The sequence below is a fragment of the Phoenix dactylifera genome, chromosome 1 (genome assembly GCF_009389715.1).
Source record: "Phoenix dactylifera cultivar Barhee BC4 chromosome 1, palm_55x_up_171113_PBpolish2nd_filt_p, whole genome shotgun sequence".
In the NCBI taxonomy this organism is placed as follows: domain Eukaryota; kingdom Viridiplantae; phylum Streptophyta; class Magnoliopsida; order Arecales; family Arecaceae; genus Phoenix; species Phoenix dactylifera.
Genome location: NC_052392.1, coordinates 33,143,783 through 33,269,268, shown reverse-complemented (window position 1 = coordinate 33,269,268; position 125,486 = coordinate 33,143,783). Strand labels below are relative to the sequence as shown.

The 125,486-nt window shown below is 37.8% G+C and overlaps 7 protein-coding genes across 14 annotated transcripts; 3 read left to right on the top strand and 4 right to left on the bottom strand.

Moving 5' to 3' along the window:
- Nucleotides 1–10,651: 10,651 nt before the first annotated feature.
- Nucleotides 10,652–18,631, top strand: LOC103698532. 6 transcript variants are annotated; one of them, XM_039132383.1, is made up of 5 exons: nt 10,664–11,043; nt 13,214–14,795; nt 14,933–16,731; nt 16,833–16,975; nt 18,279–18,631. In XM_039132383.1, exons 2-3 carry the CDS (start codon nt 13,969–13,971, stop codon nt 15,351–15,353), a joined length of 1,248 nt encoding a protein of 415 aa, XP_038988311.1. In that variant the 5' UTR covers nt 10,664–11,043; nt 13,214–13,968; the 3' UTR covers nt 15,354–16,731; nt 16,833–16,975; nt 18,279–18,631. The 6 variants fall into 6 exon arrangements, with proteins under 6 accessions (XP_038988315.1, XP_038988311.1, XP_038988308.1 ...); XM_039132389.1 differs by having other exon boundaries at nt 10,665–11,043; nt 14,933–15,164; nt 16,516–16,975; XM_039132390.1 differs by having other exon boundaries at nt 10,665–11,043; nt 14,933–15,164; nt 16,511–16,975.
- A 3,575-nt stretch (nt 18,632–22,206) lies between these two features.
- LOC103696016 (transcription termination factor MTERF4, chloroplastic-like) lies at nt 22,207–24,516 on the bottom strand. The gene is made up of 2 exons (XM_008777499.4): nt 24,279–24,516; nt 22,207–24,171 (listed from the first exon to the last, which is right to left on the bottom strand). The coding sequence occupies exons 1-2, from the start codon at nt 24,512–24,514 to the stop codon at nt 22,593–22,595; spliced, it is 1,815 nt and encodes a 604-aa protein (XP_008775721.2). The 5' UTR covers nt 24,515–24,516; the 3' UTR covers nt 22,207–22,592.
- A 10,829-nt stretch (nt 24,517–35,345) lies between these two features.
- Nucleotides 35,346–37,096, bottom strand: LOC103696018 (probable galacturonosyltransferase-like 4). Its single transcript, XM_008777501.4, has one exon. The coding sequence runs from the start codon at nt 37,020–37,022 to the stop codon at nt 35,940–35,942; it is 1,083 nt and encodes a 360-aa protein (XP_008775723.1). The 5' UTR covers nt 37,023–37,096; the 3' UTR covers nt 35,346–35,939.
- A 7,219-nt stretch (nt 37,097–44,315) lies between these two features.
- LOC103698380 (calcium-binding protein 39) lies at nt 44,316–61,118 on the top strand. 2 transcript variants are annotated; one of them, XM_039132361.1, is made up of 11 exons: nt 44,316–44,503; nt 50,778–50,942; nt 51,016–51,134; nt 53,442–53,516; nt 55,172–55,265; nt 55,351–55,410; nt 55,578–55,658; nt 55,737–55,835; nt 57,027–57,071; nt 58,841–58,943; nt 60,643–61,118. In XM_039132361.1, exons 1-11 carry the CDS (start codon nt 44,396–44,398, stop codon nt 60,726–60,728), a joined length of 1,035 nt encoding a protein of 344 aa, XP_038988289.1. In that variant the 5' UTR covers nt 44,316–44,395; the 3' UTR covers nt 60,729–61,118. The 2 variants fall into 2 exon arrangements, with proteins under 2 accessions (XP_038988289.1, XP_038988293.1); XM_039132365.1 differs by having other exon boundaries at nt 44,345–44,503; nt 55,593–55,658.
- Nucleotides 61,119–62,825: 1,707 nt separating this feature from the next.
- LOC103721000 (39S ribosomal protein L45, mitochondrial) lies at nt 62,826–95,967 on the bottom strand. Of its 2 annotated transcripts, XM_039132368.1 has the most exons (12): nt 95,727–95,967; nt 95,595–95,635; nt 95,358–95,452; nt 95,196–95,270; nt 91,944–92,026; nt 88,454–88,505; nt 79,470–79,562; nt 72,233–72,301; nt 71,973–72,074; nt 71,651–71,719; nt 68,658–68,714; nt 62,826–63,956 (listed from the first exon to the last, which is right to left on the bottom strand). In XM_039132368.1, the coding sequence occupies exons 1-12, from the start codon at nt 95,795–95,797 to the stop codon at nt 63,870–63,872; spliced, it is 894 nt and encodes a 297-aa protein (XP_038988296.1). In that variant the 5' UTR covers nt 95,798–95,967; the 3' UTR covers nt 62,826–63,869. The 2 variants fall into 2 exon arrangements, with proteins under 2 accessions (XP_038988296.1, XP_038988302.1); XM_039132374.1 differs by lacking the exon at nt 72,233–72,301 and having other exon boundaries at nt 95,727–95,913.
- Nucleotides 95,968–101,494: 5,527 nt separating this feature from the next.
- LOC103721001 (golgin subfamily A member 6-like protein 22) lies at nt 101,495–103,385 on the top strand. The gene has a single exon (XM_039132356.1). It carries the CDS (start codon nt 101,647–101,649, stop codon nt 103,090–103,092), a length of 1,446 nt encoding a protein of 481 aa, XP_038988284.1. The 5' UTR covers nt 101,495–101,646; the 3' UTR covers nt 103,093–103,385.
- Nucleotides 103,386–112,402: 9,017 nt separating this feature from the next.
- Nucleotides 112,403–120,197, bottom strand: LOC103721002 (RNA demethylase ALKBH10B-like). Its single transcript, XM_008811007.3, is given in 8 exon segments — nt 112,403–113,275; nt 113,525–113,679; nt 113,767–113,882; nt 114,488–114,589; nt 117,248–117,365; nt 117,513–117,643; nt 119,368–119,844; nt 119,847–120,197. Coding segments are annotated over 8 exon segments (1,635 nt in total). The 5' UTR covers nt 119,926–120,197; the 3' UTR covers nt 112,403–112,818.
- Nucleotides 120,198–125,486: the final 5,289 nt, after the last annotated feature.

The following is a 125,486-nucleotide window of genomic DNA, read 5'->3' as shown; positions in this document are numbered from 1 at the left end:
CATACAATATCAGTGTTTTATATGCATACACAATTTTCCATGGCAAAAGATTCAATTCCACTTCTCAATAAAAATACAAAATTAGTGTTTTATGATGATGGCTTCTTCCTTGAAAATTAGGAGTCATTCAAAGTTCATAATACTTATAGACCATTATCTAATATTCAAATCCTAAGCATTCTCTGAGGAAAGGATGGGTATGACCACTAAAACATTGCCTAATTCATAAGTAATGGCTATTACGTAGCCACTAACATCTGACACATGAAATATAATATAAGAGTGCATGGTTGGCTAGAGGGCTAGGCGTTGGGTTTGCCCAATAAGCTGCACTCAGAGAAAAATGTATACATGGATGTTGGTGGTTGAATCTAGTATCAAGAGGTATCAAATAGCAGTCATAGATGATTGGCTTTTACATGGATGCATTTGGACATTGATTAGTTAACCGGAGGATTTATTTAATTATTGATAACCACCCACAAACAAGCTATGAGTTAGAATTATTCAATGTTTGGTTGTCATTTACTTAACTAGTTATTAATGCCAAGATGAATAAAATGTGTTGTTTGGTTGAAAAGGTGGTAATTAATCAGTTAAGGTCCCTTTCTTTTATGGATAAGAAAGTAAAGTTGTTGAAAGGTAAAACTACGGACTTATTTGGTTTGGAAAGAGGAGAGGGAAAAGTGTGGCCAATAGAGAAATAAAGAAATGCTTAATGTTTGGTTGGAGTTTTCAAAGAAGATAGATATAAAAGTAGCTCTTTATGGAAATAAGATTTTCATATTTCATAAAAAAGAAAAATTCATATACGATATGGAAAAATTACTTTTTCATAGGCTCGGAATTGGAATAATTTTTTTTTAAAAGTGCCCTTAAGATTTTAGATAGAATGGGGCAATGCATTCACCCATTACCCCAACATGAATGTTAGTACACATCGAACATGAAATAGGTGTTCCATTGAAAGTTTCCATTATACATTAGTAGATTTTAAAAAAATTTGTTATGCTCTACATGCAAATGATCAATATGTACAATGAAAATTTAATAATGATTATTATTATATTTTCTGGAAAAGAAGAGGGTTGTAAGTAATAGGCTAGTAAGTTATATAATGGGAGTTGCTCTCTTTCAAATACTCCTAGCTTGCTAAACCTTCACGAATCATCAAGAGATTTTTCCAATCCAGTAGGCTATCACTTTCAAAGCTTTTGGACTTTTCATCATCTACATGATAAATTATTACCTTCTATTTAAGAACAACTTGCACTATGTAATTGACCTTGTAATCCCATTGTTTCAAGTCTTTGCTACTAATTAAATATTATTTTCTTTTCTCGTCCATCTAGTGTACTGTCAAAAAAAAAGAAGAAGAAATTGCCGAACATTTTCGAAGATGTAAGGGTGGAGATGTTCAACATGTATATATCATATCCATCATCCTGACAAGTTAGGTAGAAATATACCCAAAGTGGAGAGATCTATTTGATAGGACCCAGATTCAATGCTCACAAGAATCGCAACTACTAGTTTGGCCAACCAATGGTTGAGCGACACATGGCATGCACAATCAATGCCTGGAGAGACCTCTGAGAGAATAGCATGGATGATTACAGCTCTATGCAATCTCAGCGCAGCAGATAAGAAAGCATATAACAGCTCACTCGAAGATCTTGTGCTCAGATCGTAACGGACTTTCATCTTCCTCTATATATAAATGGAGCTAGGGGACCCTAGTTATTACACATTTTACCTTGCTCATAGATCATAGCTCATCTTCTTTAGCTTCTCGTTTTTTCTTAAACTCTATTCCGCTAAAGCTCTACTTGACTTAAGTATCAAAGAGTCCCCAGCTGGATGAGTTTTGGCAACCTTCGATTATCTTTTTGCTTGCAAGTCAGATCCCACACCGTGCAGACTAACTTTACCTGAGTTGACCAATCACCATCATCATCAGCACTAACTCTGTCAGGTCAGATTTTGGGTGGCAACAGATTGGCACCATTTATGAGAATGAGAGGAAAGGAGACCTGGAACTGTAAAATTCAGTCTGAAAAACCGTATAGGCCCAACTATCCTACATGAATCTCAAAGAAAGGAAAAAACTCATGTGCTATGCATGTGAGATGGAAGAGGAGGACACTTGATGGGAGTCCGCCTCTTCTTCCTAATGTTGTCGAAAGACGAGTCCTAGGGCTCGTCGGATTCCTAATTCAAACATGAGGATTTCATCCATAAAAAGCCCTCCCCTCTTCCCTCCATGCATCTTGCTCGCGGAGTCCGATCAAGTTGTTGCCGATTGCAAGTTTTTTGCTTTCAAATTCTGCCAAAAATCTTTGCTGTGCTAGCTTAAATACCTCACCGGAGCGAAGATAATATGCTCCCATCCTTTTGCTAATCCTTTATCCCACCTTCCTCAGCCTTAAGGTCATTGTCGCTGGTCCGATTAGCGTTGGATCATTGCTAGAATCCATAGAACCAAATCTCCCCTATTTTGGTTTTGTTTCTTTCCTATTTTTCCTTCATCCACTGCTGGCCATTGTGGTCGTTGCTGCTATTGCGTTCTTTGCTAGAGGCCTGACCTTGGTCAGATGTTTGCTTCAGTAGTTGACGCCGCGTTTCCTCCATTCATATCATATAGACTGTCATCTCTCCTGTTTTACTTAATTTTCTTCTTGTTGTTGTTTGGTCGACCATCGCCATTGTGGGATGCCGTCGCCGCCACTACCGAAGATTGCCATATGGGTCAACACCGTGGGTGTGGCTGACTTTCTCTCTTTTGGAAAGAGAACTGCGAGCTCTCTTTTCCTCTTGGTTTCTCTCTCTCTTGCTCTCTTTTCTCTCTCTCTCTCTCTTCTTCACTCTTTCTCTTTCTAGATATCCTACGGACCTGTGGAGGTCCAAACGTCTAGGTAAGCTAGGATGATCCTTGACCCTACGAGTAGTCCTAGCTTGGTGTTATATGGCCCTAGGAGGGATTCTAGGTCGGCGTTATACAATGAGAAGGTTTCAGGCTAACATTGTTATGATTATCTGCCATAATTCATGGATAATTATAATTATTTTGACGATGAGGCCTAGCTCTGTAGGTGAGCAATTGCTTGGGCAAGATGGTGTTGAGCAGAACACCTTGCCTTCGAGTCTATAAATTGACGAGCGGGTCGGTGTTCGCTGTACTTGAGTTTGAGACCGGTAGAGATAAGAAATCTTGTACACAGTCACCTATATGAATAATATGTATTTTGTAACATGTGTTGATGATCTTGAATTTTGCATTATTTGCTGCATGATTATTGACAATCTCTTATATGAATATATAAAAAATATATATTTTTTATTAAACAAACATTTCAAATATCGATGATTTTGGTTGCTTGGACTATGATTTTGGTTGTTTGGAATATGATGCTACTTATTTTGGAATTTGGCAAGGAATATAATATGAATTTATATTTTCTCTAGCATGGATGAAATTGAATAATGTAATTGCTGGATGAAAATATTTGTATTAGACATGCCATAGATTGCCCGTCATGGGCCGAATTATGACACATTGTTTTGCCACTATAGGCCAAAGTACGGATATTTTGGTTTGCCGCCATGGGCCAAAGCACGGATATCTTGGTTTGCCACCACGAGCTGAAGCGCAGTGTTATGGTTTGCCACCTTGGGTTGAAGCATAGAATTAAGATTTGTCAGTCACAGCTCGAAGTACGACCGTGGATAGTCCAAATCAGAAAGATATTTAGTTATTAAAAATCTAGTTAATAATGGAAGATAATATATATAAAATCACTATTGAACAAAAAATTTAAACTGATGATATATCTGACATATTTTCTTGAATGAGTTGTATACTTGATGATGTACGTTCATATGTGGATATTTATATGGATTTATTTGAGCTATGTTAAATAATCAATATAAAATTTTATAACTTTTGCCTGCATTTTGATATGGCTTATAGTTAATCTTTATTTTATATTTAATATATCTATATTGGTGCGAGTATATACAGGATGCATAGTTTCGATTGGAATGAGCGTGGAGCTCAAGCGATGAAGCCATTAGTTAGTTTATTTTTTGAGACCAAATAAATATTTGAATATTCTATAATTGAATAAGTTTGATTATTTGATCATGGTGCATTTATTTAGTTAGATTATTTGGCTACAACCTGTTGTTTTAAATTCTAGAGTTGTTTGATATTTAATTTTCTTAGGCCTTGCATGGTCTTTAGGATACTACTCTAGGGTTTAGGTGGCCATGCCATGCGATTGACCTAAGCGGTGGGTTTGGAGTGTGACAGGCTATTGAAGATCTCTGGTTAAAGTTAGGGTTAAAAAATCAGACTTTTGGAAGTTAGGAAAAAAGAAAAATTAGCAACTAATTAATCAAATTAAAGGTTGATTTCAAATTTTTATTTTAGGTATTAATTTTAGTTCAACTAGGTGCATTAGGTGTGCCTACGAACTAAGCATAGCACGTCGATTGACTGCACTATAAGTTAAGGTAGGAGTCCATCTACACAACCACTCATATGGTTATGGATATTTTATATGCTTGTGAGTATGATATATTTTATCTCCACATGATTTCTAATTATTCTTAATTATGTATGCATGCCTTGAATGAATAATCGTAAAGAAATTATAACTAAAATGGGGTGGGGGGTGTTGGTCTAGCTATGATGAGAGTTTGCTAGTCATGGGCTAGACCGTGACTGTTTACACCACATTCAGACCAATTATGATCTAAAGGCTAATAAAGTAAGAAGGGTGTAAGTCGAAACACTGAAGGTGCAACCCAATGAATGTGGTGTAGACCGAAGAAGTTATTGGTCTTTGTCAAGGTCTGAATGGAGTTGAATCTAAGGATGGTAGATACATCCATTTGCCTGCTATTCATAACATGGAAAGAGTGGGATAGTTATACCCATCATCCTATTATCCATGATGTGAGAGGAGGGGTGGCACTACCTATTATATATGGCAACGACAGGTTATTTGGCAAATAATAGCAAGGACAAGTGTTCAAGATGATCAGTAGCACACATATTACTAGTTACAAGGAGCAGTAGAACTTTTTGACAAACCAATTAATGCATTTTATCTTATCTTAGGAGTAACTTTTATATTAGGAGTAGTGTTAACTTAGATCTCTACTACCATAGCCCGAGTTCCATTCCTATTTCTATCCGAATCCATCTTCTTTGAATAGTGGTGAGACAATGGTAAAAGTTCTTAAAGGTCAAGGCATCTGGATCTATGCTACTCTCATATCCTTCTTTCGATCACCATCTTTTCGGTTGCTCTAATACCTATAGCATACTCGCACACCTATCTATCTTGCTTTTTAACTTGTGCCGACAAATTCTTTAGTATGTCCATTCCCTTAGACTGGGCAAGAGGAACTTCATGCAAACAATGACACCCTTGTTATGGTTGCCAAACATGGACCGAAATGTGACACTTTTGGTTGCTAGGCATAGGCTGAAGTATGGCAAGAGTGATGTGAGGTTTGCCTACCACAGACTAGAATGTGGTTGTGGTTAGTCCAATGCCCAAATCGAATAATAAGATAAATATAATATAATAGTAAGATGGAGGAAAGGGGGACATCTGGACTCACTGCTATGAGGGATTGCCATCCACAGGTTCATGCTAGCCAGAGGCTAGAGCATGGCACTCTGATTATGGTTACTAGTCATGAATTGAAACATGGCACTTTGGTCACTAGCTACAGGCTAAAGTGTGGCACGAGTAATGTGAGATTTCCTTGCCGCGGGCTGGAGTTCCATCGTGGCCAGTCCAAATGCCAGAAATAAGATATCAGATTCGACCTATGCGAAATAGATAATAAGTAATCTAATTGAGATTGTTGATGGCTAGAATTGCTGATCTAGTGGCATATGATATGTATACATACAATGGAACTACTACTTTGATTATATGTTTTATGAAATAGAATTGCTTTACCGATATTATGTGATATGCATATGGTAATGTTATTTGATTTATATGCGAAACATTTTTTTGGATATGTTAAATATATATTTTATCATTAAAATGTTACCATATGAATTTTATAACAGATATATTTTGATATTATCTTGGCATTTATATATTTGCTAAAAATTGCTATCTTCTTCTAGTCTGTGCGTGCGCATGTATAGGATTCTTTCTGTGTTATCGGCTTATATTATTGTTATCTCTTTTCAGAGCCACAGGGTGCTTAACTTCATGGGATTGATCTAGCATTTTGAAGAGAGGATATTAGTTAGATCTTGTATCCAATACCGGATGTTTCTATACCCTATATTTTGGATAGCTCTAATTCTTAGTGATTTATAACTATGTTTTGCATATATTGACTTTTCATCCTCTGCTGTAAATGATTTGGTTTAGATTATTAGACCTTGAATATTCTCATGATTATGCCCTAGGGGGTGTGTGGCTATGCCACATGTTAGGCTTGAATGATGGGTTTTGGGTGTGACAAACTCAGTTTTGATATGTATCTAAAATATCCAATTCATGTTATTATAGTTAAAGTGGTGGAACAAAATCCAATATGATATAAGGATTTTTTTCAACAAATAATTTCATGAGAAAAATTTTTGTAACGGAAAAATGTTGAGCATGACTGCTCCATCATATAACAACTAAGTTGTATCATTTCTATTAAAGAACAATCATTCTATAAAGATAAAAACAATTAAAGAAAAGGCTAAACAACACAACATAGATGTACCATGCAGTCCAACAAGATTACATCTTTGTTTCCTTGATATGCAATAGAGGAAAGTAAGAGGATTAGTTTCCCTATTGCTTAGGAGGAGAGAAAAGAAAAAGAAAGAGATGAAGATAGAGGAAAGTAGTTTTAGACTTCTGAGTCCCAATTTATCCAAAGATGATAACATCCTTCCATAATTTAAAGGTTTTTGTTTCGATACCTATAATTTTTTTTGTGAGCTCCTCTTTAGTTTTGATTCAAGAGCCAAGATTAAAAGAAAGAATCAATAGATATGTCGTATTTTATTGGCGGTACTTGTTAAAATTATGTACTCAACATAAATAAATAAAAAATAGATATCCAATCTTTTTCCTAATTTAGAAGAAATAAGAATTGGAATTCGACAACCAATTTTTCTTCTATTCTTATTTCCTTGTGTGATCCAAGCATATTAACCATCTTTCTTTTATATAATCTTTCTTTATTCTATTTCAAGCTCTTCTATACAAACTCTCTTTTTTATTGCACTCCTAATTTTTTTCCTGTTCCCTCATGAAATTGAGTATTTAGAAGATGAACAATGAAGTAACGTGGACAATATATCAGTGGCAATGAGGTAGTCTATAGGAATCAATTAAGGTATTTACAACATGGATGATGAAGCAATGTACATATGATATTAAAGATATTAGGGGCAAGCCGTAAAAAAGGAAGGAGGGAGGGGTTAAAGAGCTCAGTAACAAGCAATATGAAGATAAGTGAGAGATTAATAAAGGAGGCACAAATAGGTGAAAGCGGAAAATTAAACAGGAGTAAATCAGAGCTATGTGAGGGAACAATGTAGGGGGCTTATCTAAAGGATAGGACAGAAGTGGGGGGAGGGGGAGTATTGCAGATTAGGGCTGGATATGGGTTGAGCTGATCTGTGACCAAATCTGGTCTTGAGTTGATTTGTGATTAGACCTGGTCCTGACCTGATTTGTTTTTTAAGACCCATGTGCTAGGTTGGCTTCAAAAATTGGATCTTATCTAAATTTTGGGTATGGACTAGATATTGTAATTTTCAACCTAGGCTAACCTAATCTATAAATTATTTGGGTTTAATTTGGATCAACGAAAATGGGCAATCTCTAATCGAACTTGATCCGGCTCAGTCCAAAACCTTGAATTATATAAATTGTCTTCTCCATTTTGATAATCTTTCCCATTTCATTGAATAAAATCTCATTTAAAGTAATTCCTCATTTTTTATCTTAATAACTACATCTCCTCTCATCTATTGTTTGATTTTGTATATTGTTATTTATAATACCGTTAAGCATATCAATATAATATATTAAAAATCATAGTTTATAAACATAAGAATGATCCATTAGTTTGATGAAATGAAAGATTTTTTTAAAAAAAACTTATGTTTAAATTAGCTCTTTTTTATTATTTTTTTATTTTATATTTAATTATCAACTATTCAATTTTGGTTAATCGCTAGATACTAAACTCTAACTACGAACTTGATCGAACTCTATCCCAACTCAAACTTGAATGTTTCAGGTTGGGTCCTATCATACTTGACCTCGACTCAACCCAAATAATCCGCTTAGTCTAAAATTCTTTCCATAGATCTGCCTGATCAGATGATGGGTTAGGTTTGGATCTAAAATCATAACCCAAATACAAAACCAAGCCAGGTTGGGGTCAAGCATAATCCTCTTTGACCAGACCTATTTGCAACCCTATTATAGATGGAGGAGAAGGGTGGAAACCATCAGATTTTGAGGGAAGGGTCCCACTATCGAACTTAACCGGTAGAACCAGTAGTTATTATATTGCCTAGATTGCCCCTTCAGTATTCAAGGGCCGTGGCCCGAGATCTAATTAAAAGTCTAAGAAATCTTGGAACAACTCCATTGGTACCAATGCAAATACTTAATTTACATTCCTTTTCGAATTTTTAGTGGATCTCAAGTTGAGATTCTCATGCATGCGAGTGGATTCCTTCCCCTCTCTGTAACTTTTTGGGTTCAACAAGTCAGTCCATTGCATGTTTTGGCGAGTTATTCAAGTGGGAATGACGAGTCTTCCTAGTTGAAAACTGATCCATGGGAGTAGCAGACCTTTCCCACTAGAGTTTCAGCCAATGTGATTAACAAATTTTCCAAGATGGCCTCATGTCTCTGTGATGTGAGTGCAGAAATTTGAATACAGCCACTTTATATCAAAAAAGAAACAAGAGAAGGTTTAACTCTAAGCTATTGCCTATTGGGTCATAAAACTTTTTCTACCGCAATGCAAGGGAGTTTCATTTTTTCTGAGCTGAGATCCTCTCCAATGTATTCTTGAATAAGAGAGGACCTATTCCAATGATGGCCATTTGTGATCGATGTGATGACTTTGATTGGATCATCTCCACTGACATGCATGGACAAGTAGTTCGTAGGACCCATCCAATCATGACCATTGTGTCAGTAGCAAACCATTGCGATTGGAGAACCAATTCTCTCTAGTTTAGATACAAACTAGAGAGGATACAAACTCATTTTCTATACACATACACACCCAAAAACAAAAGATTTCTTGTACCACGTAGCATGAGAGAATTTGTGTGACTTGTAGGTATTGGTGCAATAGATGCAGATAGCTGACTATTGTATGACCAAGTCACTTTAAGATGGATCAAAGAAAGTTTTCATATGCATTTACATCCTAGAGCATCTTTGTTTTTCTACGTATCCTTCTCAAAAACTTTAACTCAAAATATAACTAAAATATTAAAAGAAGAAGTCTTACTTTCTAGAAATCTTATATTATGTTCGAATTGTTTGGAGATGATAGAGAATATATTGCGTCGACAATCATTTAGCCTTTTCATCTATGATTCTTATGAAAAATTTACTAGGAGATTGTTAAATACTTCCTCAGTTGATAAAATCGTAGTTATTTGTGAAGTACTCTTTGATTTCTCATAGGTTGCATGCAACATACAAGCTTAGTATTTCACCAATATACTCCTAACCTAGACTTGATAGTTAGCCTCATGAATACCATAATGGGGCGCCATGACAATCCACCTCCTTTTCCATGCCAAACAGGTCTCATTTTAAACACTGAAAAAAATAAGAAAAAAAATCTATAAATTTTGTTGTTTGATGGCATGACTGCCATCCATCTCTATATACCCATCCCACATGCTAAGTGCTGCTAGTTAATAATAATAAGCAACCAGCAACCAACTTGTGTTTCGACACAGAAGTGGCTCAGTAGTTTTGGAAGCCTAAGACGAACTCACTAATAATAATAATAAATAAATATAAAAATTATTTGGAGACTTCGATGCATTTGTAGCTAAGAGTCTTTAGGCTTGGCAGCCACAATGCTGCATTTGTAACTAAGAGGTCTTTAGGCTTGGGAGCCTTAATAATTCATAGCTAAGAGTCGCTTCAATGCATTTATAGCTAATAGTCTTTAGGCTAGAGCCTTGGGCGGCTCTACTTCGATATTGTTGGAATAAACTAAATATTGCACTTTAGTCCGAAAAATAAAAATAAAAGATGCATGTTCTTGAAAAAGCCCAATAAACCCATCGCTGATCCGCAAGGCCACGAGAACATACCCTATCTCTCCCATTCCACACTTCCTCAAAAGATAATGAAAAGTAACCAAGATTTAGAGGATAATTTCCACCGTAATCCATCAGAGAATGTCCGTACAGCGCGTGTCCCGCCTTCGCTCTTAACTTTGTTCGTTTAATCCCCACCCTCAACCCGACAGCTACAGCCCCTCACTCGCTCTGAGCCGTCCGATTGTCGAGATCTCGATTTAATTCGACCGTTGGAGGCGTCTCTCCGATTGTCGAGCTCTCGATTTAATTCGACCGTTGGAGGCGTCTCTCCTATTGTCGAGCTCTCGATTTAATTCGACCGTTGGAGGCGTATCCTCGCCCCACAGGGATATCCTCTCCGCATACCCTTCTCATCCAACAAACTATAAAAGAACGACAGAGAGAAAGAAACCAGACAACATCCATCACGAAAGAAAGAAACCAGAGAGACGAGAAAGAAGGGAAGGAAGAGGCCGGAAAGCAAGCGTTTTTGTCAGTTTCCCTCCTACTTTTCTTTTGGTCACCCCTGTGAAGCCTTTGGATTTCTTCTACGTTGGCAAATCTGAGTAGAGATGGGGAGTCACGAACAGCCTGCCTCCAGCATTTCTTTTCTTCCGTGTTGTTGAGCTTTGGGAAGAGCCAGGAAGGAGGAGGAGGAGAAGCCATGGCATTGAGGCGTGATGCTGTAGTTCCTCAGCAGTAGCGAGGTGAGATAGAATCAGAGGCCCACCTCCTTCAAATCTCATTCTTTTTTATCTCTTAGTTTGGTTTCTTGAATAGTTTGGTGAGAGAAAGGCCGTTTCTTGCTATCTTTTTCTCATACGAATTTTTAATTGTTTCGCTCGTTCTTTGGACCATATCTCTCTTGATGTTCTTTATAGGGTTTTCGTTTGTTTCTCTGTGTGTTAGCCGTTGGGAAAATCTTTTCTCTTGTTGTTTTGTTTCTTCTTTTCCTGTTTAAGTTCGGTTTCCTCATGTTAAATTTGTTATTTGAGTTCATTCTATGTTCTTTTAAATCAATTGTAGTTGGAGGTTTTCAGATGCTATAATGCTCTGTTTTGATGGTGTGTTTTTCCCTACATTGTTATGTGGATTCAATGCTCTATTTTTCCTCTTCATGTTTTAGTTTGTTTCTGCTGAAGAGTTGGGGATTTTGACAATTTTTATCACTTTGATCTTCCTTTGTCAAGGCTGTTGCTCTTTTACATGCCATAATGAATCGCGATGATCTGTATAAATGATAGAGATCATCGTTTATACCTCATTAGCAGCAGTGGTAATGGCTGTTTGTGCTTCATCTTGAAGCCGAGCATCAGAACTTTTTGAGAGACAGCAATGTATTAGACATTTTAGAATAGCTAAAGCGATCGTTTTGAAATAATTTAGAAAACCTAAAGCTGAAGTCAACCTAGTCACAAAGCAATAGATCTCAGGCTGTGGTTTTCAAGAAGCAATGCAAAAAGATTGGAAGGCTAGAATGAGTATATTCATACAAGCTCAAAATTATGATATTTGGAGTATAATAATAAATGAACCACACATTTTCACACACATTGTAGATAATATTGAAATTCCCAAGTTTGAAAAAGATTGGGATGATAATGATAGGAAAAGAGCCCAACTAAATGCTAAGGCAATAAATATACTTTATTGTGCCTTAAATGCAAAGAATTCAATAGGATTTCCGCCTGTATTTCTGCTAAGGAATTATGGGATAGACTTGAGGTTACTTGAAGAATCTATTCATCTTTGTGTGCCAAAAACAGTACCCATGTGTATCTAGAAAAGTCATCTACTATTACGAACCTGTACTTCTTTCCTCCTAGACTAGTAGTTCTAGTAGGACCAAAAAGATCCATATGAAGTAATTCTAGTGGTCTAGAGGTTGACACGATGTCTTTAGATTTAAAAGAATTTCTTGTTTGTTTATCTAATTGACATGCTTTATATATTCTATCTTTTTCAAATTTTAACTTAGGAATTCTTTTAACTAGTTCCTTCTTTATTAACTTAGATATTAGATCCATACTAGTATGACCTAATCTATGATGCCATATCCAACTAGCTTCATTAACTCTAATATCCGTGGCAACTAGGCAATGACTACTCATAGTAAGATCATCTAGATTTATCATGTATATATTGCCACGTCTATGTCCTATAAAGATAATGTCATTATCTATGGGGTTAGTTACAATGCATAGAGATGCTTCAAAGGTAACCCTAAATCCTTTGTTACATAATTGAATAATACTAATAAGATTGTGCTTTAAACCATTAACATATAATACATTATCTATAAAGGTAGAAGGGGTGATTTGAATTTTACCAATACCAACAATGCAACCTTGGCCATTATCACCAGAAGTCACCACTCCTCCTTCCTTTGCTTCAAGGGTGAAGAATTGATCTTGTCACCCATCATGTGTCTTGAGCAGCCACTATCAAGATACCAACTTCTTTTGTTATGTTAGGCCGCAAGATACTCCTAGAAGCAACAATCAAGCAGATTTAGGTACCCAAACCTTCTTGGGTCCTTCATGGTTAGTATAAGTGGTTCTTTTTGGAACCCAAATTTTTTTTACTTTATTCTGTTTTTTTGTTTTTCTGTTTTTCTGAAATTACATATGTTTATTTTGTGACATACTTTACCACAGCAGAAGCAAGTTACATTTTCAGTTTTAGTTTTTTTTACTTTAACAAAGAAGTTCTTAAGTAATTTTTGTTTGTTCTTAGGTTTGTAACCTAATTCTGCTCTGAAATTACATATGTTTATTTTGTGACATACTTTACCACAGCAGAAGCAAGTTATATTTTTAGTTTTAGTTTTTTTTACTTTAACAAAGAAGTTCTTAAGTACTTTCTGTTTGTTCTTAGGTTTGTAACCTAATTCTGCTCTATTAAAGGCTCATTGAAGTGATCCTCAACTACCAGCGCATTGAAGAGAGGATCCAGTAAAAGAGAAGCCAAGCCTTGCATCAGCAAACTCTGTTTGAGAGCTTCTTTCTTTATATTTTATTTACATTGTTATATCTGCTTATTTTGAAGCTTGTAATCTTTAAACTCTACTCTCTGATATTTGTTACTTGATTCAATCAAGGGGTTAAGGTTTGTTGGTGAGCCCGTAAAACCAACAGTGTAGATTTTGGTTAGTGAGCCCGTAAAACCAACTGGGTTGTTTGTGAGTCCGGAAAAATAAATAGAGTGGTATTAGTCAGTGAGCCAGGGAAAATCGATCAGGTTCGTTGTGATCCTATGAAAACAACAAGTTAGGTTGTGAGCTTGTAAAACAACCGGGCTGTAATCTTAGGATTATAGTGAATTCCCAAGGAAAGCTTGGGGAGTGGATGTAGGAACAAGGTTGGTTTACTTAAAACCACTATAAAAACCTTGTGTTTGTATTGTGGTTTATCTTGCTTTACTTCTTTACTGTTTTCTTATATATTACTTAATTACATTTGTTTAAAATCAAGAAAGCTTTCATAATCCTCAATAGATAAAATTAAAGAATCTAATTTTAATTAGAACCCAATTCACCCTTCCTCTTGGGTTGTCTTCTGGGCAACAAGTGGTATCAGAGCAGGTGCTCTAATATTGATTGTTGATCCAATTTAATTAAAACAAAAGATTAAATGGCAACTCAATTTGGGTCTACCCTAAGTAAAGGGCAGTTTACCAATAGGCCACCTTTGTTCAATGGAACAAACTACACCTATTGGAAGGCTAAAATGAGGATATTCATACAAGCCCAAGATTATGATGTTTGGAGCATAATAATAAATGGACCATACATTCCCACACACATTGTAGATAATATTGCAATTCCCAAGCTTGAAAAAGATTGGGATAATAATGATAAGAAAAGGGTCCAACTAAATGCTAAGGCAATGAATGTACTTTATTGTGCTTTAGATACAAATGAATTCAATAGGATTTCCACCTATATTTCGGCTAAGGAAATATGGGATAGACTTGAGGTTACCCATGAGGATACCAATCAGGTGAAGGAATTTAAAATCAACATGCTTGTACATAAATATGAACTGTTTAAAATGGAACCATCTGAAACCATCACATGCATGTTCACAAGATTCACTGATATCATTAATGGCTTAAAAAGTCTTGGAAAAACTTATTCTAATAGTGATCTTGTCAGGAAAGTCCTTCGTTCTCTACCTTGCACATGGGAAGCTAAAGTGACAGCTATCCAAGAAGCTAAAGATCTCAACACACTTCCACTAGAAAAGCTTCTTAGATCGCTGATGACCCATGAGCTAACTATGAAGCAGTACACCGAGAAAGAGAGCCAAAGGAGAAAGGTAATAGCTTTCAAATTCACTGCTCACAAGAAAAATGACAGTAGCAGCAGTGAGGATGAAGAAGAAGGAGATGAGGAAGAAGCTCTTGTTAGGAAGTTCAAAAGGTTCCTAAGAAAGAAGAAACCTTCCTACAAGAAGAGATTCACTTCAAATGCCTTTGATAAGGAAAAAGGTAAGAAAAAGAGAAAGAGGCAGTCGCTTGTTACGAATGCAAGAAACCCGGTCACTTTAGAGCCGACTGCCCACTAATGAGAAAATATGGAAAGAAGAAGAAGAGATTCACTTCAAATGCCTTTGATAAGGAAAAAGGTAAGAAAAAAGAGAAAGAGGCAGTCGCTTGTTACGAATGCAAGAAACCCGATCACTTTAGAGCCGACTGCCCACTAATGAGAAAATATGGAAAGAAGAAGAAGCTCTTCCTCACTACTTGGAGTGAAACTGAAGATTCATCTTCAGAAGAAGAACCGCAAGAAAAGACAAATCTTTGCCTAATGGCTGATGGCAATGAGGTAAGCACTGAAACTCATCTTGGCTTTACTTTTGAAGAGCTTTATGATGCATTTAATGAATTAATGGATGAATGCAAAACTCTTACCTTAAAGAACAAAAAATTAAAGTCATCCAATCAAACTTTCATGCATAAGACTGATAAATTAATTAAGAATAAAGAAAACTTAATTAGCGAAAATTCTGATTGAAAGCATCCAAGCAATGTATTAGACGTTTTAGAATAGCTAAAGCGATCGTTTTGAAATAATTTAAAAAACCTAAAGCTGAAGTCAACCTAGTCACAGAGCAACAGATCTGAGGCTGTGGTTTCCAAGAAGCAATGCAAAAAGATTTAAATCAATAAGAAAGAAGCTCACAAAGGTTTTGTAACTTTAAGTCATCGTAGCTGAAACATCCTTACCCCTCAGCACCCCAGACTGTAACAACATTACCAATGTCTCCAAGTGCTTTTCGTTTCTTTCCATCTGCTCCAGCTGCTGCTTTTTACTTCCCAACAGCAGCACCTAATGCTCAGGACAAAATCAGAAGAATTAACACAAAAAGAATAAAACAAGGGCCAATACATGGCGATTCATTATGGCATGTAGAAGAGCAACAACCTTCACAATGGAAGATCAAGCTAATAAAAGTTGCCAAAATTCCCATCTCTTTAGTAGAAACAAACTAAAAATTGAAGAGAGAAAACAGAGCATTGAATCCACATAACAATGTAGGAGAAAATACACGCATTACAACGTTTGAAAACCTACACGGAAGAAAAGAATGACTGGGGAGGGCAGGCTGTTCGCGACTCCCCTTCGCTGCTCAGATTCAGAATAGAGCATTTCTGAAAACCTCCAGTACAGTTGATCTAAAAGAACATGGAAAGAACTCAAATAACAAATTTAACATGAGGAAACCAAAATTAGACAGGAAAAGAAGAAACAAAAGAATGCAACAAAAAAAAGAAAAAAAAGGTAAAGGAGAAAACGAAGAAAAGATCTTCACAATGGCTAACATACAGATAAACAAACGAAAAACCTATAAAGAACATTAAGATAGATATGGTTCAAAGTAGGATGAAGACAATTAAAGATTCATATGAGAAAAAGATAGCAAGAAAATGTTTTTCTCTCATGAAACCATTCAAAAACCAAACTAAGAGATAAAAAAGAATGAGATTTGAAAGAAGTGGGCTTCTGATTCTATCCCACCTCGCTGCTGCTGAGGAACTACAGCATCACCCTCCATGTCAAGGCTTCTTCTCCTCCTGGGTTGTTATAGTGTCTCTGTTGCAGTTTCTCCTTTTAGTTTACCTATCATAGCTGACAAGCGTTTGCTCTTTCTGACTATGTGGGCTCCCAAGTTAAGATCAACGCAAAGATGAGAGAAATTCTGGCTGATTTGCTGATTGGCTGATTGAAGAACACCATAAGTTCAAGCTGAGAACTGAGGCTCTCTTACCTTACATTTTACATAATTAATCTGTACCTTTCCATGGAAACAGTCCTGAGGATAAAGTTGCAGCTTGTGGGTATGAGTGTTATGCTCATCGAGTACGAGGAGAAGACCATGGAGGCTCCAGAGGTAGTAATTATAATATTCTTTAACCAAAGACTATTTCTTTAATGTGTTTGTTTTCTTGTATTGATTCCTGAGTTGTTGAAATTGGCTGAGAGCTGGTCAAGGACTTCATATGCGGGCATATCGCAGAGAGCAGATATTGACCATGGAGAAAAGAATTCTGGACAAGCTTGAATGGAACCTAACTGTGCCCGCACCCTATGCGTTCCAAGTGCATTTTCTGAAAGCAGCCATGTGTGATAAAGAGGTGAGAACAGTTGATAGTTTTACTTATTTAGTCTTAAAGTAGTGCCAATCTCAGTTCAATAAATAGTCTGACTGATAAAATAGTTGGTGATGGAAACAACGGAAACTAAATTTATAATTTTGAATATATTTTCATCTGTAAAAGCTTAATTCATAAAATGATAATATGCTAAACATGTTTGAAGCAAATGAATTACAGGAATAATAGGAGGAAAAAAAGGAGGGGGAGTAGGAAATTGATAGAGGTTAAGTCGATTTTTGTTCTAACAACAAAATAAATCAATTCTATTTAAACATTCAACAAGTGCTAGATAGGCCTAACCTTTGCACCGAACTATTTGCAGCGCAACGAGATAGGAAGCTTGATCGAGTGAGAGCTTCTTGCCCTCGATCCTTGCCTAGGCTCTTCTTTTCTTTTTGGAAAAATTATAGGGTCACCCCCTCAACTTTGGACTAGTCCCAAAGGCACGCTCTCGACTTTAAGACAATTTTAACAGATCCTTCAAGTTTCCAAATTGTTCCAGACTATCCATCCATGACTTTGATCCAAACTGATGGATCCTTGCCTAGTCTCTTTTTTTCTTCATGTTGAGGGCTTTGATCCAGCAGGCAATCTTATCCTCTAGGTCCATCTAGGGCATGCCATGAACCTCCTCGGTGTTCCGGAGGTGGAGCCCAAGCTCAGAAAAGGATCTTGCATGAATAGTAGAGCGAATATTGCATAGAAAAAGTGCACTGCTAGTCTACACAATTCAGAGTGATTGTGGAGACATTAGACTCAAGACTATGGTTGAATGAAGGTGGAAGAGAATGGTTTGTTGGTGCATACCATTAGATTGTTGTTTGCTAAGATAATGCAAAGAAACAGTAGATTGGCCAACATATGCTAAGGATCTTAGAAACCACAATGAATTAAAAGCTGGATATAATTGGCATCACAATGTGTTAATACCCCAACCAAATGCTAAATTTGCTCCAACCAACCTATGTGAGATATGATTTCCAATCACAAGCAACAAAAGAAACTGGATGGGGCAGGGGGGTGCAGTTGTGGGGTGGGGGTTGAGGGGGGCTAGAAAAAAGGAGTTTGAATGATTAAACTTCATACTAATCTTGCTATCTTACAGATAATGAATTAATGAAGCAAACACATACAAGATATATCCACAAACTTAACTATAAACCATCTATAGTAAAATTGCATCAACCAAGCACCATTTCCATGCCTTGACTGGTTCTTTCTTTTGAAGATATTGTTACATGTTGGTATATATTTGTCTAAAGAAGAAGATATTTGATCTCAGATTTGGAAGACTGCTAAAGCTTAAATCCATCGGTCTAGTAAGTGAAGCTTAAACCATGAGAGACTGCCACCTTTCCCCTCATTCATAAAGCAACTGAAATAACAGAGACTGGGGTTAGCCAAAGTCTTCTGGAAAGCTTCTCAGAAGTCAGAAGATTGCTACATTTCCTCCTTTCCTTCGAAAAGTTGGATGATTGTTTTGATACAATTTGGTAGGGAAATTAAATCAGAATTTTGTTGTAATAGATCGATAATTCTATATATTTGAAAATGATTTTCTCTGGGCATTTAACTGTGTTTGGCTGATATAAACATCATATTTTTCATATTATTATATGAAGATGAAGCTTTCACTTAGAACCACTAGCACTGACCATATGCAATGCATGTGAAAACTAGTAGGACGGAATGATGTTTAATGATTCAAGATTGTTTTTATTCCACAATTGCTTCATATGATAAATATATTTTTAGTTATTACACTTCTCTTATCTCACTTAAAAGGGATATACTCATGAAAATAAGCTTCCAAAAGGTGAGTGGCTATGGAGCTTCAGTTTACTCTGAACTTTGCTTCAAAATATTAGAACTTCATGGTTGAGGGAATTCCCACTTCCCCTCTCATCTTTCTGACTCTTCTAAAAGGACCTTTTTCTTCTTATGGTGGGTGGGTTGGGTTGAGAAATCGAGATCAGATATCGACTAAACTGCATGAACCTAGAAGAATGGGGAACAACATGCTACTTTATTTTTGTAAAAATCAACAAGTTTCAGATTTTTTTTTTTTTTTTTTTTTTTTGAGGTTTGGGGTGAAGAGGGGGGGGGGGGGGGGGGGGGGGGGGGGACGATGCCAAAAAGCCAAAAAAAAAGGGTAGAAGAAATAACAAACAAGATTACATTCTAACAAAACAATTCCTACTGCATCTGCCTGAACAAGAGATCTTGTATCTTGAGGCATGAAGAAGGGGAAATGTAATGATAAAAGGAAGCAAACCAAGTGTTCTGTTCAGAGGGGGAAAAAAGAAGGGAGGGATTCTCAGTCTGTGCTTTTGCTTTATGAATACCATTCCTAATCAGGTTCATACATCAAAGTTTTTAGCTTCATATTCCAGTACTATCCTATTCCAAAGCCTATTTAAATAGTCTCCTACAACAAGCATAAGCTGAAAAAAAGAAAGATTACATTCTAACAAAACAATTCCTACTGCATCTGCCTGAACAAGAGATCTTGTATCTTGAGGCATGAAGAAGGGGAAATGTAATGATAAAAGGAAGCAAACCAAGTGTTCTGTTCAGAGGGGGAAAAAAGAAGGGAGGGATTCTCACAGTCTGTGCTTTTGCTTTATGAATACCATTCCTAATCAGGTTCATACATCAAAGTTTTTAGCTTCATATTCCAGTACTATCCTATTCCAAAGCCTATTTAAATAGTCTCCTACAACAAGCATAAGCTGAAAAAAAGAAAGGGTAAGAAAACCTAAAAAAAACAGCAAGAGACCATGTATGTGCTTGAGATTTGGAGTCTGCTGGTAGATGAACCGCACTCAGTCATGCTTTGCGCTTCAGAACAATTCAACCGGCTAGTGCTCAAATCATGACCAGCACAAGATGCATATGCCTGGGCTATAAATTTTTTCATTTTATAACATAAAGCTACTACTCTAGTCTCAAGTTTAAAAATTGGTACCTTCAACTCACAGCAGTAGATAGAAGATGCTATAATGGAAAGTAAACAGAGTAATTAAGGAACTTCAGTTGGAATCATGATTCGTAAAGCCAGGCGAATGATGAAACTAAATATGTGAGTGACTTTGCTGAAATGTTTAAATATCCTTAGAAATTGATTGCTACTTCAAGGTATCTTTAAGGCTTCCACAAAGTTTGGGTTTAGCAAACTACAGAAACTGCAAATATTGAAAAATTACAGGGCAAGGTGTTCTGGCCTTCAAAAAAAAAAAAGTTAGGGGAAAAGTTTCTGACAAATTTGAGATTAGGTATTTGCGATGAATTGAGATGTCTCCATGAAAAATATCTAATGGAAGAAAATTTCTCAAGAGAAGTTGATATGGCGGTAGATGGTGGTGGTAAGTGCAGATTTAGAAATAAAAGCACTAAGAACAAGATGTCGGTAGAACATCTTTGTAGTCCCTTTTTCTAGATAGAAATCCTTATAGTCCATGTAAGCATCAAAAGGACGATGTTGCAAGAAATATAAAGCAAAAAACACACTCAAATATTTACCACAATTTGGTGGATCAGACTTTATCATTGTTGCAATTCTCGAACTTCATGATATTGCTCTTATCTTGACAAAAGATACAATTTGAGAATAGGTAAAGGCAATAAAAATACACAAATCTTCCTCATACAATGTGAAGCCTGTCCAGCATTGACCTAAGGGCTTGCTGATATGCATCAATGATCTTCCACAAGCAATGGATCTTAAAAAACCTACTTTCCTTAAAGACAACAAACATCTCCATCTCCTACACGGCGCTGCTCATCATAAGTTTTCAGAATTTGTGAAGTCCATGACACTCTTGGCCTCCTAACAAAGGGTCTACACAAGTGATTTGGGTATAATTTGAAGGAAGAAATTTACCTTTCATGTTTAACTTCATCTTCTTTGAACATGCAATAATCTTTTCTCTGCAATGAAAGATCTCTTAAACATTGCCCTGTCGATTTGATGCAAAGTCACAAAACCCTGAAGCCTAATTACACAATTGGTATAACAAAATTTCTTATCGTTAAACAGCTTCTCAAAGCTAGCAAGTCAATCAAGAAATATAGATCTGAGGTTACCATGGTATTCCAGCAGCATAAGCTAGCTAGGGTGTTCGTCGAATGAATTCCAAAAAATATTGATCCTGTAGATGGCAGCCAGCAACAGGGTTGAGCTCACATTCGTAGTTCAAATAAGCATTACTCTTTTCACACCTGATATGAGCCTGCTGAGCCCACTTGGTAGGTTCCTAGGGAAGCAGGGAATGCTGAATGCCTTCTTTAAATAAAATGGATGTGAAAGAGACAAGAGAATGGCTCTTGTAAAGTCCAAAACAGTACTTGGAACAGGCACTCATGGCTTCTTTTGACAAGCCATGGACTATTCAAAAAAAGTTTTCTGCAGGGATTGGATCCATCATGGGCACATTATGCTTTCAATACATTATTGGGTCACCAGCATCATGGTGTCCAATGTTTCTTATTTAGAAAAGTCACATATAAGATCCAAAGTGATAATGTTCATTCATGATACAAATCACTTTGATATATGGATCTTTGTGAAATAAAACTTTAGAAATAACCGCAAAAACCTGACAAAAGAAGCAATATACATCGATGAAAGGACTACGATTTCTTTCTCAAATGCAAGAAAAACATAAGGAAACTAGTATAGTTCAGCAAAAGAGAATTTTGCATGGTTTGTGATTCAGTAAGTAAAACAAAAGCATTATCATGCTTTAAGTTTTGAACAGCAACAGGGGTCATCTGCTATTCATGAAGGTTTTCAGTGAACACATATGAAAAGTTCTTGAATGACCATGTTGAGGCATGCAAAAAATGGAAATCAGTAAAAGAACATTAAATATGAATTCTGAAGCTTAAAGGAAAGGACATCCTAAAAGAATCAGTTTGAAACACTGAAGTAGAAATTTTGTAACAGATAGACGGTGCAGAACAGACTGATTTGGAGCATGCCTTAAGTTGGGAAAGAAACTTTAAAATGCATGAATTCAATAATGACCTCTTATGAAACGAATTTATTATTTAAGTTTCTTCTCTACGATGATTAAAATCATAAAAAGTATTTAAGGATATCTGATCAGGCAATATTTATAACAATTATGTAAACATGGATATCAATTTTAGGACCTAAAAGGTATCCAGGCTTGTTTTTACTCCAACAAGCCACAGCCACACATATATATTATCAAATATGGATGCTGAAGACAAGCAGTTCAATCACATTAACAATTTTTACCAGCGATACAATCTTTCATCTCATAAAAGATTTGACAGACAACAAAATTCTGAATGATTACACCATCACTAGCTGTAACTTTAGCTCTTGACATTGCAATTAGTCCATCATAAAATTCAGTTCTCACTCAGCTTTTCAAGGGATCATTTCTTCATGAAAAGTTTTGCTGTATACATCACAAGATCACTGAAGAAGGCTTCCAAAAGATGGCAGTCAATTAGCACACTCCCAAATCATTTTCAGATGAAACTACTCACCAACAGTAACTCCAAATAGCTTTCAGATGAAACTACCCACCAACGCTAACTACAAATGGCAGTTAAGTAAATTTCACATAAACACATCATCACCGTCCTCAAACTCACTGTCTTCATCGTATTCAGATCCAGAATCATCTTCCTCCCTAGGTTCTAAAAATGTCTTCATGTCAAACGATGGTTCTGTTTCCATTTCCTCGATTCCAATGGAGTCATAACTCATTCGTTCTTTAAATTTCTCATCAGAACAATTTAGCAGCCATCCAAGTGAACACTTCAGCCCTTTCTTGGCCATAATCTGATGCCTTGGTCTTATTGTAGACTCGAGACCATATGTAAAGAAAGCAGGAAAAGCAATTAGCTCCTCCAAATCCCCATTCATCTCTGTCTGAAAATACTCGAAGTTCATTCTCATAATATCCAGATTCAATGCAAGCAATTGAGGGCAGCCAACCACCATTCTGCTCACTTGTTTCAACAAAAAGCCACAGCCTTTGAGGAAATCAACGTGCTTCAGCACAGTAGAGCGGCTAAGACTAACAGCTTGAGGCATTTTCTCAATGACTTTTCCATATTCATCACGACCCACCAAAATACTCGATTCAAACAAGCTTTGCTGCGAGACAAGCTTAGCCTTCAGCTCAATACCCATAATGTCGGGATACTGTGCTATCACAGAAGCTAATGCCTCCTTCCGAATACCAAACTCTAGCAGAGCCTCGACATTGGGTTTCGCTTGGTAGTCCAAGCCAAAGCCAAGAATGTGAGGCCTTTTCTCAACCAATCTTGCCACTGCCAGCCTCGGTAAACCCAGGCTCTCAAGATATTCGACGAAAGGCTTGATCACCCTCCCAACTCGCATCCCGAGTATCTCCGGATATCGAGTGAGAACACCTCCTAGCTCTCTTCTTGCAACTCCAATTCCAATCAGATAGGCCACCGACGTGCTCATGGTGCCCTCCAATTTGAACCCGAGCAGCTCCGGGTACCGCTCGAGGACCCGAGGGACGTCGCCGGGCTTGATGTCCAGACCCTGCAAGTACTTCACGACAGGTGCAAGATCGACGACGACGCTCGCGTGGAGGACCTGCGGGTACCGCCGCAAGAACTCCGTGATGGTGGCCTTGCGGACACCCAGCTTCCCGAGGTAATCGAGAACGGGGACCATGTTCTTCTTGACGCTGCAACCAAGGACGAGGGGGTAATTGTTGATGTCCTCTATGGTGAGGCCGAGGGAGTGGAGGAAGTCGACGCGCTCCCGCATGACGTCGACGGTGACGGGGAGCTCGAGGCCGTCGAGCTCGTCCGGGACGATGCCGAGCCCGCGGAGGAACTCGTAGACGCGGGCGCGGTTGGCGGCGCGCTCGTCCTTCATCTGGAGCAGGCTGGGCCGAGCATAGAGGGAAGACGAAGGCCTGCGGCTCGAAGGGACGGAGGGTGCCAAGGAGGCAGAAGAAGTTGTGAAACTCCTTGAAGTGATGAGAACATTGCTCTTCTTCTTGATGCTTCCAGAAAAATCAAGGATTTTTCTGGTGAAAGGAATTTGCTGGGTGAGGCAGCCGAAGCAAAAAGTCGGGGTTTTGGAGGGGGAGAAGAGAACATAGGTGCCGGAAATTGTGATGCCGGGGTGGCCGAGAGCTCTCATGGTGCCTCTGGGAGTCGAAATGAAGCATTGGAGAAAGGGATATTAGAAGCACAAAAGGGTATGATGTAAAGGGGAATAAGGGGAGAGGAAGTCAAGAAGGGATATTGAAGTTACCTGTGGATTGGCCGCTGTTCGATTGGGGGGGACGAAGCTACGACGGCGTCGGTGCAACTTTGGCAGAGGAGGTGGGTTTCCCTCGTTTGCAGCGAGAGACCAGGGAGCGAGGAGAGGGCAGGGTGCTCGGGTGGCTGCGGATATTTGCCGAGAACAATCTTCTTAGCAACTGCGAGAACTTTGCGCGTGCTCCCCGCATGATGGAAAAGCGATGGACTGGGGAGTCTAGAGCACATTAGGCGCTTGTCACGAGGGCTAGCTTTTGCATTATAGCATAGTAGATTTTGGTTTTCTTTGTTTTTTTTTTTTTTTTTTTTTTGCTAAACAAAAGAGAAGAACGGGGTGAGAAGAACCTCACCCACGTAGCAATTCCACTGGCCCCCCTCCCTGCTGGAGAATGTTCGATGTGGATAGAACTTTTTTTACTCATACTCTTTCCACCCGTGGTAGAGCTCCACCAGCATGGCAGCACTGTCCCTATGTGAGTACGTCACACCAGCACCATCTAAGTAAACGGCAGATCAGATAGCGACTCCATCGAGCAAATCAGGCGGAGGCATCCGGTCCCCGCATTTAATCGACGCCCGTGCGTTTCGAACCTGGATCACTGCGGTGGAATCAAAGCCGTATTTCTTTTCATAATTTGATTATTCTAACTAATATAAAGCATTCTTATGTTGGAAACTATTCCGATAGTTATATTTAAAAAAAATTATCAATATTTTTGTCATGTCTCTGATCCGAAATTACGAGCAGGAGGTCGCAGCAAATATTGTATACTCATAGAGAACTCTCCACAACAGTATCAAAAAGCAAGCAGGGGAATAAATTTAAATAACTAATATTCAAAATTTGATTTAAATAACTAGAAAAAAAAAATTATAACATCGCACATAATTAAAAAGATCTTACATTATGCTCTAGTCAAATTTTAATTTAAAATAAAAGTGTCAAATTCTGCCTCTAGTCATTCTCCTGAATATAACCCCGTAATTCGCCACTTCTATGATGTAACTTTGTCCCTAGTGCAACCAAATTTTAGTGTGGTGATTGGGGCTTTCTTTTGAATGGGTGGTGAGTGAAAAAGGATGGGCAACCATAGTGCGAGATTGGTGAAGGAGTTCTCCGGTAGTGAGGATTGACCGTCGAGATCTGCGAAAGGCTTATCTGGCAGCGAGGTTCGGCCCCTTCCTAGGAAAATGGAGAAGAACCTCTCGTGGTTGACGGTGGTTCAGGGTCCCCCTAGGCAACCGGTGTGGACCAATCACAAGATCTCGGAGAAGGAGCTCAAGAACCTCTAACAACACTTCTTAGGCCCTGTTTGGGGGAGCTGTTGGCAGTAGAGCTGTTGGAAGTAGAGCTGTTAGAAGTAGAGCTGTTGGAAGTAGAGCTTTTATAAAAAGCTGTTTGCTGTTTGGTAACTACATTTCTAAAGTGCTGTGGCACTTTAACATTTGTTTGGTAAACAAACTGAGAAAGTACTTTTGTATGGCAAAATGACCATAAAGGACATTATTAGTATTATACAATAGTGCATAATAAAATATAATATATATTAATATATAAATATATGATATAGTATAATATTAATGTAATGTAACATAATATTATTATAATATAGTACTATAACATTGTATACTATAGGATAATAATTTAAAATAATATTAAATTATTTAACATAACATAATATTAAATTATTTAACATAACATAATATTTATAGTATAATACAATAATAAATGTATAAAATATTATAATTATTAGTATAAATTAATTTTGTACTCTTTTGATGACCATTTATTTCTCTAACAAATTTTCTAACTAGGTGAAAAAATTGGTTAAATAATTACTAATATTTTTATTTATTTATTTATTTATTATTTTATTTCATTGAAATATATTTATTTATTATTTTATTTATTTATTTATTCGTTCATTTATATACATATTTATTTATTTATTTATTTTTCTTTATTTTTCTTTTTTTTTTCTTTTTCTTTTTTTTTCTTCTCTTTTTTCTTTCCTTTTCTTCTTCTTTTTTCTTTTCTTTTTTCTTCTCTTCTTCTCCTTCCTTCCTCTCTTTCCTTCTTCTCCTTTCTTCTTCTCCCGCGAAGCCGGCGGCGCCGGAAGGGGGACCGAGCTGCGGGAGGGGGGCCTGGACGGCGGGCCGCGGCGGCCGCGGGAGGAGGGGGGCTCGGGACGGGGCCGGGACAGCGGGCCCCGACGGCCGCGGGGGGAGGGGGGCTCGGGAGGGGGCCGGGACGGCGTGCCGCGGCGACCGCGGGGGGAGGGGGGCTCGGGAGGGGGCCGGGACGGCGTGCCGCGGCGACCGCGGGGAGGGGGGCTCGGGAGGGGGCCGGGACAGCGGGCCCCGACGACCGCGGGGGGAGGGGGCTCGGGAGAGGGCCGGGACGGCGTGCCGCGGCGACCGCGGGGGAGGAGGGGCTCGGAGGGGGCCGGGACGGCGTGCCGCGGCGACCGCGGGGGAGGGAGGGCCTCGGGAGGGGGCCGAGACGGCGGGCCGGCCGGGGAGGCAGCGGCCATGGCGGCCCCTTCCTCCCCTTCCTTTTTTTTTTTTGGCTGTGTGGTGGGTCGCAGCGGCGGGGGGCTTGGGTGGGGGCTGAGGGGCGCGGCCACGGGTGGCCGGCGTGGTGGCTGCCTCCAAAAAAAAAAAAAAAAAGAGGAGGGCCGACGGCATTGAGGAGAAGGAGATAGAGAGGGAGAGAGAGAGAGGGGGGGATGGTGAGAGAGAAAGAGGCGGTGGGATTGAGATTTTTGGGAGGAAAAAGAAACTTTTAAATGGGGGTATTTTGGTCAAAAATACAGCTTCCCGACAAAGCTGAAAACAGCGTTTTCGGAAAGCTCCAAAATTGAGCTTCTGCCAAAAAGCTGTTTTCAGCTTCCCGCAAAAGCTGAAACAGCTTTTTGGAAATTTTACCAAACACACTTTTTTCCCTAAAAGTACTTTTGGAGGGCCAGAAAGTGCTTTTTGGCCCTCCAAAAGCTCTCCCAAACAGGGCCTTAGAGGTTCTCGAGCTGCTGGCAGAGCGAGTGGAAGCGTCCAGGAAGGCATGGATATTGACAGGGATTATCGTCTACAGCCTTTGCCAGAGAGTTCTAGCGGAGTGGGTTGCCCGAGAGTTAAAGCTCAAGGGGAACCTTCTTATTCCGGTAGCCACCCTTGTCTAACTCCCACTAGAAGTTGAAGAGGAAAAGACTCTTATCAGGAGTCTTCTGTTGCTTTGGCACATACGGAGCACATGCTGCCTAACCCATGGCTGGGTTAAACCAACCCATTCCAAGCTGGTCTAGTGGACCGGGCTTGGTTCAAAAATTTAGGTTGGCCAAAAGAATCGGACCTCACAATTTTATATAATTTAAAATGAAAAAAATATTATACAAATAGTTTGAAATAATTTTGGAAACTTAAATAATGCAAGAAATTAAAGCGATGTGTCCAGAATGAGACGTGTAGGAACATTATCATAAGAATGAATCCGTCCCCTCACGCAAGTTTTTGGCAAGATCATCCTAATGTATAACATGAAATCCTATCACGAGCATGATTATGTAGAAGTTTGACCCAGTGGACTTCCTTTTTTTTGAGGGGGGTGAAAAATAGAAGGAGGGAGGGACGAACGCACCCGCGTAGCAGCCTCCACTAGGCTCCCCTTCCATCAGAAAATGTTTGATGCAAGTCGCAAGTTTTCGCACGCCTGTGCGTTTCGAACCTTTATCACTCCTGTAGAATCTTAGCCCCATTCCAACTGTGCTATCACTTTGGTGGTAAGGAGAGTAGAATGAAAGCAGGAAAAATGTGAGAGAGGAGAAAAAAAAAAAATAGGACACTCGGAAGGAAGAGAGAGAGGAAAATTCAAACGTGAAATAGCTATTGAGATCCTTGTCTTGGAACCTTCATACAGGTAACCTACGGGGAGGCCAGCCTCAATAGTTATTTCAATAAAGGCCTTAATAACTTATCTATGTTGGCACCTCAAATAGACCCAAAATAATGTGTTCTCTAAAGCATTTTAATCTTTTGAAATTTGTAACATAAGTCAGATTTGAGGAGTGTGGCCAAAAATGCTAACCATGCATGCATTCCCATCATGCATGCCATAGCTAGCAAGTCGAGTGAGCACGTCGCCTCCAACCTAAAACCCACAAGGCTCAACCAGGCCTAGAATTCCTAGACTTCAATAAATACTAGTCTTCTTGCATCTAAATATCCAATATAGGATTATTAAATATGAGAATTTAAACCTTTTGAAGCATTAAAAAAAAATTGTAACATCTCACACATGCATTTGTAAAAGAAAATGAAGGATAGGCAAATGAGCAAGTGCAAGAATTGTCCGGAGCAAGGACATGGTGGATGTGGTAAGGGGGGACCCGGCAACGTTGGATGATCCAGAAGTTCATGCCAACTACCAACATATATTGTCTTCAAGCTAGGTTCACTAAGTCCATTATATTTGATGATGCTGCCCTAGCCATGGAGGTATTGCCTCATCAAAATGTTTTCCGGCCATCAACTTTTTTTTTTTTGGAGAAATCAGATGATTTAAATTAAACAAGATACATCCAAGAGAGTCAGAAAATAAAATACTACAAAACTAGAGAGGAAGATCAGCCATAGACGTCCATAAAGTAGAACCTGTATGATTCGCTATATATGTTGTTATCCAATCAAAAGCATTATTTGCTTCTCTATAAATATGCAAGATCTCAAAAGATTATAATGATTGCAATAGTTTCTAGTAATTGTATAAAATAGGATGACATCTATGCTCAGAGTGAGTTGGATTATAAAGCCATTTGATAATCGTCATAGAGTCATTCTCTAAATGAATCTGTGAAGCTTGTAATATATGGACAGCATAATTGAGACCCTTCCATGCTGCCCTCAACTCATCCGTCAACACCGCAATATCAAAAACTGTAATACCACCCACGGCTACGAAAGCAACACTGTCATTTCAGATAACAAAACTTGCTCCACCTAATTTATCTTTCTTCATGACACTACCATCAAAATTGATTTTGAAGAAATAGATAGGTGGTGGCTCCAAAGAGAAATAAATTACTCTAAAAAATATAGATACTACGAAAGGAGAGCCATCAATCTGGCTAAAAGTACTTGAGAGAGCTCTCGTCTTTTCCAAAATAGAGGAGAGCTTGTCTCTCCCTTTCCTCTTCGAATTAGAGGGGGTTGCAACCATGATGGCCCGTCCCGATGACAGTAGCCACAGGTAGCTCGTCAGCTGTTCCGACGATGGTGGCATGCTGGCACAAGAAAGAAAGAAAAAAAATCAAAAAGAGCAAGAGATGATCAACTCGACATGAATCATGAACGACCCACTAACTAGCTGCTACCCAAACTCAGGGACCTAGACGGCGACTACTCGGCGGCCAGCGATGGCGGAATTTGGCAGAAATCCAATAATTTTCTGGCCTAATTCAAGAGAAATCAATGGCCTACAGCGGAAGAGAGGAGGAGAGAGAGAAGTTGAAAATCTTAGCTCGATCCGGCGAGGTTTCGGTGAGGAATCAAGGGAGAAACTCGGAAACAAACCTTTTCAATATGCATTATATGCTGAAAAGGGTTGATATTAATAATGGCATCAGCATGTTCCCTCTATCAACTCTCCTCTGGAGGTGCAGCTGCTGATATAACATATGCTTCCTTTCACCTTTAGCTTTGTATGACAATTTTGTTATTAATGATGAAAGGGTGTACTAATACTAGAATTATACATGCCTGAGATCGCAGGGCTTTTTTTCTTTTTTCCATTTTACTAGTGAATTTTGTTCCATTTATTCCAATGTAAAGGGGGGAACTGTACGTGGGCCAAGTATGGAATAAATTACTAGCTAATATCTTCACCCTTTTCCGCTCTAGCAAGCCAAGAACCTTACGTGGGCCAAGTATGGAATATCACATCAATTTCAGCAAAAAACATTGAAGCACATTACTTATAAACAGCAAAATGAACAGAAGTTTGTAGAAATGAAAATTGATAAGAAGGTAGATAACATTATGAGCCCATCAAATGACAAAGTATCCAACTACGTCCTCCGATTTCTTCAAAGATAGACATCAATATATATTTTGAGAAAAAAAAAACGTCAATACATGCAAATCAACGACACCCTCATCACATTGATCCCTGAAGGTGCTTGTTATGATGCCTTGGGAAGGTAGGCATTCCTGTAACAAAGAAGGTACAAGTCCTGTCTCTTCAGATGCTCGTTTTCTAAGTACTACAATTTATTGAAAGGGTTCCTCGTTATAAAAGCTGTTCCAGTATAATTCAATTTTTAGAGAGGAAAAGAGGTAAAAAGAAAACAGAAAAAGAAAGAAAACCTTGAAAAAAAAATAAAGATGCATCGTTTTAATCCTCAGGAATTATTACACAAATATAGTCTGATATCACTTCTTTTTCAGACTTTGATGGCCGGAACCTATCAATGCTGCAACCTATCAGTACTTTGGCGTACTTTGTTGGCCTACATATGCAAACCTGGGACAAATAGACTGGAGATCTTGTTGCACATAAAACAGGTAGTTTGTTTACATGGATGTTCTTCACATATTTGTCATAACTTACAGTAGCCAATGGAGATGGCTGCGAAGGATTACTGAGGCTAATCACTGGTTAAATTTCTCAGCCTTGTTGCATGGACTATAAAGCTTCTCAAGAAAACATGTATGGTTTACCAAGATTTAGTCCTCATATATGAAGCCATCATTTTTTCCCACCTTCATTATGTAACCATGTTTTTACTTCTCCAGCGTTACTTTAGTAAATTGATCAATGTTCATTTGATTTGCTAAGAAAAATCAAAATAAACTCATCTATTTACAGAGAGACAAGCAGCAATGATGGGTGCAAGATCGTGAGATTGGTTGGTTCATCGAGGACGTGATCTGCCAACCAATAGTTACATGCATAGGCTAAAACAATGCTTGCACCTCACTATCTAGCACTGTCTTCATTGAAGACAGTTGCATTCCATGCTTTCAATCTCAGTTTGATGTTTAGAAATGGAGTTTTATGGGAATGCCTTGTTGCCCAAAAGTTTCCACATTATATGTGAGAATCATCCACTTCCACTGCTCTACGAACAAAATCAAATATGTGCATGATGGTTAGTATTTGCCTTCTTCGCTTGATTAACAATCACCATCCATGGAGAAGTATAAAAATCGGCAGACAGAACATCAAATAAAAGGACAGATTTTCTTGATACATTAAAGATATCCTAATGCAGCAAAGTGCAAAGACTAACACAATATTTGTAGATATCCAAGAGAAATTCTAATGCAGAAACCAGCATGACTATGACAACTTTATCAATCTCCATCAGAGCTACAGCTTGATCTAGTTAAGAATTTTCCCTGTTAGTCAATAATAGGCATAATTGCAGCTGCCAAAACCTACAAGAGAAACAGATTTAGAAATTATCAGCAAACTGAGTTTAGTTAAATTTTGAACTTAGGTGAATGAGGGAGGAGATGTAATGTTAACTTGGAGTGCATGGAATTTGAGACTTACTTGGGTCGGTTGTTGTGATGAGCCCAGAGTTCTTAAAGTGGCAGTTCCAGTAGTTCCGGCCTCGGGTTTGGTAGTAGAGGTTCATGGCAACTGAAGCATGGGATATGAGGTTATCAGGGTAAAAACAAAGGCAATCCTTCTGCAGTACCTTGCAGTCCACCTGAGAGCAAGCATAGTTTAAGTTTTCAGTCAGAGTAGCTTCATTGGATGAAGGTTTCGCCACACACCAAGTTTTCTGCAACAACAGAACAAAATCCCCTGTACATCAGTTGACTCATATGTAATCTTTCAAACTGTAATAGTTTTGGTAACATGTAAAGCAATTTCTTATATAATTAAATGAGAATTCTATAGGCATGATGATCATGCAAGGTAATTTACCTGTCCTTGTGATGTTGCAACAGCTCTCCCTGTGAATAAACAAGAGTAAAAGTTGCATTAACATGGATGAGTAACATAAGAAAACTTTGTATAAAAAAGTTGTATGGTTGATGTGAGGTACTGCTGACATTTTAATATAGACGAATAACATACTGAAAATTGGTAATAATTCGCTATCCAATTCAAGCTAAAAGGGATCAGATTAAAAAGAAGTTCAATAGTATGATCTTGTCATAAGAAACTTTTAGAAAAGAAAGCAAATGATTTAAATCTTTTGAAGAAGGTGTACACATTTCAGGATTATAAAATCACATATCGATCAAGTAAAGATACATGTCATATTGGAAGAACCAATATTTTGCTGCAAGCTATAAGCCTATTCTAATCATGCAACAGTGTAAACTACTAAAAAAACAGAAAGATAAAAACTGCAACTTCTCAAAACCTTTGAACTGTATAAGCGAAAGCATTGGAGAAAAAAAAAAGTAGAAGAGAGAATCCTATTATCACTTTGGGTGCTAGCATCTGTATAAATAGCAAACTAAAGAATATCCAAAAGGAAGAATGGAAGAGCCTAAAATGGATTAGTTCAAGAAAAACTCAAGCAAGATTACCATGAAAAAGCTTGTCATTTGATTACTTAAGAGGAAGACAAGGAAGTAGGGAGCCACCCAAAAGCTATCTATTAAGCAAATGTGGCACTTGATTGGGAAAAGAAGGCTACAAGAATACCAGGAGGGACTGGATATATAGCATCCTAGCTCTTACCTGCAGCAAAAGAAAGGAGTAACAGAGGAAAAAAGAGAGCTAAAGAAGTAGGTGCCTCCACTTTTCTTGCCATTGCTTTTGTTCTTAAGAGGGGAAGGGAGGGGAGAATGGGTGTGTGTGTGAGAGAGAGAGCACAGGTGTTGGGTTTTAAAGGAGGAGAGCAAGCAGGCAGGTGAAACGCCATGGCAACGGCTGTATTGACGCCAAATTTTATCTTGGCCTGGTTGGAGAGAGAGACCGCCGGATTCGCCTCCACCACCTTAACACCACTCTCTCTCTCTCTCTCTCTCTCTCTCTCGGTATGCTACAACCGCTGGTTCCACCCAACAATTACTCCCCCCTCTTAACTCTTCAAAACCAAGGTAACGGACTGCGAAATTTTAAGGCCATTTGTTTTCCACCGAAAAAAAGAAATCTAAGGCCATTCGGTCCTCTCTCCCAACTTCAAAACTAAATTATTCCACACCCGTATTGCAATGAAGCAAAGCAATTCTCTGGGATTCATAAAAGATATGATTAACAAAAAAAACTCTAGTATTTTAAAACAAATAAAATCTAGTTTCTTTAAGGAAAATAGAAATCAAGAGCATGATAATGACATTAATCAGTTGTAACTGTTGTTTTTAGCTGTTATATTGCAGCCATCATTAACAGTGAAATAATAGCAATCTTAAAAGTATCGATATTTTTTTTGAAAGGTTAAACAATTTTAACATAGAAATCGTTTTAATTTGTGAATAGTGCATGGGAACGTGTTCATGCGTGTCCATTGGTGCATACCTCATAATTCGAGAAATTAAGGGCATAATGAAGTGATTAAAATGTTATATGCAGCCTCTAGTATTTGGCCATTAATCTTCTAAACATCCACTATTTGAATATTCTTTTATTGGAATGAAATAATGCCTGTTATAATGACTGTTTATTAGCCATTACAAATTTATAATGCAGCTGTAATAACAGCAATGTTAAACGGTATTGATTATTTGAAATGAATGATATTTCACTATCAAAAAAACAATGTGTTGCATGCATGATTCATGCATAAGTATGTTTATGCTAGCACACATACAGTATGGGAGAGCTTAAGAGCTTTTATAGCAACCATTGCATGTTATTCTTTAGCTACTATTTTCGGGTCATATATATTACAAAATATTAGTACAAAAATAGTATTGGATTCTTACGTAAAAATTGTTATTGTACTTATAAAATGTAGGCAGATAATAGCCATTAAAATGTGCTACTATGTATATGTTTATATACAAAAATACATATAAAGGACCCCAAGAATATTTACGAGGAACGTAAATAACTCCAACTCATGGCATCATACATTAACAATCAAGAGAAATCAGGGTGGATAAAGAGTTGCTGATAAAATCCATATTTGAATATCTTCTAGTGAGCCAATTTGCAAGATAGTTTGCCTCCCTAACTGCTTGATGCAAAGCTCTAGATAACGTATCCAAGCACAAAATAGAAAGGAAAGAAGATAAAGGACAACCTCGATGTAATCCAAGGGTGGATAGAAACCAGATAGTGGGCACTCCATTAACTAGAACAAGGAAAGTAGGGCTGCTTGCATAACTTTTTATTTAATTTTTCTTATTTCAATGGTGACAGTACTAGAACATATCTAGAAGAACACTAGAACTCTTAGCTATCCCTTTGAAGTTGAGAGTTACACAAGCCTTTGTTGTATTTTCGCATGTACATATTAAGGACCCATACTTGTCATTAGTTCATAGGAATTCAACATCGTGCATCCACAATCTAACTAGTATTACCCTACTTTTGCAATGACACAAGGCCTTAAAAATGGAGCGACACTCAAAGTTTGGTTTAATATTATAATAGATGGGTTTGCTTCATTTGATTCATGAATAGGTATATCTATCCAGCATAAAGTATGCAATTATGGTTGCAATCCTTTTTGTGAGATCTATGGATATGAAGATGACAAAGGCAGATGTGTGAAGAGCTTAATTTATAGAGTATAGAAACCAAAAGAAGAGAATTTACTTTTCAAATAAGGCAGACTTATTAATGTAGACTATCTCTAATAGTGTATTTGTTCTTCTTTTTTTTTCCCTTTCATCTCCTCTCATAATAACAATAGGTGCGCTATCAATCATTCCGTAGAATAGAAGAATCATTCACGCCAACATTTGGAATGACCTCACAAGAATTGAACATGAAACATCCTCTGAATGAAAGATATTGCAACATGGAGAATTACAAATAAACCATGTTGTGCTCGTGAACATATCAAGCCCAAAACTCATTTGAGCTCCTTCACCATTTAATGAACAAGAAAAATTTAGAACATGAGTATATAAACTCCTAGCACACTCATCCTTGTAGAAATCAGAAATTAGGTTTTCATAATTGTGTGCATAAGAACTCTAGGTCAATTTAATTTACAAACACTCTACTCTTTCTAATTCCTTTACACATCACCACAATCACTATATATTTATCATGCACAAGTACTACAAGCAATAATTTTGGTTGTCCTTTTACATCATTGACTCAAAAGACAAAACAACTACAACCAAATCTAGCCAAAGAACAAAAACAAATAAATACAAAAAAGAGGAAAACCCAAAGCTATCATCCCTCATGATTAGCTTGTTCTTGAAGACCATCTAGTGGCCTACTTAGTAGCAGCACCTCTCTCTCTTTCCCCACCCCCCCTAGTCACTTCCTAGTAAAAGGCCTCTTTCATCAACCTCCTGATCAACAAAGTGGAATGACTTCTCCCAACTTTTTTGCAAGTATCAATTACCAAACATTGTTAGATTGCAAATGTCTTCTCCTACATTAAATATCTCTCTGCTTTCTCCTTCCATTTTAACTTTCCTTCTCAGAAGTTAAGGAAAAAAATTCTTCCTCTCCTATTCTACTCATTTTTTTTGTTCTATTTTATCTCCTCTCTTCCATCTCTCTTGGTCATTCTTCTAGTGTGGGTGATGAAGACCTATATAGATCATAAGGGGCCCAAAGATAATCCACAGTGCAAGGCTTTCTTGAGTCTAGTCGAAGCCATGGCTTTCCCTTACCGCTCCAATGAAGGAGACTAATGGGACCTGGATGCAGGTTTCGACATTTTCCCTCAATGTTGTCTCCACCCAACCCATGCTGGTTCCAACGATGGTCGACAGCTTTGATGTTGCCAGCAAGGACCAACAAGAATGGTGGCAAAGAGCCGAGGTGGTAGATTCTTTTTTGCTTCTGTACTTCCATCCAATCCTCCACCATCTTGGTGTAACCTCCTTGTCTCCACTTCTCAGCATCCATCACCATCACTCCAGTATTGAAGTAGCAAGGCTGTCGGCCATCGAAGGTTTTTGCAAGCTCCGGGTCTAACCAAAAGGCATCGGTGAAGTACTTGGTGAAGTTGGTATGGCAGTACTCAGGCGCGGCCATGACGTGGTTCCCAAGCTCCGCCTCCCACAACTGGCGAATGTCATCAACAACAATGACATCAGAGTCAAGGTAAATAATGCGCGTGACTTCAGGAGGGAGGATCTCGGCAAGATAGATACGAGCATAGTTAAGTGGCTGGTCAAGAGCATGGCGGATGGATCGAGAGATGCGACCGCGCACACGATTGCTCTCAAAGCGGTAGACATGAAAGTCGAGGTAAGGAAAAGTAGAACGGATGCTAGTCAAGATGTCAGGCTCGAGCCGAGCTGCAAGAAAGTGGAAGACGACGCTCTCCGGGCAGGAGGTATGCTGCAAGATAGAGAGGACAGCAGCTATGGTTCCACGTAGGTAGTTGGCATCTAAAGTCATGGCAATATTGACAAGCCCTGCAATAGATGGTGGGGGGCACTCATCACCATTGCGAAAAGCAGGGGCCTCTCGAAAGGTAGGGACAGCTGGAATCATGGATGGGCGTCGAATGATGTCAATACGGATGGGGGCAACCTCAACGATGGCATAATGTTGGAAAAGAAGAATGGGGAGTAAGATGGAGGAGGACAAGGACAGGAGGCCATGGAGGCAATAAAGAGGGGAGGAAGAGGCCATCCTGCCTGCCTTGATTGGGTGGGGAGCGAGGGCTTGTTAAGGGCGAAGGAGGAGAAGAGAAACCATGGGAGGCAGTTTGGGGGAAGGTTTAAGGGAATGTTACAGAAGGGATTGAGAGGTGATGACAAGAGTGGCTACGTTGGGAGGTGGGTAGGATTATAGGGAAGCGAGCAAAGAACGGAGGAGGATACATGGAAGGACGCATGGAGGTGAATTGGATGGCAAATTAGCTAGCTATATTTACTTATACGAGGCCATATTAATAGTAGTACTCAAAAAAAGGAAAAAGATGGAGAGGTTTCTCTTCTTTAACGTAAAAGTTAAGAAAGATTAGTTAAGGTTTGGTCAACTGTTGAGACTCCTATAACAATGCAAAGACAAAAGAACGGAAATTTGAGATTAAGAAAAAGAATGTTTGGTCCCATTTCTCTTTTCCTAATTCATATCTTACATACCGTGCCGCATGCATGATGCCATATCAGGGTCTTGCATATATGAACCTTTCAAAAAGTGTTTATTTTGCATGTACGTTAAAAACCTATATCTTATATTTATTTTGTCACAATAAAATGATATCTGCATTTATTTTGCATATATCTTATCATATTAACTAACTTATCCTTGTATGCCATAAAGATGAATATGGCGATATTTTAGACATGCCCTTCCATTAAAACTTAAATTTTAACAAACTTTGCAATAAAAAAAATATGTTAAGATAAGCTTATGCACAAATTTTAGACTACTAGAGATGAATACATGTGCTTCTAAGTTTTAAGATAAATAAATAATTAGATAATTTTGTGGAGTGTGCGCGTAGTGGGTGTGTATATGCATGCATACGTACATACATGTGTACACACACACATACGTACATACATGCGTACATACATACATATATATATATATATATATATATATATGTGTGTGTGTGTGTGTGTGTGTACATATATATGTGTGTGTGTGTGTGTATATATATATGTATGTATATATATGTATTGTGTGTGTGTAGGATGGACTATGTTTGTCTCGAGAAGAGAGAGTATCTATTCCTTTCAAGTCAAAAATCAATAATGAGGTATATAAATCAAAGATCTATACTATTGATTATGATATACCACTCAAAATACTTGAAAATCAAGTGTCATGTATTTTGATAGTCTTTAACCTAAGCATCATATGGATATAAAAATAAATGATTTTTATTATGCTAGCATGTTAAAATATATAATAAAGTATTTAAATTGATAGTCCACCTTATTAATCATATTTAAACATACTAATATATATATATATTAGAAATTAATAGATTTTAATGTGTATATCCTAGCAAATTATGATCTTTCAATATTTTAATTGATCATTTGTGCACCCACTTGTTGCATAGGCAAAAGATTACTAAAATATATGATTTTTATTTCAAAAAAAATTTAATCATATAAATCATGATCAATATGATAATATATATATATATATATTAGAAATTAATAGTTTTTAATGCTTATACCGCAACAAAATAGACGCCTTGGACTTAGAATGAAACTGTGACCCATCTTTGATTGAAAGCGTCTAACACAAGGGAAACGAAAACCAAGATTTGCTTTATCAATAATTTTTCATCGGACTCTTCCAAAACCATTCTTAGATAATGGTTGAAAAAAAAAGAGGGATTTACATTTTGGTTTTCGATAATGGCTATAGCCCCCCGGTGTTCTCAAACGGCGAAGCCTTACCGCTTCGCTCTTCCAGGCCAAAAAAGAGTAAGCAAAAAAACATCCAAAAAAACGGACTTTTTTGAAAGCGTAGAAACGATCCTGTCTCGATAGGCGGGTTGAACCAAAATTAATTAAATATATAATTTTTCTTTGAAAATATTTTTAATCATATAATACATGATCAATAATATGGATCTTTGATTTATATGTACTATTATTAATTTTGGACTTGGAAGAAATAGATACCTTCTCCTTTTGAGAGGAACCGTTTGAGAGGAGCAAAATCTTTCTCTTTCTATCCCTCTCTCTCTCTCTATATATATATATATGTGTGTGTGTGTGTGTGTGTGTGTGTGTGTGAGATTTGGATTACGCACTTATATGAACTTCTTAGAAAAAGTGTTGACAACTTTAAATCAATAATAGATTGTCCAAATTGAAAATTAAAATTATTGAACAAGATCTATATTATTAAAATGGTTTAGAAACTAAAATTATATATTCTGATAACCTCTGATATATGAACAGGTCATCACAAAATGTGTCAATTGCGCTAGTAAAATATAAAATTGGATAAAGTAAATTAAAAATACACTTTTATGGATTATGACATACATACTTTAAAACATGGATAGATTTAAATTCAAAAATTTTTGATGATCATATCATAGTAAATATAGTATTACGTTATTAAGAACATCCATATGTTAACACCTACTTAATGAATTAGGTTAGAGATCTCCAAAACATATGAATTTTGGTCTCTAGGAATTTTTGTAGAGTGGATTACATTCGGCAGCTTAGATCTTGAATTTGGGATAGTCTATTATTAATTTTGAATTGTTAGATTCTAAGAGTTAACATAAATTATGCAGTCTAACTTTTTATATATTAGGCTAGAATGCTTCTAAGAATATTTGTCTTCAAATGCTTCCTCATAAAAATTACTAAAAGGCCTATCAAAATAAAAATTAAGATCATTGATGATGATCTACAATATATAAAATGACAAGAAACTAAAATTATTTATTTCAAAACTCTCTTGTCTATGTATCTAACAAGGAAAAAAGGAAATATAACAGTATAGCTAGTGAGTAAAAGGGTAATATAGACTATTTTTCTAAGATATATATGTATATTGAACTTTAGCTAATTTAGGTGTTTCTAAGTTATATATCTGACTAAAATATGATATCAAATTGTTAAAATTATCAATTTTATTTTCTACTAATGGACGAATAGAAGATCTTGAAAATTTGTGATTTTGGTTTCTAGCAATTTTATATTATAGATCACGATCAACAATGCTTATTTTTATTTTGAAAGACTCGGTTATTGATTTCTATTAGAAAGCATTTGGAGCCAAGTGTTCTCTGAAATATTCTAGCCTGATGTATAAGTGTGTATAAAGTTTGTGTGCAATATTGTGTCTATATGTATGTATGTATGTATACAAACAAAAAGTATAGATGTTAGAATGCATGTATGTAAAATTTTATAGAGACTATAATTCTTAGTGCATACAAAGCTAGTGAAAAGTAGAATATTTGTAATCCCATTTAGCTAAAATTTATATAATATATATAAACATATATACATATGCATACATATATATGCATGTACATATGTATCTATATGAGCAAAATGTATGTATGTAGAATGTATATATGTAAAAATTTATAGCGATTATAATGCCAGTGAAAAGAAGAATATTTGGGATCCCATTTAGCTAAAAATTTTCCAATAATTGTTCGAGTTGACAAATTTATATTACCCTTTTTTTGCATTTCTCATGTTTCTCTTAATTCATCAAGAAAAGAGAGATTAGAACTAGAAAATGGTTATTCAATTGAGACAAAAAGAGGTGCATAATCATAAATTGGATGAAGTGGAGATAGGCTGCGAAAGCTTGTGTTATACTCTAAAAAAATCCCTAACATTGAAATGTCCTTATTTTGCCATAATTTGAGGTCCTTTTCTTTCCTAATCTACATTTGATTAAAAAAGGATACATACTGCAATGTTTCACCAATTTCTTTCTTCATTCATTTTTTTTGCTAGAAAGGGTTTTTTAGGCAATAATCTATACAATGGGTGGTAACCCTCCAACTAATACCCCTACCCACCCCAAGCCCTAGTGAAAATAGAATAGATCCTAGGTCATTTGGTACACTTGTTAAAGATATTAACATTTTCTGAATGGTTTCTCTAAATGTGAATTTCTCTGTAAGACCAACTCACTTATAATATATATCATATATGAATAAGGATCTAACACCTAGATATAGACAATCTAATTAGTGTTTACCTTAAAATTGTCTGCAAGCAAAGGCAACCATAATTCGGCCCATATAAGCCATAGAAGGGGTTTCAAAAGCCTCAATGAATTATGATGTCTGGTTGTTGTGTTGATAGGATAAGGGAACGAGGCTTATGGAAGCTATCCGACTAAATTCTATGGCCCAAATAATGTGCATCTTGCCTACCTAACTATGAGCTAAGCTACTTCTAGTTACTCATCTAGTGGTCCATCTTATAAATTATGAATACCTTTAGATAGCTTTAAAAGCCATTTAAATATCAATGTTTCAACATGCTATAGAATTCTATATCATAAACTTAATTACAAGTCAAAAGTTGTAAAGATATATAAAACTAGATCAAACAAATTGATTCAAAATCAATTTATCCATGATAAATAGATCAATTTAGAACTCAATTAACAAATGATTTTTTTATGAGATTAACATTTTCTATTGACGTGGGTGGATTAAGTCTAGAATAGGACTATCAGTAGGATGGGAAAACATAATCAACCTAGAGTTTGGCATGGCCTAAAATATTGTTACACTCGAGCCAACAAACTAAAGCTCTAAATGACCCTGGGTAACTATTCTAATATAGAACTACATATAGGTGGTACTGACCTTTAAAATCACTTACTTTTTTCTTTTGATAATTACATTATTAAATTTGCCCTTAGAATCAGCACCAATGCTATGCATTGATAATCTCCCCTATAATATTGGGAAAAAAATATTCTACTTTGTATTAAGAAGAACCCCTCTTACAAATCTTCACCACATCTACTAGTAGCAAATAAGCACATGCTATGAATATCTAACAAAAAAAATATATACTAAATCAAATAAATAAAATATAAATTTAAATCAAATTATATGGACATGACTAAGAATGACAAGGGGAGAGAGGAGAAGTGAGGGGAAATAACTACATATCAAAACCAACACTTCTCTCGTTTAGTTGTTTTGGATTGAAAGTTATTCTAAATTAAATTATAAAAAATATAAATAGATTATTGATAATAGGTTGAAAAGATTAGGAAATAAGCAAAACTAACCACTTCAAAAATCATATTTATGGGTCTTGTCCCACATTCCAAATCATGACTACCTTCTAAAATTATCAATCTTTTCTTGTAGCTCAGATTAAGTTGGATTTTAATTTAGATTTGGCATAAGAAACTAGATTTGGATAAAATTAATAATATCCTTGATCTTCCTCATAAGCAAACTGATTCACACAAATTCTAGGATGAAAATGTTGTAGGCATCAAGATGGATTCTGTACTGCTATATTCTAATATTATATATATGATTATATTGGTGTCTGAATTGGATTTTGAGTGGCCCAAATCAATTTATAGTGCTATCAAGGTGCGAACATGGTTGAAAGGTAGGATCTACTAATTTGGTAACTGAAAAGTAAAAGGTGTTAGTTGAAACTATTTTTGGCAATGAGATGGAAACTTTAGGGTATTCTATTGTGATTTGGTGCTAATTAAATGCTTGATTTTCAAATGTGGTCTAACTTTTACAACTTTGTAACTTATAGGCATGGATAATGACAATAATGGTTATAAGTGTAGCAATGTAGTCAATGTTGCAAGGGTTATATCAATAATGTTGGTTAGATTAAAGTTTTATGGCACAAAAGTGAAACAAAAAATTGGACAAAAAACTCAAGACATGAATAAGCATTTTTGAAATTGAAAATATAAAGTCAAATCAGAATATGACAGCATGCAGTAAGACTAATTTAGTCCATCAAAATCCTTGAAATATTTGCATAACAAATTTTTGTACAAGTTGCAGTATCCTTTTATATATTCATAAATCTGCTTAAATTAAATGAGCTATGGTAGTGGTAAAACATTGAAGATATATATGTCCTACTTTTATTATTGTTAAATAGGTGTAAATAAAGTGGCAATGTTTGTAGAAACATGAATCACAATGCAACTATTTGGTATCATTAATCTATCACCTGGACTTGCAAAAAATAACATTACTAGTGGGAGCATCTCTTGAATGTCTTGATATTTATATTTTTAAGAAGGCAAATTAAGAGTAAGGTAAACTTGATGACTAGATTAAGTGGGAACTATCATTTTTCATTCAAGATGCTAGAAAGAATTTAGTTAGTTGTTTATTTTTTACTCCTTTTCTAGTACTATAGATTGCAAGATAATAGTTGCCAACTTTGATTTTGCATCCACTCACTATAAGAGCTTTTGGCATGGGAATTTTTTCTCTAAAACAAAGTTGTTAATATGCTGCCAATTATTAACTTTTGAAGTCACAATGGTTTTAGCCCCCTTTCGGCTTAGAAATTAAAATTTTTATTCATTTTTTACAAATTTTTCTTGGTAAAGTCAATTTTGCGCAATTTATATCTCATTGGTACTTAATGGTGGAGAAAAAGCTCTCAGTTGTTGCATTTTTCTTGGTAAAGTCAATTTTGCTCAATTTACATATGATTAGAATTTAGTGATGGATAGAAAGCTATTAGTTATTATGCATACATACCATCATTATTAATTGTAATTTGGTGCTACCATAAGCAGGAGTGACTTAGCCCACTCTACTTTTGTGATATTGTTACTTTCACAACTTACATGAGCCTTTGAGGTCCTAAGGGTGGTATGATTTTTTTCAGAAAAGAAAGAAAGTTGATGAAGCAAAAACTTCTTCTTGGTCAAATCGATTGAGCAACATGATTTTGAGAAAGGATAAATTTTGTTATTTTCCCATCACTTCATAAGAACACCATAATAATTATTTGGCTGTCTTGGCAATAGCTTTGAAACAAGTGGCTACATCTAAGAAAAATGTTTAAGCATTAACATCAACTTTGCTCAAAAGAAATTGTAGATTAGACGCCGGGAATATGTACAATCATTTGTTACTTTGGGATTTAAGAACATTCAAGTTAAATGGTTTTTGCCAAAAAAAAATTACAAAATATATATTAAATAATATTTAGTTAGGTGTATCAAGAATTTTAAATTTGTGCGCCATTCATCCTGTACTTGAGCAAAATTGTGCAAAACATCCCTAAATATACATTATTCTGGAAAAAAGTTTCTACTTTTCTAGCAAAATCAATAATTAAATATATTATTTATGCAAAATCTACTATTTTATTAGTATAATAATTTAATATTCATTTTCGTCCATTCATTCTTCTTGCGTGCCAGACCGTTCAAAATTAAACCGGTCTGTACCAAACCGGCCGAGTCAGGCAACTTTGGACTCTTCGTCCTGGCTTTGCGTAAAAAGGTGAAGGTGGAGGAGAGGAGGGGGGGGGAGGACGCCTACCACCACATCGACCCGGAGAGGCGGAGGGAGAGTCGCCATGGCCTTCTCCTTCTTCAAGCCGTCCAAGGCCAGGTCGTCCCCTTCCGACCTCGTGAAGGCCATCCGGGAGAGCCTACTTGCCCTTGATACCAAGACCGTCGCAAAGGTGAGACGATGAGATCTGCCGGAAAAAAACAATCTTTCTCCGTCTTCCATCTGATCAGATTCTTGATTTTTGTTTGTTTGTTTTTTTTTTGGTTTCTTCCAACGGAAGGTGGAGGTTGGACATGGGTTTTGTTATGTTTTTCTAGTTTTCTTTTGTTCTTCGGACAAAATTGGTGGCGTTTGGGAAAGTGGATGAGCAATTTAGTGGGAATTCTGTGTCGAGGTCTTTTCACGTGATCTGAATTCAGTCTCTTTGCTATTGATCTGTTTGTTAAGTCAATGTTTGTCAATGCACTTTTAGGCGGGGCTGGGGTGGGTAGGGGTTCCTGATTCATGCTGATTTATTTTATTTTATTTGTTTGTTGAGCAAATTTGTCGCTGAATTTGTCGTAGTTTTTCAATGGAAACTTATCTTTCTGTCATTTCTTTTGTGACATGAATGAGCAATGCATACTTCTCCTATAGGTTTGTAGCTTCTTGAGGCAAATTGAAGGAGATTTTTCTTGGTAGGACAAATTCTTGGCTTTATTTCATATTACACATTATCTCATCCACTCACATTGCACATTATCTCATCCAAAGTTGAAAGAGATTGAGGCTAAAGCTGAAGATTGCCTGGTCCTTCATCAATGAAAACTTGACTGTAGTTAATATGGACCTGGGGTGTCACAATGTGATAGTTGTAAAGTTGTCAAGAAGAACATTAGTCGAATAGTTCAAACTCAGTCAGCTTGCATGGTTAAAAGCTGGAAAATAAATTTGGTAAATCTTCTTAAAAGTTTGAAATATATGAGCTGTTTTTTGTTATAAGTATGCATATCATAGAATAATTCAGCCATGGCGATGACTACAACTTAGCCAGATTATGTTTCCAAAGGTACTTGGTTTTGCTTTACACTGGGGATTACACATTTTGTTTACTTTTTTGTATAAAATAGGATTAGAAGAAGAAACAGAAAATTAATGAAGGTCAAAACTGAAAAAATTGTAGGCTCTAGCTTGCATTGTAGTGCATTATGTCACATCCTATATATCCAATTGTAGAACAGGTTGTGAAAGAAACATAAAGGATAGTGGCTGTAAATGTACAAAATAAAAAGAGGTTAAAATTTCTATCGTTTATAGAGAAACTGAGAGATAACATAGGTAATAAATGTGATTGTACCAAGATTCATAGGCTTTGTTCGCATATAATAGTAATGTTTGATGTATTATCTAGAGTTCATATCTCTTGTTTTTAGAGTACATTGATATTGGAAGCATGCAAACAATGCAATATATCACAAGTATTGGCACGATGGGAAGTTGAGTCTTGATGGAATATGAGTGTAGACCTTACATATGACTAGCACATATAATAAGGAAGACTTTGAAATTTATAACACTATAAAACCTATAAAGTACAACCATATTGCTATCTGTAGCTAAAAAGTCATGGAGTAGGGGCGAAGCTAGGATTTTTGTCTTGGAGGGCCAAATTCTTAATAAAAAAAATATCTATTCAATGACATATGCCATATACTATATGTAAGTTGTAAAATTATTTAAACTTTCATGGCATTGAAATTATTTGGGTTAAAAAACAAGAAATTTAAATAAATTGGCAGGCTTATAATGAACTATAACAAGTCAAACATGGCATCATAGAAAATGTGAAACACAAAAGAGATTGTGACATAGAGGTTATTCTATTATGTTGGATCCAAATACTGCGTGGATCTAAAAATGTGAAACAACAATGGTACAAAGAGTGAAATAGATGCATCAACATGAGGTGAAACTAGTTAAATCAATGAACATCAACATAAATCCAACAAAGTAAAAGCAACAAGTCTTGTTCCCACGACCATCAAAAAAAAAGAAGAAAAAACAAATCATGTTCCCACATAAAGTAACATCAAAAAGTCTTGCTGTTTATTTTGTAATATGTTATATGTTTAGAAAAAAATAATGTAGTAAGCAAGGTGCTTACACTCCTTTAATCTTGAATTGGGAACTTGGGAAAGCAAGTCATGAATAGGGGAAGCAAGTTTTTGTTGCACGAAAATCTAGGGGGATGGCAACCCCTCCGTGTCCATTGTCCCCATCCTGACCATTAGACCCATCACTATTCGAAGAGTCGCCATCATTGCTTGTATTACAAGATGATCTGGGAAATCTATCATTGGAAAGCTCGGTAGTCTCGGAGTTAATGTAAACTGGCTACTCATCCACTTCTAATGGATTTGCATTCTTCTTTTCTTTCTTTTACTCTGCTTGAGCTGATGTTTGGGGCACCGACTTCTTACCCTTGTGTGATCGACCTTTCTGATGCTCTTGGTTAGCTTGAACAAGCAGACTCTCTTGATGGGTTCTACCTTCTTGACTGGCTCTACCTTTCTTTATTTTTGGAATTAACTTCTTCTTTATTTTTATCCTTTAATAAAAATATATTTTACTAAAAATAAAATAAATATAAAAATAAAAAAATATCATTGCATAAATCTGAATGAGATCTATTAATATATCACAAAATCAAGCCAAAATACAATATTTTGGCACGATTTTCTCATATTTTTCAATTTCTGCTTATATATGTGATGTAACAAAAAAAGGAAGAGGGTAATATCTCAATTGGACCTCCTTCTCACTGTTCCACTCTCCTTCTCTTTGTCCTCTCTTCCTCCTCTCTTATCTTTAAACAAACGGAGAAATGGATGTCAAGCTCATTCTAAATAATTGAGGCCCAAAACTAGGGTGTCTCGTATCACTCCGAACCGCCTAGTTTAGGGTGTACTAAATTGAACCTATAGGGAATCAGGATAGCTTGTTGGCTTAGTAAATAGGCTGAGAGAAGGAAAACGGCCCGGTTCCAGCCGTGATTTAATAGGTCGGTCCTCCTCCCTTGCCCCCCTCTCTAGTTGGGTAGACACGCAATCGCCCCCCTTGCTCAATTGTCATCGGCAAGCATCCCTCCTCTCCCTGTCTCCCTCTCTCATGGCGTCAGGGTTAGGGTTTCAAGCTCTCTCTCTCTATTTCAAGCTCCTTACCCCTAACGATGAGGGCTTTCGAGCCCTCTCTCCTCCTTCCTTCATCTCCCTCCCTTCCTTCCTCTCCCTCTTCCTCCCTCCGCTCTCTCTCTCTTTTCTTATCTCTCCTTCTCCCTCTCCTCTTCCCTCTTCGTTTCTCCTTATTGCGCCACATCTTGAAATGACATGGTATGGATCTATACCATACCGAACCAGTTGCTGGCCAGTATGTCCTTTGGTACTGGTTTGGCGAACATTGTCCAAAACCAATATGGGGCCCTTACCAGGCTAAATTGCTCGAATTATATGATTTTGGACAGTTTGGCATAGTAAGGATTATTTCACACCAGTCTAGGCACAGTCCCGTGCCGAGACCATGAAACATCCCAGTTCGTTGTTGATACAGTATGGTACTAAACAAACTAGGCAGCTAGGTTCTGTACTGTATATCTTGTGCTGTACTACTATCTTATGAGCATAACAATTCTACATATAGTGGTCTACTATTAAGGTGTCTATACAACTTGTTTATGTAACTCTATCTAGCAGCCATCATAGACAATTGTCTTAATTTCTTTTGTTCAAATTTGGCCTTATGGTCCAATGATAGCATAGTGAATGCTTTTGCTGGACATTAATTTTGTCACCCTTGTTTTCTTGGCTACTCTAATTCCTTGGATTCCTAGAGATAATGAAGATCATTGCTTTATGGTGTTCAAAAGGCTACCTAAAGGTAATCAGTAATCACTTTTACTAGATTCCAAGGGTTTAAATACTGGTGGGACAGCAGGGCATCCCATTTTCTCAAGTATCAGATTGGGGCACCATCCTGAGTGTCAGGATGGGACAAGTCTGGAAATGGACTGGGACGGGATGGGAAATCTACCGTCCTGAGTGTTGGTATGTGGGGCATCTTGTTTCGTAGAAAGATCGGAATACCCCATCCCATGATATTTAAGACCTTTCTAGATTCACATATTATTATTCAACTATAGAAGGCGAGCCTTGGTGCAAGGATAATGTTGCTCTATTATGGCTCGGGTGTCACGGTTTCGAAACATAAAAACGATCTCTCCGAATACATGAGTAAGGCTATGTACATTTGACCCTCCTCTTACCTCTCAACGGCAGGAGCTTTGTGCATTGGGATGTGCTATATTATTATTCGACGACATGTAACACTGTATGTGCTTGGATGGTATCACTCCTCGTTACTTGAGCAAGGGGCTAGGGTTCGATTTTGGTTGGAGTCATCGCTCGAGGGATGGGGTGTGTATAAGGTAGAAGGTGGGGATTGCCAAACTAAATGTTTTCCATCAGCAACTTGATTTAAACCATTGGATTCGACTATATAGAGAACATGTCATCAAATGTTGGCTAAAAGTTAACCAAATTCTTCTTATTGTCTAAATGGTTATAATTTTAACTCTTGTTTGATAAGGGAATTACATCTCGTTTGACATAACTGTCCATGGGGCATAACTTTCAAGTGCTAGCCCATGGCAACTTGTGCTTATAGGTATGTACCATGCCAGGACAACGCTGACATTTGGCACTGGATTGATACATAATACCAGGCTGCGGTTCAGCATTGGGTAGGTCGGCAATATGGACTTGTGTCAAGTCGATATGGCTCAATATCACTTTGCACTGAGCCAAAGGGGTACTTAAGTCCTTTTCTCATATAAATTCCTTGTTTAGGCACAAGAAGGTAACCATGTCAGCATGACATGGCATGGAATGGCATGATGTGGAAAGTGCTGTTGTGCATTATGACATGCCCCATGCCAGTGGCACTTAAATCCTCCCCATAAAGAATTTGTTCTCTTTGGGTGTATTTCACATATTATGGCAACTGTTTTTTTATTCCTCACTGTTTGGATCTGGATAATCAGATTCTATATCATCATTGTTAGATATTTGAGTACCTCATTCAACAACTGCATTGTAGTGCCCAAGCTAATTCCATAATGGACATATGCAAGAGTACTTTGTTCTTCTCTAATCTTAATTTCTAGATCCTATATTTCATAATGCTAAACATTTTGTGTGACTATATTCATCTGTTGTTGAGATGTTGATGTAGGACAAATACCTTAACAGTTTGGGATTTGGTCTTCATAGGATAATCTTGATTTTATCCTTAAACTATATAAAAGTGGCTTAATTTCCCAATTTTTTGATTCCAAAAATAACTTTGATTAGATTTCTCTTTTAAAAGTTTTAACATATTCTAGACTTCAGTAGAAGAAGGGACCCTACAACTTCTACAAGGATATGTCAATATATATGGGCTCTTAACAATTTCAAAGGGAGGAGGAAGAGAGATACTTCTGAGCCAAGAGGCAAAATGGAGATATAATGTATTAGATTTTAGTTAGTTATTAATTATTTATTTTAGATATTTACAAATTCAGATTTTAGTTAAATTATCTCAAATCTAAAATCTTTAGCCACCGCATATAAGTACGGATGCATTAGTGATAACTAGATAACTATGAAGTAATAGAATCTGCAATAATTAGTTTAGTAAGAAGTAAATAGAATCTGCAAGTATCTAGAACTATCTGCGCATTCGGTACCTTATGTTCTTTTCAACGTACTACTACTAAACATAGACCAATATAGCCTTCCGATAGGGGGCTCGTATAAATTTTATATTGGCAACCATTATATTTGTAGGAGATGATTTTTCTTTGCATATTTGACTATAGATGTTCCATAATCAAAATGTGACCAGTCTCTTGACTTTATTATTCTAAAGAAACCTGGCAACATTCATCTTCCATGACTATCGATATAGTACCAAGATATGCATGTACACATAGTACCTCACCTACCTTTGCATTCGGCCACCATCACCTGCACATGAACAGATTCATAGACTCGCCTATCCCAATGCATGTGCTCATGCTCATATGCAGGCATGCACGTACATGTAAAGCACCATACTTGTCAATCATACTTTCGAGTTCAGAAAATCCTGTAAGTGTCCAAGTTGCTTCAAAATCAGTCTATGCACCAAAAAAGAATTAATCCTAGCAAGTTTTATTTAAACTGAAATGTGGTGAAGTCATATTGGTGGTATATATTTGTGCTGAAGATCATTTTTTTCACAGCGCTAATGCTTGCTATAGTTCCCGCTGGATAATGAGGTCTATATCTCATTTTGCATATCATAATTTGACTAACCTCATTGAAGTTATATATATATATATATATATATCTATATATATATATGAATGCATTTATATTTCATCATATCAGGCTCGTGAAGAAGCTGAAAAGAATATTCTTTCAATGAGACAAATGCTGACTGGAGATGGAGAAGCTGAACCAAATCAGGAGCAGATTTCGCAGATTGCTCTTGAAATTTGCAAGGAGGGTGTTCTTTCCCTTTTTGTTCATAAATTGCCATCATTGGGGTGGGATGTAAGTTCTTTATGACATACACAATTTTATGTCTATTCTGAGTGTTGCAAGCTAACTAAGGCTTTCAAAACAGGCTAGAAAAGATATAGTGCACTGTTGGTGCATTTTGTTAAGGCAGCAAGTTGGTTCTGGTTATTGCTGCGTGGAGTATATTGAGAATCATTTGGAACTTTTGGACTTCCTTGTTGTTTGGTAAGTTAGATATTTCTAGAACCTCTCCCCCTGCCCCCGCATCCCTCCATCTCCCCTTTCCTCTCTCTTTCACTCTCTCTTTCTTTCTCATATTAGGCTTTATCTTTTAGTTTATAAAGGGCACACCTTCATGTTTTAACCTTTAAGGTTGTCATAGATGTCTGCCTAGGTGGTCCAGCCTAAGCACTCAAATAACCCAACTGCCTCATGCTTGACACTTTTCAGGCCACCGAGCTTGGCAGCAATCCAAGCACGTAGGTTGGTGCCTAGACAGGCACTTGGCCACCTAGGAACTGCCTGTCTCGGGTGTTAATTGCTTATTGAAGGCATAAAATTTTTAACTAATTCTGTCTTTAAGTAAAAAAAAACTTAAACAGACAATAATTGAGTCCATTTATAATGTGTTCTCTTAGATGCCAATTGATGCTTGCACATGTTACCTTTCAAGATTTAAATTCTTTCAATCACTTAATAGTAAATTACTAATTAAAACTAAAGTATTAAAACAAAATTTTCATTATTGACAATTTAGATAGTCAACAAACTTATTTTTTTCAACATGATGTTTGTTGATGTGACTTTTTTTGAACTATACATGATTGTCTACGAAAACATACAGGTTTATTAGTTTTTAGAATTTCACTCTATGGCACTCGCTGATCACCTAGGCATGCCACCTAGGCCTTTCAAGGGGTCAATACCTAGGATCACCTATGTGATTTGACAACCTTTTAAATATGTTGGCTGGTTACTACGTCTGAGCAGCCTGAGCTATAGATAAGTGCTTTGAATTAATTAAGTTATATACATGATCAGCTGATATATTGGTATATAATCTGTTGCCAACTGCTATGTCAACTGTCAAGGGTCATTAATTCATAGAGAGCAGATTTATTCCTGAATCCCTTGACAGGGTTTCCTGTAAAACTTGTTCTCTGGAAGCAAACTTCTCCAACGCCTATTGGGGGGCTGTATGGTGCACCAATCATAGTCCCTATAAATAGGCTGGAAGTAGCTGTAACACAACTTAATAATAATGCTGATAAATATAATATAAATGGCAGCCTAATTCATGTGATCGGCTTAGAAGGTAATAGGGGTCCACTAGATGATCAATTTTATTGAACTCTACCATTTGTAGAGACTAGTTAAAGCACTTGCAATGCACATACATAGAATATAATAAAGGAATTTGATAATTGCTGTATTTCTTTATCAAAATTTTTCTGCTGCACATTTTATTATTTGTATGGAATATAGATTTACACTTAATTTTTTGTGGTTCATTTTTGGTTCTCAAAATTTCTTTGTTCTTGTTCTATTTCTTTGAATCTATTTACTTTTTCCCTTTTTGGAGTGAAAGTCTATTTTCCTTGACCTTGAAGGTCAGATCTCATTCCCTGTGTAGGATATTTTATCCTTGATTATCATAAACAAAATGCATATTTTACCTCAATGTTAGAGTAATTCATCATGGATGATTAGAAGTAAATAAAGATTTTGTGAATCTATACAATGTGATACATAACCAAGTTAGTCTCTAGGTTGTTTGTGCATAGATGATCCCCAAGAAAAAGAAAACATGAAGACGGCAAACTCATTATATCTTCTAAACTCATGATATTTTCTATTCTGTGTTTCTGGTAATGAGATATGCATACAGACGCATATGCATGGCTGACTATCTGTCTATGCATAAACAGTCTATTAGATTGTCTGATTTAAATCAGCTATCTTGAATTAACTTTGTTAGAAGTTCAGATCTAATGCCTTCATCATTAGGATATGCTACTCCTCATTTCTTTCATTAAGTTCCTGTAGGTATTGTACACTTTTACCCTTGAAGTTAATTATAGCAATGGAGTGTACATGGATTTCATGGATACATGTAGTGCATAAACACATTTTTAATAACCTCATGCATAAATACATACCAGACAAGAAAGTTATCTGGAATGATTCCTAAAGAGGGCAACATAGAATGAATTTCAGTAGAAGTGCATCAAACTTGATATATTTTGTTCCTGTCTCTGTAGTAAGAGTTCATACTAGTTGATAAATGTTGTTTACATGGATGGCAGGTTTCATGTAATGTAATACTTACGCATAATTATATGTATGTATGCTGGTAAACATGCATGAGCAGCTTTCTACTATTAATATTGTTAGGTACACTTCAAAAATTAGTCTTGGCTTGTACACAGTGACTTCTGAATTTTCCATTTCTCTTCTTGGCTAAATGGCTCATATTTGCAAATAATGCATAATGTCATGAAGCTTGATTTAGTTAACATTGTTTTCAAACAGTTATAACAACAAAGAAATTGCATTGAATTGCGGTAACATGTTGAGGGAATGCATCAAATATCCAACGCTTGCGAAGTAAGATATTTAAATATTTGGTTACCCTGTTTGCTTTTAGTCATCATCTATTATATTCGTATTTGGTGTTCATGTTATTATATTGGGATGTAGGGATGAGATGTTAATTATCATGCTGAACATATATCAAATATTCTGATGACTTTGACAACTTAGTTTTGATCTAGTTTTGTGGATATGATGCATATGCTACCTGTATTAGAATTTTTCCTTTTATAGAATTTGCTAGAATGCAGAGTAAATGAGGACTAAATAACCTTTATGAGGATCCTGGCTAGGATTCCACCAAGCATTATCTGAATCTTGTCGAATTTCTGGTTGTTATAGTTGTTACTTATTGTTTTTTTTATAACAATCTTTCTTCTTTTTTTCTATGCATGGTTTGATCTTTCTTTGTATGACTGAACCTTTCTGTTGAAGCATCTTCATATAAGGCAACAATTAGATGCCCTAATCATGATTTATGCTTGTTTAGCAGTTAAATGCAGTTCTTTGCAAAACTAGTGTAAATACATTATATTGACACCTCTAATTCATTCCATTGATTTGAGACTAACACGTGATGTTTCCTAGCAAAAAAAAAAAAAAAAACTCATATGATGTTCATTCATTTGTATACTGATTGAAACAATTAGCCTAGAAAATTTCACAATCATAATTCCTGTAGGAATTTAGTTTTTGAACCATAATCAAAAAATATTTTAGATGTTCACATTTATTTCAGACTAAAACAACATAAAATGGAAAAACTTATCATTTAATTTTTACCTTCAAGGCCACAGTAATGGAGGATATTTTATTGTCACTTTCCCTGATGCATCAAATGCTATCAGAAAATTAAGGCCTCGTGTTTTGTGCATATATATCACTGAAAATCCTAGCTACCTTGTTTCTTAGTATTGATGTTATTTGCCATTTTTCCAATTGTAAATACCAACTCATTTAAATAGTCTTAGTTAGTTTGTGTTGAATGCTGATTTGTGCATGTGTATGTTAGCACATTTCCTTTTTCCTGTCTATGTTTTGTTAGCTTACAGATCATTATACGAATTGTATAATTTATGTCATGTCTCTCATGAATGATTTTGAAGTTCTTGCCTTACCTTGTTTTAGTATTATCTAATATAGTAAATGACACAGTTCAATTGAAAAAGGAATGTTAGACTATTACTTAAGACATGATTGATATTAGTTACTGTAAAAACTATCTGGATGCACCTATGCATCTAATTGCTGAAACAGATAGACCTTGATATGCTATAGGACCTTTTTGTTTCATTGATATGGATCCTGTGTTGAAGATTTGTTGTGCTTATTTGGCTGTTCTGCAGCACAAAATCTTAGATGTAGAATCTCATTACTACCATGCCATTAGGATGATGACTAGGAATCTTGGTGCACATATTTTCCGATTGCAAAAATTTTCCTGGAGATTTCCATTGCCAAACAATTTTCATCTGCCTGCATTAAGCGTATTTCCTTATTTGATATTTAATATCTGGGTTTTACTTCTTGATAATGGAGTCCATCAACAGATAACATATACGAAGAAATGTGTTTATTTGATTTCATGCTTAGTTCTCATCATCCCTTATCATCCTATGACACATAGGTTTTGATTTTTCATGCATTTTGATTTTGTAGTGCTCTTTCAGATATCTATTGGAATCAACTAGCTTCGAACTGTTCTTCAAGTATGTCGAACTGCCAAACTTTGATATTGCTTCTGATGCTCTTGCCACCTTCAAGGTCAGTTTTGTACCTTTGTTTGCTTTGTACAATATTTTAGATATAAAATCTCCCATTCACGTGTTCTGAAAGAAATGTGTGGCAGGACTTGCTTACAAAACATGAAACTGCAGTTTCCCAGTTTTTGAGTTCCCACTATGAACAGGTTGGCCAATATTATTTTCTTTCTACTATATTCTAGTTTATGCACGCTCAATTTTTTTTTCTAGATGCTGATTAGGTTGATCTAACGGAAGTCTTATACTTCTAGTTTAGTAGTCCCAGCATGAAACTAATGTTTGTAAATGTATTTCATGCAAATAATCTGATTAGAGAATGTTATTCCAGTTCTTTGAGCTCTATGAAAAGTTGTTGACATCTACAAACTATGTGACAAGAAGACAATCCTTGAAGGTTAGGCATACAACTGATCTACACTTTGCTTTTATTATCTTTTTGAAAAGCGATTGATTGTAGTTTGTTATCTGTTAGTTTCTTTCGGAATTTCTTTTGGAGACTCCAAATTCACAGATAATGAAGCGCTACATTATAGAAGTTCGATACTTGAAAATTATGATGGCACTTTTGAAGGTACTAATGTCTTCCCCCAACATCCTTGTATTTTCTTTTAATGCTTAAGCTAATATATATTAATCAAGTTAATTGTATGTAGGAATACTTTCATGTTATATTTTTATATTTTATTGTATTTGAGATGTCAATGCATCAAACTTTGGTGCAAAGAGCAAAGCATAGAAGATGTATATGCTTTCACAAAACATATTCACCTTATTTTGAGAATGGCAGATGGGTACCCAAGAGAATATACAAAGTTGGCATTAGCCTTCTTTGAGTGAAAAATATGAAATCCACTTATTTCTTTGCATGCTTTTGTATTTTTCATTTCCAAAAATTTAAATTAAGGGGATTCTGTACAGTCATGCAAAAAATTAAACAAACATGCCCATAAAAATAGTGTAGGGCTTTTACCTAATCATGTACTCCTGGTACATATGATCTGGCAAGTGTTTCTCACAATTGAGTGCCAAGTGTTGTGGCTCAATGTCCACTATTTAAACCCATTCTAGTTTGCTGCTTGGTCTTGCTTCACTCACCAGATAGCCTTTGAGGGTTTCTCCAAACCCTGCGCACTAAAAGCTGCTAGAAAATAAAGGAAGGAAAAAGATGATAATACGAGGGAGAGATTGTGTTTGAGAGAAAAAGGCATGGAAGGGATCAGCCCCAAGGATTCAAATCCTGTATGATGGGGTTGTCCCACTTTTTTCTGTGGAATGGGACATGCTAGGATGTGCTGCATCCTAACACCCAGGATGGTGGGATGCCTCACCATCCCACCGGGACTTAAATCCTTGATCACTGCCTCCCTTTTCATGGGATGGGCTCCAAGTGGTTTTCTACATGTGCCTCTCCTAATATAATTAGGAGGGAGATTCAGCACAGTGTGGGGGGAGAGAAAGGAGGTGGGGTGGAGTAAGAGCAAAGTCCAGTCTTTTTACATGTCGTGGTTCCAAATTGCTATAGTCATAAAATGTTAGTGGGGATGTGAAGCTCTCCAAAACTATGAAGTCCCAATTAGATTGTAATGACTGATAATAATAGAATAGTGAATGCATACTATACCCTTCCAAGTGTAGCAATGTGACTGGCATAACTTTTTACCAAATTTCATCTATTTTTCTGTTAAGATACTTATCTTGAGTTTTACAAATCAGTACTATTATTGTTCTTGGTTTGTATTCTAATGGAGCTATATTGATGCAGGATTCAAGCAAAAATATCCAGATTTGTGCATTCCATATTTTTAAGGTACTTTTATCGAGCAGTGCTATTTATACTTATTATAAAATTTTACTAAGGTTTGTATTCCCATATATTCCACAAAACCTTGATAGTGTCTTCTTCATTGTGAATGAAAAAGGAATTTTCATCTTCTAGACTACTACTGGATGTAATGCAAAAGCCTCAGAAGGAACACCATGCTGTAATCTGAGGCTTCCACATGAGGCTTATTTTAGTATAAGCAATAATAAGATGGGAATGCATCATAGGCCCCATGTAGAGCATGGTTCTAGTTTCACAAGGAATCCTGTTGTCTCATAATGTGTTGTTTCAGTAATGCTTTATTTTTTAATATAAATTTGGAAATTCCTCATCTCTTGATGCTAGGGCAACTAAGTAACCCTCTACCTGCTGTCATCGACCCACTTGCCTTTACACCATTGACTGGAGGCTTTTGTGGAGTGCAGCAGCCCTCCAATAGGCTGTCACCAATAGTCCATAGTCTAAAGGCCCCTAAAAGCTTTTTCTTGTACTTACTCTTTTACTTTCCTTTTCCTATTTTCTTCTTATGTTACTCTTCCTTCTCCCTTCTTATTTGGAAGATCATTTTTTCTCTTCTTCCTCCCCTTTTCTCTTCCTTTTCCTCCCTATTTTTGTCTCTTTCTATTTTTTCTCCTAGTTGCAATTTTTTTTGAATGCAAATATGGAATTTCAATTATGACTTGTAAGCTTTAGAATTTTCTTCTTGAGTTGTCATATTTTTACTTTTCAGTAGGACTGCAAATGAATCAAGCTGCTCATGAGTAGCTTAGGCTTGGCTCATTAATTACTCATTCAAGCTCAGCTCAACTAGAAAATAAGCCGAGCTCAAACATTGTTTAGAGATTGGCTCCAAAAATGACCCTAGCCTGAACATAGGCTCTGTTTGAAAGCAGTGAAAAAGCTCACCTTGGCTTTGATTAAAGCTCAGCTCAAAGCTTTGGGTCGAGCTTGAGCACTTTATCTAAAGCTCGGCTTGAGCTTGAGTAAAGCTCGGCTTGAGCTTGTCTAAAGCTCGAGCAGCTGTTCAAATATACCAAGCCGAGCCGAGCAGCCTCATACTCTTCTTTGCTTGGCTCTTTTACACCCCCACTTTGCAAATTTACTTTTACTATGTGGTTTTGTTGTCACCTAGCACTCCTATATTTGACTTGGTTGATTAATATGTGATGAAATGATGCCATTGGTTTGATTGATTTTAACAACTGTGGTTCTATAATGGTGAAGTTGGTCTTTTACATGTATGATTTGAAAGAAAAATGAGGTTGATTGTGATATTGTTGGCCTTTTTGGTATTTTTTTTGCCATTTGAAGATGGACTGCCTAGCTGCTTTTACCACTCCAGCTTGGCCTGCTTGATGGCGCACAACCATCCAGGCTTTCCCCATTACATGTACCAAATTCTAGTTTGATGTTTAGCTGGACTGTAAAATTTTGCATAGAGCTGTGTGTAATTTCTCTGACAATTGTGTATTTCAATTATCATCATGTTGCATACTTATCACTTTTGCATATCTTATTACTACTAGCTATGCCTTCTAGTTATTTAGTTTATTTATCTAGATCACCCTTCACCTAAGGTACTTAAAAGTTATAACCTTCTTTGCTACCGAAAAAATATGAAACTAAGACCTAGGAAGACAGTACTTTCTGGTCAGTCAGCAAAGTTGATAATATTTTAGATGAAAGTCTCAGTTGTTCATGGGATCTTAACCTACAACATGTGTTTCTTATACGCTTCTTTTATGTCGAGTTAGGTATTTGTTGCTAATCCAAATAAGCCACGTGAGATCATTGAAGTCTTGGCAAACAATCATGCAGAATTGCTGATGCTACTTCACTGTCTTCCTACAAGCAGAAGTAAGTTTTCCTTTTGATCATGTTATCTGTCCAAGACATTCAGGCAGGCACACATATGACTACATCTTGAGTTCAAAAAAATTAAATTCAACTGATGGAAAATATGATTATGTGAATTAATAATAGTTCAGTGATCATATAACTGGAAAATATCTGGATTAGCTAGGTTGACAGCTGAAAAGGAAGCAATTAAGTGGCTATTTATCAACTTAGCAAAGAAAAAAAGAAAAAAAAAAACGGTTGGTTATAGATCCACATGGTCTTATTAAACATATAGTTTCTAGTTCAGATCTTCCTCTCTCTCTCTTTCCTCCTCCATGGTAGTGAGTCATGTTTGCTGTGCCCAATTTGGTCTATACTTGTTATACAACGCTGACTGACATCTAACTGTCAGTGGATGTTTTAAAATAGTGAAATCTATTTTAAAAACTTTTAAAATTTTGATGCTATACTGCTCAGATCCTTTGTTTTTTCCTTTAACAACATCCTCTTCTTTTTTTTTTATCTTTTTGTTCCCAAGAAAATTTTCCAGATGTTTTTCCCTTTGAGTAACAACATCGGACACTTCAACATTGGTATTGTTATAGCTCACTGATACTGCAAGAACCCAATATCAAGACACCCACCTGCACCCATGTGTAAAAGCCAATGTAACATAGACCTTTTGTTGATGAAAAGGAATGTGTAGCTTTACTAAAACTTAAATGAGGAAACAATGCTTAGAGCTATATTTCCTCTAGGTTTGAGTGTCATAAGTGTCAAATGCATTGATATGTCCTGCACATTGTTGTGTAGCACATTGACTGCTACACTAGTATGTTAGTGCCAACTGATATTAAAAGAATATAAAACTTTGTGCTGAATTATACCTAAAAATTAGCATTTAAAACCAAAGTACGCCATACCATATCGAACTAGACGGTACGAGGTAATACCATATCGAACCAGACGGTACGAGGCAATACCATACCGGTTTGATATTGGTATGTAGTATGGGGGGGTGTGCCAATACTCGGTACGCCAAACCAGCCTCCGTACTAGACGTACCGACACAGTAATACGTTGGCACCAGTACAGAGCCTGGTATCGAGATGGCATACCTTGTTTAAAATACTTTCTTATAAATGATGGAGTGATAACATAAAGTCTCTTTGAATTCCCGTTTTGTCATCATACTTGGTGTCTTTCCATGAAGTTATGAGTTCACCTCAACAAGAATATAATCTCTTCTTCAGTAAATACATTCATCATGTTTCTCTCCACCTAAATATCACTTACAAGAGAAAAATTGGAGTACAATAATTTAAGTGGAATATGTAATAAACAATCTACAGATGTAAAAAGAATTTAGTATAATGATTCTAATCTTGGATATTTTATGGGTTGGGGGATCACAACCATCAATGGGTACTTTTTAGTCAGCAATGCACGCATGCTCTATGGTAAACTTTCAGCTTTACACTTCAAAGAAATGAAATGACAGCCCCGAACTTGAGAAAATCCCATCTTAGACCACCCATAAATAATCCGCATATGTAATGAAGGTAATCATTTCCATGCAGTTGTTTTCACTATGGGCAGTAAATGGAGGTGTGGAGATTAATCTGATTTGCCAAATAGTGAGCTGTCAGAGGGTGCTTCCTGCTTTTTTTCTCTTGTTTTTTAATTACTTACATCAGATTTTCCTTTGTTTCTATAGGTGAAGATGAGCAACTTGAAGAGGAGAGAGATTTAGTAATCAAGGAGATTGAAAGTCTTTCACATCCGTCGCAAGCAGCCATTTAGTAAAATGTTTTTTGTGTTTAGATGTTTTCCTTGTTTGTTTCTCAAATGTTCATGATTGTCATTATGATACTTTTTCGTGAAAACATTTATGTTAAATTAAGCTTCCTCTAAGAAAAATGGTCTGCTGATAGGGGATTTGTAATCCGAGTGTGATAACCATCAGTTTCTCGGTGGGATTAACAGTGGGTCGTCTTTGGAAAAAAAAAAAGGAAAAAGAGAATATAAATATTTATGATTGAGGCCTCAGTAGTGCTATAGTGGCATGCAACATTAGATGCTACGTTATAAAATGCAAGTTTGCTGCTTCATCTTATTGGCAGCGTTGAGCCAAATGTAATTCAAGAACCAGAACCCTATGGATCATGTTGTATTGGCAGATATCATCAGAAAGTATAAAGCCTTATCTTATTTGGGAATGGTATACTCAGCAATTAATTTTGGCTTTGGGACAGTATGGTTGGAAACATCACCAGTTCTCTCCCTGGTCGTAACTAAGCTATCCATAAATAATGTCTCCGTCCTGCTTCCCTCCCCTATGCCCCGATTAGAATTGAACTTTCTCCTATCATTTGTCTCAGTAAATGCTTCTAATGTTCGAAGTACCTTTTTGTTGCTTTTCTGATGGTCTACATGGTATGCTTCTTTTCTAGATCCCCACTAGTTTCTGCATTAGGAGTAGATCAACTGACTTGTATATGCCATCTATAATGAAATAAGCCAACAAGGTTGCCCTATGAAATTTCTATTTGCAAAATGCAGCATGATTTTTTTTTTAGATTTATATTTGTTTGTTGTTTATTTAATTATGGGATGTGGGGCCTTTAGGTAATTTTAGTCTGTGCAACTGGGCAGCCCTCCCATACCTCTACATTCCAAAACTTTGATGGAGGCAGGATTTGCAATAAATGGATGGATGCTACCAGCAAGCTAGCCAGGACCTTTTATATGTACCTATCATATTGCATAAAGAAAACTCTTGGAGTATGAACACTTTGCTTCCAACGCCTGTGGCTGTAAGAAGAAGAAATTCTTATTTCCTAAAAGATTTGTGTGTAGGTAGATGATAGCATGGATTCTGGACATCTTATTCAGGTCTCTCTGTATATTTGTTGGCACAGGAATATGCTATACAGAAGAGAGATTGTATTCATTTTCTGTGAGTTTACACACAGCTTGGGATATCACCTTTGTCCACAACTCTGCACACGAGCCCCACTAACACAAGCAGGCCTTCATGTCGCCTGTCACAGGGATGGGGCTCGTGAATTATGTGCCCAACGACATGAAAGGAAATATTGTTAAAGATTTTTGTCGGCTGCTTGAAGAAAAGAACAAAAAAAAAAAAAAAAAAAAAGACAAAATATAAAAAATGAAGCTCATATTCTTGACATATTTTTTCAAACAAAGATATTTTTAATATGATTTCCTTTCAACTTAGATTGCCTATTATAAATTTGAAAACCATCGGAAAAAATGGAAAAATCTTTAAAATTCCAAACATAGGATATGGCTTAGCCTAAGCAGTTGGTAGAATCCTATTGAGGTGCTTCAAGATTTTTAGAATATTACGAGTCTGAGTTTGGAGCCATTTGGATGGTATGGCTCAGCTCTACAGTTGCCTGTGAAATGATCAGTAGAACAACCAGCGTGTTTAATTTGCCTACATTCATGGCCCTAAACTATCTCTAACCTGGAACTTGTGAATGAAACCTTCGAACGCTAAAACATATAGAGCTATATATCAAATTATAATAGAGTTGGATGACCATCGTATGAAATATTTATCATATGATCAGCACAATTTATTTCTTTAAGGGTAATGGAAACTATCATAATATTTTAAGACTTTTAAAGAACCACATACGCTTGTTACATTGCCCATAGCGAGATTAGCTACAACAGAGCATCTATTCCTCAAAACATTTTGCATGAACTATTACCATAAAACTTTAAAGAGATCTTCTCAATAAAACCAATTTGGATGATGGAGAACTCCAAATACCCTTAGGGAGCAAAAAGAATCAAGTGATAAAGGGATCTGCCAAGCAATCAATCCAAGCTAACACGAGGAATAAAACTAATCATCAACCAAAGTACATGGGAAAGTTTATAATTTATTCATTAGGTCATTCATATCCAAGACTTGGAAGAACGTACAGCAGAAAGTTACTTCACTTTGCAAGATTTTGTGCAGGGTTTCTTTCTCCCTTACACATATACAACCACTAGCATCACAAAGTACAATATCATGCATCGGGTGAGGCGATGACGCTGTCCCAAATCACTGAACCAGTATGGTTTGCTAGAGAAGGGTTTGCTCTTCAAGGTTTTGCCTGGATCAAGCTTGTTTTGATAGGGAGAAATGGAGAATCTCTTGTGCTTTATTACAGACAAACACAACGCACAAGGTATTGCCCAGTGGTCTCACACCTTTGCTTAACAAGCAGAGGTTCTGGATTCAAGCCTGTGGTGGTGCATTGCCAATGACTTCATCTTTCGTTGTTGTATTATCCAGTGGATCACCCTCTCAGGAAATAACAAAAAACTTAAACACTGTATCCTTGAACCAACATAATATCAGATGCATCTCTTGATTGCTAGACAAAGCATAGGTAAATATATAAGAAAAAATCAGCAAAGGCATCCTGAAATGCTGATTTCAGACCAATAACTTCAGTCATTCACCGTTCATGTGTATTCTGAACAACCAACAGAGACCTCTGATGGTTCAAGACAAAATGACAATACTCTCATCTGTATTGATTGAAGCATTAAGAAAATTATGTGCCAACAGAGACCTCTGATGGTTCAAGCCAAAATGACAATACTCTCATCTGTATTGATTGAAGCACTAAGAAAATTATGTGCTCAAACAACTTTACAAGATAAATCCTGATCCTCCAAGTCCATGAACATGGGACAGGGGGGTAGTATGCGCATTAAATAAGAGCTGGTCTCCAAAAAAGACTCAAAAGCCTGCCATAATTTCTGCCCTGTTGGAAACGAAAGATGAATTCGAAGGAAAAAAAAGGTGAGAGAACAAAAGTTACTCCCCTCCAGCATGCATGTATAGGAGCAACTTTTTCATGACACTAAGACCACGGCTTAGGACAAGTATCTTCCGAAAGTCCTTCAGACAGCCTATACTGAAAGCCGGGCACAAAGACGCCAGTCTGCCCCAGGGTGAAAGAGTGATCTCTCAAAAACCCAGATATCTTTTACAAGTACCTAAAAGACAACATATGTGAAAAGAACAAAAATCAATTAGTCCAAATATTAGTGTCATTATGGTGCTTCCAGAAGAAACACATCTATTTTAGAAATATGATGCGGAGACAAGTATGAATAGGTTAGAGCCCTTATCTTCACAATGCCTATATAACAATAGATTTTCCTATAGATTTTGTTCGATAATAACAGAGAAAGAATGCCTGCTAACTTGGAACATGGAAAAATGTTCTTGATAATGTGGATGCAAAAATCATTTGAAGCTACTTAGGCTGTGTTTGCATGTTAACCATGTATATCGATCCCCTAACTAGCTAACTAGAAAATAAAGTTATTCACTTTTTGGTTGGTGCCCCCATGCTTAGTGGATTATAATTGCACCAAAAGTGAAAAGTAAAGAGAGAAATCTCTGGGTGATTAACTTTATTTCACCCTCCTCGTGAAATAAAGTTACCCAGGTCAACCATCTTTGTGAACCTACGATAGAATAATGTTATCCACCACTTTTTGAGTAGATCTCGGCTGGAATAAATCCCCCCTATCCACCATTTAACAAGAATCCAAACACAGCCTTGGCGTACAACACGGAAAATTTTGGTTAACATACATTAAGATGGAATAGTTGCAAAGCAACCATGGAGTCTGTAGTGGGCATATGGCAAAATTGAAATGGTACTCTCCAGATCGTTATGGAAGAGCTCAGGAAAGGCATTAATTAGGAAAGAGTGACAATTGTGAATAAGATTATTCCCTCAAGTGCACAGAAGGCTAAGAAAATCCTAGTAAATAGGGGATCAAATTTAAGACATAGCATCTCAGAAATGGAGACCGACTGAGATTTTAACAGCAATGGGGTAGTATAAAAATAAAAATCTTTCCTAAGAGGAATACTAAATGATACATAATGTACTGGCAGCATTGCAAAGTTAATAAGAATTTCATTGTAAGCCTACCAAGTTGACACATATATTGCACTTGATACATGGTCAGCACAACTTGCTTAAACTTCCGAGTGCCATGAACTATATGAACTTGGTTATTGATTTGAAATAAATAATATTTTCAAAGCCTTCCCAATTTTCTTTGCATCAAAAGAGAGTTTGCCATGTGACTAGAGATCTGAAAATCAAGTAGAATTCAAATTATGAAGCAAGACCCTTTTTAAGAGGCTTTTACATTCTTTTATATTTGCTAGGAGTACTTTGTTTTCTTGTTTATCAGAAAAATAGGCTTCAATAATAAAAAATACAGAATTCTTTCAAACACACATACAACAAACCAAGCAAAAGATTCAACCCAGTTAAGGAAAAAATTGAATTCTTTAAATCCTTTTAGAACTATTAGAATTTTATATACAAGAACATGTAAATAGGTTAAATGGATCCTGATATTTGTATGATAAACTAAACTTATTTTCTAGCATCAAAAAAACTTTCTATACCTCTAAAATAAAAAAGAAGGAAGCATTGTTAGCATTAAAAATATTCAAAATAGGAAAATTGCCACCATCTAAATGTGCTTGATTTCTAGGCAAAATATATGCTATGAAATACTTATATTTAAGGAGAAAGTTAGAAAAATTAGAAAATAGATTCTACTTTTGATGTCTGATTATACACTAGCAATTAAAATAACTGACTCATTAAGTATTACAAAAATTTAGTTTCACATTTGATTGGTAAACTTGTGATTTGGCAAACATAGGAATATATGGGGGCATGGATCTAGATCACTTGAGGATACAAAAACAAATAGTTGAAATGCAAATTGCTTTTAGGGAAGTCTAAAAATGCATGCTACATAACTTGGGTTGCACTTGGCATACATGGCTTTGGTGAATGCACATAAAGGAAGGTGGGTAATGGTTGGAGTCCCACTAGGACTTGAAATGTCCTGGTTCAATATGTGGGCTAATTAAAAGGTACCAAGACATCTTATAGTGTGGTAAGCATGCAGAATTGCAGATAGTCGTTAAAAGTGCTAAGTAGGATATGTAACTTCTTCTTTTCGGTAGAAAGAGGCTTGTAGGCAATATGGGCTCAAGAACCAAGCGGTTCATGCTGAACAAAAGGAGTCAGAATTCGTGTAAACTCGGTTTGAGGGAAAAACAAGCAAACTGCATGTGGAAATGACCCAACCACTCTAGGATTAAGCAATTCAGGCATACTGGCTTCAATTCGGCCCGAACTAGCTGGTTCAAGGGCAATACCAAGCGGTACTGCTCAGGACCACCTTTTGAGACTTTTTCTCCTCTTTGGCAGGAAACAAGAGAGGGGGGGGGGGGGGGGGGGGGGCGCAAGTTGAGAGGTTAGGTTTGCGATCTAGATCTTTTCCACTACAAATAAATGATTTTGGGATCGCAAAATCAAACGACTCCATGTATGTGGCTTCTTCTCTCCCCCCTTCTTTTACCTTTTTCAAAAAAGCGGTCCAAAATCCCTATATAATTTGCTAAACCTAGGGGAGATTACACAAAAATTTGTGAAAACATAATGCAATGCTTGGATCATGATCTAGAGCATGAATCTCAACTCTAATATATGCATTTTAGGGTTTGGGGAATAATCTCAAAACTTACTCTCAGAAATTTGTTGAGTTCAAAAATTGGTCGATCAAATGGTGTTAGCTCGGGTTGACTTTTGGATATGATGTAGTTAATGGTTTACTCTACAACCCTAATGGATTATCTTTTCGTCTACTATTTATTTTTAAAATTAACTTTGGTAAAAACAATATTTTAAAATAAATATAAAATATGGAAAAAAATTGATACCATGTTTGTACTTGTGATATGAACATTACTACCCACAAACAATGGGTTCAATTTAGGTGTGCTCAAAGTCTACCCAAGACTAGGTCCAAAACTAAATAAATTTAAAATAACCAACAAGAATACTTCCATTCAAGTTGACTTTTTCATGTGACATACACTGATACACAAGAGCCACAGACACTCAATTTGGGACTAGAATTGAATTCATTTTATTCAAACTCATGATTCTATCATACATAATATGATATATGATCAAAGTGATTTCTCATTGACATATTATTGGTATTCTTTCAATATTATTGAAACCACGGGTGCCATTACCAATGCCAGCGCCACACACCCACCAAAACATTTTCAAAACCCCTTAAACATGGAAAAAAGTATTCATTCGAAATTCAGTTATGATAAAAAAAACTTTAAAAATTTGAGAAAACAAACAAAACAGAAAAATTATCCTAGTATGATGCTAGGATGCAGGACCATCCTAAGAATCAGGATGATACCATCCCAATGCCCTACCAACCCAATGAAATACCAGGATAGGTATTTATACCCAGTATTTCAATCCTTGAACCAAATACTTATTCCCAAGCAAACTCCCTTTGAGCTATAGGTTTCAGCAGCTCACCATTATCAATTCTAACCACTTACATTCAAAGGGTTGTTAATGTTCCCCATTAGCTTTCAATCATAACCATGATCAAGAATGTAGATAGAGGATCAGGCCAAACCCAAATAGTTGTGCAGAACTTGATTGTTATTATTATATGTAGTCAAAGTTATTTTGTTTATTTTTAGCAATTGTTTTTCTCCCTAAGCAAGCGCACTTTGGTCGAGATGAAAGGTTGACACGTTATAAGAATAGGTCAAAAGGGAGCATGTCATGAAAGACCGATAAACTTTCTTAGGAATTCCTAGACAACAACAATTCTATTACTTTAGAACAGTGATTGCCAAACCAATTCGAACGGGGTGATTTAGCCTGCACCGAATCGAACAAACACCAAGTCAGAACTGTTTAGCAAGTCAGGTTGGTTCGACTATAAAACACCTCCCCCACCCTCAGTTTGGTTTTAAGCCCCCCTCCCCCTGATTCGAGGGTTTCAATGGCATTGGACACTACTCGCTCCCTCTCGGCCATCACCAGTACTCAACCTATCCTCTTTCTCCCTCCTTCCCTCTCACTCACTTGCTCCGCTAGGGTTAGGGTTAGGGTTAGGGTCTAGGCCTCGGCCCTCCCCCTCCCTCCCTCCGCTAGGGTTAGGGTTAGGGTTTAGACCTCAACCTTCCCTCTCCCTCTCCCTCCCTCTCCTTTCCTTTCTCTCTCTCTCTCTTCCTCTCTCCTTTTCTCCCTCTCGCCCTCTTCCCCTATTTACGGTGCACCTTGAAGTAGCATGTATGGACCAATACCGTACCAAACCAATCACCGGCCGATATGACCTCCGGTACCAGTTTGGCAAACTTTGCTTGGTACATAACTAATTCATCATTTTTGTTGAACAATGGCTTAAGGAGATGTACCAATTAAACATTTTATTACTTTCTCTACATATCATGCATATAAGCAGAAAATATCGTTTCTGAGAATTCTCACTTAAAAGGCATAGAATACCATAATAAATGAAAAGATGGAAAACTAAGTTGTTATTTCACCAACCTAAGAATAACATATGTCATATGTAATAGGAAAGTACAAAAGGATAACAAGATAACTACATTGATGATCTGAACTTCTAATAGGTAAGGAAATAATCAACTTTAATTAATAACGAAGTCTTCTTCCAATTTAGCAAAAGAGTAACTTACTATATTAAGAGAAAAGGAACAAAAACAAAGTATACTACAATTTCAGCAATCTCACTAACAAGCATAAAATACTAAGAATCATACTGATCATCAAATAAGTCGGCATGGTGAAATTAATATACCTCTTTTGTCTTATCTCCAGACACAACAGCACCCTTTGAATCATAGGCTTCAAATTTCTAAAAGGAAAAGGAGAACGAAAAGGTCAACAAAACTGAAATACACAACATATCATATATCGCATGAAGAAGGACTAAACCTCCTAGGAACAGAGAGAAGAGACAGACAGAGAGAGAGAGAGAAGATACCCAACAATAAAATCCAAGATGAAGAAACAGAAAATGTAAAATGTCATGACTTATGAACTCGGACATGGAGAGGTTAAACAAATAATAGTTCAACTATTGTTCGAAGGGGATCCTTTACCTACAAAGACAACACCTTAGTACACCGAAGGTTTTGTATAATAAAAAATTGTGCTGCTTGATATACAGGTATGGTTTTGAGGGGCAGATTCTGTATTATATAGTCTGGAATTCTCTGAACTCCAATAGAGTGATTTAAGGGAAAAAAAGAAAGAAAGAATAAGAAGAAAAGAAAAGAAAAGCATTGGAGGCAATTATGTATATTATGCATACTTATGAGTATACTGCAAAGAGATTGTTATGTTTTCGACAAAAATGACCCCAAGAGTTACATTAATCAATAAAGCATTGATCATGCCCAAAACTAAAACGTGACACTTGATCTGCAAGAGAGAACACACTGTCGTATACACATTTGATCCATCAAGATGCAAAGCAATATGGACCCTGTATGAATGTGATCCAATTTTTATTAATAATTCCCTAGTATTTACACATAGCATATGCTTTTGTACATATGCTAAGTAGAAGGTAGAATATGGGTAGCAAGAGAACAACCAATAGATTTTTTGATATTTGATCTGTAGGATCAAAAATTCTGATTCAAATAAAGGTTAGGGTTCCATCCTCCAAACTTGGAAAAATGGTTAAAATTCAAAAGTTAGGTGCAAGATTCAGTCTAGTAGCAAATAAGGGCCTACCACATACCCCACAGCAGGTGAAGGATTCCTCCTCAAGACTTAGAAGAATCCTACAAGAACTGATGTTGATATTGGTGTCTGTATGTTTTTAGAAAAGGAACCTTACCTAGGTCAAAGAGTTTTACAAAAGACAAGTCTACAATTGTGGCACTGCAATGGCGCAAGTGCTTCCTAGTTGCTACTAGTAAGGAAGGATTAAAAGAAGATCATGATAGTTTTGACACGCTATGTTAATACAAGAGAAAAAGAAATGAATACCTTGCTTAGTTAGTTATTTTCTTACTAGTCAACAATTACCACAACAGTCAGGACTTGGGAAATTGGGGACAATGCTATAGAGGTTTCATTTGTCAAGCTTAGTCAATAATTAAGGACTAAGTGTCAATTCACATGATATTGTATCCTACGACAATTTCTCTGGCAGCTTATAGGCCAGTGCACGCCTCTGTACCATCTATGATGATCAAATATACTGCATAATGGCCTACTAGTGTGTATTCCTTCAACAGAAACAGTATGGCCTGATATATAGCATTATGGGCTTCTACCCTTCTTTCTCATTTTAACCATGTGCCAAAACATTCTAAACAATCATATTTCAGTTCCAAGCTTTAAATTAATCCTAAAATCGGACAAAACTATCATCTCATATCAAACCAAACGCTAGAAATTGAGGCAACCTACAACTTATGAGATTCCCATCAAGGGTTGAAATACCCGTACCTATACCCATATTGTGGCATACTAATATGGTATGGAGTATGGACCAATGCAATATGGTGCCATAACAATATATGGCAAGGTCCGCTGAACCGGTATCGGGACCCATGCCGGTCGGCGTCCGGTACGGTTCAGTATCGATTCGGTGCCAAACCAAACCGGTAGGATGTGTCAGTTCACGGATCGGCACCTCCTAATTTTTTTTTAGTAGCACGCGCCCTATACAAACTTTATTAGGTACGCCAGATAGACATCATCAGCCTAGCTCCGATGCTTTGCTTTTTTCAAGCTCTCTCATTCATTCACCATGACTTCATTCCACAACAAATAGCATCTTCTTTCATCATAGTATGACCATAGAACATTCATGGCTTGATTCTCATTGTTTTTAGACAGGAAGGAAAAGTCCTCTACAACTACCAGTGTGGCCTTTTCAGGTTCTGGATACTCGCATTCTGTTGAGCGAGATTGTTCTTTTGCAGTTCTCAAAAAATTTAATTGGTAATCACTCTTTTCAAACTTTTTCTATGAATTTAAGTCTAATTTATTTTTTTTATGTTTCTTGATGTTTTTTGATGTTTTTTTGAATTTAAGTCTAATAATGCCACAATGCTACTTGACTCAGGGCGAACCGATCGGTTCTGGCAGGTTCTGGCTGGTTTCAACCGATTCTGGCCCGAAAAGGACCGGTTTCGGCCGGTCCCATTGCAGTTTCGGCCCGTAACCGTTTCCTATTAACGAACCGGTACTGTCTGAACCAAGCGGTTTGGCCCGATTCGGCAAACCTTGATATATGGTATGTCTCTTGGTATTGGAACAATGCTAATGAGGTGATATAGTATTTTTTTCCTGACATGGCTCGGTCCTTAGGGGCATCTGGCACTAGTACCTTGCTGGTTTAGTAAGATATGGCCACTATGGTCTAGTTCTCATTGGTAATTAAATCCTTGATTCCCATAGTACTACTAGTGGATGAGTTTCACAGGTATTTCTCATAGATTGAATACTTACATGACACCTAAAATATGTTCAGCATCACATACCATGCCAACACCTTACATACGCTGGAATGGAAAGATAGAAAATTCTATAAAACAATTTGCAATTAGCATGGCAAGAGTAACCAAATTTTTCAATATTAACCACAAGGAAGTGATCTAAATTCTTGCCCCATAAAATAATTAAAGAGTATTAAGTTAAAATATACAATTCAATTACAAGAATAAAGTCAAAGAAAATACTATAAACTTCAATCATGATGAGGGTAAAAACACACTAGCATGACTATTCTGTATGGTAAACAATGTTCAGAGCTCAAGGAGATCAAACCTGCTTAGTAACAAATTCAATTGTAAGCTGTATGAAAGCTTTATCAAGATCATTTTTGTCTAAAGCAATCTGCAGAGGAAACATGATTCAAGTTATTGAGATGAATTGGCATCAAGTCAATCCCAATATTTACAACATTTTCTTTAACGTGCCATAAGCACTTCAACAGGTAGCATTTACTGGATAATCATGGTTTTATCTAACTTTGTAAAATTTAAGTTCAATCATGTCAGCAATTCCAATATACTTGTTGGCCGCTAGGCCATAGGCAAGGAACCAATTGATCATAATGTGGATTTTAAAAGCTAAAACTCCATCTTACCATTCGAGCCCGCAATGTCCGAATACTGACCACAGGTTCAACTAATTCCCAGTATACAAAACTCCATATAGATTCTCTCCGCTTTAGTTCATTCTTGAGTGTCTTTAACCAAAATAGCAATAGCAAGATGTTACATATACAATCAGAAACATGATTATAATTTTCCTACAATGAAATACTGCTTATAATATACAGGGTGCAAACCAAAATCTTCCATAATATGCTAAAATAAAGAGCTTGATTATGGGAGAGAATCTTACAGAATACATTTTCTCTGTAACAACCTTTCTTAGAGATGAGGTATCTCCATCTGATATTAGAGTATTAATCTGCAATGAGGTGGAAAATGAGATAGAATCATAAAGTATAAATGTGTTCTGAGCATAGAAGCTTATATAGCATGGTTCACTATACCGGCCCGAACCGGGTGGTACGGAGCGTACCGTACCATACCGGTTCGCTATTGGTACCCGATACGGATGGCGTACCAACACTCGATATTCCGAAAAAATTCCGTACCATACCATTCCGTACCGACATGTGCTAGTGTCGCACCGGTAGGGGGTCCGGTACCGAAAAGGCAACCTTGATATATAGGATGTGATAGTATTTTATTTAGCAATATAAAACCAAAAAAAGGAAAATGCTAGAATATAGTCTCAAAAATATATTATAAACTAGCATATAGCCTATGCGATGTGTAGGGTACATTTTTTCTTTTTTTTTCCAACTATTCTTGAAATACAATTTAGCAATGTAACAGATTATAATAAATAGAAGGTTTCAATAGTCAAATTTTTGCACATTAAGCAATGAACTTTAATGATTGCCGAGCAAAAACTCCCGTAATTAATACTGATGTTCATATGGCAGACAAAGAACTCTGCACAAGCTAAGCCTTTATGCAGAAACTCCCGTTATTAATACCGGCATCATTAACATCAACCCCACAATGCATGGGCTACGATTTTTTTCTCTTTTTTCCAAATGTTTTTGAAATCCACTTCAATAATTAACAAATTATAATAAATATAAGGCTTCAATAGCCAAATTTCTATTGCATATTAAGCAATGAACTTTAATCATGACCGAGCATATTAATATTAGCCACATGGTGAATGAAAAGTTCGACACAAGTTGAGCCTCCATTTTAGATATATATAATAGAGTAGGATCCAAAACTTAATATGCACATCCAAGTTACTAAAAAAATTTGATATGAATTTCTATGGCAATACTTCAAGAACGATGTTCCAGAAAGTGTGTCGTAAGCCATATAGAATACAAAATCAACACCAATGAAGAGTGTCCTATGAGTAAATCATGCTAGACATTAAGTATTGGTGATATGTATTTGCAGAAAAATTTTCGGAGAGTTAACACCACGGCTCCAAATCCAAAGCCCATTTCAAAAGGAAAGATTATTTTAGCTGAAGAAGGGAATGGAGAGATTTGTTGTTGAAGTACCACTTTTGAAGGGAGAAGACTAGTTGGCGGCCAAGCCTCCTTAAGTAAACAGAGTTCAGCAAGTCAAGACTCCTCAAAAGATGGAGTTGAACTTGCCATGGGAGAGAGTGGGATGCCGGATAACCATTTGGAAGAGGAGGAGGTTGAAGGTGGTGGTCAGGTAAGGCCCTTTGGTAGTTGGTCTTGGGCCAATATTTTTTTGTTGTGATGGAGGAGGGGAGAACATACTGAAAGTCTTGGGCCAATATCATTTGTGGGAAGCATCCTAGACAGGAGATGCAAAATATTCTAATAAGGAAATCAAGAAGCTTAGGTCAAAATTCAAGATGGTGGTTACCATCCCTAAGGAGGAGCTAGAGGAATCTTGTTGAGACATGAGGTTGTCTTTAGTTGGGGGATGCTGCTAGGGACACCTCTAAGCCAAAAAAGTTCCTAGCTAAGGCCAGAATAGGTGGAAGCTTAGGTAAGAGCTCTTGGCTAAAGCTAGGAGAGATTGTTCCAACAGCCAAAGATTGTTACCTTCATAAAGGAGGAGCTTGAGGAATCCCACTAAGAATAGTGGCTATGTCTAGTAGTAAGGTTGTTAAGGATGCTTCTAAGCCGAGCTAAGACCATGAAAGAGAGGTGGAAACTTGGGTGGGATTTTGAAACTATTCCAATGGCTAGAGATCATTACTCATTACATTTTGAAAAACTACCATAGGGCCTTGGGTGATGGCTAATTAGGTGCTAGCACTATAGCCATGGAAACCTAATTTCAAAGCTCTATAGGTGCTCATAGGGCCTTTTGGAAGTTGGAGACAAACACAATTCTCAAGATAGTCAACATTGCTGGTAAGCCGCTATGGCTCAATAATTGGATGGAATCAAGTAATGAAAGGAGTTATATGAGCGTCTAGAATCTAGATCAAGTGTATCTATCTGCACTACTAGTACTCGAAGTCAACATTGAGGATGACCCACTAACTTGGCTAGCATCCTGCTACAAGAATGTCCCATTTTGCTGCTATACCTATGGTGAAGTGGGTTATCTTGAGGATGAGTGCAAGTATGAGAAGACAAAGATCATGGAACAACCATGAAAGCAAAAGAAGATCCAATGATGGTGGAAAATTGAACCTCCATGGAGCATTGTGATAAACTTGCAAAAATCTTGGTGTATAAGGGTGGGTCCGAGTCTAAACTGCAGACAAGGTTTGTTGCCAGAGTCAAATGTTGGGAAAACATCATTAGTGGGCAATTGGCATTTGTACGGTCCTTGGCTAATGGTGGATGTGGTCCGCAAAAACAGGGGATGGCAGTTGGAAGGGGATAATTCAGCTAAGATGTCAAGATCATTAGAGACTAAGGTCACAGATCACTTGTAGATGATAAGAGTGATGCAGGTTTCATGACCTACTATAGAAGGTCTCAAATTCGTCATTGATGTGACCATGGAATGCCGTACCGGCCCGTACCGGCCGGTACGGGCCGGTACGTACCGGTCCGGCCGTGGACCGGTACCGGAACGGATAAAAAATCGGTATTTCCCGGTTTTTTATCCGAACCGGCCGGTTCGGAGCCCGTACCGGCCGGTTCCGGCCTCGTACCGGTGCGAACCGGCCGGTTCGCACCGGTACGATTTTTTTTTTTTTTTTAGAACCACAGCGCCGCGCGCTGTGGTTTTTGAAACCACCGCGTACCGGCCGGTACGGGACCGGTACCAACCGGTACGGGACCGGTACCAACCGGTACGTACCGAATCGGACCGGTACCGTACCGGTCCGGCCGGCCACCGGTACGCCGACCGGTACCGGTACGGCGGACCTTGGATGTGACATTCTACCTCCAAGTAATCTTGTAGATCATCATCTACAAGGTTCTTGATCAACAAATCTTTTTTATGGTAGCAGCTTTGCATGACAGATTCCCACAAAGCAAGCTCTTCACGTGATAAAGCTTAAACATTGACCTATCCATTAGCGATGCTTCTTCAATAATATGACTCTTGATGTATGGTTTTGCCTCAAGGAGCTTTTCACCAAATAGTGTTGCTGCAATTGCTTGAATGTAGAATTAATTGACACCAAAACATTGTTGATGATAGATTTTAATCCTGTGTTGATTGATATAAAAAAACAATGCACGATCCTAAAGCTCTTTCTAGCATGTTGATAAAGTATCTCAAGTTTGAAATTCAACTCTTCGCTTGTTAACATGACATAAAGGAACAATAAGGAAGAACAGAAAAAGACACCAATGAAAAATTGAGGATAAACAAACGGGCTCCTTTAGCTTTGTTACCAAATTGATATGGCACCAATTAGGGATGGTCTACGATGCATGGATGGGCATATGGATGAGTTTAATACAAGTGTTAAGGTCAAAAACTTTGCTCGTTACCCAACTTCCAAAACTACGACAAAGCAGGATAGTTATAATCAAAAAGGATCAAATAATATTAAAATATTCAGATTAAAATGAGAGTAAAATAGGCATACAATATGTTCCACATGGTAAATATGCTAGAAATATTACATTAGTGCTAAAGAAAAAAAGATCATCATTAGATTAGGTAATGAACAATGGAGAAGATGAGAGCTAGAGCTGAAGAGGATGATAGAAAGAGGCCAGGGGAGGGAATGCCCCGGGGGTGAGGGAGAGAAGAAATGAGGTCAAACATGACCGAAACGTTTCTTCAAACAAATTAATTCTAATAAAACACTAAAATTCGTTACTCTATATGGACCTTTACGTCACTCTATATGGACCTTTACTTGTATGCACCAAAAACAACTAGAAAATATTCTACTCAAGAAAGGACTCTTAGCATACCTATTGTGACTACAAGAGAAAGAGAGATATATGAAACTATATGCCCAAGGAAAAAGTGATAAAATTTAATCAGGGAAAATGTGGCATTATTCATGCATTATTTAAAGAAAATTGGAATTTAAGCATTGAACTGAGACAAAGTGGGATTATGTAGCTAACTCTATTAAGAAAGTTCCTAGAAGAATCCTAAGAAAGTCAAGGTAAAAAAAATACATCCAAAGAAACATGATTTATAAAAGTGATGAATGAGAAGAATCGAGCAAAAAGGGCTTGTTTTAAACAACCACCAAAAAAGAACAATGATTTTAAAAGATTAGAAAGACTTAGGAGGATGCAAAAAATTAAGAAAGGTGAAAAGAGTGACTTAAAGATAATTTTTTTGACAAGTTGAGTTTAGAAGATGAGAAAAAAAATGCATGTTAGTTACGATGGGGGAAGAAAAGCAGAGGTATAGATGAAATTTGACGCATCAAGAGCAAGGATGATAGAGTTTTAGAAAACATGAAAGAATTGGAAAAAAAAAGATGGAAAAGATATTCTGAATGTTTGTTCCATGGGTGCTGTTGTCAGGTAACTACTTCCTCAACAAAAAGCCAGAATTGATGAATAAAAATTCAAAAGCATGCTGAAAGTTAAGGACAAGATGAAATAGCTGGCTGCAAAATCATGAAGGAATGGAGCTAATTTGGATAAATAGCTTATTCAATTGGACTCTGAAGAACTAGAAAAAAAGCAACTACAGATGTATTGTGGTGCCCATTTATAAGAATAAAATAATATCCAAAATTACATATCGTGGAATTAAATTTGTGATCCATCCTATGAAGTTATGCAGAGGGTGATAAAACAATGATTAAGAATAATGACAGGTCTCTAAGAATCAATTTGGTTTTTTGTAGAGGCCATCTTCTTGCTTAGGCAATCAGAGAGAAAACCCTTGGCCTTATTGACCTAGAGAAATCATATCACAAGGTACCAATAGAGGCAACTTAGTGGACATTAAGGAAGAACTCTATACTATATATAAAAATGACAGTTTGGAAATCAGGGAATATTCCATTTTTAATTGTCTATCAATTTTTATGCTGAGAATACCCTCCTATCTATCCTAAAAATACATTACTTACCCCACTAACTTTCTCACTCCCCCGCACTCTCCTCTTTTCCAATCAGATCATACCTCTCTCATAAACTCCCAAACAAATTGGACACTTTCTCTAATTTGACTTTGAAATAGATTGGATTCTCAAATTCAACTGCAGAATAGATTGGAATATAACTCTTTCTTCCTCTCTTCTCTCAAATATGCATTGCACATGCCTGGTTGCTAGGATGCAAAGAATGCTGAATCGGCCCGTACCGGCTGGTTCAGCATGTACCAAACCGGTCCGGTCAGTCGGCGTTAAAAAACAGTACGACCCATACCAGTCCGAACCGGTCCGAACCGGCCCGTACCTGCTAGGCCAAATCTTTTTGGACTTTTGGAGGCCGAACCAGTGGTACCGGTTTGATACCAATTTGAACTGGTCTGAACCGATACCGAATGGGTCCGGTGGCTAACCGGTACCGGTTCCGCGATCCTTGCTAGTATGTGCATCAGTGTCCGCCGAGCTGACCGAACCGGTGTACCGGTGGGCTCCCGTACCGGTTGGAACCGGTGCGGAACCGGAAAAAAAAAGGTGACGCACGCGCGGACCGCGTTTTAGCCACAGAGTGGTATTAAATGAGACTCTGTGGCATTAAATGCCCCACGCAGCCCCGTGTGGGTTAGCGCTCGCGCGCGGTGCCGTATGGGCTCGCTGCCTTGTGCGAGTCTCCGCGGGAAAACCGTGCGAGCGCGGGGAATCGCGTGGGATCGAGATTCCTGCGCGTGGAATCGCGCGCGGGACGAGTGATTCTCCGCTCGCGGGCGCGCGGGCGCCACGCATGGAAATTTTTTTTTTTTCCTTTCCTTCTTCCTCCTTCCCGAACCCTCTCCTCCTCTTCTTTCTTCCCCTCTCTCCTCCTCTCTTCTCCTCTCTTTCCCCCCTTCTCCCGTGAGCAAGGAAGGAACCGTTAGGAGGGCCGCGTGCGCGTCGGGATGCTCGGGAGGGGGTTGGCCCGAGGTATGTCGAACCGTCTTCTTCTTCTTCTCCTCTTTCTCTTCTTCTTCCTCCTCTTCCTCTTCTTCTTCCTCTTCTTTCTTCTTCCCCGCTCGGTTCCGGCCCTGAACCGTTTTATGTGGCTGTACCGTACCGGTGGGGGTCGGTACCGGTACAGTATGTGCTGAATCGGCCGGTACGGGCCGGTTCAACAGACCTTGATGTGCATAAATGGTACATAAATTCATTAAGAACATGTATATTGGATAATGTCACATATTAGTAGTAGTTGTGGTGACACAAGTGAATTTCCTGTCAAAGTTACCAAGAGTCGGTACTAGACCCATATCTCCATCTATAATAGATCTGTTCACAGAAAAACTCAAGAATATATCCCATAATGGCATAATCCATGGCAATTGTTGATGACACTATACTGACATATAAGATGACAAGATGGCGTACTCCATGGCAATTGTAGATGATATTATGCCGACATATGAGAAGATGACAAGCTTGAAAGGCTGAAAGCCAAATCGTGATTATTTAGAGAACAAAGACAAAATCACAGCATGGAAATAGAGTAGATGGAACACATTGCCAATGTAAATAGGAATGAAAACAAGGCCAATTTGACTGACAGCATATCAATTTTGTTTCCCTTATATCTATTATACAGGAGAATTGAAGAAGATCTATTTGAATTGAATTTAAGTAGATGATGTCAGGAATTCTTTTGTAAAAGGTGAGCCTTGGCGCAATGGAAAAGGTTGCTCTATGGTATAGGTGTCAAGGGTTTGAAACAGAAAACGGCCTCTCCGCATGCTAGGGTAAGGCCATGGATATCTAACCCTCCCTAGACTCTGCAATGGCGAGAGCCTCATGCACTTGGCTACCTTTTTTATGTCAGGAATTCCCTTTGTGCAGTGTTATGTAACCAATGCAGTCCTTGGCAACCTAGTGTGAAAGTTAAAGGAAAAATGGGTAGCTATCAATGCTGTAAACATTAAACAATAAAGAGAGTTCAAGTGAACAAGATAAACATCGCATAAAATGAGATATGACCCAAACATGAGATAAAATAAATATACTCTTATACTTTGATAATAAGAACTCAAATAATATGACAACGCACCTCCTTGTACAACCTTATAGCATGTTGATAGAAAAGTTTTTTTGAATATCCAGTTACTTTCCTTAGTCTGGAAATAGCATATGCATTCTTCATCTGCAAGAGTCACAAAACCGACATGTCAATCACCATTTATCTGAAAGCAACCAATGAAGTAGACAAACTTTCTAAATTGGGTACATGTATCCCTTCATCCATATTGGTTGTAACTTTCACTCACATCGAAAATTTGTACACAAATCAACCTTTAAAAAACAAATAACTAAAGAAGAATATATGCAATAACATCAACTCCAAAATTTTGATTAAATTAATCAAAAAATAATTGGATTGAACTAAATTACCTTAGGTTTGAAATAAATAGCAACTACAGTCTTCATTCCTAATTTACATCAGATCTAGTACCAGAAAAGACGATGAGGTTTGCTTCTATGATATGTCATATTTTAGCCTATTATGACCAAACCTAGTCTACCTGAATCAAGAGTGGTTGCAGGATCAGATATGGATTCATATCTAGGGAAGTAGATGTGTCAAAAAATATTAAATATATAGTTTTGCAAATCCCTGAGGAAGCCAGTGCAAGAGAAGCAAGTTTTTGGGAAGATACTAACTAGGATAGAACTTTTCAACTCCTAAGAGCCAACATACAAGTGTGATTTAGTCTTTTGGCTTGTGGCAGCCAATAAGATTGATTATTGATTGTGAGTAAAATTATAGTTTCAAAATAAGTGTTTAACCAAAGTTCCTAACTCTTGTGCAGGAGCCGAAAAGAGACAGCAATCAACTGCCAAATCTTTATTGAATGTAAGCTAGCAATTGTGACTTAGAACCATTTTCTCAACATGGTGAACATCTCTGGGTCTCGCAAAAAACCAATAAACAGGTAAAGCTATTAAGGTGTAGAGACAAAATCTTACGAAACACCTTTATTATTAATATTTATTAGAACTCTGCAAGAATTTGTCCTTTGACCACCATCAGTCACCCCCTTCCCATCCATTATAGCACAATGCCCCAACTGCAATGGTTTAACTCTAGATATAACATGCAAAAGACAAAATTATGCTTTCATATTTCTTGTTCACCTTTCTTACTTGGACCGTCGGGTTAAATTCCAATACCAGATGTCCCAAAACTCGCACATGTTCTCTTTGCTGCCTCTGTATGGTAGCACCTTCATTGTTGTTTCTGCCCATGACCCACCCTCAACTGCAATTCAAACTTGCCATGCTCCAAAACCACTTCCAAATTTCAGCAAGCATGTCTTTGAACCAGCTCTTCCCAAGTTTGGTACTGAGAGATTCATAATCGCAACCATTACACACAATGCACCTTTGTGCTTGCTTTAGACAAGCTAGAAGAAAATCAAAAACTAGGCAGATTTCCTAGCAAGGGAAACATGGAATGGCAAAGTGGGCACATAGAAACACTTCTGTAAATTTTTCCTGAGATTAAATATTGATCCAAATGTCTGTTTCCTGATTCATGAGCTTAAAAAAGTTAAGGTTGGTCTTCCTTCCAGGCAACTAGTCTTTTGGGTTTTATATCAATAACTCTCTTGCTTCAGGTTTACTTCATCATGTAGCTAATTTTTAGAGGGTTGACATCAAGTTCAAAACTAGTCGTAAGATATCCTTAAAATGAAGATAACCAAGAAACTCGACCCATGTAAATGGGATTAAGCTTGTTGCCAAATGTTCAGAGATGCCGTGTAAACAAGGATGCTAAGCCAATTTGCAAGTCGTGTCCCACTCTTTTCTGATCTCTTCCACGATATTGATCTGTTTACCAATACAAAGTATAGAAATTGGCCCTTCATTGAGTATTTTTTTGGTCATTATAATGTGAACTTGATAATGAAACAGGAGTATATTTTTTTTAAATATAATTAAGGTCCTTAAGAACTTCTCTCAGACATTTAGCTTCTCCTTTGTTCCTGTTTCACGTGCTTTTTCGGTGCAATGGACCAAGATATGACCGAACATTCCAATCCAGAGTGCATAAGATCATTTTACATTTGTACAAAACCAACCAGTAACCACCCTTGAGTTGATAAATATATCTAATGAATCTAATAATAAACGAACGAAAACTAAGGAACATCCATAAAATCACATATACATGCCCAAGAAGATTGTATAACTGATTGGGTAACTAAAAGCTCTAATCTGGTGTGACATGCAATTTTCAGAATTCTACTATCATTGTGCTTCACAGAATAGCACATGGTAAATTTTGGGAAGAAAAAGCATGACAATTCCCAAACAAGGGGATGCATCTATTATAAGAAAGCACTGATGAGGTGTTCAAAAATATCTTGATGCAAATTCTAGAACTAAAACAAAGCGAGATCCCAATTCCACCAACAAGAAGGCTACAGAAAAGGAGTATCTTCAAGATCTGGGCTAAGCAAGGAACAAAGATGTTGGACAATTGGAGATAAATTGTAATGAGGCATGTTTTCATGGAATATGATGAGTTGGAATATTATTTAGGAAGGAAGTGGTTGGCAAGACAAAGCTTAAGGCGTTAGTAAAGGTCTTGTGGATCCTTCATAACTTGAATCAAGTTAGTAGTTTTGGTAGCTGTGGCATTCTGCGTTCTTTTCAATTTTCTATAATAGTTCTATAACTCAAGGATAGATGATGTTTGTATAACCAATACTAGTACGATAAGAGACATTCAAATCAAATTTGAGTTTCAGATTTCACTTTTGCTCCAGGATTCATTAAACACATTATCCCAACATTAGAATCCCAATTCTCAACATTAGAATATACTACAGGTGTCTATTGAACTTCAACAGGCCAGTCGCTTGTGGCGAGTGCTGAAGAGAGAGGAGACCAACAGTGGACTTATGGATATACCAAAGTCTGCCGAACTGGGCCAAACAAGGTTCGCCGTACCGGTACCGGTCGGCGTACCAGTGGCGGCCCGGACCGGTACGAAACCGGTCCGTACCGATGGCGTACCGATGGCGTACCGGTCCAAACCGATGGCGTACCAGTCCGAACCGGTCCCGTACCGGTTCTTCAACAATAAACTACCGGTACCGGATTCCACGCTGATCTGGTACCGGTCCCAGGCCGGACCGGTACGTATCGGCCCGTACCGGCCGGTACATACCGATACGGCAGACCATGGGGCCAAACCAGCCGGTTCGGCCTGTATTGAGCTGACCTAGCGGGGGATCAGATCGGTTCGCCTCTTTTTTCAAAATCGACTCCAAACCGGCCGGAACAGGTCCTGAACCGATAGGAGCAAACCGGAACGGGAGGCCGGAACCGATTGCAAACCTCCTGAACTAGATCTGAATCGGGCAGTTCCGTGCGAACCATCCACTTCGCACCGAGTTGAACCAGTTCCAAACCGGCCCCCTTCCCCCTCTTTCTTTTGTTTTAAAGGATGATTGGGAAGGCTTGAGAAGTTTCTCAGGCCTTCCCAACCTATTTGAATACTTCTCGTCTTCCCCGCAGCAAAAAATACGCTGATTTAGCATGATTGGGGGATGCAACCCTAAATAAGGTATGCTTCCTATCTCCTATCTCATTTTCTCTTCTTTTTTTAGATGCCAAAAAATATCTTAAAATTTGCAAAATAAAAGATCATGCCAAAATTTTTGATGCTGGCTTGATTTTAAAATATGTTGTAGATCTATGGATGATCTACACGATGACATAAAAAATTTTAATTTTTAAATTATACATAATTTTTAAAAATTAAAAATATATTTTTAAAAATATAAAAAATATTTATAAAATCAAAAGCGATAGGGGCATGCAAGCTACTCTCCAGCTAAATTTGATATCTATTTATTCAATTTTTGATACGATCATGCGCATAGTGGCCTAGGCCTAAATTTAAAAAAAATGAGAAATAAATAGCCTTTGATGCATGTCCACGAGCCTACAAAAATATATATAACATTCATCGTAAGATTCTACATGAATATGAGCTCAAATTAATTTTTTAAAATATTTATATTTAAAAATTATTTTTAATTTAAAAATAATTAAAAATATATAATTAAATATCAAAAATATAAAAATTAGTAGTACGTAAAATATATCTCAAAAGTATTTTCTGAAGTAAAAAATATATTTTTCTGAATTCATGGTGTTTAAATATATTTTTAATTTAAAAATTATTAAAAATATATAAAGAAATTAAAAAAATGAAAAATTAGTATTATGCATTAGATAAATATGATATATTTTCTGAAGTAAAAAAATATAATTTTAATCATAATAAAATTTTGCTATTTTTAAATAATTGATAAACTGACGTACTTGATAAATCTGCAGGAATGGAACAACCAAGAAAAAAAGGAGCCAGAGCATGACATTAGTTGTAATCGTGGAAAAATGCTCTCGAGTTGGCACCATTAGAAGTGCAACTGCTGCAACACAGAGTTCAATGAAGGAGAGGTAGCCAGATTGAAGCAGCACTTAGTTGGTGTTACCCCGATGTGTCTATGTGCCGAAAATGCCCACAAGAGGTTTGGCAACTAATGAAGAAGCACTTCGCTAATTTCAAAGTAGTGAAGAAGAAAGTTTCTAAGAAAAAGGTGGAGGTGGACCGCCAAGCGGCAAAGCCACCATCCTATCACTTTAGAGAGTCAGAGGAGACGTCCGCTCTAGATGACAAGGAGGCACAAATTCAAGCTGCCATGCAAGCGAGCCTAGATGATCAGTGACAGCATGCTGATGTAGCCAAGCATACGGCTCGATGTGGGCCCTCATACTACGAGTCGGGCTCCGATTCTGCGAGCAGCAAGGCAAATTCAAAGTTCAGAAGAACCTCTCCAATTAGGGAGGCCATCAGCAGAGGCAGTGGCCGTATTGCATTTATGTTGGAGACTTTTAATAGCAGATTAAAGTCCTACATGGAGATTCCATCAAAAGCCACCATCTATGATTTAGATCCACATGCCTTCCCCAACAAAGATTCGAAGCGGCAGAAGATTGACACAATGCTAAAAAAGAATAAGGATATGTGGTGAGCTATTGGATCTTGATTCCACTTCAGCCACATATTAACAAATGTGGCAGACAATACGTACTAGAGGTTTGCCATTTTCTCCATACGGGCAACCAGTCTCGATGTAGATCCTCGAGGACCGAAGAAAATCGAAGTTGAACTTCTTGACAATAAAAAGGAGCAATAGAAGTGGATTGCCTCATACAAGAGCAAATGGCCCACATATGAATTGACAGTGATATGTGATGGTTGAACCGGTCCTACCAGGTGGAGCATTATCAACTTCTTGACATATTGTGATACAAAGACTTTCTTCCATAAATCGGTTGATGCTTCTGATCAGGTGCACAATGCCATGTAAATCCTCAGATTAATGGAGGAGATGATTAATCAGGTAGGAGAGAAAAATGTCATGCAGATCATCACTGATAATGGGCCACAATATAAGATCGTTGGGGTGATTTTGATGGAGTGGAGGCCATATATTTTCTGGACCCTATGTGATGCATATTGTATTGACCTCATGTTAATGGACATTGCAAAGATTTATAGGGTGCAGTAGACAGTGAAGACAACCCAAACCATTACTAGATATGTTTATAAGTTTATAACCATATATAGGTTCTATTACTTATGAAGAGGTATGCAGAGAAGAAATCTTGAGACCAAGTGTGGCACAGTTTGCTACCAACTACAATATATTTGATAGCCTTCTTGAGAGGAAAGCGGCCCTATGTTAGATGTTTGTCAATCCCAAGTGGCAAAAAATACATTTGCGGGGGTCGACACTGAAAGAAGCATTGTCGAGGACTTGATGACCAAGGCAGACATTCTGGCAATAGGCCAAGAAGATAGTGAAGGCTATCAAACTATTGAACGAAGTGCTTTGGGCCGTGGAAAGCGAGAGGTATCCCTAGATGGGCTTCTTGTATCAAATGATGGAGAGGGCAAAAATTCAGATCAAGAAGACAGATCCGACATATGCCCAGAAGTACATCAACATCAGAGTAGTAGTGGGACTACTAGATGGGTAGAAACTTGTATATAGCAGAAAAGCAAGAACATTAAAAATTAGACTGCTCCTGTACTTGTACAATTATACTAAGACAATTACGAACTCTATCTACAGCATACTATCCGAACTTGAGATTTTAGTACGATGTGCCTGAAATTGATATAGATGACGAACTTCTGGCTGTACTGCGTAGTGTGATTTACAAGATGGAGTCTGATCCAGAAGTCATGGCCTTATATCTAGAAGAGGTAAGCTAACTTAAGTGACATATGTAAGTTAACTAATATCTTCAATTATTAACATACTATAATACGTTTTTTTTAACAAACCAAAATATTTAAAAAGGGCACTAATAGCTTTGGAGTCTTAACAGCTATCATAAGTAAGAAAAGTATGAATCCAGATATATTACACGTCAACAATAACTATTATCTGCATTAGACTGTTACTAATATGATACTATCTTATATGTAATTTGCTTCAATATTTTTGCAGTTGAATGGTGGATTCATTTTCTTTGTCCGAGAAAAATCTTAAGCAGCTAGCTATTCGGATTCTCTTCCAAACAGTCTCCTCGAGTGGCTGTGAGCACAATTGGTCCACCTTTGCCCTCATCCACAACAAGCAGAGGAATCGTCTGACACAAAAGCACCTCAACGACCTTGTATGTATGTTCACTACAGTCTAAGATTGAGGCTGGAATGCATTCAAGAGAAAGTAGAGCTAAAGTACACAGATCTGATCCATAATGCTTTAGTTGAGGATGAGATAATCCCTATGATCGGATGGCTTGTGAGTTAATAGGAGGAGCCGGAGCTTGATGAGCGAGCATCGCCTCCACGACCGGCCAGGTTCATAGCTAAGGAGGCTAGGATTGATGTAGAGCAATGAGCAGATCACAATATTCCACACATCCTTCCAGTTGATCAGCCATAACCATAAGGGTCACTGGGGAGCCGATCATCACATGACTCCTTGTCCGAGACATCCTCTTAGAAATATGATCAAGAGATATCTAGACAAGGCCACCACACTATCCGATCGATTCGATCAGGAGGGCGACATCCATCTTTCCAACATAGCCAAGTAGAGAGGAGCACGAAGGGTAAGCAAGCAGAAAGGGGCACAAAGGATAAACAAACAGCTGCTCAGCATACCAAAAAAGAAAAAAAAAAGGCACCTACAGCCTCCATGGAGAATGTGGAGGACCTAGTTCACTCAGATTCAGACTAAAAGTAGTAGCAACGGCAGTTCTAGTGGTCATGGATCTGTCTAGTTTACGCATGCTACACAGAATAAAGGGCACGGTGCACGATCTGCATAGACGGGCTCCTCGAGGTCATTCAACAGAATATGATGTGGCTGCAAATGATATCGCACGTGGAGTAGGATTTATAGATGTATCATATTTTGAGTCATATGTTAGATCCTATTATCTGCAGCCCAGGCAGCCTATGATCTATATAGATACAGATATGGTGGTGCATCTGAGGCATCGTCTTCCGGTGGCTACTATCTTAGCATCCCAGAGCATCTTACAGGTCTGATTTTGCTATCGGCATATTCGGATGGGCCCCTCCATAGTCATATAATCAGCTAAAGGACACCTCTCAGAACCAGAGCTTCAGCGAAAGATCCGAGAGTGCTTATAATTTAGAGCGTGTTTCTTATGGGATGAACATATAAGACTATAATGCTACTTGGTTAGAAGGAAGGGTTGATGTGCCTCCTGACTATACTAATGATCCGGATATTTATGAAAAGCATCGCCACTTGACGAGAGTTTAGATCTCAGTATATATATATTGTACTTTAAATATATGTAATTGAATGTATTATTTTATATTTTTCACCTTACTAGTTGATTTTAGGATATTTTATGTGAATTCTTATAGCATGCAATATCTCACTAATCATTTTATATTTTGTATCACTTTAAACAACAAGATGTATCATTTACATAATACTGAGATCATAAAAACATCAAAAAACATCAAATTATACTTAAAATCCTTGAAAAGGTTGAAAAAAATTGATTACCAATTAATCAAACTTGAAAAACTTTAAAAAAAAAGAGCATGCCATTTCGGAACCGGCACGTCCAAGCATACCGTTTGTCAGTACGGTACCGTACAGACTCGCTCGCCGACCAGTACGAGTCCCGATACCGGTTTGGAGGACCTTGGGATATACCATTAAAGTTGTGAATAGGAGTCAGATGATGTTGCTGAGCTATGTCAGGCACCTTATGATGATCCAAGTAGGAGTATATAATTCATGATAAGACCAACAAACTCTAGTTCTGTAGAATGCTTCTAGTTAAACAATGGAATGTCCAGTTTATCCATAATTCCATATCATTTCTTTGTACAACTCTAGATGATCTGATATGTAGTGATGCCTTTCTCAAGTTCACTACAACCATGTTGCAGAACCAACTTACAGACTGCACTGGGCTGTTTCCACTTGTTGACAGGGCATTTAACTAACTTTTCTTTTTGTTGGCAAGGGAAGAATCATCTAATCTCTGAATCCAACATGCAAGAAGATAAGTTTAATGTGTTATATGGATAAAGTTGCATGGATTAAAGTCACATTTTAAAAAAAAAGCATCAAAATGGAAAGAATAATACAGGATATTATACGATGTAAGAAGGATAAGAAACCTAATTTAATTACATACGAACAATGAGCCCAGGAATGAAAATGTGCAGCTTTTGCATATAGGTCTTCACAATAAGATATGAGCCAGCAAGCCCCATATGGATAAAACCACCACATTTCAGGAGAGAAGCTTAACATAGGAAGGAGAAATTCATTTCACAATTTATGGAGCAAGTATGACCTCTCAAAATAATTAAGAATAGTTCCTGCAATTGCTGTAAAAAAATTACAGTTGAAAGATAACTTAATCTAAGTTAAGAAAGTGCAAAAAAGAACCTGCACATTGGGAGGACTAATCTTGAATCAGCAAGCAAACAAGAAATACCTCAAGAATGATATCCTCCTTAGTTCTTCTCCAACCACTTGGTGTGAACCATCTGATTTACAATATATCAAAATTACTAGAACATTAAAGAAGCGCAGAAGGCACATTTTGCTAATATTCAAGAAACTAGACTGAACTAAGAAAAAAGGAATGCTAGTTACTAACTTATATATGTAAATGTGGATGTGTCTGCATCTGTTCATCTATGTCTTATGCACATATGTGTTACTGGGTCTATATGTATGATTCTGTCTCTAGCTACATAATTTTTTTTTTGAGGCAAACTCGTGCTTTACGTGTGTCTGCATGTATGCCTATGTCTCTGCCTGCATGGGCATTTCCATTCGTATATGTATATGCATGTCAAGGGATGAGATTGCAAAAGATGGTTGAAAAATTAGGAGTTACAGACAGATAGGATAGTGCATTTGGAATGCTGATAGATAGGTTCCAATTACATAGGATGTTATGAGAGAGCAAGGGCTTCGAAGTTCTAAGATATCTATGATTATGTTTATTTTTCCATTTGTCTTTTTATGTACAATTTCACAGGCATATTTGTGCCTTAAGTTTGTATATCAGTAAGCATGCATGTTTGTATGCCTATATTGCATGTATGGGCATTTCCCTATGTATATGTAGAACAATTAGATAGTGGAGTGCATCAAGAAGGCAGTTAGACACATTTCAAGCATTAGGATATTCTGATAGCACGATGATTCAAATTACATACTCAAGATGATGGATGTACCATCCCGTCCTAGTCTTCATCCAGTCTTATGTTGTCCCGACACTTGGGATGGTGCCCTGTCTTGCCATCTAGGACATGCCCCATGCCAACACTTGGGACGATGGGACATCTTGTGATAGCATGAGAGCTAACAAGTTATAGGGTAAGAAGAGGAGCCAAGAGACATCATCTTTGTAAATTAATGGTTTCAAAAGAGAGCATTATTACCTTCATTTCCCGCTTCTTAACTCTGTTGGTTCTTTCTAAAGGTAAAGATGTGATTAAAGGAGTGAGGAGCCTGGGGGTGGACTTTTGCAGTCCTAAAATCGTGCAAAACTTTCTTCACAAGGATATAAGCATGATGCTTTTTTACATGCTTTCCTTTGTCAAGATTGAAACACTGTGAAGGAGAAAAAACTTTCATGTTTAGAAGGATCTTATGTGATTGGATTCACTGGAAAGGGGTATGGCAAGAACTTGAGAACCTGATAAGAAATCTTCCCACATAACCCATTCACCAACCTAGAGAGAGAGAGAGAGAGAATCTTGCCCCTTGTAGAAAAGATTCCATATTTATGGATTTAAAATAGTATTTTTACTAGAATTGGTATCTGCGAGGTGAAAGAGAATCCGTATCTGAGTCATTTGTCACTTTTTAAAAACAATTTAAGTGACTATAAATGAGGATTGGAAAAGAAGCAACAAAATACATTAATGGATCCAAGCAATAATTTCACCCATCATTTTCATGAGGAACAAAAGATGAATCCAATTACTGTCGTCACATTGGTTCAAAATCCTTCTAGCTTTGTGATGGGCCTCAATACTCTCAATAGTTTAACCCACTGATTCAATGAATTGAGAAAACTAATTGGCCTACAACTCCAGCTCTCACTCCCATTTTGATATTACTTTTTCTACTTTGGTGGCTCTAAACTCTATGCTAATCGGAGGGGTCAAATAGGGGAAGCACAGTGACACTAGTAATTTTATGTACGGTTTAACTCTTGAATGCATCGTACAAGCACACGACAATTCATGTACTAACTGAAATTGTTGATATTAGAAAGTTTTTCAGGTGCATAGCTCCTTGGTCAAAGAATTTCATCCGGAAGGATCAAGTCTGATAATGTAAAGTTGTTCTCATGTGTTTGAAATTCTTGGAAAAGAAGCCAATTCTGCAACATAGACATGGTGGTATATAAATGCTTGGTTCGCATGTTCATACCCACCTTAGCCTGTGTTCGGAAGCAGAATAAGTTAAGCCAGAGTAAATGGGTTAATTTACTCCTACTCACTCCTACTCTTTACCAGGGTATAAGGGTTAGGAAAAAAAGTTGCATACCAACTTTTAAGAAAAACTTGTTTTGCCCTTCAAAAAAGTGGTTTAACCCAAGTGCTCTAAGTGCTTGGCTGCAGAAGGGTGGAATAACTGGGTTAAATGACTTTTACTCCCTCTTATTCCACTTCCATACACAGCCTCAATGTGGTGTCAGCAATTACTTGCAATTGCAAATATAGATTTAGACACTGATGAGACAGTACATGGTCATTGGCACTTGAACAACAATGGAGGAAGACATAGGATTAGCACAAGCCTCACAGGTACCTGTAGTAGCTCTATGACAGTTGCGCAGTCCTTGCGAAAATCGTTAGGCCTAAAGCACTTGGACAAGATGTCACAAATACAGGCATTAATTCAAGCCTCCTGTGTAGTTTTGAAAGCCTACAAGGCTCTAAATGAAACCTAATAGGCACTTCTGCAAGCCCAAAGGGTTATTAAACAACTATTTAAGGATCTGTCACAGTTATATAAGCCTTTTTTACACACTGTGCAAACCTCATGGGCACTTGAGCAACAGTACAAATTGCAGAATTACTCTTGCACAATTGTACAAGCACCGAAGGCACCAGCTGACTTGCCACCCTAGTTATATTCGTTTGCTTGATTTAGTTAGAAAATGATAGCAAAGTAACTTAGTTGTATCCAAGCTATACTATACCGTACCGAATTGGGCAGTACAGGGCGCATTGTACCATACTAGTTCGGTACCACTATGTGGTACGGGATTTGTACCAACACTCGGTATGCCAAACCGGCCTCCATACTGGATGTACCGACACAGTAATAAGATGGCATCAGTACGGAACCTAGTACCGATACAACATATCTTGGTTGTATCCATAATGCAGCATATATGTTCTTGACAAGATTCTCCTAGACTTTTATTTCATTCCTTAACAAGGCCTTTATAGTTTATAAGGGGTTGCATTTGTTGAGTTTATACGTAAACACAAAGTCTAGTGTGATTTTTTGCTCAAGATGTCAGTACTTGAAAAGCTAGCCCATGTTTTGTGCAATTATACCCCTTGGTGTGGGTCAAGGTGTAAATACTTGTAAGTTGTAACCATACAAGCACTGGGTGCTGAATTTTGTGCCAATGCAACCTTAGGATAAAGAGGCCTACTACGAAGCTTGAAGATCAGGCCCATATTACCTAGTTGCCTTATATAGCTAACAGACTATACCCCAAAAAATTAAAGAACTCAAAAAATTTAACTTTTGATTATGTTTCATGAATATGCCTTGAAAACACAATAAAACAGTTATTCATAATCTTTCTTTCTTCTATTAGAAGTTAGAACAGTATCAGATGTGCAAAATGTCTGCTTAAAATGGTTATGAAGCGGCAGACCTAGCACTCCTATGACTGGAATTTGAAGTGTTTAAATTGAAGGAACATAAAGACAGTGATCTACCTTTTCCAAAATGGAATAGGTTCACGAAGCTTATATGGCTCATAGACGAATCCTGGGCTCAGCATGGTCACTTTCAAAGCCACCTACATATATGGAATCATAAGGTTCAGTAACTAGCTTGATTGCTTGTTTCTAGAAAAGTCATAAGGATTTCAGCCTTTTCAGCATTTTCCAATAAAATAAATTAATCAATTAACATATCATAAAAGATAAAATGGCAAATAAAGGATAGGACAGCAGGATAGATATGTATTCCCTTCATAGAGATAAGTAATGTATATTAGCTGACTTAGAAAATGATAGGTGCAATACCTATACCTGCAGATAGATAATTTCACAATTTATTGTCATGCATTGCTAAGATATTTTTTATCTATCTGAAGCTTGTCATAAGGCAAGATATAGAATAACAATTATTCACAATCTTCACAGAATTAGGAATTATCCAAGTAACGCAGATAAATAATAGCAAACTAGTCATTACAGACAAGGGTGATCTTTAGATGTTCAAGAAAAAAGACACAAACAGACAAATTGGATGTAAGTGGGAGTTTCCAGGTAAGTGGCAGGTGATGAAATAAAATAATTCATGAAAGAATGTGTCGATGTTTACATTAAGAGGCCAACCGCGACAAAAACCAGGAAGGAATAGACAGCCACAAAGGCATATTATATACATTATATACACACCATGAGCATCTACTAATATTTCTTTTAATAAATATATAAAAATATTATGTCTGAACGTGTAATTAGTTCCCAGGATTCATGCTCATATGATCCTGTGAAATAATTACATGTCTATACATAGCCAGCTAGTTTGGTTAAGGCCTAGTTGAGTTAAGCTGCATTGAGTTCAGTTATACATGTAATTATTGCTGATTAAAATCTAATTACCTGAGAACAATCTTAAAACAGATCGATGAAACTTCATAGAGAAAATTTTTCTTACTCAGAAAGTTTCCATTTTTCTTCTTTTTGATGAAAGTTTCCATTTTTTCTTCCAAGAAAAAGGGCATCGACATCAACAATTTAAATTGCTTAATTTTGGTATAGTCTTAGATGTCTTTGAATAGATAAAATCAAAAAATCATGATATTTAAATCACATCCAATTTGAAATATGAATAGTCAAGTACCCTCCTCCCTCAGATAGAGAGAGAGAGAGAGAGAGAGAGAGAGATGGAGAAGGAAATAAGAACACACACACTAATATCAAGAACACACGATGCATGTGGGAGGAAACAAGTGTGGTGTGAATCCCTATTTGTATAAAGACCTCCATTATTTATCCAACTTGACAACTATGCCCCTACTTTTCGCTGGTCCACCTCCCTTGTTTCTTTCCCTTAAACAAAGACAATGGAATGTCATAAAACAATTTTGTTTACCCACTTGGTTTTACATATAAGAAAGGTTATGACATAGGGATCCAAAAAATAATAAACAAGAAATTTGTAGTTATCGCTAAATTGATTAAATCTGATATGAATTGGCAGTGATAAAAGGACTTTACTTTAGAAAGGAGTCAAAGTATCAGGAAGCAGGTCTGGATGTGGATATATAATTCAAAACCTAGTACAGCCCCCTATGTAGAAATTTTTGGCCATTTAGTTTGTCCAAGTATTAATAAAAGGTAAACTTTCCTCGTAACAAGAAAACTCTTCCATCCAAAAGATTAGTATGTAAAAAACTATAATAATTCAATCAGTCCTTGGATCAAACTGAACAAACTAAACTACATTACAAGCAAGGCCATAAATCCTGTAGGACAAGGTCATCCCAAATTTTCCGTGGAATGGGATATGCCACTATCACACCCCATCCTGATACTTGTGATGTGCGATGTCCAAGGATGCACTGATTGGGATGTTGGGACGATTTGCAAGACAGTCCTATCCCGACACCTAGGATAATACCCCATCCTAGCATCCTATGGAGTCCTACCAGGATTTTGAAACCCTGATTACAAGAACTTATTGTGCCATTTAAGTTAACTGGGAAGTTTGAGAACTTTTGACAAGTAGCTCTCAAACTTATTTCAACTCATTATGAATTGGTCTTGAATACCCAGAGGGGAATTTAAAAGAGAGACCCTTCATGGAGGTTAAATATTCAAATTGCTTCTAGAACCAGAAAAAAAAATGTTTACATAAACATAGCATAAAACCAAAATTCCCACTCTCTTGTAATAACATGGATGTTTTGTTAGATTTTTGCATCAAAGCCACTGCAATTAGGATAGAAGGATTAATAATAGTATCATTAACTTCCTTATTGTTAGATTGTTAGGTATAAGCCAGAAGTCTAATAAGAAGAAAAAGAAGCTCGCTCTACCATAATGAAGGATAAGTTCCATCATCAAACAGTAGCAACTTTGTCACCAATTTAAATTTATAATCTAATAGCTCACAATGAAATGTTACGATGTAATGACAAGAAAGCCTATTGTTTGAAGCAGACAACCATGACAAGGACTATAATAAGTAACAATGCATTCATGGACCACAGATATATGATGCTACGCGAAATTTGAAATAATAGGGTGAAAAAGCAATAATATGATTGGCTTTTATCACAAAAGATAGCTCCAGTGAGGATTGACATATACAAAGCAAAAGCAATGATATGTGGATAAAATAGTGTGATTTCTGTGCAACATCAGGTGCATCAAAAATTCAGGAGTTCCTGTACAAGGTTACTCCAAGGAGGGTGAGCCAACAACTAAGATTAGTCCATGCCCATTGTCAACAATTAATGGGTGAAGATTCATGTACTGTGTACTGTAACTACTGTTAATTCTAAATTACAAAAGGATAGCATAGATTTGGTTATATAAGTTTCAAGACCTAACGCAACCTTCCTTTCAGATGAGGTTGAAAGATAGATCTAGATAATAACAAAAAGAGAGTGACATAAATATGCATAAAGTCAAGGAGTACCCAATGTAATCTCAAAGGAGGCTATACAACAAAGACCCCAGTTAAGGTGGAGATCACAATAAGGGGGCCATCCTACTGGCTTTTCTGGTATATGTTCCATGTTAATGTGAAGGTCAAGTTAACTACATTACTTTCCATTAGTTGACTATGATTTAGACGCCATACTTGTTGACTGCTAATATTTTTTGAAAGGAGTCTTTTGGGGAGTAAGCAATCCACACTCCAAACCAAACATCCCTTCTTCTAAACTCTGGTGCTCAAGCCAACACAATGCAATGGTGAAGAAACAAACATGGGAATCCAATACCCACCTGTCGTGCTCCAGCTGGAGCTTTCATAGTCGACATCGGCCTAGTCCCATTCGAATAGACTGTTAAGTCAGAGACCTGGAAAGCGAGAAGACAATCAGCAAAGAAAAGCAAGTTTCTCCCTTCAACATTGCAATATAATACTGAACACACAAGCACCTTTACCTTCATAGAACATAGCATTATGGAATCTCTAGAATTCCAACCAAGAATGCCGCTAATGTCGCAAGAGCTAGTCATGATGCTTCGACGACCAAATTCTTGAAAAAAAATTGCATTTTTGAAATAAAATAACCAGAAATGAACAAAATAACTGATAATATTTTAATCTATTTGCTAAATATCCAGAATTACAGAAGAAAGAAAAACATATGATGGTCGAAACATTGATTTTAAACTAACCTTCCGTGCCCGAATTCATGTAACTCGGAGAGCACCGAGAACTGAAGAATTTAAAGGAAAATTAGAAACAAGTTGTCATGTTTAAGCAATAGATTGAGACGAAAAAGAGTGGTAAAAGACAAATTTGATTACATGGAGGGAAGCAGCAGGCGTTGCGACGCCCCATTGAAGCGCCGGATCAAACTGAATCGGGCGAGAGCCATTGGGCCACTGCTTGCTGCAACGAAGAAGGGGCGATCCGTCAACTGGTAGAGATGAGAGGGGGTTTTAGGGTTCCTGATAGGCGTACTAAAACCCTAGGGTTCCTGATACGGAGAAGGGTTTAAGCGGAGGGAGGCGCAGGCTCGCAGGCAGTCTCTATAGACGACGATTAGATTTATGGAAACGCCCATGCAATTTTCCAAATTTTTCGATTCCAAAATCCAAATCCATTTTCATTTTTTCTATTTTCAAAAATAAAAGAATAATTTTCATTTTATTTTTTATTTAAAAAATTTAAATATGTTTGGCATGTTTAATATTTTTTGCTGTGGTGCTCTCAAGGGTAAAATCGTCATTTACTCAAAAAACTCTGGCTGTCCGATTCAACATGGGTGGTCATGATCTGTTCATCAGAATCATAGCCAATCATGTACATGGTTAGCATGGTAATTTTCAAGAACTGCAGGACCGTTTTCATACTAATAGGAATGGCTGGCACGGTAAGGTTGAGGGTAGTTCTATATACACCCCCCCTATTGCTCAGGACACCCCCCAAAAACCAAAAAAAAAATACCCAAACTAACCTTTAGTGTAATTACCATATTGCCCTTGAAATTTTCTCATACACCCCCCTTCCTCCTCCTCCGTTTCGTTTTGAAAAGAAAAAAAAAAAAACCCCTCAAACCCCCCTTAAACCCCTCCTCCCCCGTTCCCCCTTCTCCCTCTCGTCGCCGGCATTCTCCCGATCTCCGACCACCTCGCCGGCTTCTCCCGGAACCACCTCGCCGGCTTCTCCCGAAATTTTTTTTTTCACGGTTCGTGCTCCGTTCGGCACTGGATCGCCGAACAAAAGGCTTCTGTTCGGCTGAACAGTGCCGAACAGAAGCCTTCTGTTCGGCAACCCTCAACCGAACAGATCTGTTCGGCTGCACAGTGCCGAACAGAAGGCTTCTGTCCGGCACTGTTCAGCCGAACAGAAGCCTTTTGTTCGGCGATCCAGTGCCGAACGGAGCACGAACCGTGAAAAAAAAAATTTCGGGAGAAGCCGGCGAGGTGGTTCCGGGAGAAGCCGGCGAGGTGGTCGGAGATCGGGAGAATGCCAGCGACGAGAGGGAGAAGGAGGAACGGGGGGGTTTTGGGCGTTGGCGAGGTGTTTTGGAGGGGAAGACCGGGGTGGGGGGGGTTTGGGGGGTGTAGAGAGCAATTTAGGTGAGGGGGTGGGGAGGGTGGGGGTAATTTAGGAATTTTTAATTTTTTAGGGGTGTCCTTAGCAAATGAGGGGGTGTAGAGAGTATTTAATTTTTTTTTAATTTTTGGGGGGTGTCCTGAGCAATAGGGGGGGTGTATATAGAACCACCCTAAGGTTGATCCATGCTTTGCCATGGAGGCAACTCGTCTTGCCCCTCCGTCCTCCCATCATGCTCCGATGGAGGTAAAATTCATGCGAAAGTATTGTTTTGATTGGCCGGTAAGGATGGTATTTATGAGAATTCGTTCATGTGTTTAGTTTTATATCGATTATTTGCTTGATAAATCTTACATACTTATATAAAATTAAAAAATTTAAAAAATATTTTTTGACTAGTTATTTTGGATGAGGTTAACTTTTTGGACATTTATTAAAAAGATGATATTTTGGGCTTCAGGCCCAAGTGGGCCATCAGAAACATCTAACCATTTCTTAAAAAAAATGTAAAAGAAAATAAATGTAAAGGCCATTATATACCTATGCCATCTAGTGATGCTTGCTCAAGCTCTCAATGTCCCTTCTCTATAACGCCCAATTGACAGTAGAAATCTGTGAGAATGTCTCATCACAGTGGATCCTTAAATTGGTTATTTAATATGATGATTACTCAATTAGGAAAGTAGAATACGTTCTAATTATGTTCTTGGTACTACCACGCATTGTTGGAGTGGAGCGAATCTCTTCCACATTAGTAGTATTTGTTAAACTCCAAATCTCAAAGAAGTAGGTCATTTATGGATTAGTAGCAGTTGGTTACATGCAATATGATATTCCATGTCAATGGCTAGTATTAATTAAGTGAAACTGTGATACCCAATCTAGTTGAACCATCTTCATAGTATGCTAGTGGATATGTATGTGTGTGTGTGTGTGTGTTACATTTGCAAGCTTTTCTTATTGAACTCAGGAACACGAAACAGTAAGATAATCAAAGCAATGTTATGTGTTTCAAATGCCACATTTTCAAGTTCTATATCTACAAAGTTGCACGAGAGCACTATGTTATAAAATAAATTAATCTTTGTTTGCGACCTATGCAGGAGATGAGTTCTGTTGAAATTATCACTTATCCTAAAAACTTAAGCTAATAAGATGAGGTAGATTTATTTATATATTTTATATTTTCTAACACTCCCCCTCATAGTGGGCCGGACTTTTCTTAATGGGCAAGCCCAACATATAAAATTTTTTAATAATAGGGTTAAAGAGTATGGAGACAGGGTTCGAACTCAGAACCTCTGCTCTGATACCAAGTTGAAATCACCACTTTTCCTAAAAGCTTAAGCTAATAGGATGAGGTAGATTTATTTATATATTTTATATTTTCTAACAAGTTCCATGTAAGATAATGGGTTCCATGCAAGATATTGATTTAGCAATAGATACAAGGTGCTCCCCGAGACGATTGGCCAATGTGATTGATAATCTTAATAGTGCACAAACAGATGCGATAGAAGAGATAGGATTTGGTTGTATATTACATATGCAAGTGATCAATCTCCATTGAGTCCTTTTGATTGGTTGTTGAAAAGATGTGATCCCATTAAAAAGTTAATCAGGATCAACAATGTAGATATCCCTATTATAGAATGGGACTCATGTTGTTTAATAGGGTTAAATGATAAAAGGAGAGGTGTTGAAGAAGACCTTTTCAAACTTACCAAGTCATCAGCAAAGGAGGAGAATTCGCATGATCCTAGGGCTATTTAGAATAGTTCAAATTCTTATTGTAACTTCCTACTTAAATATAGTAGTTCAGTGAGATACAAAGTCTATGCATCTGTAATTTAACGAAGAATTGAGATTCAAATCCATTCTTCTCGATCTCAAATTTTCACATGGTATCAGATTAGCCATCTGACCAACATCAAAAAAAAAATGTCTTCTTCTATTTCTTCCACCTCACATACAACAAACACTACCTTTCTTGTCTTCAACCCATCCTCCTTAGTTAACATAACCAAACTCACCTGAAACAATTATCCCATATGGAAGGCCAAGATGCTTCCCTATCTCAAAGGCCAAGATGCTTCTCTTTGGATATGTTGATGGAACTATGAAGCAACCTCTTGCAGAAATTGCTTCAGTTGACGGTACTACCTCTCCAAACCCTCAGCATGCGGTATGGTCCAAACAGGACAATTTGATCTTGAGTACAATCAACTCCTCCCTCTCAGATGAGGTTTTAGCCCAAGTCTATCAAGCCACCACCTCTCGACAAGTCTGGCTCGCACTTTGAAAGCTGTTTTGCATTCAATCTCGTGCAAAAATAGTCCGAGTTCGCTCACAACTCGCCACAGCCAGGAAAGGTAACATGACTGCCACAGAGTATTTCATGTTTATCAAAAGACTAACAGACGATTTAGCTGTTGCAAGTCACGCCTTGAACAATGATGATATCATCACCTATGTTCTTGCTGGGCTCCGGCCTGAGTATGATTCACTGGTGGCTATGGTGACTTCACGTGAGTATATCATACTTGAGGAGGTCTATTCTCTTCTCCTCACTACTGACGCAAGAATTCTGCACAACAATTAACTAATCTCAATCCCTGGAGCTACTACTAATGTTGCAACAAAGCAGCAGCAACACTACAATAGTGGACAAGGCCAATGGCAACAACAACTATTGAGGACGGGGGCACAATAATTATGGAAAAGGCCACAAAAACTACCAGAACAATGCCAATCGCAGCAACAATCAAGGCGGCACTGGATCATCACTCTGGTGCCAATTATGTGAAAAACCAGGCCATACAGTCCACAAAATGCTTCCACAGATTTGATATACTTATCTTCAATTTTCCTCTTCTCGTATCTGCAGGTAATGGTGGCTACAACTCCGTAGTTCAGTGACACGGATTGGCATCCTGACTTGGAAGCCACACACCACTTGACCTCTGATCTGAACAACCTCAACCTGAGGAATGATGAATACAATTGAATCAATTATGCCTACAGGCTCAGCTACATTAAACAATCCATCTCGCTCATTTCTCCTTAACCAAATCTTACTTGTCCCTAACATTCAAAAAAAATTGCTTTCTGTTAAAAAAATTACTAAAGATAACAATGTCTTTTTCGAATTTCATGATACCTACTTCCTAATAAAGGATTACTTGGGGAGCATCCAGTATAGAGGCCACCTCAAAGTCAGTCTATATTGCTTTTCCCAACCTTTCAAGCAGTTTTCACCATCATCTTTTATTGATGCTCGTATATCCACTTCAGATTAGCATCGCAGACTTGGCCATGCTTCTTTTCCTGTAGTACAATATGTTTTGTCTGCTAATAAAACTCTAGTTGCTGCGAATAAAGGACAAGTTGTTTGTCCAGACTATCAAATGGCAAAAAACCACAATTTACCTTTTCAGGCCTCTCGAATTGCCCTACTCAGATGTCTAGGGGCCTTCAGTCGTTTTATCTACATATGGATCAAAATATTACGTATGTTTTCTAGATGATTATACGAAGTTTATTTGGTTATTTCCCAGGAAACAAAAATATAAAGTTGAGTCTATTTTAATATAGAAGAGGTGGGTTCAGTAGAAACGCGTCATCGCCAAATTGTTGAAATGGGCTTTGCTTTCCTTACGCATTCCAATCTTCCAAATTCATTTTGGAAAGAAACTTTTCTTACTGCAACCTATATTATCAATAGACTTCTAACCAAAATTTTAAACCACAAATCATCTTTTGAAATGGCTATTAAAAAGAAACCAAATTATGATGCATGTGTTTGGATGTGCCTGTTGGAAAAACTTACTTTTTGAAATTCAGTCCCAACCAATTAGCTAGTTATCAATTTCAAAATAAGCCCGTCTCCATAATGTAGCAACCCTAAAAGCCTGTTTGGATATTCATGCTACATTGAGCCGAAAATCTTATAAAATTCGTAAATTGGGCTATCTATTTAAACATGACCCCATATCATCCAAATATCATCTAACCTAAATTTCATGGGATATTTTTTTTTTAAAACACTTGAAAAGTATAAGATGGATGGGTCAATATGCTTAATTTCTATAGCACTTTTAGTATAATCTAATAAAAATATCCAAATAGGCTCTAAAAAAAAATTCAATTCTACGTGGAGTCTAAGGATTTTAGTTTGATTATCTAGTTAATGTTGGAATGGGCTGGGAGAGATCGAATTAACGAGCCTGCTATTTTTTAATACTGAAAATTCTATTCCAATCTCACGGATCTAGCGGGATTATCCAACGTCTTTAAGATCTGCGTGGATATTCACGTAGGATCCTGCATGAATCAATCCATTAGCGTGCCACGCCCCCGAGTTCCAACTTGCAATAACAGACTGGATTTGGGCCATATCAAGCACGATACTATCGAGCCCGCAATCCGCGTCGGTGGGGGAAAAAAAAAACACCCAGAGGCGCGCTCTCTCCCTCCAAATCCCACGCCCCACACTTGCATACCAGGTTGAGGTCACAAAAATAGTCTCTATAGCCGTCCCTTTGAAGTCGCCGAAGACCGAACAGAAGCATCCTATCGCAACTACCGACCATCGATCTCTCTCTTCCTCACTTCCCTATCGCTCTTCCTCCTCTTGGAGGCCTAACCCTAGCCCTAATTCTCGCCATGGATTTCTTCAAATCCGTCTTCGCCGCTGATTCCGATCCCGATCCCGATCCCGATCCGGATCCCAATCCCTCTCTCGCCGACTCCCCCCGGCAGCAGCAATCCCCGCCGGACGACGAGGAAGAACGGGGAGAAGAAGCGCAAACCGCTGGCGGCGGCGGCGGCGGAGCGTGGAGCTTCGGGGGTCTGATTAAGACAATCGCCTCGAAGAAGGAGTTTGGCTCCTTGATCGAGACCTACCGCCGGGACCTGGAGGAGTTCGGCACCGGCCTCAAGAAGGAGACGGTGGCGATCCGGGAGGCCGCTACTCGCGCCGTGCAGAACCTCCCGGGATCCCTGGAGACTGGAGCCTCCGTCGCCCAGGAGTCCCTCGAGTCCGTCGGCCAGGCCATCGACGACTTCGGCGGCTCCGTCTGGCGAGGCACCGCCGAGATCATCACCCACAGCAAAGAAGCCATCCTCGCCATGGAATCCGACCCCAATTCCCCCGATCCCTCCTCCATTGACGCCGGGACGCAGAATCTGGCCGGTTCTTCGAGGAGGTATAGCCGGTTTGATGCGCAGGTCCTCGCCATCCAGTCCGATCCGAGCACGTTCTCGGAGGAGCCGGAGGATGCTGAGGATTTCAAGAAGTGGAGATCAGGGTTCCAATTGGCGGAAAAGGAGGAGGAGATCGAGAATTTGTGCTATGAAAATGGGGCTCTGGAGGGATTTCTTGAAAAGTTCGTGCCTTCTGTTATGGATTATGATACCTTCTGGAGTCGGTACTACTATAGGGTTCGTAAGCTCAAGCAGGCAGAGGATGCCAGGGCGAAACTCGTCAAGAGGGTGATTTCAAGAGAAGAGGATGAGGAGGATTTGAGCTGGGAGGTCGATGATGATGAGGAAGAAGAAGAAAAGAAGGAAGCAAATAAAGAAGAAAAGAAGGAAGAAAAGAAAGAGGAAAAAATAGGAGAGCCTGAAGAAAAAGTTGTTAAGGTAGAAAGAAACAAAGATGAAGAAGAAAAAGTAACAAAGAAAGAAGACACTACCGCCACCTCTCAATCGCTAGAGGAGAAGAATCATCACGATGAGATCTTGGGAGTATCAGTGGCGATGGCTGAGAAGGAGGTGCCATCAACTGCAGAGAAGGAAGAAATTGTGGGATTGAACAGTGAGGGATTGGCATCCAAGGCAGATGATAACACAGTGGCTGAAGCGAAGACAGAGAGTGGAGGTTCATGCAAAGATAGCGATGTGTCAGTGGTGTCAAGGCCTTCTATGCCAGAAGAAGATGATCTTGGGTGGGATGAGATCGAAGATCTCGGGGAGCACGATGATAAGAAAATTAGTAATTCGAGTGGGAGTCCTCTTAAGGTGGATCTACGCAAGAGACTGAGTGCTGCTGAAGATGATGAGGACCTGAGTTGGGATATAGAAGATGATGTTGAGCCTGCCAGGCCTTGATTTACGGGTACAATAATGTTGGTCTCAAATTTATTATATTCCTTTATGCTTTTGGGTTTCTAGCGCAAATGTGCAGCTGCACTGCCAATAAAGATTGCATTGATCATGCTGTTCATTTTAGTGTGAATATTTATTTCTATATGTTGATACTTTCAAGTTCCAAGGTAGTTTGTTGTTCTTTGTTCACTCTTCTCGTGGTGTACTTTTTTATGATGATGTTTAGATAAGCATTATCTATTAGTGGGTGTTTTCTTGCAACTTAACTATAACTTGTGGGATGAGTCTGTTGAAAAGAAAATTCTATATTTACTTTCTTTAGTTATGATGCTTCTTAGATTCCTACTGCTAAAATTATTGGATGAATTTCAAGCCTATCTTTCCTTTATCTGTCCAATGTTGACATGTGATGTCTATTGCAAGTGAATTTCCTGTTAATATTCTTGTACCCTTGAATTTTGTGGCCTCATTCTTTCTTATTTGTTATAGGTTATACTGGATCCCACCAAAGAACATTTCATGCACATGTTTAAATACCATAAGAGTAACCAAGCTATTTTGGTATGCATCAAAGCATTGGTAATGCACATCATTTGATATTGGCTACAAAAAGATATTAATGATCTTCTGTTCAACGAAGTTTTTGATTGAATAATTACTCCAAGATAAAAAATGCCTGCCTTTTCCAATTTGACATACAACTGTGTTTTGACATTCATATTTCACTGAGCCTTAATCTAGTTTTCCTATCCGAGAAGTTGCTTTTAACAAATGAAATTGACGCAGACCGTACTATAGCAGCAGCAACATTTTTGTCACTGCCTAACTGGGCATACAAAATATTGAAAGATAGAGTAACCTATGCCAGTTGTCGTGGCTATATGCTAGTAACAATTAGTTTGATTGCATTATAGAAGTTAAAGAAAGTATAGGTCAAGGTTCATAAATCGGTACTGGGTGCCATATTGATCACCAATTCGATAGTGTATCAACACTTGGAATGCTATGGCATCAGTTCCATACCAATACAAAATCTTTTTTTTTTGGTTAATTTGTTTTTTTATTTTTTTAGTCTTGATGGATTGCTCCAATGATTGTAGTTGTTTGAATTACGATTATGATTCTATTTTGATCGTTTATGTCATATTGGTCTCGTATACGATATGATCGATTAGTGAATGTAATTGTAATATAATTAAATGCATGAATACATATAATTGAATATAAATATATCAAATGGATTTGAAGTACAAAAAATGTAGCAACATCTAGTTTCTCGTGGTATCTATGTTACTTGTAGATGTCAGGATCCTGGTTATAGTATGGGCCTAGTATCTGACTCCAACTCAGATAATCTACCCACCTTGCTTTTTACAATTTGAGCCTCCCGGATAGCTACCCCATCTAGGGAAGTTTGAGGTAGCAAAATCCCACTTGCAATTTGGTGAAGATTGCGGAGGGCAATGCCTGCCGAACTAGGCTGAGCCGCCCAGTTCGGCCTGTACCGAGCCAACTTGACGTGTGACTGGGTTGGTTCGCCTGTGGGGTTTGAAACCGAACTTGAATTGGTCTTGAATCGACAGGTTCCGCGCGGATAAGGTGGGGAGGCATATGACTCGCTTTGGACTCTTATGCTGCAAGTTGGGCTCTAATCTATGACAAGTAGGGTAGATCCAAAGTTCAGAAATATCCCTTAGTTAGAGAGGTTGTCGATAGAGACGGTGGTCGTATTGCATTTATGCTAGGAGCTTTTAGTAGCAGAAAGAAATCCTTCCGGAAGATTTCATAAAGAGCAACCATCCATGATTTAGATCCACATATCTTTCCCAACAAGAATTCGAAACAGCAGAAGATTGACATTATGCTAAAGAAGGATATATGTGGCGAGCTATTGGATCTTGGTTTTACTTCAGCCATGTTCCTTCAAATGTGGTAAACAACACGTACTATAGGTTTGTCATTTTCTCAATACAGGCTGCCGATCTTGGTGTAGATCCTCCAAGACTGAAGCACATCCATGGTGAGCTTCTTGACAACAAGGAGGAGCTAGAGAAGTGGATTGCCTCATTCAAGAGCAAGTGGCTTACATATAGACTCTAACGGTGATGTGTGATGGTTGAACCAGTCCTATCAGATGGAGCACATCAACTTCTTGATATACTATGATACAAAGATTTTATTCTAGAAGTCGGTTGATGCTTTCGATCAGATGCAAGATGCCATGTATATTCTCAAATTGATGGAGGAGGTGATTGATCAGGTAGGAGAGGAGAATGTTATACAGGTCATCAGTGATAATAGACCACAAAGGAAGGCTACCAGGGAGATCTTGATAGAGCGGTGGCCATTTATTTTTTGGATCTCATGTGCTGCGCATTGTATCAACTTCATGTAGATGGATATTGTAAAGATTTATGGGATGCAGTAGACAATGGAGACAACCCAAACTATCATCAGATATATTTATAACTATACATGGATTCTATCACTAATGCGAAGGTATGCAGGGGAAGAGATCTTGAGATCAGGTGTGATACAGTTTGTTACTAACTACGTTGCATTAGATAGCCTCCTTGAGAGGAAAGCAATTTTACGTCAGATGTTTGTCAGTGTCGAGAGGCAGAAAAGTAGATTTGCAAGGGCCGGCACTGAGGGGGAGCATTGAGGAGAACTTGGTGACGAGGCAGACATTCTAATAGCGGGCTGAGAAGATAGTGAAGGCTATCAAGTCATTGTACGAAGTATTTCGGGCCATGGACAGTAAGAGGCACCCCAAATGTGCTTCTTGTAGCATATGATGAAGAGGGCGAAAAATTAGATCTAGGAGGTAGTTTTGATGCATGCTCAAGAGTACATCAACATCATTGAGCGGCGGTGGATTTACCAGATAGGTTGGGACTTGCATCTAATAGGTAAGCAAAAATATTGACAATTAGACTGCGCCTATACTTGTCCAATTTCACTAAAACAATTACGAACTCCATCTGCAGGTTACTATCTGAACTTGAATTTTCAGCACACCATATCTGGAATCAATATGGATGACGAATTTTTGACCGCTCTGCGTGATGTGATTTACAAAATGGAGTCTAATCCAGAAGTAGCAGCCTTGTCTAGAAGATATAAGTTAACTTAAGCGACATGTGTCAGTTAACTTGTATCTTCAATGATTAGCATCTTACAACATGGTTCTTTTTTATAGATGAAAATTTTTAGGGAGGGCACTGACAGCTTTGGAGTCTCGGTGGCTGTTGTAAGTTAGAAAAGTATGAATCCAGGTATATTACATATCAATGATAACTATTACTTAACATTAGATTACTACTAATATGATACTATCTTATATGTATTTTTTTTCAATATTTTTGCAGCTGAATGGTAGATTCACTTAAGTTTGTCCGTGAGAAATCTTAAGCAGCTAGCTATCTGGATCCTCTCTTAAATAATCTCTTCCAGTGGCTGTGAGCGCAACTAATCCACATTCGCTCTCATCCATAGCAAGCAGAAAAATCGTCTGACACAAGAGCACCTCAACGACTTGTATATGCGTTCATTACAATCTGAGGTTGAAGCAGAAGTGCATTCAGAAGGCAGTGAAGCTAAACTACATGGAGCTAATCCACAATGCTTTCGTTGACGATGAGGATGATCCTATGATGGCTTGTGGGCAAGTAGCAGAAGCTGGAGCTTGATGAGTCGAGATCACCTCCATGACCGACCAATTCGTAGCCAATGAGGCTAGGATGGATGCAGGGCAATAGCCATAGGGGTCATTGGGGAGCCGGTCATCACATGACTCCTTATCCGAGTCATCATCTTAGAGATATGATCGAGAGTTGTTTAGGTGAGGCCACCATGCTATTCGATCGATTGAGGGCGATATCCATTCTCTCAACTTAATAAGGCAGAGAAGGGCACGAAGGGTAAGTTGACCCGACCTGAATTTTAGGACCCGCGGGGACGGGCTGGGTCCTAAATTTGGACCCGTTCTATTTTTCGGGTCGGGTTGGGTCGGGTCGGGTCGGGTCCACCCAATCTCGACCTGGACCCGGACCTAAACCCGACCCGATCCGACCTATTTTTTTTGCTTGATGTTATTTACTATTATATAGTGAAACTTTGAATATAAAAATACATAGACCCAGACCCGGACTCGATCCGGATCCGACCCGACCTGAATGACCTGTCGGGTCAAAATTTGTAGGCATGGACCCGACTCGGTTTTCAACCGGGTCGGTCTGGGTCCAAAATTAGGACCCGAACAAGAAACTGGGTCAGATCGGGATCACTCAGGATCCGACCCGATTCGACCCATTTGCAGCCCTAAGGGTAAGTAGGCAGCTGCCCAGCGCAACAAAAAAGAAAAAAAAGACACTTGCAGCCCCAATAGGGAGTGTATAGGAGTCGGTTCACTCAGATACAGAGACTAGGAAGAGCCAGAACATTCTGGTGGTCATGCATCTATTGGCCAGAGTGAAAGTGGAGGATATGAAACCATCGTTTATGAGACAGCCGCAGGACGGTCTTCGATTCATTAGTGAGTTTTAGTTTACGCATACTATATAGGATAGGAGTACACGATCTGATAGAGTTCACAAGGATACAATTGCATATAGGTGATGAACTCCTCGAGGTCATTTAGGACATGATGCAGTTGCAGATGATCTCACTCGTGGAGTAGAATTTTTAGATGTATCAGTTTTCGAGTCGTATACTGGATTCTATTACCCACGGCCATAGGCGACCTATGACCCATACAAATATGGATATGGATATGGTGGATCTGAGGCATCGTCTTCCGGTGGCTACTGCCTACGTAGCCTGATGAATTTTATGAGTCGGATTTTGCTGCTCGTACATTTGGATGGGCCTCACTATAGCCATGTTATCAGTGGACACCTCTCAGAACTAGAGCTTCAGCGAGATATGAGAATAGTTACAACTCGAAGTGCGTTCCTTATGGGATGAGTGTATAGGACTTAAATGTTGTTTGGTTAGAAGGGTGGGCTGATGTGCTTTTGATGATGCTAATGATGCAGATATCTACGAGAGACATCGCCACTCGACGAGATTTTAGATATCAGTATGTATGTTGTACTTTAAATATATTTAATTGATTGTATGATTGTATATTAGTATGTATGTTGTACTTTAAATATATGTAATTGATTGTATGATTGTATCATTTTATATTTTGTATCTTGCTAATTGATTTTAGGATATTTCATATTGCTTCTTGTAGCATGCAGTATTTTACTAATTATTGTATATTTTGTATCACTTTAAAACGACAAGATGCATCATTTAGGTTATGTCGGAATCATAGAAATATCAAAAAACATCAAGAAATATCAAATTATACTTAAAATCATTGAAAAAGTTGAAAAGAAATTGATTACCAATAAATGAAAACTAAAAAGCTTTAAAAAAAAATTGGCTGAACTAGCACGCCTCTGCGTACCATATTTTCGGTACCGTACCAAATCAGCCATCGACTGGTACAGGTCCCGGTACCGGCTCGGCAGGCCTTGGATAGAATGGTTTGATCTTATCTAAACCGAACTGGCATATGCGCTCTATGTACCGTGTTTTGGTACGGTACCAAATCGACTGCCGACTGGTATGGGTCTCAGTATTGGTTCGGTGGACCTTGGACAGAATGGTTTGATCTCATCTAAAGGTTTTTTTGTTTTTTTTGTTTTTTTGCTTCTGATCTAGTTCTCGAGGTTCAAACTAGTAACATCTTAAACTTCTTCAGAATTGTTTTATAGTGGGTGTGTTGTTGTAGTCAAGATTGGCATATTAACTTTGCATGGATAATAGCAAAATTTTGATGGACATTGCATATCAGATAAAGATGCAGTTTAGATCCTTTATGAAGTGGAAACTTAATTTTCACTTTGGCTCAGCTACCATACACGGTGAACTTCAAGATCCTGTTGATGTGTTATATCATCCATGCTTTCAGTGCACACAAGGGATGTAAGAATCTCAAAGTCTACTAGGTATGGCCCAATAGAGGACATAAACAGCACTGATTGGACAAATCAGCCGAACTTGTAGTGCTCTCCTTTTGATCTTTAAGATTTGAATTATTATGCTTGTAGTCTATGCAAGAGAATAAATTTATGCTGATTTTAAGCATAGAGCTGCATCTATGCTCAAATTTGCTGTGCCCAGACAATCTGGCCCACCCCTGATCTCCCCCACCCCAACCTTAAAAAAGATTAAAAAAATAAAAACACAGGCGCATTATTTGAGCACGAGGGTTATGGAGGGGAGTTTGTGGAAATTTCTAGCTATGACTTAAAGGATCATGGTAATTTTATATTTTTGATCAACATGAATGCTTTATGTTGGCAAATTGGTGTATATTAATGTAGTAGATATGGTCCAATGCAAACAATATTTACCAGATAGAGAAAATAAATTTAATAGCTAATAGAATAGAGATGAGTTATGGATGACATTATGTGCAAGAACTAAGAACCCCCAATAATTATCATGAATATTAGTCACAGTTCCCTGGTTCTGTTTGAATCAATTAAAATTTACCTTAATGAACCAAGGTTCGTCCCAGTGGTCCTACAGGTCCTAGGTCGAATCTTGGTTGGTGCATCCTCAAGCATTGGCACTTGGATAATTCTAGTGCAGGCGGATCATCCTTCATTTCTCTCAAAATAAAATAAGATAAAATAAAGTAAAATAAAATGCATCTACTGGATGAGGACTTTCGGTCAAAAAATCAGAACACATTAAACTTGCATCTTTTGATCTCCACTTTCAGTTCAATTCCAAAAGGGGAAAAAGTACTCATCTCACTAAATGCTGCTTCCTTTTTCTTTTATGGAACCAAAATACTTGCGTGCTTGTCTTCTGAGATGAGGGCTACAAAGTGTACTACTGGTTTCGAGAATAACGACATATATAGATGAAAGTTGATGAGTATTAGGAGCACCTATATGCGTTTTTAATTATGGTTTACACCATGTGTTGGTCTAGGTTTTTATCTTTGTATGTGATGGAGTAACGAAATGAATGATTGCTCATATTCAAAATGAGGTATTGCAATGTCCTGTATTTGCAAATGATAAAATGCTAGTGAATGGGACGATCAGAGTAATTGCTAAAGCAGTGATTTCAACAGAAAGCTGTGTAGCATGAAATGAAATAGCATATGTTATAAATAAAAATAATTTTAACAGCGACAAAACATAAAGACAGGCCCTAGATTTGTTGATATGCAGGTATTATATCTGTTATACAGATGGAGTTTGTAGAAGAAGAGAGAATCTTTGATGCTTTCATTCAATAACCACCTGCTTAAGGCACAGCCTGTTTTATAGTGCAGCAGTTTGTGCTCTATAACACGGTTCTCATCCATTTCATGTTTGACATAAACTAGTGACTTGTATATTTACAATGAATTATTGGCAATGGAAAAAAATTTGTCACTTCATGGTAATTATATTAGATGCCATGGTTGTCAAATTTATTTTTGTTTCAGAAGGAGTTGCAATTTGTGTACATGAAAGACTATAAATAGTTGGTGAAAACTAGAGAGGCTTGTTACTCATAAACTTCTTGACCCAACAGTAGCTCAGATTTGCATCTCTTATTATTTTCCACTGGAATACCCGCTTAAAAATTCAGTTGCTTATGTTCAGGTAGCTAGTTTTGCGAGTTAATCTGCAGGGTTATTTGCTTCTGCAAACATGTGATTATGCGAAGCACAAAACTTACCCTACTGGAGGAAATAATATTTGTTGGAATCTCTTTCTAACAGTCAATCAATCATAGCTCTATGATTACAATGTCAATTGCTTGTGCTCCCTTCCCCCGCCCTCCACATATCAGACTGAGTGCTCCGGACATAAAAAAGCTCCTTTGCCTTGAATCCGAGAGAGCTAGCGGCTGCGGTTGGTATGGCTAGAATTGACATCTTAAATGCCCGTAGCACCAAGAGTAGCACGTTAAAGTTTTACAGTGTGCTTCGTAGGAGTCTAACCCAGAAAATCTGGGGCAGACTCGCAGGAATTGCCCATTTGCTTATTCAATTCCGGCTTGGTGGAATTATCTTGGAGCTAGGGATGTCTCTAACTTGTTTGAAGCATGGTGGCAAAGTGTGTTCTTGGGTTTTGTTGGCTATAAAGAATCTCGAGATTACGAAATTCTGAATTCTTTCTCTGGTTTTATATAGGACTTTCTCAAATTAAAATTATTGCGGATGCTACGGCCGCAAAGTTGAAGCAAATGAATTTGATAAAAATTCTATCCCTATAATTTTGTAAAGCAGCTATAAGTCTACATTGGTTGTAATTCTATTTTTCATCACATTATGCCACTAATATGATAAAGAAGCTATAATCTACTTGATTGTAATAGAATTTTGTACTTGGAAAATCTGAAAGAAATTTTGGGATATAAAAAAAAAATAAAAAATTAGATGGATTTGTTCTGGTTGGAAGTGCTTGGTTTAGATAATGACATTATCGCTTTGCTCTGTACGACAAGCCCACAAAATTACAAAGGGTCAAACATGAAGCAAAGGCTTTTCATTTCAGTCCTAAACATGATAACTGAAGAAATTCAGCTCCAGAGATGATAAATTTTCATGGCAAACCAACATTTAGTCGAGACTAAGGTTATCTGATTTACAGTTCAATTTCTGACGAGCAAAGGACTACACCACCAAGGTCATTTTTTATGCTTCCCTTCTCCTTTTTAGGAGGGTGGGTTTTATAGGATTGTAAAATAGAACATACTCTTTCCGAAGGCAAAGAAAACCATGCGAGGTCAAAATTCTTTACGGCACCCTACCAGCCCCAAATTGGCTGTTCTTTTCCATAAACATAACCATCAAGCCTTGTTGCAGCTTCTTGGTTTTTGTGTTACAAATGTTTTTCAGGCAGCCACTCAGTGCTAGCCATAGGCCAGGATGCTAAAGCTGGAGAGCTCCTTGCTTAGTTGACAACCGATGGCAAGATGTAGTTGAAATTGTGAAGTCAAAATTCTTCATTCATTCACTGCTATAATATAGGTAAGAAAAAGTCTAGCCTAGAAACGGAGGAAGGTAAATAAACCCCCACTTGCATTATCTTTTACAAAAACTGATCTGTGGTAGAAATCTTCACTATAAGTTCATAGTTTCTAGTGCTCTTTTAGTCTAGTCTGATTCAGCCCGGTGCATGAGACTAATTTGTAACTAACAGCATCTTTTCAGGTATTCCGTGCATAAAAACTGATATTTTTCTTCCTAAAATCTCAATTCAAACTAAAAATCCACCACACTGCGTTTGACATTAAGAGCTCCTGAATCAATGAACTGAGAGAAGTGAGATAGATATGTGGTATATGCTGAATAAAACTAGACGGAAATATTACAAAATTTTGTCCTTCACTGGAGGGATCTCAAGTCCCCCAGCTGATTTTTCCTAAACTCTACCTACCATGGCAGTCAACCATCCATCTAAAAGAAGCCACCTACGCTAAAGAACTGCTGTAACAACAACGCCGTCTTCATAAGTTGCTGATAGCCATAACTTAACAAACTCCCATGACAAAGAAGTTCCCGTGAAGACACTTGGAAAATGTTGATCCCTGTAATCTTTTTGTTATGATGCCCTGAGTAAGGAAAATACTTCGAGAATGGGAGAGACAAGACCTTCATCACTCTACTCTAGCTCGACACACAGGAGTGACACCGACATCAGAAACTAGGGGCCTCAACTACACTTGTGCCTCTAGCGGGGGCGGCAACGAGGGGAGCCTTCTCTTCTGAATACGAGGTGGGAGATGCTTGGTGTATTTCTTGGGTCCCACTGTCCATGGTAAGAATACACCGGTGCCGCTGCGTGACACTCTCCTACCAGGACTCATGACCATGGGACGGGGCGGCGCCAGCATGACGACAGGAGCACGGAGGGTCACTCCCCATGTGGCTGGAATCACACTGTGAGGCCCATAGGTAATGACTTCACCACCACCACCCTGCACCTTTTGTGCCGGTGGAGTTCCAGGTTGCCAGAGGGTGAGAGCTTTAGTTAGCGGAGCCATGGTAGAGGAATCGGTTTGGCTGTCGGCAGGTCGAACCTTCACAAAAGTGATGCTCACCCTTCTGCCTGGGGATTGGCAAATGACATGCCTGGCCATGTCTGCGCTGTTCCCACGCATGACTAATAGAGACCTGCAAATTAGTTAGTTGCATTATTAGTCATGTTAAGTGCAAGTTGTAAACCGATCGGCATTGCTGATTCTTATGGCAAGCCACTATGTTGTATATCAGAATCAAATAGTCAATGAATCTTATAGCCTAATATTGAAACTATTATAATAAGCCTGCATAAATTTAGATCTTATAAGATCATGACATAATAGAGAGGAAGAACAAAAATGTAAATGGTATCAGTAAGAGGTTTGATTTAACACAACATACCCTTCCTTCAGTGGAAGTGTGAGGGAACCCTTGTAGTTTCCATTGTTGTCGCTGACAAGCACCCGTCCGAAAGCCATTGTTGTCTCAGAAAGGAGAAGTGTGGAGATTGGATTGTCCAGGTGCGGAGGTTTGAAATATGGCTGCGAGTGCTCACCCTGCGGAATGAGTTGTAGAGGCCCACAAGAACTCAGTTTTGGGGACGGATGATTCAAAATGCCAGACATGTTTCAGACAGAGATTACCTCATCAAAGAAGTTGACAATGCAACTGTTTGGTTTTCTGCTTTCTGGTATTAAACGCCATTGAACTAGGTGATCGATGGCAGTCTGCAAAACTGGGGGAATTGGTTCTATATTACCTACATAACAAAGATGACATTGTTACTAAAAGCACGCGATTGAGAACAGCAGCATTGGGTAAGCTGTTGCCATATTACTGAAATTATCATAAATAAATCTCAGGCAATATCCAAAACATACTTCACTACTGTTCCAACACCCAACTAATTCACTAGGTACATGGCTGCAGAGATGATCAATTTAGCCTAAAATCCAACCTATTTTATCAAAATGATTGACTAAACTTAGGACATGGTAGAAAAAGCAAAATTAATACCAGAACATAAAACACAGGCATGCATTCCTGCATAATGCTAAATCAGAGTGCAGAGGATCATTTATCTTACAAGATGGGTCATTTCAAGAATACTATTGCATAGTTTGGAAAATTATTGAAGTTGCTACATCATGTAATGACTGAGATATAACATAAATTCCAAGAAAAACAATAATCACAGTCAAAATGCACTACTGTCACAGCATGAAAGTAACATGGGTCCCACGTATCAAGGAATTGAACTGTTGATGTAAAAAAAGTTAGGCGATAATTAAGATGGATTCAATCTTGTAAGAAACATGATAAAACTAGAAAGATAGGGATCAAACTTATAAACATAGAATTTACTTGATGCTGCCTCATTAGTTGGTTGAAACAATGGAACACCAAGCTGAAGGATCTCTCTCTTGTTCCCTTTCATCTGTTTGTTGAAGAAAATGAATGTTTCACCTGTGTAGAAATACAAAATCATTGGCGAGCAATGACAGTGTCTCATGGTCAGATAAATAGATGTTATGTGGCACCCATAATATCATATATATTTGGTTTTATTTATATACATAGTATATGGAAACAATCTCATATAAATTGCTAACTCCTATATATTTGATACTTTTATCACAAAATAAAAAGGACCAAGTATCACGGAGAAAAAAGTTTCCAATTGTCTTGAACTAAGAGAATTTTTGGAAATTACCAGAATTATCAGAACATGCATTATCAATTTAGTATCAAGAGGAAGTTTCTAATAATATAATTAATTAAAACATGTAAATCATGACTAGATTTCCCATGCAAGATGTGCCAAAGGTAAGGTCATTAATTCCCCACAATGTGGCAAATCACGTTATGGTTTAAGTCATGGTGCTCCTTATTTCAGGTTCATCAATTGTGTTACCATACATGGTCTATCTTAGAGCGTGGTGTTGTCATGACTTTTCTTACCCCCCTACGAGTTTCCTTTTGCATTTCTGAAACTTTTTCTTGAATTGGAATTTTAGTTTCCTATCAGTCCAGTAACTTGCCTCTGATTTAAAACTTCGTACAATCAGATTTCTTCTATTGCTTTAAGGTCATTAATTTCTCAACCGTGTAACAAGTCATTTCATGGTTGAAGTCCTGGTACTCCGTACTTTATGTTCATGAACTGTTCTACCATGCATACTCTCAACCGATTTAGAGCACACAAGGCTTTCTTTCCCTTTAGGGTGATCTTCTCTTAATTCTATATGCAGCATGACACCACAAGTATTTCTTCCATTACATGCATTTAGAGACTCCCACAAATATTTGAAATCATTAAATTTTACCTTTTCTGCCCATATATAAAGTTCTCCCTCTGCTAATCTCATCAAACAACACAATAGAATTTGCAGAAACCAAGGTTCAATGGCACTTCCCATTGTTGTCATTAGTTATGGAAACTTAAAAAAAATAGGGTAAACTAGGACAAAATTAGACATGACTGATGGTGAAGGCCTATAGCCAGTAGTAATTTCCTGGTTACTGCATGAGTAGTTACTGCATTTCCTCGGTATATGCCTCTATCATTCATCACCCAAAAAACATGGCTTCTTGTGCTATACTAAATGCTCTTACCGAATCATGACTAAAGTACATCAATTAAGAAATAAAGGACCAGTTCATTGCCAAGAAGCCAAATGCTTGCCAACATAAGAAATTGAAATTTCCTACGGTCTCGCACAATAAAGTTTCCAAGCATTATTTAGCTAATCACCATTAGCAAATTCAAAATCGTCAAGATTAACTGTACCGCTATAAAAACATTATGCATTAACTCACTTATCATGTTTTTCTTATTTTGATACGACAAAATCCTTATAATTACAATAGCACAAAAACATGATGATATGCTATATATGTACCTCCCCAGGTTTCAAGTACCAATGCTGGTGGGAGTGGCAGTCACCTGTCAGCACATGCCATGCCAATGTGTTTGCCAACCGTACAGCAAAAAAAAAAAAAAAAAATGATTGAAAATTAAAACGGTCTCATATAATTATATCAAGAAGTGATTAAATGCGTCAATGCCAACCTTGTTCTGGTGCTAATACTGGCCTGGCATGGTGCAGGCCTGATCGTATGTTCTCTTTAACCGAATGATGTTCCTCCAGCATTTATGGCAAGTAGGCCAGTCTTGTACCCCTAATGTATCCTATTGCAGCACAGACACTACAGTTTACTTTGAATAGATTATATTGCATTCTCAGTCAACTTATAAGGGCACTGTCTTGAGATTTCAGGTGGTGCATCATTATCCATGTGTGGAATAGGCTATAATTGATGGCAATAACCAGAAAGGAGGATGCTCTTGAGATCGTGCATTGTAATCTATTCAAATTATCTAAGATAACTGACTTGAGTTAGTATCTGCCAAGTGAAGATGGAAAACAATTTGAGGACAAATTTCCTAGATCATTTAATGCTTCCTAAGTAAGAATCACAATCATGCATATAATATTACATATCTCAACATGCAAAAACCAAGTACAAAAAGATGCAATTACATACTCATCAACCATGTTACAAAAACCTCAAATATGAAAACGGCAACATCCATGCAAGCTAGTTTCCATCAATTTGGAGTTGGCTATCGAGAATGCTCCATGGAAACTGGAAAGGATCGAGCATGCTCCATTGGTGCCAAGTTTCTAGACAAGGCAACTTTAGGGAAGACTAGGCTCTATTATGAAGAAAAGAACCGAAATTGGAAAGTTTTGGTTGTGGATTAAGCTTGAGGCAAGGATCAACCCTTCGAAACCCTAACCAACTAGGAAAGAGCCTAGCTAAACAAGAGACATGGCAAGAATTGCTACGATTAACTACATTCATCTCTGAAATACAAGTATTAAGCCAAAGAGTCAAATTGAAATTTTCTCCCATGGCCTCAATAGTTAGCAGTAACCTCAAATAGCATCCCAATTTTAAGATAACTAGCATCCTGCTGTTACCAAACCACCATTTGAAAAACAATGATGCCTATGACTTTTAATAGCTGTCAACAAACTCTTTTAACATTACAATCCTGCTAGCTTATTCTTATCAACAGCATATGACGAACAAATGCAATTGAAAAGATGAACTGACCTGAGAGTTCACCCCTTCTACCTGCAAGACGGAGTTCATTTATAAATTCCGCAAGCCTCAGAAGCTCTGAGTCTGTGAAGATGTCCTCATACAGCTTCAGACCTTTCACGACATTAACCTGATCGTGCATTATAGAAGCCCTTAGTAAGTTCTGATTTTATGGAAAAACTCAAAACCAATAACTGAACAACTACTAATTCCTACGGCATCTTCTATTTCATCTCTACACAGAAATTTTCCCGAATGATGGAAAGATGGAACTCGCCATATGCCCTTTCACTGCCTCTTTGGCTACAAAACCTTTGAAGATCTTGATCCGGTCAGGGCGTGCCACACAATCCTCGTGATCAGCACATATCTGGACATTCTCCACAGAAGTTTCTTCCCCTCGAGATCCTACAAGCAGACAACAATCAGATATTCAAAGAAAATATTTCAGCATTTCCTTATTAAATTTGTTAAATCATGCACCAATTCAAGAAACAAACAAGTGAAAAAAAACAATAAAAGCAAAACACATTCAACTTTATATCAAAATCCATGAACATTGGAGGAGTTCTTGACTCCTTTTCTCCAAAAAGAAAAAAAGAATCAGTGCAGGAAGCATAAAAAATCAGTTCAAAATTATACAAACTTGAAGCAAGGAGTCACGTACTTTATATAAATAATAACATAGTTTTGGATTGACAATTGATATTAACACAACAAAGCAAATATTTAGCATCAGAGAGCAACTGTCCTCTTCACATAGCTAAGTGAAGATAAGAATGCTATGAACTTGCATTGCACTATTGTCTTAAAAAGCGTTAACCATGAGGTCAATCATAACATGCATGTTTAACTAGTTATTCCACTCACAAATAATTATGACCATATTTGACATATTTTAACATGTACTAACTCAGCAAACACTCTTGCCATACTCCATATTGGCCCTCCCACAGACCAAGCTTGGGCTGATGTTGACTCTGTTGTGAAAAGGTCCAGATTTACCTTAAGTGTCATATATGACCTGGCTCCTAATGCTATTTGGAAAGTGAAAATTTTGGCATCATATTTATTCATCTAAATTGGAAAGAACATAAACATTAATTATTTTAAAATGCATCGATTAATGAAGACATATACTACATACACGTGCCCATTTACCTCAATGATGACACAAAACCTCAGCCTTGTCAGGGCGCCATCTTGGGCCACCGAGATTGCTGTTCCAAACGGAGCAGCTAACAACGCCGCGAGAATCTCCGGCGGTTGACCCCCAGGTTGCTCGACACGTGCCCGGACCTAGCCCTCTTCCCACCAGACCCGGGCACGTCTCCTTGAACCGTCCGATCCCAATCCGACGGTCCACATCACGTAGCCGCCCGGAACTCTACGCACCCCAAGGCCGACCCAGAACAAACCTATTACAGATTTCCGGCCCCACTAAACCGTACCTTATTACAAAAGTCCACGTGTCGAGAAATAACGCACCCGAACCCCCTCGAAATCCTCAACAGCAAGTGGCGCATCCCTCATGGAGACGACAAAACTAAATTCGGCATTTCCGGTCTGCTTTTCAGAGACGCCACCCCTAGTCCCGTCCGTCAGGCACGTTTTACATCGCAAAAAATATTAACTACTTATTTTTCCTTGATATAGTCCCCCCAATTTATTAATTATTACCCTCTAATTGTGTCTCTTTGTCTCTCTAGAATTTTAGAAAGAGAAGTAGGAGTGCAGGCGTGAATTATTCGGCGGGCCGGAGAAAATAACAGGAAACAGGACTTCCAGATGTTAGCTGTCCGTGACTCCGTTCACGGGTTGGAAACTCCGTTCACTCGGCTCTTCTGGAAGACTAAAAACAAGACGGTGGAGACCATGGAAGCAACCACGGCCGTCCGATCTCGGAGCTCCATCGTCGCGATTAGTGAGAGGTTAGAGGAACCGGAAGGTGACGGGACCCTTCTCGGTACGAGGTTGTTCCAGGCTAACCGGGATCCCGCCGGCCGAACTATTAACAGAAACGAGATCTAAAACTTCTCTTAATTAAGCTATACGAAATAATTAGATTAGATTAAACACAAAAAGGAGAAAATTTAGGGAAAAAATGGGAACTAAGTCAAAAGATTACTCACCTCCATCGCCTCCGCCTTCTTCGGAGACCTTCCGATCTGAGGAATCTCCGGTAGAATCTCCGTCCCTAACGCCGCCGTCATATATCGATCTCTCCTGCTCCATCTCCACCACCACCTCCTCCTCCTTAGGAGAATCTTTGCTGTCCTTCCCCTCCATCGCCAGGGCCTCCTCCTCCTCCTTTGGAGAATCTTTGCTGTCCTTCCCCTCCATCGCCAGGGCCTCCTCCTCCTCCTTGCCCTCCTTGATCTCCACCACCTCCTCCGTGGCGGCGGCGTAGCGACGGGCAGCGACGCGGCGGAGCTCTCCGGTGACGTCGGCGATGGAGAAGTACTTCTGCATGTGGAGCACGGGGATCCAGTTCATCCGCCGCCGGTGGATGGCGGCGAACAACGCCTCGTACTCTGCTCCCCCTTCGATCTGCACCAGGTGCCCGCACAGCGCATCGATGATCGCGTTCGCCGCCGCGAATTCCCCCGGAACCACGCTATGATCGCGTCCCGGGCAAACATCTCCGGCACCGCTCCCGCCGCCGCTGCCGCCGCCACCGCCGTCGTCATCGCCGCAATCCTGCTCCCACCCCTCAAACCCACCGCAAAAAACCTCTTGGAAAAATTCCCCCCCGCCTTTCACCGAAGAGAGAGAGAGAGAGAAAGCAAGAAGTACTAGAAGTCCTTTCAGAGAGCAAACAAGCAAGGAGGAAGACGGGGGCAATGGGACGCGGGGCTCTATAAATACACGGGACGGGGGATGACCTGGCGAATGACGTAGGGTGGAGGACGGAACGCAGACGGATGGGAAGATGGGGGGATTTGACCGGAGTTCGGTGTGTAGTAACCCGGATCTGACGAAAATGCCGTTCCGTTCCTTTGGAGCTCATTTATAGCCCCAGCGAGAAGAGATCCCGTCATGGCTCACCGGCTCACCGGGGTGAGCGGATCTCTCTTCAGATGGCAGGGGAGTTACGGCATTTCCCTTTCCGGTATACGTGGTTCGCTTTGCGACCTCAACCCAAACGTTCCCCATATACGTGCCTTCCCTCGCCGCCGTTGTTCCTAATTCGTAAATCCTGGCCGTCCGGTAGGTGGCCCCATGATCAACGGAATATGAACGGTTACAGAATCTCGTCATGAGATCGAATGGTGCTGATTCGTGGAAATTATTAAAGGCTCTTAGGCTTCGAGCGGGGGAATATGTACGTCATGGGAGCGGGGTGGCGCTGCGTCCGTTCTGGTGTTCCCGTGGAAGGTGGCGTGGTGGTGACGTTCGCTAGCACGTCCAAAGGGGTGCATTATACGACCATTTCGTAGCTGTATGTCATACCGCAGCGTCTAATTATTCGATGGACCAGCTCCAATGGACCCGTCCAATAGTCACGCACCATGTTACCTGAGCAAATCAAGATCAAATGAGGGTTGGCTCTTATCCACCGTCCACTGTAGGATATCAGGACCTGATCCTCTTATCCTACGGGAGCATTTGGCTGTTGAGTAGGGCCCACTGTTCTGGGAGGTGGATGTATGGGTCCCACCTTGCCATCCCCTCAATGCACGCATCATGCCGTGCCAGACCGGTTGGCAGCCTGATTTGGATCGCATTTGTAGCTGGCTTGTTATTTGTGAAATAAAAATGAACTTGGTCGGTTCAACCATATGGTTTAATTGTCACATGGTGTACAAGGGTCGCATATTTTTTGGCATACCATAACGGCTAGAGTTGGGTCTTCTTGTATAGAAATAAATTAGCTTGGTTTGTTTGATCACGGTCAACCTCTAACTTATTTTAAGATTGCCCTGGTCTAAATTCTAACTCCTAAAGTTTCATCATGATACAAAATTGTAGAGCATATACTGCAAGCATGTCGATGGACTATATACTGTATAACCTACCCTAATCCTTGCGAACCTACCCTCTCTCTCTCTCTCTCTCTCTCTCTCTCTCTCTCTCTCTCTATATATATATATATATATATATATATATATATATATATATATATATATTACAGTTTTTTAGGTACATAATTTTTTTTGGAATGAGCAATATCAATATCATGCATAATATATATCTATATATGTATGTATCACAATCAATTTAGAGGCATTGCAAGCAACACTCATGTAAAAATTGCGACAACTATATCCGACACTATCAACATCAACGGTTTAAAATAATATAATTTGAGCTCTACGTGGAAGCACTCTATGTTTCTTTTGTCATTTCTGCTCCTGGCTAAGTAGCTATTCTCCATCTTCCTTGATTTATTTCCTCACGAATCTTCTCTTATAACTCATAAGCATACAAAATAATTTTGAATCAGTACTAGCTTTGCTACATTGTCGTACCTAGTTGGGGTTGCTTGGAGCCCACAAGAAGAAAAGTATTGCCACGTCACAGTCACATTCTTTGGAATCAAGTGGACCTTGCAATCTTTGTATTGGCTATGTTTTTTTTTTTTTTTGGTGGGTCGGCTGCTCAAATTGCTTTCATTTAAGCAGAGCCAATTGCATCACTATCAAAAAGACTATAGAAAGCAACAGAAATTAAGAACTGCTGAGTCCACAGAAACTCTCCGAAATACTGAGCAGCGAAGGAGGCGACTCAATGAGCAGCTTAGTTTGCCCTCCGAAGGACGTGCCTGACATTGGTGGTCCGGCACTTCCGTAGCATCCATCGCATATCGTATGGAAACAGGTGCTTCACCCTTTCCCGTCTCTTCACCCGAAGGCGATCAAATCTTTGTATTACTTATGCGAACAGTCAAATCCGCAACACAAAGTGAGACTGGATCTAGGGACCCACCACTACTGAGCGCGAGATCGCCATCGGACGACTGCTATCGAGTTAAATCTCTGGTGGGATCCGCAACCGCCCATGCGACAGCGACAGTAACAGTAACGCATTGAGGTGTAGATCAACGGGGTGAGCCCCACAGTACCCGACGATGGGCCCCGCGCGTGCAGGTCGTACGCAAAAAAGCGTATGTATGCGCGTGTATTAACGTTATGTGATCATCGCCACCCGAGGGTTCTGGTCACCGATGACGGAACGAAAACGGATATCTTCAGTCCGTTATTATTGGGGTTTGGAAACTTCGGTAGGAGGAACAAACGAGCGGTGGCGGAGGGCGACTGAGGTAGTATTAAAGGTGCGACAGCTCGGCCGGCGGCCAGGTATTGAATTGTGCGTGCCGCCGGCCGGCGGCCGGTATTGAATTGTGCGTGCTTTGTTGGCAACCCCGTGCTAACGAGGAAGTTTCTAAATGACCGGTTTGAGGTCTGGATTCAAGCCTCCCGGCCCTGGTGCAATAAAAGTTTTCTTCTAGTACATTTTCTATAATTTGGGTAGTAGATTGCAGGTTTTAAGAGACTCTTGACCTCTAGATAAAATTTTACTTGGAAGCCATTTAATGATTTCAACCTGAAATGATTCAAGGTTTGTGTCGCATTCCTCGCTGACTGATGTTCTAGGTTCAATCTCTGGACTATGAATTTCTAGAAAATTTGAACCTAGATTATTATAGTGCATGTAGTGATGTAGGTCTTCTTTTCTTCCTTTTGTTAAAAAAAAAAAAATCGAAAAAAAGATTGATGGCAATCTTACCGTATTTCATTTTAACTTTTTTTTAGGAGGGGCTATCGAGCTTTTGGATATCTCCCTATTTGGAGTCAAAAATAATAGTGGTTCAGAAAATTACTTTGATCTCGAATCTATTTGTCCAAAAATTCAGTAGATGCTGGACACACATATCCATCAGGCTTGGACAAGCTTTGAATTTAGGCCTCCTCACCAATATTTGTCAAGCTCAATTACTTTCATCCCTCTAAAATATTTTGCTAGCTAGGTTATCCTTTCTAAGTATAGTGGATAAATTTTAGAAAAAATGTGAAGGATACAATAGTAAAATCATCATATACTAAATACCAAGCAAATTATCATATTTAAATCAATCCCATCAAAATTTACTGCATATCCAACTATATTAAAATTCAGATTGGGTACACTTCTGTAGATACATAACCTAACATGAAATTTTTTATTTGTTTACATTTGGAGCCACTCCTTCCCAACAAACCAACTAGAAGGGGTTGAGCCATAATTTTTTTTCTAAAGAAAGAAGGTGATGCCAAATATGCAATATGATAAAAATATCTTTCGGCTATATGTTTATGTTAAAGATAGGCATTTTAGAGTCCCTACCATTAAGAAGTATTTGAGTATATATACAAGTAAGGACTAAAAATTAAGTGCTAATTAAAACAAGAGATCCTGGAAATAAATTTTTTACTCAACAAACTTTTATCTTAATTAGCATGCTAAGCATGAGCCAAAGTGAGGTTTGTTTATCTAATTTATATTTAAAAATAGTAAAACCAAGAAAGGGATGAGTTAAAATGTTGCACATCTAATAGAATTATGCCATGTGTCTAGTTGTAAGAATTTCCATGATTAACAAGGTATGGGATATTCATAGTGTTGCACATACTTTTTAATGTTGATTATAATTTAAACTATGATTCCATCATGGTTGTCAAAGTGCTTGGTTTTGTTTAAATTTTGAGAGCTTTTGAGTAGTCAAAAGTGGTTAGATGAAGCATTGAAAAGGTTGAATAAATAAAGAAGGTCAATCAAACTACATCAAAGAAAAAACATTTCTGTTAAAAACAGGTACTTATCTATATAAACAATTTAAGAAAGCAAGAGCGCAAAATCATTTTACTAGTACAAATTTAAATCAATGTAAATAGATTTCAAAGTATCATATGGTAAGAGACACTTTTAACAGAAGTTTTACCTTTATATTGGTATTAAGACCCCATCACATTAATTTTATGTACCTCTATATGCTAATTTATTTTATATCAATTTTAAGTTTATGTTTTTTCACTATTGGATGGGATGCTCCTATTTATCTATGAACAAATGACATGGTTTAGTGTAAAATAGAGCATAGTTATACGCAAGTTGGATATTAGAATATAAAAATAAGAATGCTTGTCATAGAAGTTGAAAATGACCATTCAATAGTATCATGTGACGATATGCTACTTTTTAAGTAGAACTTATTAAAAGCTAAAAATGGAAAATTTCATAAGAACTTTGAGCAGTGAAAACAGAAGTGAAGAGAAAAATAGATGATGAAAAGAATAGGAGAAGATGAAGCCAAGAATGTAAATGTCTTTCCATCCTTTCTATTATTAATTCTTGTTAAGAGAAGCCATTATGGTCTCTTTTAATGTTAAGTGTGCTCATAGTGTTTACTAATAAAATCCTTGATAAGGCATTTATATATAAACCTATAGCAATCTAATCTCTTTGATATGAATTTCCCAATTTATGTAATATCTTTCTTGCACTTCACTTTCTTAATAGTAACATTTTTTTCCAAATATATATCCCTACCACCTATACTTTCGAAATCATTTTCATCATAACCACTTTTATTAAATAAATTAATTAGTACTTGAATTGGGTAAAAGTGATGATACATGGTTGTATATGGTTCACAGGTTAATAATTTGAGAAGAAGCGGATTCTTGGTTCTTAAAGATATCACTGAAGGTTCAATAAAAAAAAACTTAACCATTAGTTATATGCTTTCTTTCTCCATAAGGGATAGAATTTTATTAGTGAAAAGACAAAGATAACAAAATGAAGAAATGATGGATAAAATTTTATATATTATAGATTATGTTCAATGATGTGGATTTTTTATTTAAAAGGCTCATTGCTAATTTGGCATCTATTTATACCCCTCGAAATGAGCATGTGTATTCCTATGCCCCTATCCTTTTGAAAATTGTAAATATGGCTCAACTAATTTTAAGTTTTATTGTCACTTTAGCTGTCTAGTTTTCCTAAATAGCTAAAAGAAATAAATTAGATAATATCTCTTATATGCTGTAGAAAAATCGAATAGATGTTAAAATTTTTGGATGTTCTTCTATATATCCTATTATATTTTTGAATTTGATTGTTGGTGGATAGTTGTCTTCCAACTTTTTAAGATGAGGCATAGAGGTCAACAAATCTTATCTATTTTCTTTTAAAATAATAGCTTACAAGAGTTGATAAAAAATATTGATATATATTATCGATGTACAATTAACTCGATTATATAGAA

Excerpts from the sequence above, each read along its gene's own strand:
- LOC103721001 (XM_039132356.1), top strand. The coding sequence starts at position 101,647 with ATGGATTTCTTCAAATCCGTCTTCGCCGCTGATTCCGATCCCGATCCC.
- LOC103696018 (XM_008777501.4), bottom strand. The coding sequence starts at position 37,022 with ATGGCCTCTTCCTCCCCTCTTTATTGCCTCCATGGCCTCCTGTCCTTG.
- LOC103721000 (XM_039132368.1), bottom strand. The coding sequence starts at position 95,797 with ATGGCTCTCGCCCGATTCAGTTTGATCCGGCGCTTCAATGGGGCGTCG. Across the intron at positions 92,027-95,195 it reads CTCCAGCTGGAGCACGACAG|GTGGCTTTGAAAGTGACCAT; the intron begins GTGGGTATTGGA and ends CCATATATGTAG. Across the intron at positions 72,302-79,469 it reads CTATAAGGTTGTACAAGGAG|ATTAATACTCTAATATCAGA; the intron begins GTGCGTTGTCAT and ends ACCTCATTGCAG.
- LOC103698380 (XM_039132361.1), top strand. The coding sequence starts at position 44,396 with ATGGCCTTCTCCTTCTTCAAGCCGTCCAAGGCCAGGTCGTCCCCTTCC. Across the intron at positions 55,836-57,026 it reads TTATGATGGCACTTTTGAAG|GATTCAAGCAAAAATATCCA; the intron begins GTACTAATGTCT and ends ATATTGATGCAG. Across the intron at positions 57,072-58,840 it reads GTGCATTCCATATTTTTAAG|GTATTTGTTGCTAATCCAAA; the intron begins GTACTTTTATCG and ends ATGTCGAGTTAG.
- LOC103696016 (XM_008777499.4), bottom strand. The coding sequence starts at position 24,514 with ATGTGCTCTAGACTCCCCAGTCCATCGCTTTTCCATCATGCGGGGAGC. Across the intron at positions 24,172-24,278 it reads GAACAGCGGCCAATCCACAG|AGGCACCATGAGAGCTCTCG; the intron begins GTAACTTCAATA and ends TTCGACTCCCAG.
- LOC103698532 (XM_039132387.1), top strand. The coding sequence starts at position 13,969 with ATGGCAACTCAATTTGGGTCTACCCTAAGTAAAGGGCAGTTTACCAAT. Across the intron at positions 14,796-14,932 it reads AAACCTTCCTACAAGAAGAG|ATTCACTTCAAATGCCTTTG; the intron begins ATTCACTTCAAA and ends GAAGAAGAAGAG.